This window comes from Haliotis rubra, unplaced genomic scaffold (assembly GCF_003918875.1).
Source record: "Haliotis rubra isolate DU_JTF1 unplaced genomic scaffold, ASM391887v1 Scf284, whole genome shotgun sequence".
NCBI classification, from domain to species: domain Eukaryota; kingdom Metazoa; phylum Mollusca; class Gastropoda; order Lepetellida; family Haliotidae; genus Haliotis; species Haliotis rubra.
In genome coordinates, this window is record NW_025766936.1 from 1,046,363 (window position 1) to 1,190,541 (window position 144,179).

General features: G+C 41.8%; 11 protein-coding genes and 2 long non-coding RNA genes across 17 annotated transcripts in view; 4 read left to right on the forward strand and 9 right to left on the reverse strand.

Moving 5' to 3' along the window:
• Positions 1-1,593: 1,593 nt before the first annotated feature.
• LOC124281420 (gastric triacylglycerol lipase-like) lies at positions 1,594-7,148 on the reverse strand. The gene is made up of 7 exons (XM_046717469.1): positions 6,968-7,148; positions 6,425-6,545; positions 5,185-5,380; positions 4,826-5,069; positions 4,327-4,492; positions 4,046-4,117; positions 1,594-1,661 (listed from the first exon to the last, which is right to left on the reverse strand). Exons 1-5 carry the CDS (start codon positions 7,067-7,069, stop codon positions 4,376-4,378), a joined length of 780 nt encoding a protein of 259 aa, XP_046573425.1. The 5' UTR covers positions 7,070-7,148; the 3' UTR covers positions 1,594-1,661; positions 4,046-4,117; positions 4,327-4,375.
• Positions 7,149-8,874: 1,726 nt separating this feature from the next.
• Positions 8,875-13,559, reverse strand: LOC124281419 (lysosomal acid lipase/cholesteryl ester hydrolase-like). Its single transcript, XM_046717468.1, has 8 exons — positions 13,371-13,559; positions 12,717-12,837; positions 11,876-12,071; positions 11,512-11,755; positions 11,066-11,215; positions 10,481-10,552; positions 10,090-10,161; positions 8,875-9,143 (listed from the first exon to the last, which is right to left on the reverse strand). The coding sequence occupies exons 1-8, from the start codon at positions 13,542-13,544 to the stop codon at positions 8,916-8,918; spliced, it is 1,257 nt and encodes a 418-aa protein (XP_046573424.1). The 5' UTR covers positions 13,545-13,559; the 3' UTR covers positions 8,875-8,915.
• Positions 13,560-17,064: 3,505 nt separating this feature from the next.
• On the reverse strand, positions 17,065-19,877 carry LOC124281422. The gene is made up of 2 exons (XR_006899927.1): positions 19,713-19,877; positions 17,065-19,612 (listed from the first exon to the last, which is right to left on the reverse strand). It is a non-coding gene; the product is annotated as an uncharacterized LOC124281422 (long non-coding RNA).
• A 3,011-nt stretch (positions 19,878-22,888) lies between these two features.
• On the reverse strand, positions 22,889-35,621 carry LOC124281421 (MOB kinase activator 1B-like). The gene is given in 5 exon segments (XM_046717470.1): positions 22,889-23,481; positions 28,828-29,055; positions 30,763-30,796; positions 30,798-30,930; positions 35,425-35,621. Coding segments are annotated over 5 exon segments (651 nt in total). The 5' UTR covers positions 35,439-35,621; the 3' UTR covers positions 22,889-23,239.
• A 150-nt stretch (positions 35,622-35,771) lies between these two features.
• On the forward strand, positions 35,772-42,619 carry LOC124281425 (heterogeneous nuclear ribonucleoprotein H3-like). Its single transcript, XM_046717475.1, has 11 exons — positions 35,772-35,863; positions 36,410-36,502; positions 36,890-36,916; positions 37,493-37,645; positions 37,886-38,026; positions 39,254-39,392; positions 40,102-40,352; positions 40,483-40,748; positions 40,902-41,037; positions 41,333-41,554; positions 41,894-42,619. Exons 2-11 carry the CDS (start codon positions 36,412-36,414, stop codon positions 42,016-42,018), a joined length of 1,551 nt encoding a protein of 516 aa, XP_046573431.1. The 5' UTR covers positions 35,772-35,863; positions 36,410-36,411; the 3' UTR covers positions 42,019-42,619.
• A 4,107-nt stretch (positions 42,620-46,726) lies between these two features.
• On the reverse strand, positions 46,727-67,772 carry LOC124281423 (calcium uptake protein 1, mitochondrial-like). 4 transcript variants are annotated; one of them, XM_046717471.1, is made up of 14 exons: positions 67,653-67,772; positions 65,615-66,007; positions 64,904-65,033; positions 64,415-64,577; positions 63,415-63,452; positions 61,171-61,197; positions 60,669-60,689; positions 54,655-54,769; positions 54,051-54,133; positions 52,753-52,947; positions 52,456-52,596; positions 49,403-49,511; positions 48,161-48,250; positions 46,727-47,528 (listed from the first exon to the last, which is right to left on the reverse strand). In XM_046717471.1, the coding sequence occupies exons 1-14, from the start codon at positions 67,721-67,723 to the stop codon at positions 47,377-47,379; spliced, it is 1,728 nt and encodes a 575-aa protein (XP_046573427.1). In that variant the 5' UTR covers positions 67,724-67,772; the 3' UTR covers positions 46,727-47,376. The 4 variants fall into 4 exon arrangements, with proteins under 4 accessions (XP_046573427.1, XP_046573429.1, XP_046573428.1 ...); XM_046717473.1 differs by lacking the exon at positions 61,171-61,197; XM_046717472.1 differs by lacking the exon at positions 60,669-60,689.
• A 1,793-nt stretch (positions 67,773-69,565) lies between these two features.
• Positions 69,566-72,914, forward strand: LOC124281426 (proliferating cell nuclear antigen-like). Its single transcript, XM_046717476.1, has 6 exons — positions 69,566-70,016; positions 70,210-70,307; positions 70,508-70,575; positions 70,991-71,135; positions 71,963-72,136; positions 72,653-72,914. Exons 1-6 carry the CDS (start codon positions 69,796-69,798, stop codon positions 72,730-72,732), a joined length of 786 nt encoding a protein of 261 aa, XP_046573432.1. The 5' UTR covers positions 69,566-69,795; the 3' UTR covers positions 72,733-72,914.
• Positions 72,915-83,250: 10,336 nt separating this feature from the next.
• On the reverse strand, positions 83,251-84,243 carry LOC124281428 (translation machinery-associated protein 16-like). The gene has a single exon (XM_046717478.1). The coding sequence runs from the start codon at positions 83,984-83,986 to the stop codon at positions 83,426-83,428; it is 561 nt and encodes a 186-aa protein (XP_046573434.1). The 5' UTR covers positions 83,987-84,243; the 3' UTR covers positions 83,251-83,425.
• On the forward strand, positions 84,120-93,412 carry LOC124281427 (39S ribosomal protein L12, mitochondrial-like). Its single transcript, XM_046717477.1, has 5 exons — positions 84,120-84,243; positions 88,019-88,214; positions 89,474-89,539; positions 90,064-90,201; positions 91,843-93,412. Exons 1-5 carry the CDS (start codon positions 84,176-84,178, stop codon positions 91,957-91,959), a joined length of 585 nt encoding a protein of 194 aa, XP_046573433.1. The 5' UTR covers positions 84,120-84,175; the 3' UTR covers positions 91,960-93,412.
• Positions 92,891-93,581, reverse strand: LOC124281430. Its single transcript, XR_006899929.1, has 2 exons — positions 93,043-93,581; positions 92,891-92,956 (listed from the first exon to the last, which is right to left on the reverse strand). It is a non-coding gene; the product is annotated as an uncharacterized LOC124281430 (long non-coding RNA).
• Positions 93,582-94,884: 1,303 nt separating this feature from the next.
• On the reverse strand, positions 94,885-103,233 carry LOC124281429 (serine hydroxymethyltransferase, cytosolic-like). The gene is given in 8 exon segments (XM_046717479.1): positions 94,885-96,104; positions 96,701-96,928; positions 97,310-97,432; positions 98,971-99,087; positions 99,914-100,126; positions 100,498-100,856; positions 101,130-101,345; positions 103,209-103,233. Coding segments are annotated over 7 exon segments (1,392 nt in total). The 5' UTR covers positions 101,315-101,345; positions 103,209-103,233; the 3' UTR covers positions 94,885-95,937.
• Positions 103,234-106,682: 3,449 nt separating this feature from the next.
• On the reverse strand, positions 106,683-113,496 carry LOC124281432 (clusterin-associated protein 1-like). The gene is made up of 12 exons (XM_046717480.1): positions 113,363-113,496; positions 112,704-112,815; positions 112,171-112,255; positions 111,526-111,705; positions 110,960-111,055; positions 110,656-110,739; positions 110,313-110,446; positions 109,776-109,917; positions 109,401-109,503; positions 108,915-109,001; positions 108,705-108,772; positions 106,683-108,438 (listed from the first exon to the last, which is right to left on the reverse strand). The coding sequence occupies exons 1-12, from the start codon at positions 113,382-113,384 to the stop codon at positions 108,268-108,270; spliced, it is 1,284 nt and encodes a 427-aa protein (XP_046573436.1). The 5' UTR covers positions 113,385-113,496; the 3' UTR covers positions 106,683-108,267.
• A 13,774-nt stretch (positions 113,497-127,270) lies between these two features.
• The window catches only part of LOC124281434, a 37,620-nt gene continuing 20,711 nt past the window's right edge, over positions 127,271-144,179 (forward strand). Inside the window, exon 1 of one of the 2 annotated variants that reach the window (XM_046717482.1) lies at positions 127,271-127,394. The gene's annotated coding sequence lies outside the window, so the exon portion shown is untranslated. The remainder of the gene's footprint in view (positions 127,395-144,179) is intronic. The other variant, XM_046717483.1, reaches the window with a different exon arrangement.

Below are 144,179 nucleotides of genomic sequence, written 5' to 3' on the forward strand. Positions count from 1 at the left end.
TGATGGTTCTGTCGCTATCTTTTCTACTATAATAAGGGAGCTGTTACCAATACATACAGTGTTGAAGGTGAAGCTTCATTGTGATGGTTCTGTCGCTATCTTTTCTACTATAATAAGGGAGCTGTTACCAATACATACAGTGTTGAAGGTGAAGCTTCATTGTGATGGTTCTGTCGCTATCTTTTCTACTATAATAAGGAGCTGTTACCAATACATACAGTGTTGAAGGTGAAGCTTCATTGTGATGGTTCTGTCGCTATCTTTTCTACTATAATAAGGGAGCTGTTACCAATACATACTGTGTTGAAGGTGAAGCTTCATTGTGATGGTTCTGTCGCTATCTTTTCTACTATAATAAGGTGAGCTGGGCTGTTACCAATACATACAGTGTTGAAGGTGAAGCTTCATTGTGATGGTTCTGTCGCTATCTTTTCTACTATAATAAGGGAGCTGTTACCAATACATACAGTGTTGAAGGTGAAGCTTCATTGTGATGGTTCTGTCGCTATCTTTTCTACTATAATAAGGGGCTGTTACCAATACATACTGTGTTGAAGGTGAAGCTTCATTGTGATGGTTCTGTCGCTATCTTTTCTACTATAATAAGGGGGCTGTTACCAATACATACAGTGTTGAAGGTGAAGCTTCATTGTGATGGTTCTGTCGCTATCTTTTCTACTATAATAAGGGAGCTGTTACCAATACATACTGTGTTGAAGGTGAAGCTTCATTGTGATGGTTCTGTCGCTATCTTTTCTACTATAATAAGGGAGCTGTTACCAATACATACAGTGTTGAAGGTGAAGCTTCATTGTGATGGTTCTGTCGCTATCTTTTCTACTATAATAAGGGAGCTGTTACCAATACATACTGTGTTGAAGGTGAAGCTTCATTGTGATGGTTCTGTCGCTATCTTTTCTACTATAATAAGATGCGATTGTCTTGTGGGGTATAAGTCTGTGTCAGTGTCCAATTGTGAGGTCTGAGGATGAGATGCGATTGTCTTGTGGGGTATAGGTCTGTGTCAGTGTCCAATAGTAAGGTCTGAGGATGAGATGCGATTGTCTTGTGGGGTATAGGTCTGTGTCAGTGTCCAATAGTAAGGTCTGAGGATGAGATGCGATTGCCTTGTGGGGTATAGGTCTGTGTTAGTGTCCAATAGTGAGGTCTGAGGTTGGTCTTGAGTATTTATCTTCCTCAGTATTTCATAAACACGTCTGTAGGATAGGGCAAACCAGTGACATTCCACATGTTGACGGCTATGTCCAACAGTTACTGAGGCACTGTAATGGCTGCCTTGAAAGGCGGCGAAGCTGTAATGTTCTAGTAACATGAAGCAATTGTACCCACTGTACAATATTGTCACCCTCCCCGGCCCCATCCCCACATCAACCTGGTTCTGTAATCAAGAGTCCGAATCCCACTTGGCCCTCATTGCGTTCCAGCTTTGTCAGAACAACATACCCTCTAGTTGGATTCAACAAAATATTAACAGTCTAGGATGTGTATAGATTCGGGCTTTCCTGCAAATATAAAGATGAAATTTATGACTGAAATATTGTTCTTCGCTGTATTCACTGCCCACCAACCTGTCCATAATGGGCCATGTTAGCAGCTGCCGAGCCGTAGTCGTACTTCACAAACTGGTCGGTGTTGACCTCCTGGAAAGGAACCATAGCAACTCAGAGACTGATCGTTGGTGTTTCAGTGAATCTGGATCCAATGTTGACATATTTATACCTCTGCATCTGTGACATTGTACGACAGCAGTGATGCATGAGCTTCATCAACAAAACGTGTATAAAGTGATGTGTGAGTGTCATCAACAAAACGTGTATAAAGTGATGTGTGAGTGTCATCAACAAAACGTGTATAAAGTGATGTGTGAGTGTCATCAACAAAACGTGTATAAAGTGATGTGTGAGTGTCATCAACAAAACGTGTATAAAGTGATGTGTGAGTGTCATCAACAAAACGTGTATAAAGTGATGTGTGAGTGTCATCAAGAAAACGTGTATAAAGTGATGTGAGAGCGTCATCAAGAAAACGTGTATAAAGTGATGTGAGAGCGTCATCAAGAAAACGTGTATAAAGTGTGATGTGTGAGCGTCATCAACAAAACGTGTATAAAGTGATGTGTGAGCGTCATCAAGAAAACGTGTATAAAGCGATGTGAGAGCGTCATCAAGAAAACGTGTATAAAGTGATGTGTGAGCATCATCAAGAAAACGTGTATAAAGCGATGTGAGAGCGTCATCAAGAAAACGTGTATAAAGTGATGTGTGAGCGTCATCAAGAAAACGTGTATAAAGCGATGTGAGCGTCATCAAGAAAACGTGTATAAAGTGATGTGTGAGCGTCATCAAGAAAACGTGTATAAAGCGATGTGAGAGCGTCGTCAAGAAAACGTGTATAAAGTGATGTGTGAGTGTCATCAAGAAAACGTGTATAAAGCGATGTGTGAGAGCGTCATCAAGAAAACGTGTATAAAGTGATGTGTGAGCGTCATCAAGAAAACGTGTATAAAGTGATGTGTGAGTGTCATCAAGAAAACGTGTATAAAGTGATGAGAGCGTCATCAAGAAAACGTGTATAAAGCGATGTGTGAGCGTCATCAAGAAAACGTGTATAAAAGCGATGTGTGAGCGCCATCAAGAAAACGTGTATAAAGCGATGTGAGAGCCGTCATCAAGAAAACGTGTATAAAGTGATGTGTGAGTGTCATCAAGAAAACGTGTATAAAGTGATGTGTGAGCGTCATCAAGAAAACGTGTATAAAGTGATGTGAGAGCGTCATCAAGAAAACGTGTATAAAGTGATGTGTGAGCGTCATCAAGAAAACGTGTATAAAGCGATGTGTGAGCGTCATCAACAAAACGTGTATAAAGTGATGTGTGAGCGTCATCAAGAAAACGTGTATAAAGCGATGCGTGAGCGTCATCAACAAAACGAGAGCCGTCATCAAGAAAACGTGTATAAAGTGATGTGTGAGCGTCATCAACAAAAACGTGTATAAAGTGATGTGTGAGTGTCATCAACAAAACGTGTATAAAGTGATGTGTGAGCGTCATCAACAAAACGTGTATAAAGTGATGTGTGAGCGTCATCAAGAAAACGTGTATAAAGCGATGTGAGAGCGTCATCAAGAAAACGTATAAAGTGATGTGTGAGCGTCATCAACAAAACGTGTATAAAGTGATGTGTGAGCGTCATCAACAAAACGTGTATAAAGTGATGTGTGAGCGTCATCAAGAAAACGTGTATAAAGCGATGTGAGAGCGTCATCAAGAAAACGTGTATAAAGCGATGTGAGAGCGTCATCAAGAAAACGTGTATAAAGTGATGTGTGAGCGTCATCAACAAAACGTGTATAAAGTGATGTGTGAGCGTCATCAAGAAAACGTGTATAAAGCGATGTGATGTGAGCGTCATCAAGAAAACGTGTATAAAGCGATGTGAGAGCGTCATCAAGAAAACGTGTATAAAGTGATGTGTGAGCGTCATCAACAAAACGTGTATAAAGTGATGTGTGAGCGTCATCAACAAAACGTGTATAAAGTGATGTGTGAGCGTCATCAACAAAACGTGTATAAAGTGATGTGAGAGCGTCATCAAGAAAACGTGTATAAAGTGATGTGTGAGCGTCATCAACAAAACGTGTATAAAGTGATGTGTGAGCGTCATCAAGAAAACGTGTATAAAGTGATGTGTGAGCGTCATCAAGAAAACGTGTATAAAGTGATGTGTGAGTGTCATCAACAAAACGTGTATAAAGCGATGTGAGAGCGTCATCAAGAATACGAGTATACAGCACCCCTCATACATGTTGCCAGAAAAAAATGTATACATGTATTTGAAATTGTTATTTCTTCTTATTTTACTACAGGTGAAATGACGATCATAAGATCGTCCCAAAAGTGTGACAGCCTACCTTTCAAATGTATACCACCTACCTGTCCAAAATATACCACCTCACTGTCCAAAGTCTACTACTTACCTGTCCAAAGTCTACTACTTACCTGCCTGTCCAAAGTGTACAACTTACCTGTGCAAAGTGCATAATGTTCTGCACAGAGGTGCCGGAGGGTGTGTGGGCCACGTACACTGGCACGCGACTCTGAAACACAAACCGGGTTGACAGTAACTGTAACTACATTTTGACCAGTTGGGTACAGCTTCGCTTGTCACGTCAAGGACCTGGATCCATCCTAAAAGTGAGGAACATGTCATTCCTCGGTTTGCCCTGATACCGGAATCTGCTCAATCGTTCTCACCCACTTGTCTTCACATTTGTGTGCACGTGTCCCCTGTACCCATCTGGCGTACCTTGTTTACTTCTGCGAAGTCGAAGCCGCTGATGACGAAGAAGAAGTCCTCACAGAGGACGGGCAGACCCTTGCAGACATCCTTCGCTAACCACTTCGTCAGGTTGCTGCTGCTGCTGAACTCGCCGTGGCCGAATCGCCGTGGCCATGGCGAAAAGATCAAACAGCTGCAACATGGAGTTGATACTTGTCTGACGAACAGAAATAAGGGAACATATCGTCACACGGATGAAACTCACAGAGGATGATATTTCTGCAGTCTGAAACTGATGACGAACACTGCGCATTGTCACGTCACACAAACGAAGTTATCAGATTATCAATCGTCACACAAACGTATATTCCCTTAAATCTCCCGGATCTTGTAGGAATCGGACCAGATTTCACCAACAATAAATCATACTTAAATTTAGATTTCGATGAAACAAATGGGAATCTGGTTCCCTTTTCCATGTAACAATGGACGATCATACACGTAAATGGTGCTTAGTTGGAATTACCTTAAATTCTTTAGACAATGGTGCGAATAATCTGAGCGGGCTCTTGATGTGTCCCACTGTCGCTACTGGGGCCAGAGCGATGAAGGTTTTGACCAGCCGACCCAGAGTCTTGTTCTGACTGAAGCCCGCGAAGCCGATAAGTGTCCCCTGAGAGTGACCGACATAGTGGATCTGGGGCTGCCCGGTCGTCCGTACGATGTAGTCAATCATGGCGGGCAGGTCGTACTTCGCCATCTCGTCGAAGCTGAAATACAAGGAAGAAAATTCACATTATAAAACATCCCTGAGTTCTTTAGATGATCGGTCAAAGAAGTCGATGAAGGACAGTTAAACCCAAAACTACACGTGAAAAGGTATACCTCCATTCCCAGAACTTGTTGTCCGATGGTTTCAGCGTCTTGTGAGCACGTGAGTAAGTGTTTCCGCGTATGTTGCCAAGCCACACGTCATCGCCTGCGTCGGCCAGGATGAAAGCGAGGCTCTCGTTGGCTGGGTTGAGAACGAAATTATTCGAGCTTCCGAGGAGGCCATGCTGCAGGAATACAGCTGGCTTGGCTGAAAGGGATTTGACATAAAATATCTCAATTTTCTGTCAGAAGGTACGCGAGCCCCATTCCGGTTAGTGGTTGACTCCGCTTTGAACTATATTTCAGTTCTTTGACCTATATTTCAGTTCTTTGAACTTTATTTCAGTTCTTTGACCTATATTTCAGTTCTTTGACCTATATTTCAGTTCTTTGTCAGTTCTTTGAACTATATTTCAGCATTTCAGTTCTTTGACCTATATTTCAGTTCTTTGAACTATATTTCAGTTCTTTGACCTATATTTCAGTTCTTTGAACCATATTTCAGTTCTTTGACCTATATTTCAGTTCTTTGAACTATATTTCAGTTCAGTTGTTGAAATATTCGTGCACAGGTATGATGATGACAATGTCGAATTACACGAATGACAGATCACGAAGACTGTTTATCTCAGATGGACGTGAAGGCCAACGTTTGATTGTTGTTACTATTGAACCTGCATCGGAAGTATCAATATACCCAATTACTGCAATGAGTGACTGCGTGTGTTGGGACTGAGACGTTGAACAGTATTTCAGTATTGTATTCTAATACATCGTCAGTTTTCACAGTGTTCAATAGACTATGTCCTCTGTGAATACATACGACCACACCAATGACACGTGTCTCGATCTGTACTCGCGGTTAATGCGGGAACATACCGTGTGCAAACCCGTGATGATCACATGACTTCGACTGTATGTTGACTAGGGAAGGTAATATGTTCATATGAAAGTGAACCACGGAATACTGTGTGGTAATGGCCGAGTTGAGTCAGTTGAAGCTAGTGCTCTTTTTGGGCGGGCAAGTTGTTGGAGGTAGCTATTAACTCAGTCTGGTGCTTGAGCAGGCACGCTTACACAATGTACATCAAGACGCGTCATCCACACAACGCCCACGAAGACGTATCTGTGTTACCTGTCCCGCGGACAACGCCCACGAACACGTATCCGTGTTACCTTTCCCCCGGACAACGCCCACGAACACGTATCCGTGTTACCTGTCCCCCGGACAACGCCCACGAAGACGAGTTACCTGTCCCCGGGGTGTCGTTCCCCCTGCCGTGGGGGATCCGCTGCATGTTGAGGATGAAGCCGTCCTCTGTCGTGACGTAATGGTTCTCACACGGGAAGCCCTTGCTGGTGATCAGCTCCGTCTGGAAACAACGAGTCGATTGCGACACTTTAAGTGGGATTCCTACTAAGTGTTTATATCTTTTCGTAATTTTGTAGAGTAAATATTTCCCGGGCGTGGGCGGCTGGCGACTCATCTCTTGCGCCAGTTACGACATATAATTCAAAATGTCCTCGAATCTGCTGTCCTTTCTTGACAACTGACATTGTTTTAAATATTCTTTCATTCGCGCAAACCTGGTATCATGACTATCTGATAGTAAGTCACTAACACATGCTCATTTTCTAGCAGAGACTTCTTATGAATTTGGAAATAGTTTTGTCGTTTAAGTAACACACGGGATCATTTCTAATGCACTCTGATCCTACCGAACTGATCCCACCAGCATGCGATGACAGTTCTGTATGTGCGTGTGTGTGCAAGTGTTATGGAGATTAGACTTACAGTGTTCATGTAGATCTCGGGGTCGGGCGCCAGGGTGTAGACCGACTCTGCCCCAACCAACACGGCTACCAGATACACACCTACAATAAGAACAATGCTCATGGCTGCTGTTACAGAAGTGGAATGCTGTCACTTCTTACACCAATCTACTAACATGTTTAGAATGTCGGTTATAAAACAGATGCCGCTATCCTTATCGTTTCCTTAGTATATAGATCAAGGCCAAAGAGGACAACAGCAGAAACCTGATTTCCTAAATATACCAGGAAACCAGATTACCAGGTACATGATGAATTATAAACTACAATTGCGTCTGGAAATTGTAAATTACCTTATTAAATTGAAGATATGTTAGTGTTAAATAAGATTGGGTTTTGTCATTCGTAGTCATTATAGCTTTTCCATTGATGACCTTTCCCTGATTTTGTGAACTGATAAGGCTTGCTGATGTTCGTGGTTAAATCTGCTTCTGATTCTAGCCATGTATGGGGTCGATTAACCCACACTCAACGTTATTGTGACATACTAAAATCGAATTGGTCAAAATAATTTGCTACCGTGGAATACAATCATATGGTAAGGCCAAAGTTTGATGTCACTGAGCAAACAGTCCAAACGAAGAGCACTGGCGTCTCGTACTAACATGACTGAGGCCACTAAACGTTGAGGCATAAACTGGAACTCAAAAGGATAAACGTCGTTCAAGCAACGACGTCGTCATGCAGTAGGCGACACACCTGGGGATCTTGTAGACCAGGGTAGTACATTAACATTGCTCTGAGACAGGATCGTGACTTATCAGTGAATGACCCTTTTTTGACTGACGTCCTGTTCAAGACAGTTCCCTTACCGCTGACAACGTCGAGACTGACGTTTAGCCTGCGGTTCGAATTCATGCGTCTTGGTGTCTGGTTGACTTGACTATGACATGGCTTTATTATCAAATGGAGAGTGTTATCGGTGAAATAAGGCACCAAAGGCTCGCATAATACAATTTTTAGTCCTAATATATGATATTAATGATACGGAAACACACTCGGTTAACACCCTCTATGTCCTGTTGGTGCGACCGCCATGAGGTGTACCTGCAGGCTTTGGACTGGCGTGGTACCGGGTTTCAGCGTTCCCACGGCTCGCCATCAGTCCTTTACTATTTAGGTGTGTCATGGTAAAATATTGTCTGCACTTTAGAGTGGCAATGATATGTAATTGGGTATCTATTTAAACATTTGAAGCTTTTTCTCGAATATTCGATGTTTCTTGAAAACCTACAACAAAACAAGCAACATTATCCTCACATCAAGAAATAGAAAGGTTCGTAGGTCAATACATGCATTGCTTCAACTTCCGAACACTAAGCATGCATTCGGGTACACTAACGTACGGATACTGAGGCATTACAATGTGAGGATGTGGGGCCTGCAAGCCTCGTGAGGCGCTACTTCCGGTACTTAGCTGTTTTGCGCGCGCCAACTGGCGATATGCGAGGCGGCGCCCAGCTTACTTCCGGTACCAGATTTCCGGTGACAAGCTTATAGTCAAGAACCAATACTGGTTCAAATTGCGCGATCGCCAAATATGACTTTACTAGACCGGACCAAGTGAACACCAATGCTTGGCTGTCACAGCTGTTGACAGTCGTAATACTTTGGGGATGGTTAGATCGGAAATTTGTTATTCCTGCAAGGATCATCGGTTCTTTACTGTCAGCCATGAGACCATTCGAAAAGGTCTGCAAGGTTGTTTATCACCGGAAGTACTAAGGTCTCGCGAAGTGCCGTGACCTACTTCCGGGCGATGTACTGACAACAGATAATCCGTCGGAGCTGTGAGGTAGTACACAAAATCGTACACTTCCGGCGATGTACATACAGTGACTTCGAGGTAGTACACAAAACGTACACACATACAGTGACTTCGTTTTTTATTGGTCTCAGATGTGGTTTGATCAACTAAAAACAATCCGTTTGATTTCATCATAACAGAGAACCGGGGCTTCCAGAGCCAAAATGAAGTCCAAATGTTCCCAGTGAGGGATCACGTGATCTCCCACAATGTTCTTCAGCTGAGACCGGATCCACGTGACATCTTCCGGGTCTGCCAGGAAGTCTTTGCCCCCGCTGAACAACACCACGGGCACGTCCATCTCATCCGGGCGGTAGTTAGGAGGCGTGGCCTGGAAGAGATGTCATTAGCCTGTAGAAATCTGTGTTAATAGTGAGGTCTGAGGTCGAGATGTCACCATCGTGTAGTGTCTGTGTCAGTGTCCAACAGTGTGGTCTGAGGTCAAGATGTTACTATCGTGTAGTGTCTGTGTCAGTGTCCAACAGTGTGGTCTGAGGTCGAGATGTTACTATCGTGTAGTATCTGTGTCAGTGTCCAACAGTGTGGTCTGAGGTCGAGATGTCACTATCGTGTAGTGCCTGTGTCAGTGTCCAACAGTGTGGTCTGAGGTCAAGATGTTACTATCGTGTAGTGTCTGTGTCAGTGTCCAATAGTCTGGTCTGAGGTCGAGATGTTACTATCGTGTAGTATCTGTGTCAGTGTCCAACAGTGTGGTCTGAGGTCGAGATGTTACTATCGTGTAGTGTCTGTGTCAGTGTCCAATAGTGTGGTCTGAGGTCGAGATGTTACTATCGTGTAGTGTCTGCGTCAGTGTCCAACAGTGTGGTCTGAGGTCGAGATGTTACTATCGTGTAGTGTCTGAGTCAGTGTCCAATAGTGTGGTCTGAGGTCGAGATGTTACTATCGTGTAGTGTCTGCGTCAGTGTCCAACAGTGTGGTCTGAGGTCGAGATGTTACTATCGTGTAGTGTCTGTGCCAGTGTCCAATAGTGTGGTCTGAGGTCGAGATGTCACCATCGTGTAGTGTCTGTGCCAGTGTCCAATAGTGTGGTCTGAGGTCGAGATGTCACCATCGTGTAGTGTCTGTGCCAGTGTCCAATAGTGTGGTCTGAGGTCGAGATGTTACTATCGTGTAGTGTCTGCGTCAGTGTCCAACAGTGTGGTCTGAGGTCAAGATGTTACTATCGTGTAGTGTCTGTGTCACATGGCGTCACACAGCGGAAACGTAGCACCGGCCTCCAGGTACTGTGGTGCAGGGTCCTGGTTTGCTGGACTCACCTGTCCGTAGTGGGCCGTGTTGGCCGCCGCAGACCCGAAGTCGAACATCAGGAACTTGTCGGAGTTGACACCCTGCAGAGAAAAGTGACAGATTGGTGATATACCGTTGTAGTTCATGTTTATATACGAGTGCCTCACCTGACAATGTCTTCATGTCTCACCTGACAATGTCTTCATGTCTCACCTGACAAGGTCTTCATGTCTCACCTGACTATGTCTTTATGTCTCACCTGACAAGGTCTTCATGTCTCACCTGACAAGGTCTTCATGTCTCACCTGACAATGTCTTTATGTCTCACCTGACAAGGTCTTCATGTCTCACCTGACAATGTCTTTATGTCTCACCTGACAAGGTCTTCATATCTCACCTAACAATGTCTTTACGTCTCACCTGTCCGAAGTGTATGATGTTCTGAGTGGAGGTGCCCGCCGGGGTGTGCGCCATGTAGACGGGAACTCGAGACTGTAAACATGATACCTGGCCATTGTTTACATGGTAGATACACCACCGTGTACTTTGGTATTATCCCCTATCATATCATCTTACCATCCTTGTAGTAAAAATGTTACCTAGCTTAGAAATGTGATCAATGTTTGGTAGTTACCTGGTTGTTAATTGTCATGGCAGAGTGGTGATTAGGGAGGTTATGAAGGTGACTATTATTATACTCGAGTATGTATCTATTAGAGTGAGTGAGTGAGTAGGAGAGGGGGGAATGTGTGTTTCACGTCGCAATGAACAATATGCCAGTTATTTTAGATCAACATACTGTACAAGAAAAGTCCGAAATAATCGCAAACCGCGATTCCAACCCACAAGCGCATGTTGCTTCAGTGGGACGTAACTCTACACACAGAATTGTAACTGGGCCACCCGCTCCCTGTATCAGCCAGAATGGATATGATTCCTGGATAACCTGGTGATATAGTCCATGATCTCCAGAAATAGTTTATAGCCTGATCGACTAACACGTACGGAATTGAGTGAGCGGTAGTCGAAGCCGTTCAGAACAAAGAACAGACTCTCGCAGAGGACAGACGCGTCATTACACACGGTCCTCGCCAGCCATTTGGTGGTATTCTTACTCGGCAGCAGCTCTCCATGGCCAAACAACGCAAACGCTCGCTGAAAGATAACCAGTTATACAATTTATATATAAACGATCAGCCAGGTAGGGATTTCGTTCCAGATGTAATGTTGTTCCAGTTAGCACTTTAAGCAATACAGATATAAAACATATCACTTCAAGCCAAAACATTCCCTGTAGGCCAACAACACTGGCCAGTACATTCAGCATGCCCAGTTAAAGAAGTATTTATACTTTTCGTAAAACCCATGGATAAACTAGTTCGGGAACAGATTACTTTTCCACAGAAATACCAAATGGTATAAGACCCTATCAACTCGGGGAGTTAGCTCGCCTTAAGCTCCTTGGAGAACGGTGCCAAGAGTCTGATGGGGCTCTTGATGTGTCCGACTGTCGCTACTGGGGCCAGAGCGATGAAGGTCTTGACCAGCCGACCCAGAGTCTTGTTCTGACTGAAGCCCGCGAAGCCGATAAGTGTCCCCTGAGAGTGACCGACATAGTGGATCTGGGGCTGCCCGGTCGTCCGTACGATGTAGTCAATCATGGCGGGCAGGTCGTACTTCGCCATCTCGTCATAACTGCGGAAACGAAGTACATGTATGTCTGTGTGCGGTCAGCGTACGTGTGTGGTTCGCGTGGACCGTGATCATTAACTTCATCAGTATATATTTTCAGTTTGGACGTCTGTATATACACACCTCCATTCCCAAAACTTGTTGTCCGATGGTTTCAGCGTCTTGTGAGCACGTGAGTAAGTGTTTCCCCGAGCGTTGCCAAGCCACACGTCAGCGCCTGCGTCGGCCAGGATGAAAGCGAGGCTCTCGTTGGCGAGATTCACCAGAAAGTTAGGTGAGCTACCCAGAAGACCATGTTGTAGCATCACAACACGCTTGGCTTTAAAAATAAATCGAGAGATTTCACCCTGATCACTGGATATACATGTATGTATGTTCTGTGAGTATGTACTACTCTTCACTGACTTTTCATTTAGTTTGTATACGATATGTATGATAACATCTCCCCTATCAACTATCAGTATGTACCAGTATCCGAGGGACCGACCAGTTGATATTCTTAAATTGTGTTGCTTTTTATAAAGAATATGATGAAACAGATTGTATGTTTTTTCCGCAAGTGTTCCGTGGTTCAGATATCCGGAAATTCGTTTATGCGACAATTTCAAGAAAACCGCAAGTGTCCGGATAAACGGGGCACGACTGTATTCTGTATGAGGTTTACCGATAAGGACGATGTTACCATGATAGGGAGCTTCCCGACGGACCTACACTGCTGGCATTCTCTACCAAACCATCGCATTCGTGTTCAACTTTATCCAGAAACAGTATTCATCACAATGTTTATGCCTGAAACACATTTTCCATGAACCTCAGAAAACTTGAAAAGGAAATACATGAGTACCACTTCAGTATATTGGTTTTCTCACTTGACTTCGAGTACTCACACAATGAACATCAAGACGTATCCTACGTACAGTATCTGTGTTACCTGTCCCCCACATAATACACACAGACGGGTTACCTGTCCCCAGGGTGTCGTTCCCCCTGCCGTGGGGGATTCGCTGCATGTTGAGGATGAAGCCGTCCTCTGTCGTGACGTAATGGTTCTCACACGGGAAGCCCTTGCTAGTGATCAGCTCCGTCTGGAAACAACGAGGCGGTTCCGGAAGTCGGGGGAACATAGAGGGTATAAATATTAGATACAAATAACCATCAAAACGTATAACTATTGTATCATCTGACAAATGGCCATATTTCCACTGTTTTGATTCAGCTTCGCATTCCTACTGACGACGTTAATTAACCTTCGACGTCAATGCTCCCCTACTGTGCACGAAAACCTACCTGATAAGCACCATATAGCTGTCCCAGGAGCATCGTAGCTGTATATCAGGGCTAAACATGCAGTGTCGTTTTAATGCAATCATACAGGTCTAAGACGTTGCAATTTTCATAAATTTCACAGACAGCGTAAAATAAAATCAGGTCAAATTTGGGATTCCAACCCACAGCGATCTGAATTTCCTAAGGGAGGTAACTCTGCACTGCGAAGTGTTGGCCTCATCCACCTGGGGCACCTTTGCACTTACTGTGTGACCTAGCCTCGATTCTGTAGTAGGTCAGCCGGGAAATACATGTCTATTTCAATTGTGCTTGGACACAGTTTTTTACTTACGGCATCCATATACACTTCCGGGTCGACGTGCACCCGGAAGTGCGGTACATTGATAGGGACATGCTGCGAGGAAACAGTGCGGAGGACAGTTGCCAAGGTGACGAGACTCAGCAACATCATGGATGTTCTCCTGAGTCCAGTCAGATCCACGTTGTGACCCACGTGTCGCCTCATATCAGTCCGAGCACAGGTGTTCCGTAAAAACAGAAGGTTGTTGTGTTGTTCCTTCTCACGTTATCTGTGTTGCTTACAACCCAGATTGTCAACAGGCACCATTGTAAATACCACGGGGTCCGAGGTAAACCTTTCCATCAAACACATGGCTTTATCGAAATATATATTTCTACTGAGGGGTCTTGACAAACACTTTAAATGATAAAGTCGAATGAGGTTCCTCTTTAGCCAACAAGATCTGCATAATTTCAGCATTTGACTAAGTCGGAACCTGCCCAAAGCGTACAAGAAGATATATTTGGTGCCTGACTCAGAGGGTGTGGGTTCGAATCCCGAATGGGACCCCACTTAAAAAGTACTAGATCTGTATTTTACTAAGAAAGTGTAATCCCAAATATAACATATGTTACATTCGATCACTTTCTAAAATGGAATTGTGTATTTCAAAGAAGATCAAGCAGCTATGTCAGCATGCATGGCAGCGTTTACATTCATATTGCCAGAGGAAGGAGCTTTAGCGGTCTAACACATGGGGCACGAGCGTGAGTGGCTTTCCGGTTGAATAACCGAAGTGAACACCTAGTGTCATCACTATTTGATAGTGATTCATAAACACATGCTATATCATCGTATCTCATGATGTCAATCACTGGATTGTCTGGTCCAGATTTGATTTGTTTACAGAACGCCATCATACAGCTGTAATACGTTAAACAAACAAACAAACACGAGCTTATATATGATACAGACGGAACTGTATTACAATCGGCTCTGCTGTTGGCAGGGATTTCTTATGGCTGTAGAACTGGGTTTGTTGCTTGCATTTACAGATTTGGTAGTCATTTGAAAGAAATGTGACACCAAGGGACTACCCCCACATTAGGCTATTAGGTGTACGGAATTCTAACAGTAATATGACATATTTACGATCAACCAAGTATACCTTACGTGCCCAGACTGACTGTTCACAACTACACAGTATTTAGAACAGAATGCCGTTTTATTTGCAGCAGGTGGGAGATCGATGCGTTGAGATGTGTTCTTTTTCTTTCACGGAATGGTGAGCGAGTAGTTTTGTTAACGCCGTATTTGAGTACTTTTACTGGTTTCAAACACATACTTTCTAAACCGAATAGGGGTCAATGTACTAAGCAGACGTTGATCCTTCGTCTGAAGGATCAACTAAATGTGATAAATGACAGAGATGGAACGCTTTCGGAACTAAATCCCAACGCCCACACACACCCGAAACTCCCAACTTTGGTAGGGAGTCATTTCTTAGTTTGATGTGTTGAAAGGTCGTCAAATGAACTAATATTATTTTTGCCTTTCATTAACCAGTTTTACGTAAGCTCTCTTGCTTGAATGATGTGTTTGTGATCAACGAGATGAACGGCTAGGGGCTATTGTTTAGAGGAATGGAGCCTGAACAGCGTCCAGGTGATGTGAAACTGGGGACACCTCATGGTGTCGTGTAGTGTTTCTTGATTGGTTCAGATACGCTCGTGATTTTCCAGAGGGGCGTAGATGTCTCTGGGCCCGTCGTAACCAACGTTAACGTAAGACAGCGTGAAAGTATTTGGGACTTAACTGACATAGGGCGGGATCGCCAAGACTTCCAGAACGCCACTGCATCATTTTCCATGGAAGGGCCACTTAACAGTACCACCAAGACAAAATACTGGCGTCAACAGGGCTGCGGGTCAAGGTGGCCCACGTTTGTCCGTCAACACGATAACGCTAGTATCCATCGTGCATATATTAACACTGGTTACTTTCAGAATTGGTCTCCAGCAACCCATGCTCGTGAGAGAGATGACAAATGTCAAACAGGGTCTGGTCCAGACTCGATTATTTACACGTCGCCATGATGGAGCTGGAAATTGCCGAGTCCTAATGGTCGACAGCTTTTTCATCACCATAACTAAGAGTATTATTTCTCAGAAAATATCATTCTGTAATTTCTGGTTTTTATCTCGATGAGCAGCTGTTGTCTGTAAGTGAAACGACTATCATTTTCGAGGAAGCTATTTAGATTGCAGACTTTTCAGAAGACTTGGATCTTGACATGGATGCTGATTTTGTTGTAAATGAAGACATATCAGTCACGGGAGTTAAATTAAACTCTTTTAACTCGGTTTGCTAGTTGTCAGCTTTGTTCTGTTATATACTGGTTTCTCTGGTAAGAATGAACTTGGGTATTTCCTTGCACCTAAAGAAGGTACACTGTTTCCACTGCCTTTGAACCAAGTGTCGAATACCTGCCGAGTCTGTGTTCAGCATGATCTATCTGCTTCATCTGTCAACATACATGGTTGAAAACCAATCTGTTCTTGACTGCTACCGTTCATGGACACGGTTGTTTCTCAGGAAACTGTTGTTCGTGTCCCACAGACAGATTTAGCTTCTCAAAGTGGAAAATTGTATAGTCTTTGAGAATTTTTGACAATGTTCGAAAATAACACGATTGTATCAATAAAAGACAGAACGTGATGTACACACAACCAAAGAAGACCGGGATATTTGGTAAAGACGTGTTTTTGGTGACTTGAGGTGAGGTGAGGTGAGGTAAAATTGGGTTTATCGTCGTGCTTGAGAATATTTCGCTCATATGACGACGTGCATGCGTGTGTATGTGTATGTGCGGCTGCTTGTACTAGCCCAGACTTAAGCTGGTTTTATAGTGCTAGCCCACTGAGATACCATGCCGCAGTGAAGCATGAATACCACACTCAGACACATTATACTGACTCCGAGCCGACCAGTCCTTGTACCCATTAATGCCGAGCGCCAGGCAGGGACCAACAAGTACCATATTTTAACGTCTTTTGGTATGACGGGGTCGGGGATCGAACCAGCGACCTTCCGCTCTCCCGGCGGACGTTCTAACCACTACACCACGCAGGCGGTTTTTGGTAACTTGATAGATACTAGGTCATAACTGGAGGGGGCATTGTCTGGCCTAGCTGGCTGATGTAGATCGATGGTCATGGACGTTGGCGATGACCTCTACCGATCAGCGTTTGCCCCTCACCCTGAAAAACTGCAGGCCCTAAGAACCCAGAACCATAAAAAGTTGTGGGTCCTGATCAGAATGTGTAGGCCCTATATTTTAGCTACAATATAAGTAATTCCCAGCAAACAAAAAAGATAGTAATTTCTTCATTGGGGGAATATGAAATTCCAACTTCAACTCAGAGAATCCTAGCAATCCTCTGTAAACTGTGTTCACAGTTACCTATACCCTACCTTGGGAGCAGCGTGAAGGGTACGTAGTTGGGAACAGTTCTTCTACTGGAACAAGTGGGTACAAGTCTCGCTTGGTTGATTGCCAGTCTACAAGCACCTCCAGTGGAGGAGTTTGCATAACAATCACAGGATTGTCTGATTCAGAAATCCTGCGATCAGTGTTATTATTACCCAGTGTGGTGTTAAAACAATGACACATGATGCAGTCCCCTGTTCTCTTCATATTTTCTGCTTTTCACCAGAAAATAAATAATAACTAAAGCATTAGAAAGATATTGTATATATTTTATACAAAAGATATTGGCTACATACAATTTCTATGTACATAATGTACAATGATGGCAGATAGTCTGTCAACTCATTATGAAGAAATGATAGATAAATAAGTTTATGGGATGGAATTTCTGGATGAGCACCTTGCATTAGCTAACATGTAGATACAAATGACTGTACAAGACCCATCAAACTATCTTCTATCTAGTCCCAGTACACACTCCATGGTACGACCAGCTTGGTGGTCGGCATCCCTGCATCAGTACAACATCCACATGTGGATGCAGTGGATGCAGATGATGCGGGGAACAACCAAGACAGTCAGTTCATGTGTGAGAACCAACCTCCTCTACCATTGCTGATTGATATTAATTGTACTCCCTCGGCAACATGAAACATCTTCCTACCTGGATTTGCTCAACACAAAATACTACAAATATGGGACACTGATTTCATAAAGCCTGTGCACACAAGACTGGAGCAGGAAGTGCTCTGAAGCGTCCTGAAGTGAAGACTGATGGCCACTTAGTGCATGAGTTAGGCAGTGATGTTGCCATTTGGTTTGTAGCTTCAATATGGACATGCCATGAGCTCTAGTGGAGGGAACAAGCGTACAAGGACATAGCTTTCACGGAATTACAGACAACAGCTTTCATCTGAGAAAATGGACCATTTCTGTTGTACAAGTTTATCTGCCTTGTGGCAAAATAAAGATAATCTCACATGGAACAACATTTCTCATGTCTCAGTTACTCAAAGTATATCTCAAAAGGATTGACAGACAACACCCTTTAAGAGGGATGTTAATACTGCTTAAAGTAAAAAAGTCCCACTGTCATCTAATTCAAATGGTAAATCTCCAGTAGCGACCGCAGTCCAGCCCAGTAATGACTGTATTGACCATGAGAAGCTGCATCCTTGACTGACACAAGGGTACGTCAAGCTGACATGGTTACAGGGGGTGGGGTCAGTCGAGATTCCTCTCACATACATACAACAACGGAGCTGAAGACAACGAAGCCAGTAATAACAGGGAACTAAACAACATATCTGTTACACAGAACAACATATCTGATACACAGAACAACATCTAACATCTACATACATAAACAATATGAATGGCACTTGTGAACAATAAATGAAAACATCTTGATAAAAGTTGAGGAAGAAAAAAAGAGATAAACCCAATCCTAGACTGACCAAAGCTCAAGAGGTGGAGTAGGAGAATTACTCTAGGATGTTTCCACAATACGGAGGAATATCACACATATTATGTCAACACTAATACCAAACCTTGACACAAAGAAACTGTAGAATCAGTACATAATGAAATAAGACAGCAGGTTGAGTTTGACTATAGCCAGCAACTATGTTCACATCCAAAAACTGACATGTCAGTCACAAAGTCTTATAACTTCTCATTCATTTAAAAAACCTGACAGTTCTTGAAAAAAGATCACTGATTGGTCCATGACCACCTCACTTGTTTCATCAATCTAACAAGGCCAGGACAATCTGGCACTAATGGGGAAGCTTGTGGGTATGTATTGCCATAAATGAACTTGAAAGACATCTTACATAAGGTAGTTCTCTTGTACTCCATGTCAACAGATCAGGGAAGAACAGAAAAACAGATTAACACATGATCTGTAGCAAGTCTGAGTGATATATAACACATAATCTTTAGGAAATCTGCTGAAGAAATATCATGATTTGTAACTGTCGTGATAACATGCCCTGTATCAAATCTATGTACGATATATAACACAAGATCTGCAGCAAATCTGCATGTGACATAAAACACCAAGTTAGGAGCAAATGTGTTATATAGAGCACACAATCTGTAACATGCCAGTGTGTGATACATAACACATGATATGTGGCACAACAGAGTGTAATACATCACATGTTCTGTAACGTGGTGGGATATACAGCACATGATCTGTAACATGCAAGTGTGTGATACATAACACATGATATGTGGCACAACAGTGTAATACATCACATGTGCTGTAACGCAGGGATATACAGCACACAATCTGTAACATGCAAGTGTGTGATACATAACACATGATATGTGGCACAACAGAGTGTAATACATCACATGTGCTGTAGCGTGGTGGATATACAGCACACAATCTGTAACATGCCAGTGTGTGATACATAACACATGATATGTGGCACAACAGAGTGTAATACATCACATGTTCTGTAACGTGGTGGGATATACAGCACATGATCTGTGACAAGACAGTTTCTGACATATAACAGCAGGCTTGCAGCAACAGAGTGATATATAACACAATCTGTAGGACAACAATTGTGATATCTAGCACATGATCAGGAGCATAACAGGGTGTTATATATAACTACTATGTAGCATAGCAAGGTGTGATATATATCACTACTAGTAGCATGACAGTGTGTGATATATATCACTACTAGTAGCATGACAGTGTGTGATATATATCACTACAAGTAGCATGACAGTGTGTGATATATATCACTACTAGTAGCATGACAGTGTGTGATACAGAGCACAAGACCTGCAGCACATGTGTGATACAGAGCACAAGACCTGCAGCATGACAGTGTGTGATACAGAGCACAAGACCTGCAGCACATGTGTGATACAGAGCACAAGACCTGCAGCACATGTGTGATAGATGACCGATCTGTAGCCTGTAGCACAACAAGGTGTGAGATAAGTCTATTACAACACTATGTCATATGTAACATGATCTGTAGTATAACAGATATTGGGTGATCTATAGCACTGTGTTTGTAGCAAGTCTTTGTGAGATGGCAATGGAACAGGTAGTAATCTGGAGGAGACCACATACTCAAGACCACACAGAGGTGAATGACATTATCCGGAAGGGAGCAGCATGAACACGTCCCTTGCTGGGAGCTTCCTAGGGTCTGTGATCCAGGCAGATGAGAGAAACAATGTTAGTCAGTCTTCAGATGGCTTGACATACAATACATACCATTTATACTTGGAGACAGTTGGTAAGCAAGCTTATAGGTAACATTGGCACTGAACATACTAAGAGCATGGGCGGAGGAAACATTCAGTGTATATGGGACATGAAACTCGCCTGTACTCTACTCGCATACATGAATGACAGCTTCCACCACTACACAATAAAGAGCAAGCAGACATACACACGTCAATCAAAGATACTATCACTGTCTATGTTCACCTAACACTGCATTATCACCATCTGTGAAGGCTCCCAATCAGACTGGACAAAGAACTGTGTGTCATGACACACGATATACCTGAAGTTTTTATGGCTTACAGCATGTTCCCTTGAGAATAATTTGGGTGATCCCAACTCCAAGCACAAACTGCCAACAGCTCAGAACCACAGTTACTTCAATCATATTTGTTATCATCAAAGAATTCTGTAACAAAAATCGGAGAGTCTCCATTTTTAAGATATTATCTCGTTGACCACTATCAAAATCCAAATATCTTTATCGTAACACCAAATAAAAAACTTTCTCCACTCTTTCAGTAATGAACAAAAGTCTACATTCTAAAGAAGGAATAAATATTCCATCAAATGCCATCAACTTTACACACACCCCATCAGGATTACAAATTATCACTCAAGCTGTCAACACTTTGGTCCTGAGACTCTGCCAGAGCTTCACACTGACAACATCACTATTTGTGACCTACTGGGGTGTGCCCATGCCTCAACTAGGCAGTCCACAAAAACTGAGCCCCGCTCATCAACAATAAACAAAACCAAGCATAAAATAGTTACAGCCATATTGACTGGCTACAGCAGACTAGCAACACAATTCCATAGTAAAATCAACAAGGCATGCACGGTTGGTCGGTGAGGCATGACATGTAGCTATCTACCACTTGCGACGGTAGTGCTGCACATGTCGAAGGCCAGAAGGTGACATTTTGGTCATTGGCAGAATCTATAGTAATCTGACAGACGTATACTACCTTCCTTTCTGTCACATTCAACAGCAGAGATGTGCTATCCAGAGGACACCGGATATGATGTCACTATCAACAATAGGATGTGACATCAAAATCAACAACAGAAAGTGTTGTTTCCCCTAGAAGACAGGTTCTGATGTCACAATCAAACACACGGTGTGATGTCACAATCAAACACAGGTTCTGATGTCACAATCAAACACACGGTGTGATGTTACAACAGAAGACAGAGAATGATAGCTATTGGATGGCTAATTCCAACTGAATATTCCACTATGGCTAACAAGCACTATGTTAATGATATGCTGTTTTCAAGGATGACTAGTTAGCAGCATGTACTCATGTTCAACATCAGTAAATGCAACATTAAAGCATATCAGATTACTTTGGCAAGACATACAGTATGCCCTTTCCAATTTCTTGATCAGTAACCCACTGAAAGTCAGTTAAAACCTTATCACCAATAATGGACATACTGAAAGATTACAAAATAGCCTCAAACCAGAATGGAATCTTTTGTCAATCTCTAATCATAAGGGTGTAACCAATAGTTCATGTATCAATGCCTAAAATTATTGCAAATTTATTCTTGTAGCAAAAGTTCCACCACTATGGGTCAGTTCTAACAGCTGAGAGTAGAGCACAATTGACAAGGTCTTTATATTAATGTGCATCAAGTCTCTTACCCCAGTATATTAACATTATCTTCAGTGGAAATAGTTAACTCCCAATTTTACCACTTCTAAACAAACTTATCATAGTCAAACATCAAATGGCATCCTATGGATACTGCAATCCTTCCATCACTTAAACATACCGTTACATCCCTTACAGTTGATTATTCAGACATATCAGTACATCCCTAGCAGTTCCTTATTCAAACATATTGTTACATCCCTAGCAGTCAAAATTAAAACATATTGTTACATGCCTAGCAGTTCATTATTCAAACATATTGTAACATCCCTAGCAGTTCATTATTCAAACATATTGTTACATCCCTAGCAGTTCATTATTCAAACATATTGTTACATCCCTAGTAGTTCATTATTCAGACATATTGTTACATCCCTAGCAGTTCATTATTCAAACATATTGTAACATCCCTAGCAGTTCATTATTCAAACATATTGTTACATCCCTAGCAGTTCATTATTCAAACATATTGTTACATGCCTAGCAGTTCATTATTCAAACATATTGTTACATCCCTAGCAGTTCATTATTCAGACATATCAGTACATCCCTAGCAGTTCATTATTCAAACATACTGTTACATCCCTAGCAGTCAAAATTAAAACATATTGTTACATCCCTAGCAGTTCATTATTCAAACATATTGTTACATCCCTAGCAGTTCATTATTCAAACATATTGTTACATCCCTAGCAGTTCATTATTCAAACATATTGTTACATCCCTAGTAGTTCATTATTCAAACATATTGTTACATCTCTAGCAGTCAAAATTAAAACATATTGTTACATCCCTAGCAGTTCATTATTCAAACATATTGTTACATCCCTAGCAGTTCATTATTCAAACATATTGTTACATCTCTAGCAGTCAAAATTAAAACATATTGTTACATCCCTAGTAGTTCATTATTCAAACATATTGTTACATCCCTAGCAGTTCATTATTCAAACATATTGTTACATCCCTAGCAGTTCATTATTCAAACATATTGTTACATCCCTAGCAGTTCATTATTCAAACATATTGTTACATCCCTAGTAGTTCATTATTCAAACATATTGTTACATCCCTAGCAGTTCATTATTCAAACATATTGTTACATCCCTAGTAGTTCATTATTCAAACATATTGTTACATCCCTAGCAGTTCATTATTCAAACATATTGTTACATCCCTAGTAGTTCATTATTCAAACATATTGTTACATCCCTAGCAGTTCATTATTCAAACATATTGTTACATCCCTAGCAGTTCATTATTCAAACATATTGTTACATCTCTAGCAGTCAAAATTAAAACATATTGTTACATCCCTAGCAGTTCATTATTCAAACATATTGTTACATAACTCGCAGTTCATTATTCAAACATATTGTAACATCACTAGCAGTCAAAATTAAAACATTGTTACATCTCTATCAAGTCACAAGATGACTGTAGACTCTGCAGAATCACTGTAAACATTGAAAACCATTAGAGCCAGGTGGTTCCTGGGGATTGGCATCTATCGGTCCTTGCTGGTGAGTTTATCAATCAGCTCCTGTAAAGGGGCTAGTTCCTTTCTGTCTATGAGGTTGAACTCCTGCACAAAGAAGATGAAGTGCTTGAAGGATGTGTTGAGGTGGGCCTCCTCACTCAGCTGGACCACCTCCTTGAAGTGCTGGTGGTAGATATGTGCATACACACGAAACAGGCGCTTCAGGATCGTTTTGGCAATGGACAGGAAGTTCTTTGGAAATGGCACACCTTGAATAAAAAGAAGCAATTATACTTTGTTTACAGGTAAATCATAATGATAAAATTATTAAAATCTAAATATTTTAGATATTTAAATACTTACCTTACCATAGGTCTTATGCTTATTACCTGAAGCTCCGCTTAAAAGAGATCAGACAGTCGTTGATTCGCCATTCTCTAGAATGGCTGCCTCAAGTATCGACGAGTGTACAGGAACGGAAGTGACGTGATCTCCCCTCTCTGCGCTCAAGCGTGGTCTATCCAAAAATTACTTTTACTGACCACGTCCGAAGAGCCCAGAGAAGGGAGGAGCATCAAGCGTTGGGAGGGAGTTACCGCCCTATTGTAAGGTAAGTATTTAAATATCTAAAATATTTAGATTTTAGTAAATTTTTAACTCACCTTACCATAGGTCTTATGCATATGGATTCGACAGTAGGATGGCGGTGTCGGTGTCGGGTGTCGTCCCATGAAGAAAAACAAGACCACATGCCAAGGGAAACCAAGGAAACTAACTGAAAGCAGACTGTCGCAGGAAGCGCCTGGAACAAGAAACAGATAGTGACCCAAGGAAACCCTAAGGAAAACAATACACCCAGGGCGTAAGTTATCCTAAAGACCAGAAGGTAAGGAGAAGTAGTTACCTAATGGGCTGTAGGTCGGGTGGGTTGCTGGGCAACCCTCAGTGGACCAAAAGATTGCAGACCTTCAACATCCTCGACGGCCAGATCCCGCAGGTAGTGGCTAGCGAAGACAGTAGAGGACTTCCAGGAGCATCCCTCCATGATGGCTGGAACGGTGCAGTTCCTATGGAGAGCCATGGTGGACGCCAGGGCCTTAATCTCGTGCGGGTTATTGGCTGTAGGATGAGGCAGATCTAGTGCATCGTAGGCAGCCAGGATGGTCGTACGTAGCCAGAGCGCAATAGTATTCCTATTAACTTCACCTTTTGCCGCACAGGAAAACAGGATGTACAGTCTCTTACGAGAGTGCCTCCTGGATGATGATTTGGCAATATACATCTTAAGCCCTCACAGGACAAAGCAGCTGTTCCTCAGCGTTGTGGGGTCCTAAAATGGAAGCCAATGGAGGAATGGAGAACATTCTGTCTAGTTGTCCTGGCAGCTGGTTCTTAGCCACGAAATCCCAAAGCAGTCCCAAATGAACAAGCCCATGCTGTGACTTCTCAAAATGCACCCTGGTGACATCCAAAGTGTGGATCTCGCTGACTCTAGCTGCCGTGGCCAAGGCCAAGAGAAACGCTGTCTTCCTGGAGAGGTTCTCGAATGAAGCAGTGTCTAAAGGCTCGAAAGGTGGATCTTTCAGATGCCGGAGAACAATGTTAAGGTCCCAAGGAGGAGGACGAAACTTTGCCTTCTGGTCCTCCAGCTTGAAGGCTTTGAGTACGGCAATGAGCTCCGGCACCTTGGAAATCTTTTTGTCGCACTTGACCGCCAAAACAGAGTTAAGAGCCGATAGTGTTGCCCTTGAGACGCCGGGACTTCCGAAGGAAAAGAAGGAACTCTGCTATAAACTGAGGAGAAGCTTTCAATGGGTCCTTGGACTTCTGTGCACAAAACTTCTCAAAGGAAGTCCACTTATCATCGTAGAGTGATCTAGTGGAGACTCGATGAGCACGAGCAATAACCTTGGCTACACCTGTGAAGAAGCCCTTGGCCTTCAGTGCCTTTTGCAGATGATCCAGCCATACAGATGAAATCGAGTCGGATCAGGATGCAGCTGTCGACTGCGGATGCCTGAGCAGGTGAGGCCACTCTGGTAACTGTTGCGGACTTCCTTCAGCGAGACGGCGCAGATCTGGGAACCAGGTTCTGGTTGGCCACCAAGGCGCGACCAAAAGCAGATGAATCGTCTCTGTCTGCTTAACCTTTGCTATCACTGCTGGCAGCAGAACTGGTGGTGGAAAGGCGTATGCGTCCAGACCCTCCCACGACAAGGACATGGCTTCGACTGCCCATGTCGCCGGATCTGGAACCGGAGACACGTACAACGGATTCTGTTTGTTGAACCGAGTCGCAAACAGGTCGATCAGAGGACGGCCGTGACTGTGACATAGAAGGTTGAAAGCTTCTGTTGGCGACGGCTTGCTTGGCCTTGAGAGAGCGTCTGCTAGGACATTCTTGCACCCTGGAATGTACCGGGCTCTGACTGTGATGCCATTGTTGTCCAGGAGACTGGCCAACAGGAAGGTCTGCTCCAACAACTGCTTGGACCTGGTCGTTCCCTGGTTGCGAATCAACCACACCACCGTAGAATTGTCCGACGCTATCAGAACCTTGGTGTCCTGCAGCAGAGGCGTCCAGTGTCGAACCGCTAGAATGACTGCTTGGAGCTCCAAATTGTTGATATGCCAGCCTAGGTCGGCGTCGGACCACAGCCCCGAGGTGGTCTGGTCGTTGAGGTGTGCACCCGGACCCTGAAGAGACGCGTCAACGAAAAGTTCGTGATCGTGAACAAACTCTGTCAAGGAGACTCCTACGCAGACGTTCGACTTTACAGTCCACCAGCGGAGGTAAGCGTGGAGATGCAGAGGTAGAAGGAACCTCGACTGGAGGTCGTCGGCTTGGATGTAAGACAATAGGAAGCGCTGTAACGGTCGGAGCATCAGACGACCTCTGAGCGCCAAGTCCTGGGCTGCGGTGAGGAGACCTAAGAGGGACTGCCATTACCTGAGCGTGAGCGGCTGGGACAGACCTCGACTGGCGAAACTGACAATTTTCCTCCAGCGATCCTGTGGAATCCTGACAAGGTCGCAGTGAGTCAGGAACAAGCCTCCTATAAACGTCAGTTCCTGGGACGGCTCGAGGTGGGACTTGTCTGATTTGATAATCCACCCCAGTTGTTCTAGGAGACGAATGGCAAAGTCCATCTGTTTGCAAAGCAACTGAGGGTCGAGGTGGTTCATGAGACAGTCGTCTATATAAGGGTCGAAATCGATGCCCCTGAGATGGTGAAACCGGGTGATCGGCGAGGTTATCCGAGTAAAAAAGTTTCAGAGGCCAATGCAGAAACAGGCTTCAACATCCTCTTGAGCTCTGCGTCAGTAGCCAACATCTTAGAGTCCTGCACTCGGTGAGAAGACTGTGGAGACCCGTTTAAGGGATTCATCATGAGCCGTGCCTCCATCAGCGAAATCCAGGCTATGTATCTTGTAGTCCCTTTGCGCGCGACTTAATAGTAGTATTGAGAGACAGTTTAGCAAAGTTGGCATCCAAAGAGGCCACCGCATCGGCCACCAGGTAACTGTAGGGGAACGTGGTCGTCGCGGCGAGCGGCACAAAGGAGGTGACCTTGAACGGTAGCGACTCCCACGAGTCGGCGACCTTCAACGTCTCTCCCTATCATTGGGACGTCTGGGAGAGCGAGACCTGGAATCAGACCGGCGACAGCGATGACTAGTATCAGAACTTTGCTGGAGACTTCGAGAACGATGGCGCTGTCGAGGAGACCTAGAGTGAGACCGCTTAGAATGACGGAAACGCTCGGCTTCCTGGCGTCAGGAACTCTCTTCCAATAACTGACGCTGAAGATCCTCCTCTCGAGACAACGTAGACACAGGAGCCTTCCTGGGGATATGGTAGTCTAACAACAGCGTTGGCATCAAGGGAGGCGCTTGTTGACACACCAATCCAGCAACATCAGAACTAAGTGCCACGGCCGTCGGCGCTGGCTTGTGCTTCAACTGCTGCAGGCAAAAGGAGCGTCCTTAGAAGCTTCTGTACCTCCGGATGACATAAGGCATCTGACTGAGATAAGTCCACAAAGGCATCAGACGGGCGCTGGGCATCAGCCTCCTTGGTGCAGGTGTAGACGTCTGTTCAGCTAAAGGAGAAGAGCGTCCGTCCGGCGTCCTTGGAAGAGAAGACCTGGAGCCTAACTACGAAGCAGGTGAAGACATCTTCCTCTTATGGTGCGACAATCGTTTCTTCTTGGCGGCGGTGTAAGCCTGGAAATCGGCGACCGATAACGGCGTACAAAAATGACAGCGCTCAGCAAGAGAACAGGCTACATTAGTGCAGTCCGGACACCAAGGGTGGGGATCCTTGGCAGACTTTTGCACCTTGCAGATACAGCAAAAGTGCCAGGTCATGCACACAAAGGCTGGAACACACGAAAAAAAAAGTGAAACGTAAAAACTATGTAAACACACAGAAAAAAAAAACCTTCAGAGAAAAATGGAAACACCCCTGCAGCAAGAATGGGCACAACCAAGATGGCTGCCCCAACAGATCCGAAAAAGAGCGTGAAAAACAAGCACAACTTAGGCAACAATATCAAGAAATACAAGACCAAGCATGAATATTATGGTGAAAAAGACATAAGAGAATACAAAACACCAAACATGCCAAGTGGAGCGACACTCACGACGTGGAAACACACCCCACACCGAAGTGAGAAACACGAGGCAGCCAGGTAAGTGAAGTTTGCTTTAATTATGTTCTTCACCCACACAGAGAAGAATATAGGATATAAAAAGCATACATACCTGAAACAAACAAGAACTTTAATATCTGAAAGAATCAGTAAGTAGCGAGCTAGCGAAATCAAAAACCTCTCACACACAGTACGCTTGAAGTAAAAGTGATATTTGGATAGACCGCGCTTGCAAGGGGAGATCACGTCACTTCTGTTCCTGTACACTCGTCGATACTTGAGGCAGCCATTCTAGAGAATGGCGAATCAACGACTGTCTGATCTCTTTTAAACGGAGCTTGAGGTAATATGCATAAGACCTATGGTAAGGTAAGTTAAAAATATATATAAAAAATAAAAAAATAAACAGCAGTGGCTAAAAGGTTCACCTGCAAACCTTATTGTATGGTTTTACACTATTTTAGTACTAGCCAATCAACATAATGACACAGAACACCAGATATTGGGTGCACACATTAAACCCATGTGAAGAATCAAACCCATGTAAATGAGTGAGTGAGTGACTTTAGTTTTAAGCTGCACTCAGCAATATTCCAGCTATATGGCGGCGGTCTGTAAATAATCGAGTCTGGACCAGACAATCCAGTGATCAACAGCATGTGCAACGATCTGCGCAATTGGGAACCAATGACATGTGATCAACCAAGTCAGCTAGTCTGACCACCCGATCCTGTTAGTCGCCTAACCTTAGGGTTACTGAAGATCAATATTCTAACCCGGACCTTCAAAGGTTCCCAGGTAAATGAGTTAATCTTAATGATGATTCCAATACTATTTCAGTAACATCACAGCTTGTAAGCTTATTGCAGGAGAACAGCGTCCAGTAATGCCCTCAAGCAAAGACAGTACTGACAAACAAGGAAACAGAATCAAATAATACAGTCACTGTCCGATACTGACCTATTTTCGAGGGAAAGAGTGTTTCATCATCCAGCTGGTCCTGCACCCAGGTCATCAGGTAGTCGATATACTTGGGAGCCGAGCATTTGATGGGCTTCTTGATGGTCTGTCCATCAGCCCAGTGGTACTCATACTTTGGGCCCGCAGACATGACTGAACATGACTCCTCTGAGCAGAACTCCGTGATTGTGCCATACAGCATGTTGATTTGGTTGAAGAAGTCAACAGCTGGGGATGAAGTGAATAATGTCAGATCCTGATGCTTTCGGGGACGGAAATAAATTTTTGCCAACTTTGCCACAGATCACTCATAAGGATGCTTAGGCATGTCCTTTAACATTAAAGTACACTAAGATTAGAATATTACCTTGGATCCATCATCCGACAACGTGGATGTCAATCTATCAAGACTAGATAATAAGCAGTTCAAATTTTGTAAGTTTGCCACCCGTCCTTTTCTACACTAAGACTGATCATTGCATTTTTCATTCCTGAACACTCAGACTTTTCTTGTGAATCATTTTCCATGCTCTTGTGATATCATACAATAAACACTGTCCAAAGGTCCTGTAACTCACTAGACAGTGTAAGCTTCTAGGTACTGTTACTTATCAATGCCTGCATTGGTAGAAGGCACACAATCAAAGCTGGGACAGTAGTTGGTTCCCCTTCAAAAATGCCACTGGGCACTGATTGTAACCACCAATACGTTAAACCCAGGAATTTATCTGGACAAGTCAGCCACAAGTCGTTGCAAATGTAACTAAAAATGTCCTAACTTGATTAAAATAAGTTGGGTTAGACTGGTAATTCACTGATGACTGGAACAGTAGATAAGTAAGATCCCACAACACTTAATCCACATAATTACAGTAAATGCAACTTTTAATATCTGAATTATATGTTCTTGAAAATATTCCCAATTTTGAACAAAATGACAAGTTTCCTAATTTAGTTGTGAAGAGTGCTTAGTTTGGAATCAAATATACATGCAATTCCGTTTTTCTGCATTATCATTAGGCTATTAAAGTTTTGATGTTAAATTATTACCAATTTTGACTTATGGATCAGAAGTTTGAGGATTCCATTCATCGCCGAATGGCGAAAATATACACACTAAATTCTGTAAGATAACTTGTGGATTGAGTAGAAATACTCCAAATAATTTTGTAAAATCTATCTTGGCTAGAAATTCTGGCAAAGTGTCCCATTATTTAAAAATTGTCAAGTTTTGGCTTAGATTATTAACTCAAGAAAACTACCTGATATTAAAAAAAGCTTATACTTTCCAATATAAAAGGGCAGAGAACCGTAGAGCTTGCTGGGCACTCAAGGTTAAATCATGTTATTTTCTTTCGGATTCGCAAAGGTTTGGATTCAACAGAGTGTTGGATGGGCTGATGTATTCTTAAACCAGTTTAGGCAAAGATGTGTAGACATTGAGAATCAAATATGTCATGAAAATATTCAATCTTGCTCTAAACTTGAACTGTTCTTTGCTGTAAGAGATCATTCTCAATATCATAACTGGGTTCGATTTATCGATGTAAAATTATTTCGGAATTAATATTTTAAATTTCCTTGGATCTAATCACCGTCTTCTAATTGAAACAGGCAGATATTATAGAATTCCACAAAATGAACGTGTTTGCCCATTTTGTATTATACCAGTTGTCGAATATGAATTTCACTTTTGCCTCGCGTGTCCATTTTACCTTGATCTGGCAAAAAATATATTTCTTGCCACTAAGAAACGTGATTCCTTTTTCAAAGGGATATCTGTGAAATGATCTCTTTGTTACATTAATGTACGTGTATTTAGATACAGCGCCCATGTCACAATTGTACTTCATCATGCTCTGTACTTGTATAATGGGCCGGTGGCCCCATAACTGGAATAAAAGCAACTATTAGGCTAGCCAGTGGGCTACTCACTGTTAACTGCCACCCATTCGTTGAGGTCCTCCCCCCTCAGGAAGCATGACGGCCAGACGGAGGTTACCACTTCCCAGGGTAACCGCTGCATGTTTCATCAAGTCATACTGATGAGTTCCTTCTGGGATGTTCTTCTTAGGTTTGAAAGTTTTGTTGTTTTTACTTCCACTATAAACAACAAAGAATGAACACCATGAATAAAACTGCCAAGGTGAAGTTAGCCTGATGTACAACTTCATTTGATTTAACATTACACTCCCCTGCCTCATTATCCCACCAAACAATAATACTCTCTCCCCCCAAGCAACCATACGTCATTTATTCCCATGATGTGACTAATTAGCGCGTTCATGATGTCGTATTTAGCATATTCAACTGTCACATCATTCGGCTGCGTGCAACAACAGCGACTCTGCTCAAGAAAACATGCCTGCCTCCAAAATGAAAGGTGGCACTGGTCCACTGGCTTGTAAAAGGTCTGATGGCTAGTAGGACAGGGGCTACCAAGAACCAGACAGTAGGAGCTCAAAAGGGAACAGTATACAGGACCACCAGACCCAGCAGAGGAAATAGGAAGTCACAATACACAAGGTAAGTTCGATATTGAAATCGTACGTACCAAATATTACCGTAGATAAGCCGATCTCATAGATAAGCCAACCCCCATACTCGACCCTTAAAATCACTATCAAAATGATAGGTTTCTTACATAAGCCGACCCCACGCGATGGGGTCCCAATCGCAGGCAACTCAGACCCACAAGACAAGTGGCAGTTACCATCTTGGACGTAAAATGTAAGTATGTTTGGTGAGGATAGAATCTAATAAAGTTTTAACTGACCCCTAATTGTTCCATGCATAAAACCTATCTGGCAATACACCAAAGTGCTGTCACATAATAGGTTATGATTATAAATATTTAAATTTGTAGAACAAAATCTGCAATTAAAATGACACCATGCTAGAATATATTTCTCTTGGTAAAATAATAGTTTCAGATACCATATTTTCCCGATCACTGCATCAGAATTCATCTTGTTATATTACTGGGTACGTCTTAACTAAATCACCAGTAGATCGGGGTAACGTGTGCACAGCTGATTGCTATTTCCGGTTCTGTATACGAGACAGATACACACGGTAATCTTAATCCCTGCATATAAGACAATGCCTAGCAAAACAAATTAGAACTGAAAAGGTAAATAATCTTGTCTATTGATGTTTAACTGCAAATTTGACATCTGTACTGACAAAATCGTCTTCTTTTGTTCGTTCACGTGAAGCGATATGATGTCGTTTTCTTACCAACTGACAAAAAGGTCTGACGAAAGCGTAACCCATAGATACAGTACAACCAGAAATTATTGAGAATTTAAGACTGTAATTTTTTTTTCCCTCATTCCTCACATATTAAACATGAATATTAGCAGAACATAACTCCAGATTCAAAGACAGGTGAACAGTTAGTATTTTGTCAAGTCACCATGGGCAGCAATGCAGGCTTCAATGTGGCGGGGCATACTACTGATCAAAGTAGTTAGAAAGTTGTGGTCCATGCTGTCCCAATATCGGACCACCTCTTCTTTCATTTCAGCAATATTTGTCAGATTTTTCTTATTGACACTTTTCTTCATAAGTCCCCAAACATTTTCTATTGGATTTAGGTCAGGGCTATAGCTTGGCCAATCTAATAATGTCATATTTTGGGTCCGAAACCAGGCCTGTGAATGCTTTGAGCGATGTTTTGGGTCGATGTCCTGCTGGAAAATCAAAACATTTCCATAGAACACGTGAGCAGATTTGGGTGGCATTTGAGCAGATGGAAGTAAATGTCCCTCGAGATTATCTATGTACCGCTCACTGTTCATATTCCCTTCAAATACACAGAGGGGCGTTGCCCCTAACACAGATATGCCACCCCACACATTAAATTTCGAACTGTACTGTGGGTGCTGATACAAAGGTTTTTCAGTTTGTTTGGTCCAGAATTTCAGTGTATTAGGAAACAGCCACACAGAACTTTCATCTGAGAAAATCACATTGTCCCAGTTAAAATTTCTATGCTGTAAGCACCAGTTCAACCTTCGCTCCTTTTGTTCAGGTTTCATTATCGGTAATGGAATTCCTCGACTTTTCTGCCAACCCATTGCATGCAGCTCAGTTCTAATTGTCTCCTTACAGACAGCCACAGTTCCTCTATCAATCATATCCAGCCTTAAGTTTTCTAAACTCCTTCGTTTGTTTTTAGAAACAAGAATACCAAGCCAGCTCCTGTCACTGACAGTCAATTTCCTGGGCCTACCTGCGCCTCCCTGGTGCTCAATGCCATATCCATTTGCAATATTTTTCAAAACACGATAAACAGTTGAAATCACTTTAGCTGATCTGATGTCCTTGTTATAATACTCTAAAATCAACTTCCTCTTCTCTAAATCATCCATACTGAGGATCACTGAAAATGCCGTCTGCTAGCAAGTAAACGAAGGGGGATAACTCTTCAGAAACTAATGAAAAAGGATTAACGGAGTTGTCTCTCTTGAATGAAACCAAGCACTTGATAGCTGGTCATGGTTGTTTATACTAGAAATCCAATTAAACATATTCCTAAAATTCTCAATAATTTCTGGTCATACTATAAGACAAACCCCTGCTACAGTCTGCCTTTTTTGGTCCTCAAAATTTGGCTTATCTATGGTAGTATACGGTATTTAGGAGATGTTCAAATACTCAATAACACCCGGAAATTGGAATATTCCGTGGCCAACTCAATAACACCCGAAATGATGTTTATCGACATTGTAAACACAAAAGTAAACCAAAAGGTCCACACACGTTTTTGTGTCTGCATTCATTGACATAAAGTACGGGTACAGCAGTGCAATGTCATCAGCCGTCCGTTTCGGCTGTCTCCCATGGTAGCATCTAGGACTGCTCATTTTTGACGTCATTCGGACTTTACGTCACAATATGATTTGAATGACGTCATCTCAGCTGACGACGTAACAATACAATGGTGTGAGCGATGTTTGTATGTATTAATTAATACACTGCGAATTTCCTGGAATCGAATACCATTTGATCACGTTTTTCAACCAATCAGATTTAAGAACACGGTGAGCATCTAGGACTGCTCATTTGTGACGTCATTCGGACTTTACGTCTCCCATGGTAGCATCTAGGACTGCTCATTTGTGACGTCATTCTGGCTTTACGTCACAATATGATTTGAATGACGTCATCTCAGCTGACGACGTAACAATACAATGGTGTGAGCGATGTTTGTATGTATTAATTAATACGCTGCGAATTTCCTGGAATCGAATACCATTTGATCAGGTTTTTCAACCAATCAGATTTAAGAACACGGTGACTTTTGGTTTACAATAATTTGTGCGACATTCATGACCGATGCAGTTCAGTTGCCCATAAATTGCCCAACAAACGAATCTAACATAACTCTCACACAGGCAGCAATGCTTCACGACAACACGGCCCTGTGCAGGTGGGGTCTGTAGTGAAACATTGGGTGGGTGTTGGTATCATGATACTTGGTTGCCTGCTAACTACAGCTGAGGCCAAATTCTTCTGCCCGCTTCTTTCGTATGGGAGTGTTAGTATCGTTACTGAGGTCATGTCTTCCAAGCACAGCAGAGGGACAGCTTGACCTATGATAGGGTGTGTAATTTGCATGGGGGTCTGAGGTAGGACTGTGGCTTTATTGCCCCTTCCTGCATCATCCACACTGAGCCCATTATTTCCCAAAAATCGTTGTTGTTTATCTTTACTTCCATGGCAGTCTGGCCATAATGGATTAATTAATCATAGGTAAGTTCAGATACCCCTCAAAAAGTAACTCAACCTTCCAAACAATAATTGCCTTGTGTTAGATGACATCACCTTCCAAATATTTCATTGATGGCTTTCCAAAACAGTTTGGTATACCAGAGTGGATGTGCCGACATATGGCGTCTGATTAGACATTGCTTTTGAAACAGCTGTACAGGCGGAGTGACAGTTGCTAATTTGGCAAAAGTAATGGCAATTTGTTTTAGCATCACATATTGAGTACCATGGAAACATTACAATCACAAGATCACCAGATAAAAACCATTAATATTATATTTAGAAATGGGCTATTTCTGTAGACAGGTCGAATGTACGATTATCGCATGTACACTGTTCATGTCCCTACGTAAAGCTGCATATGTCAGCACGTACATATCCGTCCGATAGTTCATAGAGCACCAGGATCATATATACATGGCTGTTCTGGTAACTTCTACACTACCAGCTAAAATGTGAGAATTTCTCTCTTCGATATATTCAAAACAAGTTTATTGTGTACAAAAGTTATTTACACATCATTTAATAACAGACCTTGTTTGCTGTCAACCAAAGAAAGAAGAGGTGCGTTTTGACATTGACACTTAGAAACCGGAAGCATTTGTCAAACTGCTACGAAACCATTTGTGTAACAAAGACACACCAAATTATACGTATACCATTCTCAGAAATTGTCATCTATATAACATAACAATACATTTCATGGTCCAGCTGCTGTCATTATTAAATGCAATCAAATAACCTGTGCAGGAGATGAGAACTCTGACTAATGTTTGTAAACAAACAAATTGAAAAGAATAGTTAGCTCAGGAAACTTACAAAAGGAAGCTCATCTTCGGATGCCACACAAAAGATTCCTTGAAGGGTAAATTAGCTGTATTCTTGGCCCTTCAAAACTATAAGTAAATTCAATACTTCTACATAAGTAAAGCAGATGATTGTTGATTTTGATGGCTATCCCTCGACTAACAATGTCACCAATATGGCGATCGAATGTTTATGCCCTAACCGGAAGGAAGTTTAGCGTCCATAAACGTTAACAATACAAAAATAGATGATTTTTCGTATTGATGCTTATTACAAATCTATCTTAACAAAACTGTAACCTTTTCTGAATAAAATAGAAAATAAAATAAAATGAAAATGTAATGCAGTTCGGTCATTTCCGGCAAGCACATGCTGGAGAACGCGGCGTAGCCATTTTGGAAAGTTCGACATTTTCAGCAGAAAGAAGCAAGACTTAAATATCATATTGTCGGTATGTCAGCTTGTATCCAGTGCATTCATACGCAAAATGCGATAGATTACATTCCATGATGTATATCTATTTTGTAGTAATTTACGTGAGCTGAAGGCTTTGGTACAGCTACAATTTTGCGATTTGCGCGTAAACGTGACAAAGAGTTGCAAGATTCGTGCCTGCTCGTGGCCATTTTAAATGATTCCTTTATGATTGCTCCATGGTGATAGGCATCAGGTTTTATGCACACTGACTTTGTGTTTGCTGGATGGATTTTTTATTCTTTATTTAGATATATTCATTATCTGTTTGTTTAAAATCGATAGAAACAAAGCTACAGTTAGTTGCTTGTGCTGCAACTCAACAATAGGATCTCTACAAACTGGGTAATCCTACATTGTTTCTGCTTTCGTTATGTGTTTCAGAGACATAACCTTCTTTTATATTGCCTTTGCCTGGTTGTTGTGTGAACAATCACCTATGTTCAACTACAGATTTAACTATGTCTTTTGTGTTGTGGCCATAATTGCACGAGTTATTAACAGTGATATTTTGTTCTCAAAGGCATGGGTTCTCACGAGGATGACGGCTTCGTTGTAAGACTGCGAGGTTTGCCATGGGCAGCTACACCTGAAGAAGTTGTCCGATTTTTTGCAGGTTTGTAATGTAAACGTTGGTCTTCAGAGCTGGCTAAATATTTGTTTCAGTAGGATTTTTTTTGTCTTGCTAGTGCTGACTGTCTACCCAAATAATATAAATTTTATCATTCCAGCCTGAAATAGTTGCTCATGCTCTGGTAACTAGTTGCCTGTTTCATCCATTATACCACTTTTACTGATTGTTGATATAACTTGTAACTAGTCTTGTTAATTACTGAATTTCAGAAAATATTCAGAGACTTTCAGACCAGAGTGAAATACTGTTAGTGTAACTTAAAATTAAACTATTTTGAGGTCAGATAAAATCCTTAACCAACTCCTGTTAGTGTTGTCATTGAAAGGTTTTGTTCTTAATATTATGAACTATACACATTTTGTTTTGTAGGGGAAGAAAACCCAGATGTTAAAGTTGGTAAGTAAAGAAAAAGGATCCAACATTTTCATCAGGAAAAAAGTTTGTCAGGTTTCCATTGATTGATGATAGTTAAATGTTTTGAGGTGAGAGAAAATGAATAGACTTGTTTTGCCAGTTCAAAATTTTGAGCAAAATCGGTCCTCCAAGCATATTTCTGCTCATGGCTGCCACTGACTCCCCATCAGTAATGTTTTAGATGCCATATAAAAGTAAAGATCCTGAAGGAAATTTAGGAGGTCATTTGAATATGCATGAAACAGAATTGTAATTTTGAAACTTCATTCCAACTGGGAGATATGTTGTCCATAACTACCTGTAGATTAGTACCATATCTATGTTGAATGTCTTCACACACTTCTTTGGGCAGGGTGTAGTGACGCAAGTTACTGTCATGGTCATTCAATATATGTTGTGACATTTTCAGTATTTGGGGCAGAAATCACAAAGTTTTAGCCACTTCAAATGGGGTGAGGAAGGATTTGTAGCTGCGTGTACATGTAACGGGGAAAATGTGTATAAATTAGGATATGACTGTTTTCCTCAACAATAACTTTGTTTTTCCTTCAATTGAAGATCCGGAAAGCTGTGGAATACGCAACGTCCACTTCACATTTTCCCGTGAAGGACGTCCCAGTGGAGAGGCATTTGTAGAGTTCATGAATGATGACGATGTAGAGCAGGCTGTCAAGAAGAACAATGAACACATGGGACAGAGATATATTGAAGGTGAGATAAGGGTACACATACAGGTAACCACCATTGTATAGCTTTCTCACAGTTTTTTTGTCATAGAAATTTATCACTTGCTGTAGTATTTGAATCTCCGGTCCCTAAAAGTTACATTACATACATGAACATGACAGTTATGACGAGACGTTTTGGAGAGAATTCCTAACTTAGAACACTGATACCTTATGGTATGAATCTGTAGTGTATGGGAAGTATCACCTCAGCATTTGTTTTCAGTATTTCGGTCTAAGAAGAGTGAGATGGACTGGGTGATCAAACGGGCAGGGCCCAACCAGCAGGCACCCACCGAGGCAGTTGTCAGGCTACGAGGGCTCCCATTTGGCTGCTCCAAAGAAGAAATTGCTCAATTTTTCACAGGTATGTCTCTTACTGTCATATACATTGCATTCAAATTTCTGTAAAGTGAATAAATAAACTTTGCAATTGTTAAAAAGTATTTTGTTAAAAAATATGAAGCTAATTTTGTAAAGTGTTTTAACCGAAGATGAAATGGGATTATGGTAAACACGTAATTGTCTGCTTGTGTAATATACAACTATGTATGTTAAATGGTGATAAGATCGATTCAGCGATGGAAAGCACTAAAATGAAGGGTAGTATTTCTTGATTGAGATGGATAATGAGGATCCATGAATAATACCATTACAACTCAGTTCATGGACAATGGATTGAAGAATGAACAAACATGTAGTGCGAACTGTTAAGGATTGTGAAGGAATGGTTTTAAGAAATGATCTTTTGGTAATGGTTTTCTACGAGACTGTTTGGAAAGTACTGGCAATTGTTGTCTTTTGACTACCATGTCAGATGCATTGTTTGGGCTTGTTTGTTTGTGACTGCCTTCATTAGTCAGTGTTTCAACTGAACTTGTGATGTCCTGGCACTGCCGGCTGCTGACAAGATTCAAGGGATGTAATTGTAAACAACACATCAAACACCATTGAGGACAAGCTGCTTTGTAAACAATTGTCCTTTCTTAAATCGATCTTATCACAACAATACTAGAAGTTATTGTCATAAATGGTATCAGATTATGGATAACAAAAATTAAAATCTGTTGTAGGTATTGTCAGCCTTTTATCTCATTGGATTTGACAGACATGATGCATTTGACAATAATTCAGCACTTCAAAGAACATAACAAATTTTTGGTTTCAGCCTTGAGAAAATTGTAATGAAGAAAAATGTTTTTGGTTATATAATTTAAAAAATCACACATTTGCATTAAATAAGTATATGAGAATCCAGATATGAAACATACTTCTGGCCAGTGACATTTTTGACAAATTGCATAAAGTTGATTGAAACTTTTGAAACCACTTCCAAATGGCTGGGTATCCTATTACTGAACATGACAAACGTTAAGCAGCAAAACAGTTTGACAAATGAAAGATAATTTTTCTCTCAGTACTCTCTGACTGGAGATATTTTGATTGGTGCTGCCAAATTAAAGTAACAGGTGCATACTGCGGACAGTTTACACACAACTACATACATGCTACTCTGATGACTACTTCATGTTCTATGTTGCACTACCATCGGACTGAGATTGCTATGCTCTGTTTTTGTTGGGTGGGTCTGTAGGGTTGGAGATTGTACCCAATGGGATAATGCTACCTGAGGATCGACAGGGGCGCAGCACGGGGGAGGCGTATGTCCAGTTTGCATCCCAAGACATAGCAGAAAAAGCCCTGGGTAAACACAAGGAAAGGATAGGGCACAGGTGGGAGGCTGGGCTGATGACAGCAGCGGGAGGGACAGTCGCGTTCCACCGTCTGCAACATCGCTAACTTTACTTCTTTCTCTTGGATGCTACTGGGCAGAGTGGGTATGGATGGTTGGGGTCCCATTGGGCCGGGTGGATGGTGGATACAAGGAATCTTCTGTTGATGTTTGGAGTGATGGCAATAAATTTTAGACACTTGTGTTACTGTAGCCATTTGTAACTATTACCATTCTGTGTGATTGATGTGTCCTTGTGTGATGTTTCTGATATATTAGGTTTGTCATGTAAAAGTACATGGAGAATAGTAAATACTGAAACTTCAATATATGTACTGATGAGAGAAGGGTTGAGTGGTGAGAAAGTTGTGTGAATGTTTTCAGTCTCTTTATTATAATGTGTAATGGATTCTTATTGAAATCCAGTGGTAAACAATTGATTATCCTTTGATAGTTGTGTAACGTGAAATTAAGCAATGACATCTATGTGATTAAACTGAATGTGCTAAGCTATGTGTTACAGCAAGGAACGCATTTGTTATTGTAATAGATCATGTAACCAAGGTTATTGATTCTAATTGGGGAAAGCCATTGAAAGGAATCAGAACAAGAAGTCCCTGTTTAATATACAATTGCTAATTCTGTTACGATGCTAGGATGTACATATATATTTTGTCCACAACTGCAGCATGTTGATTGGCACCTTTCAGGTACATAGAGATCTTCAAAAGCAGCATGGGTGAGGCCTACAACGCCATGGGCCAGCAACGGATGAGGCCTATGATGGGAGGGTCCATGGGACGCCCAGGGCCCTATGATCGCAATGACCGCTTTGGCGGCATGGGCATGGGTAACATGGGAGGAGGTGGTGGAGGCGGCGGTGGTGGTGGCGGCGGCGGCGTCGGCGGAGGTATGGGAATGGGAGGATATGGCCGTGGACGAGGTGGCAGAAATGTTAAAGGTAAATAAGTCTGACGTATTTTCTGTTGCTGTAGTAATGGCATTATCTTAGTAAACAAAAGCTCAAAACTTTCACATTTGGGTGTGTATTTCTTATTATCATTGTTTGGTATTTCTTTTCCTTTTTTCAGGTTACTTTGAAGATGACTTTGATGATTACAGTGGAGGATATGGTGGTGGAATGGGATTTGGGGGTGGAAACCGTCGAGGGGGTGGCGGTGGAGGAGGTGGTGGTGTCGGCGGCGGTGGCGGCATGAGGGGCAATAATCAGCGGGGCCGGATGAATATGGACAGACCCCGTGGAGCCACTCCTGGCAGTCATTACATTAGTGACACTGGACATTCTGTACACATGCGAGGCCTTCCGTTCCAGGCCATTGAACAGGATGTATATGATGTGAGTTCATAGAATACTTCACTGTACCAGTCACAAGCTTGGAACATCTTTTTTAGTTCTTTATTAGCACATGCAGTTCATGGAATTGTCTTCCATAAAATGTACAATGCTTTGCTTTGGCATAAAATGTAAAGCGATTATTTTGGATTTCAGTTCTTCAGCCCAATCCGCCCTGTGAAGGTTGAATTTGAATATGCCCCAAATGGTCGACCAACTGGTGAAGCAAATGTTGACTTTGCCTCTCATCAAGAAGCTGTTGAGGCTATGAAGAAACACAAGTCAAATATGCGTATGTATTAATTGGGTAGATGAAGGTTGTTGGAATAATACTGTCCTTTTGTTTAGGATAAATTAAGGTGTGAATTGGAACTTTACAAGTAATAACATTGCAGTGTTTTGGAAAGATACATGAACATTTGAACTATAAGTTGTAAACCAGTGGTAAAGGAGTATCTAGGATGTAAGACTCTGAAGTGTTGACATATAATTTCATGAAAGGTCTGAAACCAATAATCAGAAAACTGAAGTGTTAATGAATTTGTGTCATTTACTGTTACTTATAATGATGCATCCTTTTGTTACAGAGCACCGCTACATTGAACTGTTCCTGAACTCAGCTCCAGCTGAACGTGGGGGCGGTGGAGGAGGATTTGGCTCTGGGCAGATGGGTGGGAGTGGTTTTGGTGGAGGTGGCAACATGGGCAGTGGCTTTGGCAACTCCGGAGGTTATGGTGGGGGTGGTGGTAACTATGGAAACAATGGCAACAACTTTGGAGGAGGAGGAGGAGGCGGCGGTGGTTATCAAGGTAAGTCATACAAAGGTTCTTTAGTATGAATGACACAACAATAGAGATTCTGTTGGGTCCTATAATAAGGGGCAGTTTTTAGGAGCAGTCTCGCGTTACTGACAAATAATTGAGACAATAGGTTGTTTCAGTACAGACAACCTTTATGGATAACTACTACTTTTATTTCGTGTATGTGACGTTTCGGTACAGTCTTGTACCATTGTTCTAGCTTAATGTCATCTATACACTCTAAATTGCAACTCTAAGAAGGTTGTGTCAGGTTTGCCATGCTTAGATGATCCTCAAACTAAACACTAAATATTTACTGTGATTTACTCTTCCTCATTTTTGTTACAGGAAACATGAATAGTTACATGGGAGGTGGTGGAGGCGGCGGCGGTGGTGGTGGCGGCTATGGCAACAATATGGGTGGCATGAACAACAATGTAATGGGAGGAAATCCAAACTACACAGCATTCTGAAGTGAACGGCTGCTTATTGTGGAAAGTTTTATTTGTGACATGGACACAACATTAGCATAAACACTGCGAGCAGATATACAACACTTGACTGTCAAGTAATAGATGCGTTGCCTCTGATCATTGATCCAGCTTCTCCCCCAGGCGTCAGTCAATGCTTATTCCATGTGTCAGTGGGAAGAATGACGGGAACATTGTCTTCACTTACGTGTTTGTCATGACATCACCTTTTCTACAGTATACTTTTATGGGACACTTCCATGGCTTCAAATGGTGTTGCAGCCCTGTAACTGACTGGATTGACATCGTTTCATACGTGGTTTACTTTTATGTGTACATAATATCAGGAACCTTTCTTAAATTGTAAGGGATATGAAACGTTTTAGGCCAGTCTGACAACTTGTATGATCATGTGTTGGAAATTATATTGATGGAATTCTAAGTGTTTTATCTACTTAAAGTATTGCTGCACACATTGTGTTGTGTATGATCTTGTATTAAGGACTCAGCCTTGAACTAATCGCATCAGTGTATATTGACCATGTTGCATCACTTGCTGTACATCAGATAAACTGTATCTCAGTAAACACCTCTCTTTATGTAACCGTTTTTGTTGTTGTCTGTTACGGGGCCACCTCTTTTGTTATACAGTGGATAGAAAATCTGTTTGGAGAGCAGGCTTCTCTCGGCCATGGCATACCAGAAGCTAACAAAATATGGTCCTTGATGTTACAGTGTCAGGTGTTTGGCATTAGGAATATGTATAATGTGTCTGAGTGGCATATCCAAGTCCAACTTTGGCCTGGCATCCATAGCATTGCTCTCTAACTGGTGCAAATTGAATCAGTTAATGCATCCGCACACTAGGCATGAAGCTATTTTGGTCAACTGTGGTGTCTGTTGACAACAAATTGTATGTATTGTATCAAACAAATGCTGATGGTCTACTGGTTTCAGTAGTGCTGTTTTCATTATAATAATATGTAAATTATTAAATATCTTAGTTTTAAATATTTTGCCCATATGAATTGCTCAAAATATTCCCAAACATGTATTTTCTGCAAATATTCTTGGGAGATACACACAGAGAGACAAGAGTCTAGTGGCATTAACTTCATTTGGAACAAAAAATGTAACGTATGTTATGGATTTACAACTTCTTTACAATTTACAACACAATGCTTCTGGGCTACTTCTTGCCCCTTCATCAGGTGAATGACAATATGAATATGAGCAAAGTATATAGAATGAACAGGAAGCCAGAGAGATAATATTACTGATTGAAATGTACAGGTGAGGTGAGGTGAAATTGGGTTTAACATCGTGCTTGAGAATATTTCACTCACATGACGACGTGCATGCGTGTGTATGGGTATGTGCGGCTGCTTGTACTAGCCCAGACTGAAGCTGGTTTTATAGTGCTAGCCCACTGAGATACCATGCTGCAGTGAAGCATGAATACCCCACTCAGACACATTATACTGACTCCAAGCCGACCAGTCCTTGCTGTACCCATTAATGCCGAGCGCCAGGCAGGGACCAACAAGTACCATATTTTAACGTCTTTTGGTATGACGGGGTCGGGGATCGAACCCGCGACCTTCCGCTCTCCGGGCGGACGCTCTAACCACTTCACCTCGGAGGCGGTCTGAAATGTACAGAGATCAAGCAGATAAAGTGATTGTGTTTTGATTGAGATGCCAAGAAACGTGTTGTAAATATGGAAGTTGAAATTCCATACCATATGCTGTTATGTTACCTTCTAACTTTTAAATGCCCATCAAGCATCTGAACAAAAAATATCATTTGAATTAAAGAAGTTAATGCAATTCAAACTATACAGGGTACAAAGCATGGAAATGCTAGTTGCAGTATTATTGTGTAGGATGTATTTTTCCCCCATCATGTGCTTTTCTTGTATTGTTGCTAAACCGGCTTAAAACCATACTCACTCTGGAAATCCTGGATCTGTGGTCATATATTTGGGTCAGAGAAATTAAGTTTGTGTGGTGGTGGCTATTTTTTCCAGTTAGACTAGATAACTTATAGACTGCTTTCCTATCTGGACCATGCAATCCAGAGCATTGATCTGTGCAATTGCTGCATGAACCAAGTCAGCTTGCCTGATGATACAATCGTGTTGGATGCCTCTTACAGCAAGCATTCAAACAAATGGACTTAAGTTAAAGCTATGTGTCACTCAGAAATACAATTCGGGTTTTACCGAATAGATCTCATATTGACCAATCTATTGTTCAAATAAGCCATTTTTAGGTCTTGCCAGCAAAGCACATATGAACTCATGAAGTTCATCCATATGCCACCTATCCCCTGACTAAACAAATAGTAGACTGTGGTAGCTCATGCCCAGCTGTGAAAAGGATGATTGTTTTTGTAATCTGATCCTGAGGTATATTGACAGGGATGGCTTCACCTGGGCCCACTTGCACAGAACGATCTTAACGCTACAATTATTGTAAATCCTTAAGATCACGATCTTAGGCTTCGGCTACAATTGCCATCCACTTGCAATTGTAGGCATCCACTTGCACAAAGCGATTGTAAGGAGCTAAGATCATTGTAGTCTGTGACAAAAGGGCCTTCACGATAGTGTCTGTTACACGCAAATAATCAGCTTTATGTTTGGAGACTGCTTTTATATTGCATAAAACTCTGTGGTTCGCCTCGACACTTCAACAACACAGAGAATGCACAACCGAGTTAACGTCGGATACATTGTTTTTAACTGTAGTGAACCTCAGAACTTTTGAGTCGATATCACAAAGTACTATTCAGTGTTGGAAAAGGGTGAAACAACATACCTTTTTGATAATCAAGGAAAGGATACTAGCGAATGGTGTCCGCGTGCGATCAACAATGGCCGTGACCTTTTCTTTAACTCAAGAGCAGATAATTTTAGTTAATACGCAAGATGGGAGTGGTTTCCCTTGGCATATGCTGTTGCCGTTGTCTGTAATGCACAATCTCAGAGCTCTTGAAACATATATTTCTTTTCGGTCATGGAGTTATTTTGTCTTAGTTGTCCCCCGCCGCAACGCGGAACGGGGGACTATGTATTCAGCGGCGTCCGTCCGTCCCGATTCTTTTTAACGTGATATTTCATGAACTGTTGTACCCACTGTCTTCAAATTTGGTGACAATCTACATTGGGAGATTATGCAGACACCAGTCGGTTTGGGTGACCTTGACCTTATTTTCAAGGTCACCTCAACACTTTGACCACTTTCAAACTCTTGTTAACGCGATATCTCATGAAATGTTGTACCCAATGTCTTCAAATTTCGTGACAGCCTACATTGGGGGATTACGCAGACACCAGTTGATTTGGGTGACCTTGACCTTATCTTCAAGGTCACCATGACACTTTGCACGCTTTTAACTCTTGTTAACGTTATATTTCATTGACTGTTGTACCCAATGTCTTCAAATTTGGCGACAGCCTACATTGGCGGATTTCACAGACATCAGTTTATTTAGGTCACCTTGACCTTATTTTCAAAGGTATGATTAAAACTTGTTCGCATGGTGATTGTAAAGTTGATTGTAGGAGCCAAAGATTGTAACTAAGATTGCTCTGTGCAAGTGGGCCCTGGTATATATAATTTATAAACAGATGTGTAATATAGCTGCCGGTAGCATTAAACAAGGCTCTATGGATTATGAAACTTCAGTTTGATGCTTATGTGCACAACTGAGTGTGCAGAGTTGCTTCCCTTAGTTACTAGTTCCCTGTGGTTGTCTCTTTAACACTTTACCCTAATATTTGGTATGTTGTATGCTAACTGCCGTGTTGAAGACCAGCTTAGCTTTCTTCCCACATCATGCGAACAAGTTTTAATCATACCTTTTCACACCAATGTTGGTAGACTGATGCTCATGTCAATTCACTGGATTGTTTAGTTGAGATGTGTATTTACAGATGCTCATTGAAGAGCTGGAATATTGCTCCCTGAAAGCATTTGTGTGAACAATATCTGCATATGGAAGAAAATTTAAATTTGCACATTCAGGCAGGTTTCCAGTCATAAGACAACCCAATAGTTTCTCCCCGTCATCACCCCATTTTAGTGTTCAGTATGTGTGATACCAAGAATTTTGTTCACACTTGTGTCAACTTGAATATAGCCAGTCATCTGAAAGCTGTTAGTTTCATATATTGGCGCTTTCCACAACTTTAATCAAAGATGCCAACCCAAAAGTGTTGCAAATAGTAGATTCAAGGATCAAAAATAGTAGTTTGACCATAAAAATTAGTAAGCAACCAAATACTTACAATCATGATGGATTTTGAGAAAAATATGACACTAATCAAGAGTGAAGCTTTAATTTCACATACCTCCAACAGAAGATTTCCAAATTATCAGCGTGTTACAATTCTTCTTGTCTCGTTTTAGCAGGGCTGTGTGGTAGCCTAGTGGTTAAAGCGTTCGGTTGTCACGCCGAAGACCCAGTTCAATTCCCCACATGGGTACAATGTGTGAAGCCCCTTTCTGGTGTCACCCGCCGTGATGTTGCTGTAATATTGCTAAAAGTGGCGTAAAACTAAACTCACTCACTCGTTTTGGCAAAAATGTATTTTATCATTGCGGGGGATATTGATGACTTTGTCTTGTTTATGATAACTCTGCAATCTGTGAGGCAGTAGTGCTTCGTATATTCAAAAATGCCTACAACACAATACAACAAACACTTATTTTTGGATAACAATTTTATTATAGATAGGTATGTATCACAGTAGATAGATGAAAAGTATTCTTTTTTAAATCTGTGGTGTCTGAAAATGGTAACATTGGAATACTCTCTCAAGAGAAAAAAACCCTCTCTACTTGAATACAGTGTGTTTCACATCTAGAATCATGATAAGGGTTCAATATCGAAGGAGGAAGAAAAATCCCATAAATGTTAACTTGCTATGATCAGGTGCTCCCAACAGTAGCACTGCATACACAAGGTCCTCTGTCTACAGGATGAGCATCTTTCTGGGCGTTAACCCTTCTACCAAACACCCTGAACCTTCCTCCATGCTTTCTGTCGCACATTCAGGTTCTGCATCACGAAGCATGAAGGAATATCACTCAATCACTAGTGTTCGCATGGACTGGCAGAGCTGTGATTATCACACCCTGACAAACCACTACATTGTTTAGCTACCTAAAGTTCATACCAATTGAAAAAGGTGAGATCAATAAGTAACAAGTGAAAGGTGTGCAGCGAAGTCAAGAGAGTCAAATATCCAGGTCATTTCACCATGTTCCATACCCGTGCTGACACCAAGGAAAGGGCACGTGGTGGAGTACCCTCTGAGGGGGTGATGCCGAAACAAGATGGAGAAGCAGCCCTTCAGTCGATGAATGTCTGGGTCTGTGACTTGCCACACTTCCACATAGCATTAAGTAGTTTGATGAGGCCGGTGTCCTTGGGTTTCTCCAGGCCCCGCATCACACGCTGCTTCATCACTGACACAAACTCCTTGTTACTCAGCTGGCCATCGTCTGGGTGGAACAGGAAGGGAGTAAGTATGGTATAATGGTAATTATTGCAATTTTCTAGCAATTTCACACTGAGGGCACAAGAAGTGCGCTTTGCATATTGTGCCTGTAATATCATGCTGGCCCCAAAATGACCTACACCGACAATCAGAAAATTAGGATAGTAGTCCTGTCCAATTCAACAAGGAAATATGTGACTGCTTAATTTTCACACATTTAACATTTATTGTCATTACAAATATGTTTAAAAAAAAGAACATAACGGGGAATCAAACATTAACACCTCTATTGTATGGCTGACATATTTTGGCTCGGCCAAAGCAGATTCAAGTTGTGTGTTCTATAGATAGTTGCCTGTGAAGTGGACTGACAATGTCATAGTGTGATGACAATCAAATACAGGGTCGCGGCACTGACTTGTCATAACACGTTCAGTTACTTTTATCAATACATCTGTATCTTAAAATATATGCTCTCATACAAGTACGTAAATGTCCGCTTGTGTTTCTCATGCTCACAAGAATATGACCTCTTTACTTAACTAGTGCATTAGAACGTAGTTACTTGTACAGAGAGACATAGCTGTACAGGACTATAGTGAATAGCCTTGGGTAAAGTAGACATTGACTTCTTACTGTTTTCATCGAAAAGTGTGAAGACAACATCGATGACGTGATCGGACAGCTCAACATGGGCCACGGTGCGGGCAACATGGCGAAATGTCTCTGAAAATGACAGAAATCAACATATATCTCATGTATTTCACAGACATTTGTCTCTTAATGCTGTACTCCTGACGGTGCTCTGTATATACTGGAGCAGACAATCCAGTGATTGATATTATGAGTAATGATCCCCAATCTGGGTACAATGACATGCAATCAAGTCACTGATCAACCAACCCTTTACAATCACTTCTAACAACCTGCGGGGAGGTGGGGTAGCCTAGTGGTTAAAGCGTTCGCTCGTCACACAGAAGATCCAGGTTCGATTCCCCGCGTGGGTATAATGTGTTAAGCCCATTTCTGGTGTCCCCCGCCGTGATATTGCTGGAATATTGCTAAAAGCGGCATAAAACTAAACTCACTCACTCACTCCAACAACCTGTACAGGCTACCAGTTCTAGTGAGTGAGTGAATGAGTGAGTATGGCTAGGCTACCACTAGGCTACACAGGCCCTCGTGTCTTTGTGAAGATTAAAGATGTTAAGAAAACATAAAACATTTGAGATGAGATAAAGGTACACCGAAGTGCCCGGCCCTGTCATAATGTATAGTATTGTGTAGCATTTCGAGTCGGGGGTCAACTGAAAAAATATCTTTAATCTTCGCAAAGACTGTGCTAGGCTACCCAAAAGCCCTGCTACCAGTTCTAACACAGATCCCCACTGTTTACTTCATGGATGGAAAATATGAATATACTTAGAAAACACCCTGATCAGATGAGAAACAAAGATAGATGTGTTTCAGTCTGACACAACAGGGCTGCAACTGGATTGAGCAGTGGACATCTACAGTGTAAATAACAGTAGAATACCAATAAATACACCTACAATAATTAGAGGTTTCAAATAGATTTGATAAATGTAAAAAGTGGAAGGTGTGCTGATAAGTACAATCATGGATAAAAGATTTTACCATGAATTTGTGAAATACTCAATTCTGATTAATCTTTGTGGCGTTCTAAAGGAGACAAACATCTTCAATGAAGAGCCATACAACCTTTAGATTCAACCATGATGAATATAACATCCTAATTGTATTTAACATAATTAAATCTACAGATACACTGAAAATTTTGTTCCTCATTGATACCCCTCAAGCATCAGTCAGAATGCAGTAAACTAAATATTCCATGGCAAACTGGAAGATACATACCCATATCAATGGAGACACCCGCAAGGTGGTAGAAGCTGAGGGCGGTGTCCACGTCGTTGATGCTCTTCAGGAACAGCCAGAACGCTGTATACTCACTAAATCCAATACCCTGAAACAGCCAGATCACTGTTTACTTAATAAATGTGATACTACAAATCAGCCGGAATGCTGTGCACTTACTAAATCCTGTACCCTGAAACAGCCAAAAGGCCGTGTACTGACTACTCCCAATACCTGGGAACAACCAGAAGGCCTTGTACTGACTACTCCCAATACCTGGGAACAACCAGAAGGCCTTGTACTGACTACACCCAATACCTGGGAACAACCAGAAGGCCTTGTACTGACTACACCCAATACCCAGGAACAGCCAGAAGGCCTTGTACTGACTACACCCAATACCTGGGAACAACCAGAAGGCCTTGTACTGACTACACCCAATACCCTGAAACAGCCAAAAGGCCGTGTACTGACTACACCCAATACCTGGGAACAACCAGAAGGCCTTGTACTGACTACACCCAATACCCAGGAACAACCAGAAGGCCTTGTACTGACTACACCCAATACCCAGGAACAGCCAGAAGGCCTTGTACTAACTACACTCAATACCTGGGAACAACCAGAAGGCCTTGTACTGACTACACCCAATACCTGGGAACAACCAGAAGGCCTTGTACTGACTACACCCAATACCTGGGAACAACCAGAAGGCCTTGTACTGACTACACCCAATACCTGGGAACTGCCAGAAGGCCTTGTACTGACTACACCCAATACCTGGGAACAGCCAGAAGGCTGTGTACTGACTACACCCAATACCCAGGAACAGCCAGAAGGCCTTGTACTGACTACACCCAATACCTGGGAACAGCCAGAAGGCCGTGTACTGACTACACCCGATACCCAGGAACAGCCAGAAGGCCGTGTACTGACTACACCCAATACCTGGGAACTGCCAGAAGGCCTTGTACTGACTACACCCAATACCCAGGAACAGCCGGGAGGCCTTGTACTGACTACACCCAATACCTGGGAACAGCCAGAAGGCCTTGTACTGACTACACCCAATACCCAGGAATAGCCAGAAGGCCGTGTACTGACTACACCCAATACCTGGGAACAACCAGGCCGTGTACTGACTACACCCAATACCCAGGAACAACCAGAAGGCCGTGTACTGACTACACCCAATACCCAGGAACAGCCAGAAGGCCGTGTACTGATTACACTCAATACCTGGAAACAGCCAGAAGGCCGTGTACTGACTACACTCAATACCCAGGAACAGTCAGAAGGCCATGTACTGACTACACTCAATACCCAGGTACAACCAGAAAGCCTTGTACTGACTACACCCAATACCCAGGAACAGCCAGGAGGCCTTGTACTGACTACACCCAATACCTGGGAACAACCAGGCCGTGTACTGACTACACCCAATACCCAGGAACAACCAGAAGGCCTTGTACTGACTACACCCAATACCCAGGAACAGCCAGAAGGCCGTGTACTGATTACACTCAATACCTGGGAACAGCCAGAAGGCCGTGTACTGACTACACTCAATACCCAGGAACAGTCAGAAGGCCGTGTACTGACTACACTCAATACCCAGGTACAACCAGAAAGCCTTGTACTGACTACACCCAATACCCAGGAACAGCCAGGAGGCCTTGTACTGACTACACCCAATACCTGGGAACAGCCAGAAGGCCTTGTACTGACTACACCCAATACCCAGGAACAACCAGAAGGCCTTGTACTGACTACACCCAATACCCAGGAACAGCCAGAAGGCCGTGTACTGATTACACTCAATACCTTGGAACAGCCAGAAGGCTGTGTACTGACTACACTCAATACCTGGGAACTGCCAGAAGGCCGTGTACTGACTACACCCAATACCTGGGAACTGCCAGAAGGCCGTGTACTGACTACACCCAATACCCAGGAACAGCCAGAAGGCCTTGTACTGACTACACCCAATACCAAAGAACAGCCAGAAGGCTGTGTACTGACTACACCCAATACCAAAGAACAGCCAGAATGCCTTGTACTGACTACACCCAATACCCAGTAACTGCCAGAATGCCATATACTGACTACACCCCATACCCAGGAACAACCAGAAGGCTGTGTACTGACTACACTCAATACCCAGGTACAACCTGAAGGCCGTGTACTGACTACACCCCATACCCAGGAACAGCCAGAAGGCCTTGTACTGACTACACTCAATACCCAGGTACAACCAGAAGGCCTTGTACTGACTACACCCAATACCTGGCAACAGCCAGAAGGCCTTGTACTGACTACACCCAATACCCAGGAACAACCAGAAGGCCGTGTACTGACTACACTCAATACCCAGGTACAACCAGAAGGCCGTGTACTGACTACACCCAATACCTGGCAACAGCCAGAAGGCCGTGTACTGACTACACTCAATACCCAGGAACAGCCAGAAGGCCTTGTACTGACTACACCCAATACCTGGGAACAACCAGAAGGCCGTGTACTGACTACACCCCATACCCAGGAACAGCCAGAAGGCCTTGTACTGACTACACCCAATACCAAAGAACAGCCAGAAGGCTGTGTACTGACTACACCCAATACCAAGGTACAACCAGAAGGCTGTGTACTGACTACACCCAATACCTGGGAACTGCCAGAAGGCTGTGTACTGACTACACCCAATACCTGGGAACTGCCAGAAGGCCGTGTACTGACTACACCCAATACCCAGGAACAGCCAGAAGGCCTTGTACTGACTACACCCAATACCAAAGAACAGCCAGAAGGCTGTGTACTGACTACACCCAATACCAAAGAACAGCCAGAATGCCTTGTACTGACTACACCCAATACCCAGTAACTGCCAGAATGCCATATACTGACTACACCCCATACCCAGGAACAACCAGAAAGCCTTGTACTGACTACACCCAATACCCTGAAACAACCAAACACTGTGTACTTAAATTCCTCCCCACCACCAAGATTAAATGAACAGGTCAAACCCAACCACAAGGGTTCCCATTACTCACCCTTGGGTTTTCCTTGAACTTCTTCTTCACTCTCTTCAACATGCGTAGTTTTTTCTTCTCTGGCATTCCAGCATATGTGATGAGGACATTGCCGAAGTCTTTCTCTGATATCGTGTCATCATCCTGCTTGTAGCGATTGAACTGAAACAGTCATTTAAGGAGCCTCATGACATCAAAATGAACAGTACATGGAACACAATTGCCTTGCCTTCAAATGTATAATCGCCATTCAATGCATTCCTGTCAAATTATCCATCATTATTTAAATCCATAACAAGGACAGGGGAGACAACCTACCTCTATCTTGAGGATCTCTGTCTGGAGCTGTCTCTGGAAGTCAAGGAAACCTTGCACAGTCAACTTTTTCTTGCTGTCCACACCAAAGAAGTAGGTGAGGAGTGAAGAACTCATGCCCTTGTTGACACTGCCAGTGTTGGCATGGTCTCGGTGCCGCATCCCGATCGATGTCTGACTCTGTACCACATCGTGTACCTGCACACACACAGAGGGGCAAATACAATATACCCACAGTAGCCCCAGGATACATTTGTCAGTTTATCACAATGTTTAATTACTGGCCCTTGATTTGCTGTACCAACCAAGGATACACCAACACATGGGAATGGGCAAGGGAGGCAACTCATATTCCCTACAAACCATAGAAACAGCTAGTTTCAGAGGGCTTGCTTCGACCATCCTCCCCCCTGTGTTTTGAGCACAGATATCGTCATCCATTTGTGTCAAGATCGTTTAGTTGAGAGTCAAAATCGGGTTTCAATTGACTTGCAGAAATAACAATAAAGAATTGGTAGGTTTCATGATAGGTGATCAATAGGCCTATCATCCATGATTATGTTCACATTAAGCTTTAATTGATTGCATGCGACGGTAGCGTAGCGATCGGCAAAGCAGGCGGGTGGGGTATACCGAAGTGTCCGGCCTTGTCATAATGTATCGTACTGTGAAGCATTTCGAGTCGGGGGTCATCTCAAATGTTTTACATTTTTTTTAACATCTTTAATCCTCGCAAAGACACGAGGGCCTGTGGTTTCAAAGGACATAAAGACATTCATTTTCTCTTAGAAGCTCAAACTGGGGCAGGTTTGTAACTTGCTTTCTGATCGGTATGCTGGACCCAGCAATATAACCAATCAAAGTGGCAGATGGAAATCAAGGGCAGACAATTTGAGATTGTGTGAGAACCACGGGAATGGATCCAGGTTTTCATGCAGATGTACCAAAATGTTTGCCCTGGAGATATAGTTGATAGTATACCGTCTCAACATGAACCCTTCCCTTAAAACCCTTCAGAGCTGAGAGGAAACGTGGGATTTCCCTGTAATGTGTCTTCAGATGGTGACTCTTGTAACAGCTAGCATTGTTACTGGGCCATAACAGGAACCCCATCCGTATATTGTAGTCAACATGTGCTACGGTTTTTTGTGTTTGGTGCAGATTGGTCTGTTGTTCAGTCATTGGAGAGTTGCGACGTTTGTTCCTAAGTAACCTACCTACAAACACATTATCTTTTCTTAAATTATGAGCAGAAGTATACAGTAATCGATGACATTGAAATGATAGTCTGACCACCTTACCTTCTGGAATTCTGTGTATTCAACTTCCCCGTCACCATTTAGGTCAAACATTCGAAATCCAATCTCAAAGTTGCGAGGAGGTGCTATAAATAGATGTACCACACTGAAAATACTGTGAATCCAAACAAGCTCTTAGTAACAAGGCAAGTATACACAGAGCAATGTCAACAGTTTAACAATCGAGATGGTCACCTCGAGATGGTGGCTATCCAATAAGATGGCAGACCACCACACAAAATAGTTGACCTACAAACAAGATAGCTGAGTAATGGATAAGATAGATGACAAATAGACAAGATGGCTGACTAATGGTCGACTGGTTTGTTGTTTTAAGCCACATTCAGCAATTATCCATCTATATGGCGACAGTCCGTAAATAATCGAGTCTGGACCAAACAACCCAGTGATCAACAGCATGAGTTGCAATCTACACACTTGGGATACGATGACATATGTCGGCCAAGTCAGTGAGCCTGACCACCCGATCCCAATACTCGCCTCTTACGACAAGCATGGGTTGCTCAAGACCAATTCTAATCCGGATCTTCCCAGGTTGGATGACTAATGGACAAGATGGACGGCAAAGACAAGATGGATGACTTACTTGACAACACTGTGAGGAGGAAGATATAGTCAGAGAAGGAGATGAGGCCTGTCTGCCCCAGCCTGTAGAAGATGCTGTCGTGACTCACTTCACACATGTCATCTAACTTCTCCCGCTGTAACATGTCACCACCAGGTTTTCAGTTAATGTGCGTCTGCTGCCCTCACTTTGACTACACTAGTACACTAATGCTAGCAGAACCTGCTGCCCAGAAACTATGGGAATGATGGACGCCAAATGAACAATGGTGTCTACATGTCCAATCATTGAACAAATGCTAAAAAATATTATTGATGATTTCTTTAAGCAGTGAAACTAAACTGATAATTGTTCTATGCTAAACATGCTAATATGGTTAAATGTTGTCTTCAAAGCACTTAAAGTATGACAATGTTAAACTGTTATCTGACATTATTACAACACAAAAATATAATATTAACTCCTTTTTTTTAAAAAAGCTAGAAGTAAATAATTGATCATTGAGCATAAATATTACTGTTATGCTGTTAAGAAGGTCAGTCAAATGTAATAATGGACAGCAGGGATCCGGAATCAAGCTTGTCTGATGAGCGACAAACCACACCATCTACTACAACAATACACGTCGCCATCACTACACCTCAGCAGACAAGGCTGACTCGGGTCCCTGCCTGTCATTGGGGGGTCAGTTTCTCTCATCAAGCTCATCATATATACTGAACAAAAAAATTACAGATCATGAATATGTTTTGGATGATTTTTGTAGTAAAGACCAAGCAGACAATTTCATAAAAGTCCCAACGATGTTTATGATCCTGACATGTTTTTGTTAAGTGTACACGACAAATTTTAATATAGCATCTACATAACAGAAGATGAACAGTTTCTATGGACACTAAATGGACACAACTGTTTCCGTGTCATCAATATAACAAAGTCACACAGTGGAAATGTCCAAAACGAAAGATATTAGTTTCAAAACACAATAATATGACTGAAAAAAGAACTTAAAAAACTACAACACCACATCTAGACTAATAATTCAGTCAAAATAAACACATTACACACACTAAATGAGCACAGGAAAGACTTGTAACTGTTCCAGTGACAGAAATGAAAACACAAAGATTGTAAAGAGAAAATACGGGGGATGAGGTCGCCATTTTGAATACTCTCTAAATGATGTGTTTCACGATTCTTCGAAGTTGCACAAACGCTCCTCTACCAAATCAGGTAAACTTCACTGAGTACTAGGATTCAGATAGGAGCACACGCTTCACTGAAGACCATTCTACACCCTTTATTGCTCAAAAAGAAAGTTACAGGAAAATAATTTCAGTCTGGTAAACAGATAATTAACAGTAATTTCATGCATAATTGTTAGAGCCATGGGAACCACAACATATTTTCCCATGAAATGACTTATTGAGAATTAACAGTATCAAGATGGCCGTTCCTCATGCCCAGCTTCCCGCAACACAACAGAACAGGAACATGTTTAGAAGCCCTACTTCGGTTCGGAAGGGGTATTGTACCCTTGTACCCTTGTACCTTGTAAGTCACTTGTGGAGGTTTGGGAGGGATATTGTACCCTTGTACCTTGTAAGTCACTTGTGGAGGTTTGGGAGGGGTATTGTACCCTTGTACCTTGTAAGTCACTTGTGGAGGTTTGGAAGGGATATTGTACCCTTGTACCTTGTAAGTCACTTGTGGAGGTTTGGGAGGGATATTGTACCCTTGTACCTTGTAAGTCACTTGTGGAGGTTTGGGAGGGGTATTGTACCCTTGTACCTTGTAAGTCACTTGTGGAGGTTTGGAAGGGATATTGTACCCTTGTACCTTGTAAGTCACTTGTGGAGGTTTGGGAGGGATATTGTACCCTTGTACCTTGTAAGTCACTTGTGGAGGTTTTGGGAGGGTATTGTACCCTTGTACCTTGTAAGTCACTTGTGGAGGTTTGGGAGGGATATTGTACCCTTGTACCTTGTAAGTCACTTGTTGAGGTTTGGGAGGGATATTGTACCCTTGTACCTTGTAAGTCACTTGTGGAGGTTTGGGAGGGGTATTGTACCCTTGTACCTTGTAAGTCACTTGTGGAGGTTTGGGAGGGGTATTGTACCCTTGTACCTTGTAAGTCACTTGTGGAGGTTTGGGAGGGGTATTGTACCCTTGTACCTTGTAAGTCACTTGTGGAGGTTTGGGAGGGATATTGTACCCTTGTACCTTGTAAGTCATTTGTGGAGGTTTGGGAGGGGTATTGAACCCTTGTACCTTGTAAGTCACTTGTGGAGGTCACTTCTTGCTATAACTGTTACCGATCGATCATCAATTTAGGTACTGTCAACTGGAGCAACTAATTTGCAAATAGCATGATACACTATCTCTACATCAAGAGTAAATGATCTCTGAACTCAACCGAAGACCTGAAAATCCTCTGTCCATAATCCTCTGTTTGTTCAGTGTGAGCTGATATATTTCAATATGACAGATACACCATGCTGCTACAATGTGTAGAACAAAGCACTGATGAAACTCAAGTGAATCAAAGCAGTTGTTGTTAACAGTGACTGCTGGTACACAAAAAGTTACCTCAGTTTGACATATAAACTCATAATAAAATGACTGAATCATCTTAAATCTAATATATCTAAATTTACAGTAAGCAGGTACTTTTCTTAACTTCTGTAGCTCAGCACAATGTTACAGTCACATGTGTGGGCTAATGGTGCTACGTCAGATGCATGTGCCGAGTGTATATATCTGATATTGCACCTTCAGGCAGGGAATATGCAGTGGTGAGGGTTGAAAGATATGTTTATACACTTGTTACTAGTTGTGAAGCTTAATGATTGTGATCAAATCAGTCAAGTGTTTTTAAGGATAATACAAAATGGGTATAAAGATGCTACTATTGTATCCAACATGGCATAAAAACTAGCACAGCTACTTCCAAAGCTGGTTGCATTCTCACAAACATATCCAAGCATCTACAGTATGTATCATATATCAGAAGTCAAAAGGTGCATTTCAATACATGTATAACACTGGGGAACAAAGGGTTTCTGTACAACACAATAGCTGTGGTTAAAGATGGTGAATGTGCCACACGTAAAGATGGCAGACGACAGCGCCATGCGGCGTTCACGCAGACAGGCTGCTGTAAACCAGGCCATAGAGTCTCATATGCACAGTCTGACAGGTAGGCAAACAGACATACAGATAGGCAGTCTGACAGATAGGCAGATAGGCAGTCTGACAGATAGGCAAACAGACATACAGATAGGCAGTCTGACAGATAGGCAAACAGACATACAGATAGGCAGTCTGATAGATAGGCAGACTGACAGGTGAGCAGACAGCAGATGATGGTGACTCAGCATAAGGGTATAGTCAGCAAATCTTTAAGATGAAAGACTGCCTGGAAAATTGGGCTGCTTCCCTTGGTCAGATTCCCACAATGACAAAAACAATGCATGTAGAGAACCTGGTTATTAAATAGTATGACAGCATGAAAAGGTTGAGTCAAGATTGAGAAAGTAATTATTATTGGTGACGGAACAGCAACAATGACGTTCCATTATGGTGATGTCACCTGGCATGGTCTAATTAGGTATACATCCCTGAAACAGCATCTGGCCTTATGTAACTATGGCAACCTGAAGCACTGTATACCATGGAAACATACATCATTCAGCTGCACCAAGAGGGTCAGGTGTGGACATTCTCCAGCTGCCAGCACTCTCCCTGCAGGGAGGCCATCACAAGTTGCACACACTGTCTCCAGCTGGGGAACAAAAACATCCAGGTCGGTCTTCAGTGGAAGCTCCTATTGGGCCCAACGTATATATTGTTTGGTTGGTTAGGGTTATGCCAACAGGAAGAGGTGAAACCAAGACGGGTTTGAAAAACACACCTGACATACTACTGTCCAGGACAACATAGTCGTGGTGTCCGTGAATACATTAAGGCATACTCAGAGACATAAACAGGGGTGATGCCTGCAATGTATGTCCAGACGGAGGGTAAACGCTTCCTGTGCACATATTGCTCTAAGGGGTTGTGAAACCACGAGTCACCCCCTCAAAATGTCACGTGATACACGAGTGTCATTCAATAAGGGTTTTGTAGAACGGAACTACTGTCAATCAGTGTGCCCATCATCACCATTACATAGATATCGTGTGACATAACTCAGCACACTGTTGGATACACCTTGCAGCATGTATGGGAGTAGTGCCTGGCTCCTTGCACAGGTGTGACCCAGCCATGTTTGCTGGTCCAGTAATAAGAAACAGGTTGCCATCCCTTGGTGGTGTATCAGTTACTGAGCCAGCTGTCAGCTAATTAGCTGATCCGTTTTACTACAGACAATAAAATGGGGACAACTAACACCAGCAAGAAAAAAGTCACTATTCGAAAAATTGAGGCAAAAACAATGACAATAAATATCAAATATCACTACTACGATTGAGAAAGATGGAGAAAATGGAAAAACAGGCAAGAAACATGATTGTCCAAGTTGAAAAGTGTAAACATGCATAAAGACATTTCAATTTCTCTTACAGTTGCCATTCAAAGTAGGACTGAGAAAATGAGCCAACTACAACAAGGAGCCATTCCCTACCACTCGGTGCCCTCTAAGACCTGTGACTTGATGCTCTATATGACAGCGGGAGAACCTTGCGAATATCCTGACGTTAAATATACCTGCGAGTCACAGCATCATTCATTCATATCCAGCAGTCAGGAGCTTACTATACAAAAGCCAGTTGTCTTCTAACATGCAGGACTGATTCTAGAATAAGCAGACCCATAGCCAGCTGAAGGTTCTGTCCTCTTGACATTAACTACTTTACTGAGATCAAACTGTTATATTTTCACACATACTTGATGGCTCCACTAACAGGCAGCCAAGCAAATTAGATTCATGTTCTTCAAATGGACTTTATGATAACCTCTTATGCAGAGAGACAATAATAAGTTACACCAGTGGTATTAACACGTCTCCTCCTACTGTGCAAGCCTGCTGGTGATAACGTTAACCCTAGTCCACAAATATGGGTTCATGGAGGCTTTGTGGAAAGGTTGGAGTAACTACAGGGTCATGTAGCGCCATAGAAAGTATTCACAATCACGTTTGATGCTGTGTAGAACATGACCATCTGCCTTAGTACTGATCTATCTATAGTATGTATACAGTATGCCAGAAGTTTCTTTCATGTTTATTCTCCCGCTTATTAATAATATTCCCGCCTCATTACAAAAGGGCCAGACAGACCTGTGACTACAGAAAAGAGCCACATCCTATGCCGGTCAGTGAGTCTAACCACCAGATCCCCACAGTGGCTGCACAGGATCAGCACAGGATCAGCATAGGTAACAGGGAACCAGTACTTACTTAGAACCCTACCTGGATCAGTAACACAGGACATCTGAGACCAGGTCACTACAAAGACTCTGAATCAGCTGACCTGCCTTTACTTAGACGAGCCCCGTCTCCCCATCTCTACTGCTTCATGTACTACACAGTACACATGTACTACACACAGCGTTTGTTTGCTATACAACCCCAACATCAAGCTTGCCAGAAGAGTATCAAAGTCGTTTTGTATTTGAGCTGCTTCTTCAGTAAATATTCAGTAAATGTACCTGTTGTGAATAATCTAAATTTTGAATCTAACAATTGAATAGGGGCAGTATTTCCTGTAGAAGCAATATCCTAGAACTAAAGTCCTGGTTGTCACAACATACAGAAGTAAGTAGTCAAGGTTCATTAACAATAACAAATTTGTTTCAGTCACAAGATTTTATCAATCAATAAAACCATCTGAATAAAATTTGAAAACTAGTATTCAACTCAACTTAAAACTAAAACACAGGAAGGGGGCATAACAGGCCATATCAACCTAAGAATGGAGAAATACGTAGAAATTGTTCTAAAGAAATGCACTGCCATGCAGAAAGGAGAGAGACACTCTAGAAATGTTAGTAGGGCATCAGCAGCAGCAGCAAAGGAGAGGAAGAGGCGCACTCACCATCTCAAACAGGTTATCCTTCTACGTTCAATACAAAAACAGCCATTCATTAGATGCGTATCTTATACTACACAAATACATATCAGCAGTTAGGCGGGGGAAGCCGCTTTCAACAGTATTTCAGTTACAAGCTGTCAGTTTGTGTGGGAGACAAAGGTGATGCAGGCCCTAGTCAATTACCACGTTGGTGCATCTCACAGGCATGGTACTGACTGACCTGGATCTGGCCTGCTAGCTAAGGGAACTAACTCTGTATAGTCAGTGAATCTACAGATCACTTTCATCACCTTCCATTGACATTACACGTTATTAATTTTTGCAATAAATCTATTCACTGAACCGTCATTCTTGAAAAAAACCCATAGCATAGTGTTTGTTTTTTAAATTAAACTTGACTGCCACTTCTAAACAGATTCCCTAAGCTACTAAAACTGGTCATTTCAGGACAAGGAAACAATGGGTGTGACACAATGGGTGAATTGACAATAAAAACATAGCATACATTTCCTTCTCTACTGGTAGTCTGGCTCTGGAACAAAAACATCATATTTATTGTGCTCGTGACCATAGTTGCCATGTTTAAGTGTGCATGTACATGATTCCTTCACTGTTACCACGTTTCAATGACTCCCCAATCATCCAGTGCATTACGTCTCCAGTCCATTCATGTTAATTTTGAGAAAAATTTAATGAGCTTCAGATAACTGTACATCAAATTACAGATATCAGCAAAATATTCTGAGCTCATGTATAAAACAGATAAAGTTGGAATTTTACTACCGAGCTGCTGACAAATTGTGAATAATCATATAGAATGGAGATATAAAACACTTAATATCAAGGGTGATGTAAATGTTATTTCTTCCCCATTTATCAGAATGACCAGAAGATGCTTTGCTAACCAGTATTAAACTCAGAGAGTAAGAAAATTGAGATTTCCCGATGACAGAAAAGCTTGAAGCCTCCCTGTAGCCGAGATGGTGCACGTTCCCCTTCATCATTACATCATTAGTTCTACATGAACATCTCTACGGTTAGATCCAGGACTAATCAATGGTTTACACAACATGTAAGAGGCTGCTTTCATTATTTGGTTTATAGATAAAAAGCAAATCCACTGGGTCCGCAATTGCAAAATAAATACAAATTTAAAAATATTCAAATGATTCTCAGGGTTTTTTGGAAAGCAAAATCAAAAGGGCTTTATCTCCAGTCCTGTATCAAACTAACTTGGGAGAGTGTGCTATCAACAGTTTTCAAAAATCTGAACATCAGGTTAAATTCAGATTAATTTGAAATAAATCTAGAAATATTTAAATTTTGCAAAATGTTGGTAGATCTATAAACCAATCACAAAAAAGCTTTGCCTCCTTTTACTTTAAGTAATATATTGTTATTAATTACAATATGCAGCCACTGTCTTGTTCCACAAAGCATATCAGCATACTGCATACACAGCACACTGTAGCTTCGTATGTTACCATCCCGTGCAGGCCTCACATACCACAGGCACTTAGTGATCAGTTCAGATATACTCTAGAAAATCATTCACTTGTGTTCATGTTCTCATTTTGTGAATAAACAATCATAGAAACAGCTTTACCAATTATCTAAATACATGCCAGTCATATTATGAAACTAGAAACAGCTTTACCCAATATCTAAATACATGCCAGTCACATTATGAAACTAGACATTTTGTGGCATGGCCGTAAGCATTTTGTTTAAACATTTTGTAAACCCACAGCTGAACCTTGAACGTAAATGACTTGACAGGGAAGAACACCATGAAGAGCCAGAACAAATCCTTGTCAGGCCCGATCCATTAAGTATTTGTAGCTACAACAGTTGTAAGTCAATTTCCAAACTTACAAGAGTCATAGTATTAATACTTCTGGATCAGGACCATGAAAACAAGGATTTTAAACTATATAAAACACAGCTGGTGTATCCACAAACAAGCAGGAAGTACCAGACATGTTCCCACTTTTAGACTACGTCTGAATGTTCCTGCTACATGACACTTGTCTTGGCTTACAATCAGTTTGTTCAATCTATAGCAGCAGCCCAGAGATTACAGATAGTGAATCTCCGACATTGTTGTCTTGGTCAGAAGTCAGTGTAGCTACACGTAATATGATAAAGATACTTGCATCTATTCAAATGCCAGAATTCAAAAGTTTTGCAATTTTGCAAATCGTGGATAGAGACCACAGAAGACATTCAATTCAAGACATGACCTGACTTCTACTTTGCCATAAATTAAATCAGTTGGAGGAATGACGAATTTCACAACATGACTGTACAATAGACATACCCAAACTTCCTGATAAAGAAATATTTTATGTGAATAAATTAATTCTATTATGCACAGTGACAGCATGATAAGTTATATGAGTACTGCTACATGTATTTGTGACAGTAAATAGTTCTATGTGTGGACTGATGTTTGCTATGAGATATACTACAGTTGGTTATCAAGCATGTTTACTATTCTACAGGAGTCAAACTCATCTAGTATGTCTAGATTTCTAAAGTTGCACAAACATTTTCACACATTTATAAAAACTGACTTCATTTCACATATTTTTAGATCTGTGATTCATATTTTCTGAAGTTAAACTGTTAATGTCTAACTCAATGAATGTCCAATTCAATTAAAGTTTTCGTTTAAATTATTCATATGATTTACTGAATTATATTTATGAATTGTGATGAAAGTACCGCAGCAACAAGCTCCACCTACCTTAGGGTCGAACTTCCTAAACTGGTCGAGTCCGAGGCCTGTAAACACCAGACACACAATGGAGAAACAAAGGAATACAGAATCGGGATCACTTCATAGGTTTCAAGACGTTTCAATCCAAGATCAGTTACTACTTGACAAGGAATCATAATAAAACACACACTGAATACAGGCCAGATAGGACAATCTATACAATACACCCATCTGGATAAACGTATCAATGTATTGTATTGTATAAGCCAGTTCATATGTTACAGAAACTGTCACACACAGTTTCCTAACACCCAAAAGTCTAGTGATAGTACATGATACACATGTACACACTAATATATGCTGTGCTGATAAGAATGTGTACATATTTTACCCATGTGGGGAATCGAACCCGGGTCTTCAGCGTGACGAGCAGACGCTTTAACCATTAGGCTACCCCCCACCAACAAACATGAGGTACAGGGGATCTATTACCAGTCACAAGGCACCACTGTGTATGTTGTGTATTACACTGTTACCAGTTACAAGGCACCACTGTGTATGTTGTGTATTACACTGTTACCAGGTACAAGGCACCACTGTGTATGTTGTATATTACCCTGTTACCAGTTACAAGGCACCACTGTGTATGTTGTATATTACACTGTTACCAGTTACAAGGCACCACTGTGTATGTTATGTATTACACTGTTGTATATGTTGTGTACACTGTAACCAGTTACAAGTTACAAGTTACAAGGCACCACTGTGTATGTTGTATATTACACTGTTACCAGTAACAAGGCACCACTGTGTATGTTGTATATTACACTGTTACCAGTTACAAGGCACCACTGTGTATGTTGTATATTACACTGTTACCAGTTACAAGGCACCACTGTGTATGTTGTATATTACACTGTTACCAGTTACAAGGCACCACTGTGTATGTTGTATATTACACTGTTACCAGGTACAAGGCACCACTGTGTATAGTCAGTGACGCAGAAATGGTCCTCCTCCGACCTACCTTCGGGCTGTTTGATCCCAGGCGTGATCGAACGCACAAAATCCTCTGGGGTCATGAACACTTCCCACACGCCAGAATTAATCTGCACCTTCAGGGTGGCAAAGTACCGGAAAATCTTGTCCGGGGTTGAGTAGGCTCGGATTCTGTCTTCATACCCAATGATCTGATCAACAAAAGATTATTATCTTAAGTCAGACAATTTAGCCCACAGGTGAACTGTGTTCTCTTTCATTGAAAGAGTACAGTATAGATGATAATTTGAAAGAGACACTGTCCAGTTTGTGTCCAGGTACAAATCAAATACATGACGTGTGACAGTTTTGTAAGTTTTTGAGTGTAATTCTCCATGTTCCTTGTGGCCCTGCTAACAGTTAGGCTCTAATACTCTGTGATTACCTTGCATGATTCATTACTCAAGACACAGGCTTGCTAGACAACTTTATCTGACATCTTGTAAAGTTGTTTTAAACCAAAAACACTCATTCCCACCTTCCGGTCTCTGAAGCCGATCTTCTTCTTCTTGGTCTTCTTGCCTTCGTCATCGTGCTCGACGGCCTCACTGGACTGCCCCTCCACAGCAGCAGCATCCACCTTCAACCACTTTGCCAGCATCGTCATTCTGAAACAATGTCCCAGCAGCTGTTACATACATAGTTCTATGTATGTAGTTGTGGTAAAGTAGGACAGCTTTAAACTGTTTCAGTGGTGTCCCTGTCATATCCTGGGATGATGGCCTGGGCTTATGTAAAAGAACAACGAAAACCAAGGCCTACTTCCACCTATAGGGATGCTTGCAAGTGTATTCATGAGTGAGCACTTAGAGTAAACCTCCTATGTGACATGTTCCTAACTTGTCAAAGTGTACAACATAGGCCACAGACTTCAGACAAGAAACTGTACATGTTGCCTTGATGTTAGACAATGTTAGAGTTCACAAAACCTGGATTCAGGGAATTAGTTATTCATGGCCTCTTTTCATCTGCTGAAAAAAAACTTTATGAAAATAGTAAAAACAATGAGGAATCAAAACTCTCTTTAAAAGATTCTATGAATAGGTACTACACACCTCTCTTTACACTGAGCGACGTTAAACCCAATTTCACCTCACCTCACCTCTTTACACTGAGCATAGTAAGTGATCATAAAATTAGGAGACAACTGATTGAAATGATATGAATTAAAGAAACTATGCTAACTTACCCATCAAATCCAAAAAACAAAAGCAAGGATCCTCCTAAGAGAGCAAAGTAAAACTTTGAGTAGCCACTGGATGGACGAGTCTTGTGACCGAAATTGGAATATGGTGTTTGTTTGGCTGCCAGGCTGGCGTATGTGTGGAGAGAGTTGACAGGCAGCGTCCCCGCTGACACAGATCTATATAGTGGCAGACGTACAACTTGAACAGGTGGCGGTGACAATGATGAAGAAGATGATGGATGCTTGTATGGTTGGGTACCACCATTTAACACTCTGGCAGCTATGCAAGCAGTCCTCACCGTCGACCCTCTCTGTTGTAGTAACTTTGAAAATTCCATGGCAAGCATCATGCCATCTCTCTTGATCTTCAACGAGCCCAATTTCAACATGATTAACCTGAAAAACACAATAGTGCCCTGTAAGCCTGCTGTACACTATCTGTCAGTATCTATGCTATAATATATTATTGAATAAAAAATTACATCTGACATGAAATGTTAGCTCTTAGAAGTGACTGAACAGATCAAGGGGTTAAGCACAGGTTCACTGTGACACCACTCCAAGACAACATGGATCAGTCAAGAATGAAGATATGGGGAGACACTTCACAGTCAAGGCATTGCTTTCTACAGAGAATAAAACAATAATTGATCTAATGCTATTTTACACCACAGTTATCAATATTACAACTTGGCTATGGTTGGTTTTTTGTTTAACTTTGCAATACTCAGCTATACGATTGCAGTCTGTAAATAGGCAAGTTTGTATCACACAATCCAGTTATTGACTTCATGAGGAGTGATCTACACAGTTGGGATACGATGACATGTGTCAACTATGTCTGACCACCTGATCCTGTTAGTTGTCTCTTATGACTAGCATGAGTTGCTAAAGATTGATTCTTACTTGGATCTACTACTAAAAAATACTGTAAGTAATTGAGTTTCATAGCAGTACTCAAGATGGCATGTCTAGCTGTTGTAACCAACATCATGAGTGAAACAGACATTTGTAAACATTATGATTTATCACAAGGTCATAAGTTTTGAGTTATAATACACAGCAGGTATTGACAGATGAACATTGCATTGAAACTTTCTAGTAATACTGATTAACCTCAGACAACTGACACAAAGCATATTACATACTGTTACCTAAATCTCTGACCCACCTATCAACTCTTCGATCAGATTACATATTTAACAAGTATAAAGTTGAACTACTCATAATATATGTCAGAATAAATGAGGAGATATAAAGTTATCTTATTTAAAAATATGTGTGTACTACAACAAACAAAATAATAATATCCATCAGGAGCATAGATCAATTGATATATGACATAATCAGTCAAACCCGCAATGTAGCTAGCTACCCAATCACCACTGTAAGTATTTAGTAAGTAAACAGACAAATATGAGTACTCATAAATTAGAATGTGCTACAACATATTGACTCAGTGAGTTGGATGACTGAGCATGTCAAGTTGAATGATCAAAACATACAGCCTAAATACTCTGTGGTGAGGGCATATATTATGTTTTGCATTTTTTTCAGTGAATTATGATTCCTGTACATTATGGCAGTGTATAAAATGCGGTATGTTCCCAATCGTGAATCTGTATGTCACAGCCCGTACCTTGAAATCATATCACGATAGACAGCAGTGTCGAGATAGGGTTACCGCTGCTAATTTGGCAGATGATCTTGCCAGGAACATAACGACAGGCTATTTCGCAATTGGGCAATTTCCACCTGGATAAAACTACTTTATCGTGGATATCGGATGTGTGTACATAAAGGTGATGTCACTGAGATCTGTCACTACACTAGCCTAGATGTGATCAATACATCCTCGTGGGTCCCATCAAAACAGTTGACCATTTTGCCTTGACTTGCATACGATCCCACTCACAAGTGGACAAGGCCCATCAGGATAATTCCTGGCCGAGGACATGAGATTCAACAATTACATGTGTACTTACACCATACAAATACTAGTTTAATACACAACGGCAAGTGGGGTGCAACAGTCACTAACCTTAATGCACTATTAATTACACACTTGACAGGGGTTAAGTTCGTCCCGTAAGCACAGCCACTAAGTGGCATCCATCTTCCTATGGTCGACTAACATTTCGCGTGTTTTTCCTTCAATACCGAACGATAACGTTACTCTGTGATTGGCTGCCGCGTGAAAATGTTTCCCCATAGCCAATCATTTACCGGTACATTCTAACCGGTTTCAAATAACGGGTGCATTTAGTAGTGTGTGTTCGGGCGACTATTCGGAATGGGATTTTTCACTAACAGTTCACACTGCAGCAACACGGACGCCTCATACTAGTTGGGGGTTTCGTTGATTCGTTCACTGAAAAGAAACCAAAGTATATGAATGACATTAAGAAGTGATTCTTTGATCCGCATTCAGAGATGGTAAAGAGTAGGGGAATCATAAATGTCAACTTATTGTTAGGAACAAAGTTTCGTTTATAAATATGCCTACTCCTTCATCAGACCCTGGATTTTTAACCCGTCAAACAAATGTAAAGTGAAGTTAGTATATAAACGAAATCACGAGTTGAATTGTTCCAGACACGACAGGTTCAACGATATACACCACAAGTGTAAAGTGAACGAAAATATATGGAACAGCAATAATTTCCTGAAAAGGCCAGCCAAGCACGGCTATGTCAAGCTGTAGACTAAGCCTGAAAAACACACAAAGAAAAACTGCTGAATTAAAACCCAGTTAACTAAATATTGAAACATTCAGTCAATCAATATGTTGTCAGCTATCAATCTTCGCCTATGCGTCTTTCAAAGTGATTGAGTGAGTGAGTGAGTGAGTGAGTGAGTTGAGATTTATAGTCACATCGGCAATATCTCAGGTCTACATATCGTGACTTAGAAAGTTATAAATTGATAATAAATGGAATTAAATTACTAAAACCTGTCGACGAAGGACTGTAAAATAACTAGATTACCACAAATGGAAACGTAAATTACTAAAACCAGTAATCAGATCTAAAACATTTTAACTATAGAGGACGACACAATATAAAAGCAGGCTACATATTGCCAACAACTGAAGGCAGAGCACCATGCTAGAGACCATGGGCACTTAAGGTACTTTTGCTACCTGAATGGACCCTGGTTGGATTTATCCCATCCCTTCAGCCGCTGTCGATTGTAGGAAATATTTAGCCGAAATTTAAAAGAACAAAAATACTACGTTTAAAAATCTGGTAAACTTAAATTTAACTTTGAAAGTTTTGGGACTTACGTACCCTCTCAGGAGGACAATAATTTTATAGTACTTCATCCCCTTTTGAGGGTACAGCCACTGACAATCTCAGTTATTAATCTAAACTACCAATAATAAAATATTTACTTATTTACAAACTATAGTCATCAAAATTTACGCGTCTTTAAAAAAAACAAAAAAGCGAGTAAGCATAAAATGAAACTTTGAACGCATTATCATGAATATAAGTTACAGAAATTGCTATACGAATAGAACTAGTATCTTAATTTACCTGCATCAATCTTTTTCATACGTACATATTTTCGGCAAGTTTTCAGCTGTATTAATCGTTGATGGACATGTTTTAACAAAACTTCAGGGCCTTATTCTGGAGATTACAAGTTTTTTTCAAGAATCTTAACCTATAACAAGATGTCTCGGTGTGGTAAATACATATAATAAAACCAAGGCGTCATTAAAGTTTCCTGTTAAGCCCATTTCTGGTGTCCCCCGCCGTGATATTGCTGGAATATTGCTAAAAGTGGCGTAAAACTAAACGCAGTCAGTCATTAAAGTTTCCTAAAACGCGTTTCTGTACAGCTAAAAACATAATCACCCAAATACCATCAACGGTTCGTATGTTTCCGCTATTTTTCCGAATGTTACCGAACGAACGATAATGAAATACCGGAAGTAATATTTTGATAGCCAATCACATTTACTGTGTCGTAGGATTTGGCGCCTTTTGGACGTAATTTGGCGGGAGTCTTCATTCGTTTGAGGGAGACAGGTCGAGATACACAGTAAGAGGGAAATCTGCACCCATCTCAACTGAGGTTATCTCTTCGTGTCTGGTTTTCACCAAGAAGTCGTGACTTTAAGCTGCTTCCTTTGGCTGTACTTTTATTTACACCGTTGCCAATTTCACCTTGTCATAATGTTTGAGGCACGACTCAATCAAGGATCTTTGCTTAAAAAGATCATGGAAGCTATCAAGGAACTTCTGAATGAAGCAATCTTCGATTGCCAGAGTACGGGTGTCACACTTCAAGCCATGGACAGTTCCCACGTCAGTCTTGTGTCCCTAAATTTACGAAGTGAAGGATTCGAATCGTACAGATGTGACAGAAACTTATCGATGGGAATCAACTTGCAGACGTAAGTTTCTATATTTGGAAATAATAATGCTCACTCATCAAAACATGTTTTTAGAATATTTAACGACTGATTTCACTTATAATACTCATTAAATAGGTGGTGTCAATGTAATGATCTCTGCACTCCTTTTGCTGTAGCACAGTATACGCTCTAGATTATGCATGTATATTCATGTTTGTTGTTGATGTTGCAGAATGTCGAAGATGTTGCGGTGTGCAGCCAATGACGACATCGTAACAATAAAGGCTGACGACGCAGGAGACAAAGTCAAACTTGTTTTTGAAAGTCCAAGTAGGTTGTGTTTACGCTAAAGAATACTGAGAATATCAAAGCTTGACGAACTTGATTTTACCGCCATTTATGTTAGGCCTAGTGCCAAAGTCGATGTCTCACTTGCGTATTAGAAAGTTACTTCGTAGTACGAAGTTTCTGATTGATAATTATTTTTGATGAGGGTTCATAGAATATAAGTGATATAATTTTATTTTCAGACAATGAAAAAGTATCCGATTATGAAATGAAGCTGTTAGACTTGGACACTGAACATCTTGGAATTCCTGTAAGTACATGTATCTTGGTTGTATGTCGGTGATGTCTTGACTGAGAGATGCTTCTGTTAATGCCAGTATTTTTGGTTCTTGTGTTGTATATATTTTATTGTGTAAGGCAGCTTGTAGTGCTGGGCCTCCTTTCACAAAGCACTAAGGTGAACCAAAGTGACTAAGGTAACCTTAGTGAAAAGTAAAAGAATGGGACTTACGGTTTACCTTAGTAAAGGTTGCTCTGTGGAAGGAGCCCCTGGTTGGTTTGTGGTAACAAAGACATATTTAGATTAAGCCTCTGTAGTTAAGGAAAATTGTTGTTATCGTAGATTCTCGGTATTGAAGTGATGAGATGGAAAGTTGGGGATCAACTCAAGGGTATGCAAGTGTATCTGGTTATTTTAGTATATAATTGATTTACTTTCTGTTCAGGATACAGAATACAGCTGTGTCGTCAAGCTACCGGCAGCAGAGTTCCAGAGAATCTGCAGAGATCTGAGTCAAATTGGAGATTCAGTCGTCATATCATGTGCTAAAGAGGGCGTTTCCTTCTCTGCAAGTGGAGATTTAGGAACAGGTAATGTTACACTAGGACAACATATCAGTGTCCTGCATTAACCACTATTCAAAATCTGAAGAGCAGATTTCTTCTCAAGATGTACAACAATTGACTGTAAAAGAAATGTTGTTTTTAACATGCCATGTGACAGAGCTTCTGCTTAGGAAATATCCTCAACACCTGTTACTGACAAGTTTTGTATCTGAACTAATTCCAATTCCAAATGGTTTCCATGTCCCAGTTTGGGACCATCTGTTTGTATTTACAAGTTGCTAAAGTTCGCTCTGTTTCTGTCAGTGTGTTGAAATGTTTGTTCAATTTTTCTGAGATTAGTATAGAGACACTCACACTGATTGGTTGAGAAATGTTGACTGAGGAGAGCTACATGGCAGGATTTATGAGATAGGAATCGTGTCGTAGATCATTTATAGGGCTGTGTATGACATGCAGTGCCAGGGTATTTGTTATGAACCTCTGAACGTATGAACTGATACACACATTAAATGTACCATCTGCATAAACAGGATTTGTTGTTAGTCCTCTGTCTAGCAGTGTGTGATATTTGGATGTAATACTCCTACAGTTTAACTCTTGGTCAAGCAAGTTCAGCAGGTACTGAATGGTGAACTTTCTGGACCAATTGTAAAGTTTTGTCAAAGACTAGTTTGGATCATAGCTTTCATTGGCTGGTGTTCGGGTTGTCCTTTAGAATATTTGTATGCATGTGATGCAGGTTTTTGTACATGATATTGTGTCATGTCCCAGTTACATCCTCCCCTAACCTTATGGGGATTCAGGTGGCTGTTACAGTTGTGCAAATAAATCCTGACAATTTGTCTTTCCAGGCAACATCAAGCTGGCCCAGAAAGCATCGGCTGACAAGGAAGAGGAAGCAGTCATTGTTGAAATGAACCAGAGTGTATGTTTGACATTTGCCTGCCGATACCTCAACTTCTTCACCAAGGCCACCCCCCTCTCACCTCAAGTTACCCTCTCGATGTCACAGGACGTGCCATTGGGTAAGTGATGGTATAGGTTGCCACAGTCCTGGTACAGTGTTGGTCCTTTAATTGTCAGTAGCAGTTGTTTGGATACTAGGTCCTGGTTTTTATCAGTCAATTAATATGGAGTGGGGGTGAAAGTGGTTCCTGATTTGATAATATTTTGTTGTTGTTTTGTTATAATTAGCCATGCAGTTATGTCCTTTGAGCATGTCAGAAACCAATGGCTAAGAATTAGTTTGATCCCAGGTCTGTTGGATGATATTGCTAGGTTCCTAGTCTCCATATCTGTCGTTAATGTTCAAGACCCATCCCAATGCATATTTTTCCATTATTGGAAGCTGTAATAGTTTTCTAATAGACAGGCTTTTCAAAGTTGAAGTAAACCTAACTCTCTTAATGGAAATCGATAAGGACCATTTTGTGTGATTTGGTTTCAACTTTTGAGATTCTGACTTGTCATTGATGTAGGTATTTAACCGGAACAAAGATGATCTCCTGTATCCCTATATTGTATATTACTTTGTGTTTCAGTTGTGGAGTACAAGATCGAGGACATGGGCTACCTGCGTTACTACTTGGCTCCCAAGATAGAAGACGAACAGGAAAGTTAAGGAAACAGGAACGACTGATGTTAGAAGATTGTTAGACATTTGTGGGAGTTTTGGGTATCTGTACAGTTTTTCAACCCGAGACTTTGTGCTGCTATATGGACAGACTTTTACTACAAATCAATTGGAGCATTTGCACATGTATGTACTGAAGCTATCTGTGAATAAATATTGTAACAAACTGATTTCTTTTGAGTATCATCAATGTTTGTATATCATCTGTTTACATGGGGTTTCAGGGTTAGCAATTAGACAAGGGATCTATACTGGTCATAACAGGTGACCATACTGATGGAGTGGCGAGACCCGGGTACTTGACCATGTGTGCTCATACACGGACATGAGAATAGCTGTTTGCTGTGTTGACCACTGGCTAGTCATGGTCAAGACTGGACTACATCCAAGTGCAGTGCTAAGGCCTAATAAAAAAATGTTGTGGTTCCAATTACACCTCTTAGGGTAGCTAGGTTGGCAGAATTTCTTTCTTTTTATACATTTTTTTTTTTGAAGTAAAGTACAAACTAATAGCACATTTATCAATGTGTAATTTATTCAATCAAGCTTTCCGCCATCATATCGACTTTCTCTATCAGAATGACATATCTGTTGGTGCCGGGCAAAAACAATGGTATCTGAAATCTTATTTCATTCATTCCGCTTAAAAAATAGGGTCAGCACCAGAATTCAAGGGTCTGTGGTAATCAGAACAAATTTTTTTAGGCCTAAACAATGAACAAAAGCCTATATCTTTCAAATATGTCTGAGGGCTTTCTTATGCTTTTGAGCTGTTGATCACTGGATTATCTGGTCCGGACTTGATTATATACAGACCGCCGCCATATAGCTGGAATATTGCTGAGTGCTGCGTAAAAGTACCTGCGAGGTTGAGGTGCAGGGATCGAGCCCACCTGTGACCAGGTAAAAAAACCTTGGAGTCAACGTTGTGCGCTGACTCTTTCAGTGTTGTCACAACCCTGTGCACTTAAAAGAACTCAGAATCCATTGGTATATGACCAGATGGTGGCCACATGAATACGTGCAAACACCTAGTTGCGGGTACAGCAACATGCAGTGAACTTGGATAAGGTACTGTGACTATATGTCCCTGTCCACCCAGCTGTGAATGGGTACTTTGTTAGGATGAGAAAGACACAATAACTCGGTGCGCCTAGTGGCAGCAAGAGTTGTTTACTCCCCAGGGAGTTGAGATTGACATCCAATGATCGAGGGAAAAAATACTAGCGCCTTCAGCAGGCACTAGTTGTGTGGATATGTGCACTAAATAAATATCCTATAATAAAACTGAACTCACTCGCGCCTTTGAGTGAGATACTTTTTATACCCCCGCTACGAAGTAACGGGTGGTGTATAGCGTTCATTTTGTCTGTCTGTCCGTCCGTCCCGAAACTTTGTCAGGAGCATATCTCTTAAAGTTTACATACTAGGTTCACCAAACTTCACAAATATGTTAATCATGACCCATTGATGTGCCTTTTGCTATTTTTAAGGTTTTTTATCCCCCGCATCTCGTTTTGCGGGGGGTTATTATAATGGACTCCGTCCGTGCGTCCATCTGTGCACATTTGTCTTTTCCGGAGCAGAACTCTAAAACCGTTCAATATTTCTTCACCAAACTTGGCACATACATGGATCTGGTGGTGTACCTTTTGGTAGTTTTGGAATTCTGAATAAAATATTGTTGGCATTTCCATGGCAACAAGTTTGACTTAGCCTGAAATTGTGCTGGTGCTCTTTTCCGGAGCAGAACTCTAAAACTGTTAACTATTTCTTCACCAAACTTGTCACATAGATAGATCTGGTGGTGTACTGGTGCCTTTTGGTAGTTTTGGAATTCTGAATAATATATTTTTGGTATTTCCATGGCAACAAGTTCGACTTAGCCTGAAATTGGTGATAGTGCTGCTTTCTGGAGCAGAACTTTAAAAACCTTTCAATACTCTCCTTCCACTTTTCTATATACTCACCTAAATATTTGACATAATCATAACTCGTAGACATAATCATGAAGAGTATTTTGCCATTGCGGGGGATATTGATGACTTTGTCTTCTTGTCAGAATTTTGTTTTATTGCTGTTTCCATGGAAACACGACTTAGTGCCAAATGTGTTTGGTGGTTTTTGTCCGGAGCATATCTCTTAAAGTTTACATGCTAGGTTCACCAAACTTCACACACATGTTAATCTTTACACATTGATGTGCCTTTTGCTATTTTAAAGTTTTTCAGAATTTGTTTTGTTGTTGGTGCCAAATGTGTTTGATGGTTACCTGGCCACAGGATATCATCGAAACTATACATGCTTGGTTCACCAAACTTAATACTCAAGTTAATCATGACTCTCAGAAAAACCCTGTGCTAAAAAAATAACGATCTTCATCTACGTCCACTTCATTGTGTGCAACAAGTTCAATTGTATGTCAGGTTTCCATGGAAAACACAAAAAAGTAATGTTTCCATAAATTATTACTGTAATCAGTACATGGCAAAACAATTATCTAACATGTATATAAAGTTTAGTAGAGTCAAGGAGAAAGTCGTGTGAGCTGCTGATCCTTGTCACATTATATATATCAATATCAGTCATTTCCATGTCCCAAAGTGGGAAGCGGGGGTATGTGAGCTGTGCTCACTTCTACACTTGTTTCCAGTAGTGAATTTCTCAATAACTTAGGGAGTGTCTACCATGTTGCCAATGTGCCCTTGTAACAAACTTGGAAAACGCACAAATTCTCTCTGCTCCCAGAATCAACATCTTCTCTCAGTTCCCCAAGTTCGTCTCAAACACTTTGGCCATAGGTCATTCAAATTTGCAGCACCAACTCTATGGAACAATCTTCCTACTCCCATAAAAAATGCTTCATCCTTAGAAGCGTTCAAATCGGGACTCAAAACCTTCCTCTTCAAAAGAGTCTGCAACCTATAACTGCGAAATATTCTCATGGTCATTTTGACGAATTGTCATATCTTCCTCTTGAACTCTAGTGACTCTTTTCATATGTAGCGCTTTGTGCATGCTCTGGATGGACTATGGCGCATAAGAAATATCCATTTATTATTATTATTATTTATTTTTGTGACAAACATTATGCCATTTTTTCTAGAGTTGGTCTGTTGTTTTTATTGCACTCTGCGTTGGTTTGATTCTTTTATGTCTATTTGTTTTTTGTGTCAGATTGCAATTCATTGGTACCATGTTGTCTCAAACAGACTGTAGTACCAAACTATAGCAAGCGGCTTGTTGGTTGAATGGGGAACATTCCTGGAGTTGCGCCCCTTTGCCCACTTAGAGTTGGGTGGGGGGGGGTTAATTTGGAATAACGTTTTCCATTGCAACAAATTTTAGTCTGGATCTGTAAAACAAGTTATGGAAGTGGTTGGCCTTGCATATTGTTACAGTCAGCTAGATTTCATTTGAGATTGATGAATTACTAACACAAAAATATAATAATTGCAACAAAACCAAATTTTGCACACTCTCATGAAATCAACAGAACAGCCAGGTAATCAAAAACAGTGTAGTGAAATAGAAATTTCACGAGTGCAACTGGCACACCTTGCTGTTTTACCAGCAAGTGGTCTTTCCCCCACCCCACTGTAAGAAATAAGAAATAGTGACACTTGGATGGGTTTTTTCTTCAGCCAGTTATAAAGCTTTCTGAAAACACGTGTGACTTGAACAAATTAACCTGATAGTGGACACCTTCAGAACATAACAACCTGAAGTTCTACACTGGTGAAACTTGGACAATGGCTGGCAGGCTGGAGGGAATATCTGTACCTGGGACTTCAGGCAACCAGCCCTTTATACTGAACTACTTTAGAAACTTATCAGGGTAAAGCATTATATCTCTGTGATAAATGTAGAATAGAAATTGTCCCAGTTGACATTGAAATTGTCACTCAAGATGAAAACATGAGAAAAAGCAAAAAGCAGCCATTCATCATTTAGTGCAACCATAAATGATAGATGACATAGAGGGTTAAACACTCAAACTTTCACACAGTCAATGTCAGGAACAGGTATGGCCATCATTTGCATCAGGCACAGCTGCGACTGGACAGGAATGTCTTGCGGAAGAAAGTTCATGAGGTGTCTAGCAGTATGAGATCGGGCATTCATAGGGGCATGTCACGTTTAGATAACAGCGTTAGAAAGACATATAGGTATATAGACCCAACCCTGTTACTAATTATTTAGTAATAAGGTTGGGTCTGTATAGATATATGTCTTTCTAACACGGTTTCTAAGAGAGACATGCCCCTATGACAAAATGTAAAGTCAACAATTTTGTGCTGTTCAAACAGTTGAACTATCTATCATGTGTTGTGGAACTGCCATGTTTTATGCATTTTAACAGGATTTGCAGGTGAAAATGTGATTTCGAGCAGATGGTGGGTCATGTGATTTAACAGGGAAACATGTATATCATGCTTTTCAGTCATACTCAGATTACTTCAAGCATAGTTTGAGTTCAAAATTTGTTTTGCATATTCCATGATAAATGATAATAGTGTGATGTGTTCCTAAATTAGTTGAGTAAATTTCATGTTACAATATAATGCTCCAAGACTGTTGACTGAATACCTAAGACACATGGCGAATCTGTGTGAGGTTTTCACCTGTCACTGTTGCACCAGAGTTAGTTCACTTAACAACTAAGAAGGGAAGACACAACATTGTCAATATTGAGGACCATGTTGATGGCAGTGACTGATTCACCATCCCATGCTGTCCTAGATCCTCCCACCTCCCTACAAGATCCCACCTATAGGGGACTGATTCACCATCCCATGCTGTCCTAGATCCTCCCACCTCCCTACAAGATCCCACCTATAGGGGACTGATTCACCATCACATGCTGTCCTAGATCCTCCCACCTCCCTACAAGATCCCACCTACAGGGGACTGTTTCACCATCCCATGCTGTCCTAGATCCTCCCACCTCCCTACAAGATCCCACCTATAGGGGACTGATTCACCATCCCATGCTGTCCTAGATCCTCCCACCTCCCTACAAGATCCCACCTATAGGGGACTGATTCACCATCCCATGCTGTCCTAGATCCTCCCACCTCCTACAAGATCCCACCTACAGGGGACTGTTTCACCATCCCATGCTGTCCTAGATCCTCCCACCTCCCTACAAGATCCCACCTATAGGGGACTGTTTCACCATCCCATGCTGTCCTAGATCCTCCCACCTCCCTACAAGATCCCACCTATAGGGGACTGTTTCACCATCCCATGCTGTCCTAGATCCTCCCACCTCCCTACAAGATCCCACCTATAGGGGACTGTTTCACCATCCCATGCTGTCCTAGATCCTCCCACCTCCCTACAAGATCCCACCTATAGGGGACTGTTTCACCATCCCATGCTGTCCTAGATCCTCCCACCTCCCTACAAGATCCCACCTATAGGGGACTGTTTCACCATCCCATGCTGTCCTAGATCCTCCCACCTCCCTACAAGATCCCACCTATAGGGGACTGTTTCACCATCCCATGAGGTCCTAGATCCTCCCACCTCCTACAAGATCCCACCTATAGGGGACTGTTTCACCATCCCATGAGGTCCTAGATCCTCCCACCTCCCTACAAGATCCCACCTACAGGGGACTGTTTCACCATCCCATGCTGTCCTAGATCCTCCCACCTCCCTACAAGATCCCACCCCTACAGGGGACTGTTTCACCATCCCATGCTGTCCTAGATCCTCCCACCTCCCTACAAGATCCCACCTATAGGGGACTGTTTCACCATCCCATGAGGTCCTAGATCCTCCCACCTCCCTACAAGATCCCACCTATAGGGGACTGTTTCACCATCCCATGCTGTCCTAGATCCTCCCACCTCCCTACAAGATCCCACCTATAGGGGACTGTTTCACCATCCCATGCTGTCCTAGATCCTCCCACCTCCCTACAAGATCCCACCTATAGGGGACTGTTTCACCATCCCATGCTGTCCTAGATCCTCCCACCTCCCTACAAGATCCCACCTATGGGGACTGTTTCACCATCCCATGCTGTCCTAGATCCTCCCACCTCCCTACAAGATCCCACCTATAGGGGACTGTTTCACCATCCCATGAGGTCCTAGATCCTCCCACCTCCCTACAAGATCCCACCTATAGGGGACTGTTTCACCATCCCATGAGTCCTAGATCCTCCCACCTCCCTACAAGATCCCACCTATAGGGGACTGTTTCACCATCCCATGAGGTCCTAGATCCTCCCACCTCCCTACAAGATCCCACCTATAGGGGACTGTTTCACCATCCCATGAGGTCCTAGATCCTCCCACCCTCCCTACAAGATCCCACCTATAGGGGACTGTTTCACCATCCCATGCTGTCCTAGATCCTCCCACCTCCCTACAAGATCCCACCTATAGGGGACTGTTTCACCATCCCATGAGGTCCTAGATCCTCCCACCTCCCTACAAGATCCCACCTATAGGGGACTGTTTCACCATCCCATGCTGTCCTAGATCCTCCCACCTCCCTACAAGATCCCACCTATAGGGGACTGTTTCACCATCCCATGCTGTCCTAGATCCTCCCACCTCCCTACAAGATCCCACCTATAGGGGACTGTTTCACCATCCCATGCTGTCCTAGATCCTCCCACCTCCTACAAGATCCCACCTCTAGGGACTGTTTCACCATCCCATGCTGTCCTAGATCCTCCCACCTCCCTACAAGATCCCACCTATAGGGGACTGTTTCACCATCCCATGCTGTCCTAGATCCTCCCACCTCCCTACAAGATCCCACCTATAGGGGACTGTTTCACCATCCCATGCTGTCCTAGATCCTCCCACCTCCCTACAAGATCCCACCTATAGGGGACTGTTTCACCATCCCATGCTGTCCTAGATCCTCCCACCTCCCTACAAGATCCCACCTATAGGGGACTGTTTCACCATCCCATGAGGTCCTAGATCCTCCCACCTCCCTACAAGATCCCACCTATAGCGGACTGTTTCACCATCCCATGCTGTCCTAGATCCTCCCACCTCCCTACAAGATCCCACCTACAGGGGACTGTTTCACCATCCCATGCTGTCCTAGATCCTCCCACCTCCCTACAAGATCCCACCTACAGGGGACTGTTTCACCATCCCATGCTGTCCTAGATCCTCCCACCTCCCTACAAGATCCCACCTACTGGGGACTGTTTCACCATCCCATGCTGTCCTAGATCCTCCCACCTCCCTACAAGATCCCACCTATAGGGGACTGTTTCACCATCCCATGCTGTCCTAGATCCTCCCACCTCCTACAAGATCCCACCTATAGGGGACTGTTTCACCATCCCATGCTGTCCTAGATCCTCCCACCTCCCTACAAGACCCACCTATAGGGGGACTGTTTCACCATCCCATGCTGTCCTAGATCCTCCCACCTCCCTACAAGATCCCACCTATAGGGGACTGTTTCACCATCCCATGCTGTCCTAGATCCTCCACCTCCCCTACAAGATCCCACCTATATAGGGGACTGTTTCACCATCCCATGCTGTCCTAGATCCTCCCACCTCCCTACAAGATCCCACCTATAGGGGACTGTTTTCACCATCCCATGAGGTCCTAGATCCTCCCACCTCCCTACAAGATCCCACCTATAGGGGACTGTTTCACCATCCCATGAGGTCCTAGATCCTCCCACCTCCCTACAAGATCCCACCTATAGGGGACTGTTTCACCATCCCATGAGGTCCTAGATCCTCCCACCTCCCTACAAGATCCCACCTATAGGGGACTGTTTCACCATCCCATGAGGTCCTAGATCCTCCCACCTCCCTACAAGATCCCACCTATAGGGGACTGTTTCACCATCCCATGCTGTCCTAGATCCTCCCACCTCCCTACAAGATCCCACCTATAGGGGACTGTTTCACCATCCCATGAGGTCCTAGATCCTCCCACCTCCCTACAAGATCCCACCTATAGGGGACTGTTTCACCATCCCATGCTGTCCTAGATCCTCCCACCTCCCTACAAGATCCCACCTATAGGGGACTGTTTCACCATCCCATGCTGTCCTAGATCCTCCCACCTCCCTACAAGACCCCACCTATAGGGGACTGTTTCACCATCCCATGCTGTCCTAGATCCTCCCACCTCCCTACAAGATCCCACCCTACCATCCCATGCTGTCCTAGATCCTCCCACCTATCCCACCTATAGGGACTGTTTCACCATCCCATGCTGTCCTAGATCCTCCCACCTCCCTACAAGATCCCACCTATAGGGGGACTGTTTCACCATCCCATGCTGTCCTAGATCCTCCCACCTCCCTACAAGATCCCACCTATAGGGGACTGTTTCACCATCCCATGCTGTCCTAGATCCTCCCACCTCCCTACAAGATCCCACCTATAGGGGACTGTTTCACCATCCCATGCTGTCCTAGATCCTCCCACCTCCCTACAAGATCCCACCTATAGGGGACTGTTTCACCATCCCATGCTGTCCTAGATCCTCCCACCTCCCTACAAGATCCCACCTATAGGGGACTGTTTCACCATCCCATGCTGTCCTAGATCCTCCCTACAAGATCCCACGGTGGAGACAGATGATACCTATAGGGGACTGTTTCACAAGCGTTCTGATAATATAGAGCGCTGGAGATCCACCCATGTATTTATGTTCATTTCAGAGACTAGTTGTTAGTCTACGAGGTCACAGGCACCTGCTTCTACTTGCTTTCTTTCCACATTCAAGTTCCTAGCAACTGGCATCTGTCTTATGATGCACTGATTGACCTGGCTGTATCAGTATTACTTTTAGATATTTGCTGACATATATGGTTGTAATTCCTAATACTTGGCTGACTGACTGAGTTTGGTTTTACACCGCTTTTAGCAATATTCCAGCAACATCACGGCAGGGGACACCAGAAATGGGCTTCACACATTGTACCCATGGGGGGATTCGAACCCGGGTCTTCCACATGACGAGCCAACGCTTTAACCATTAGGCTACCCCACCGCCCCCCTAATACTTGTTCACCTTGTGATTAACATTTATATTTAAAGGCTTCTTTCAGGTACGGTGAGTTTAAATACATTTGACATACTATTAAATTTTCCACTGAAATGCTGCACATATGTAAGATTACAACATTGCTAATTTCTTGACATTTGTATTAATCCAGATTAAGCTGCTCTCTTTTATGATACTTATTGAATAAAGGAGATCCAACTTTCATCTGTACCCACAAGTAAGATTTTAGATATGAAGAGGGCTGAATGTTGAAACTTCCGTATCAGCAAAATATATCACATATGTATTCTATGTATTGTTGATCCCTGCTAACGCATTACTCTCCCACAGTCCTTCACAAAACAAGAGTCAACAGAAGATGACATATCCCCCCGGCCCCCACATCTTTGAAAGAACAAATCATCTGACAGTTACTTAAAGTCCAGCTTGATTTTAGACAAAGTGCAAATCGTTTCCATGGAAATCATGAAAAACATAAATGACAAATATCTGCAAATAGCAAAAGGCACCACTTCAAGATCTGCCTAACATATCTGCCAAATTTTAGTGAAAGATGTTAAGAAGTTTTTGAGCTGTGCTCCAGAAACGAAAACTACCTCTCCCTTTTGAGACTAAGTCCAAATCGTTTCCATGGAAACTGAGAAAAATAAAAATGAAAAAAATCTGCAAATAGCAAAAGGCACCACTTTGGGATCTGCCTAACATATCTGCCAAGTTTTGCTGAAAGATATTAAGAAGTTTTCGCGTTGTGCTCCGGAAACGAAACCCACCCCTCCTTTTTGAGACTAAGTCCGAATCGTTTCCATGGAAACCGAGAAACATAAATATGACAAAAACCTGTAACTAGCAAAAGGCACCACTTTAGGTTCTGTTAGATATATCTACCAAGTTTTGCAGAAAAATACTGAACGGTTTCTGAGTTATGCTCCGGAAACGAAGCCCATTCCTCCCTTTAAGACTAAGTCCAAAACGTTTCCATGGAAACCGAGAAAAATAAAAATGACAAAATTCTGTAAATAGTAAACGGCACCACCTTAGGTTCTGTTTGATATATCTACCAATTTTTGTTGAAAAATATCGAACGGTCTTGGAGTTATGCTCCGGAAACAAAATGATTATGGACGGACGAGGTGACGACTATATCCCCCCGCATTACATGTTGGGGGGATAAAAATGTTATCATTAACATGATTAACAATAAAGTTCTTAAAGACAAAACACTGGCTGTTATGCTACTTATCACACTGTTACTGATGGAAGTGTTATCAATAAAGAGGATAGAAAATCTGCATCTTGTCATCAGCAACATATATGGAACATACTCTGTGATTCAATCCGAGGACTGGAAGTTTTAATTGCTGCCATCAGGATCAAAGAGGAATGCTCAAGTCTGGATTAAAACCCACAGATGCTGGTATCATGTAGAAAAATACTCAGGGCGCATCTGGTATTCAAACCCATGATGATAAATATCTGAACAACAAATTAGTTAAAGACAAGATTTGTGTTTATTCAACTTCCCGAAAGCTTTCCAAAGTGGAATATGTCTCATTTGAACTGACATGAAGGTCAGATGTTTAACACATGGTTCAGCTAACTATACACCAAGTATCATCTTATTTACACAGGTGAGTGTGTTAACACATTTGTCACCAGAATGTCGTTCAGGTCTGGTCACAATCACCTTCATCATTGCTGTTATTGTTTACATTAGTTTCTTCCTCAACTTTGTCTATATCACCTTTGTGGATTTTCTTCAACTTGAAATTTTGAGCATATTTTGTTTCACCACCCCACAGTTTGAACTGATTGAAGGTTGATTTGTTCATTAAATCAGGGACTTCAAGTCCAACACTCTCCAGCTCGTTCCTGTCACTGTCTTGGGTGAGCTTAATAGCAGCTAGCCTGGATGCATGCTGGTTGCCTTGTCGGTTTCCAATCCGAGACACTATGTCAATCTGCTCAATCTCCTCATCAAACCTGTGTAAGTAACGATTACTGAGTTCACACAGCTCTTCCCGTGTATACACAGTTTTGTCAGGGTCAAAGTTGTCTCTGAACCAGTCACACTTTTCGGCAAGAACATCCAGCTTACTTCTTGCTGACTTATCTTGAGAAATTCGCACTTCGCGAAACGCTTTCCTTGACAACGCCGCTGCCTTCCTGCTGTTTGGGTGGATGGGCTTTTTGTTTTGACCAACCTTGGCTTTAGGTGCCTTAGGCATATTCCTTGTTACTCTTGCTTCTAGTATTCCGTCGGTTATTTAAGTCTGACTAACGGTTGTCGCCAAACATCCCTTGCACCATAATACGAACACGTGTTTTCAACGGAACCGGAAGTACCGTGTTTGATAAGTACTTTTATCCAATCACCGCCTTAGAAAGTATTCCTCGCGTGTTTGACATCTTCGTGCATGTGGGGTGAAATGCTTGCTTCAAGATCTTTAGTCATGGCATCGAGACTGTCAAACTACTGCAGAAGGTAAATCACAGGCAGGGAGACTATTTTAGTATGAATGCCATTAAACCAAATTTAAAGTGCGGGTTTTGGTAGAATCTAAATGACGATGAACTATCTTTGACCTTAACGTCCCTCGTTCCATTTTCGATCAGGGTAGGACATTGAATACAGTTGTGTTTTTTCTATAATATATACCACTTTTGACTCCATGTTAATACACAAAAGTTAACGGCAAAGTTAACCAGAATTAAAAGTGTGAAATCAGTGAATAATCATCCAAGATCCATGAATTATTCACAATATATCTTCAAACGTAGCCTGGAACCGTGACTGTGTCTTGCAGGCAAGACATGTTGTAAGGTCGAGCGTCACGCCGAAGACCCGGGTTCGAATCCCCACATGGGTACAATGTGTGAAGCCCATTTCTGGTGTCCCCCGCCGTGATGTTGCTGGAACATTGCTAAAAGCGGCGTAAAACCAAACTCAGTCAGTCAGTCAGTGTAAGGTCGAGTTTGACTGTTGGAACTCGTCGAGGCGTACGTAGAAAAAGACCCTACTTTCAGTCAGTTGTGTGGCAACAGCTACTGGGAGTACTGCACTTTACCGGGCGAATTTTTTCAGATTAATTAGCGCTGCTGGGGCTCGGACGTAAAGGGTGCCATACCCTAACCCTAAGGATTGGAAAGGGTGCTAACCCTAAACCCTAAGGATCGTAAAGGTTCCCTAACCCTAAGGATTGTAAAGGGTGCCATACCCTAAACCCTAACCCTAAGGATCGTAAAGGGCTGTTTGACTCTAAAGATGCGTCAGCTCCCTAAGGATGGTTGACTGGTAAGTGAAGGGAGATGGAGCAATTACCTTGATATAGCGAGACAGTGCTGGAGACAGCGCAGTAGCGCTATGGCGCGATAATTACCCCACAGCCAACACTGAGGGCTGCACCCGGTAAAGTGCATTCTAGCCCAGCTACTGAATTAGTCTCTGTCAAATATATGTTTATCTTTAAACAGGCCTGTATGTTCTTGAATCCAAATGTTTGTTGGAAGCAGTCAGAAGTAATCAGTAGGCTAGGAACACCTTTTGAATTCAGCACCACAGCTTCACGTGAGGACAGTCTCTGCCGTAGGTCTTATGTTACTGAGACAAGTGTTCTGAGAATTTCTCAGATGGCAACTTGTGACCTTCAGATTATTAGCCTGACAGCTGACCGACTGAGCTAGGTCGACACTCTTATATTATGTGTGAATTTATCTGGTCATTCCCATTGCCTTTAAGGTGAACGAAAATGTCCAATAGGTCTGGGACAATTATGAAGGTTAGCGATAAACATGGTGTCTGTTGTCATGTAGTACATTTGTCCCATTCTGTAATCTGCAAGATTCCATGTCCTGAGATATGAGCAGATATGGCATGAACTAAAACATTTGTGATCGTCAGACATCAAATTCCTTGGTGTACGCGACTGACATGGTATTCAGCGATTCCCAACGTAATTTTGTGACAGAAAAATGTTGTAGAAAACACTGTGAATAATAGTAAGGAACGCACAGCCGGTGACACCACAAAGGCGAGTCGGCTCTCATATCAGTACTAATCATTAATTATTGAAGCAGATAAAAGTGGTGTGGGTGACAATCCTATGACAGTTTCCAGAAGCCAAATTGTTAGACATTAAACAATATAATCCTGTTCAGTTGTTGTTTTTTTGTGTGAAAATATCATAAAGGTAAATTAAAGATAAAAAGCAAACTATCTGAAATTTACCAGATGAAAGATCCTGCCTTTTATAAATGCATGAGCAGCTGGTACAGCCCCCTTAAACCATCAGTACATGTCTTCCTCGTTGCTTTCATTACAAAACGGTAAACCTGAGACCAGAGGTCCGATTTATTGCAAAAGATGTCCCTTACAAGATAGTGTATGAACGGGCAGATGTGGATCTGTGCATATCAATATACCATACTTAATAAACTGCATTACTGTGCATAAAAATGAAACTCACTGGATCAAAAAGAAAACATGCATGTTAGTTCCCAGTTAAAATGCTTTTAGCCCTTTAGATTACCTTAAAATAGAAATCCAGATTTTGTTTGGAATAGTTATTTTATAAACTAACGCCTTGTCGAAAGTTGGATTCTGTAAATATATATTGAAAACTCAACATCACTGGGCTTATTCACTGATCATGCATGTACAGATGATGGAGCTGTTTCACACTCTTGACCAATGTATTTTTATATTGTTTTGCAATCAAATTTTACAAATTGCATCATAGGGTATTTTGGCATTTATATGGTGCTGAGTTCTAAAGGTAGAAGAAGGCACATCACAAACAGGGTGAAAAAACCCTCAAGTCATTATCACTCTTGAAACTATCCCATTCAGAAACTTCTGGAATGATCAAGATTGCTTTGTTTTGTTCCCACGGGTGGGAACTCCACTCACTCACTCTGGTACTATGATGATTGGTTCTCGGCCGTGTCATAGCAAGAGACATAGATGATGTTACTTGTTGTTGTTACCATGCCTGGTGGTTGTCATTACAGGGATAAGACCGCTAGTGGTTGGCTCATGAATAGTATACCATTAAAAAAAGGTAGGGGATATTCCTTTTTTCGAGCATACCACTAGCCACTGCCAATGCATAGGAGAAAAAGTAATGTATATCCATGCAGATGAAACACTTCCAAAGAAATGGAATAAATTGTCACATTTTCCCTTAATTTCTCTTAATCATCTGTTTCCTCCTTTGCATTTTATCAATCTTGTAAATCCAATATCCCCTACTTTTTTTGAATGGTACATATACTTGTCTTATAAGTATCCTTATCTTACCTGGTTGACGCATGTCATCGGTTCCCAATTACGCAGATCGATGCTCATGCAGTTGATCACTGGATTGTCTGGTCCAGACTCGATTATTTACAGACCGCCGCCATATAGCTGGAATATTGCTGAGTGCGGCGTAAAACTAAACTCCTCACTCCTTATCTTACCTCACACATAAATGTTGTTTTCTGATTGGCTGAGCCAATCAATGTTCCCAGCTTACAAGTGAGTAACATTTTCTATGTTACCCGCTGGAAATGCCAAACTATGGGAATTCGTTTGGTATTTCGTGTTAGTAGTGTTTGGTCTCTTGTTTACTCGGGTACTCATCATTATGATCCAATACCCATGCTTCAAACAGTTCAAAATTAACATTGAGGTGTCGATAAAATAAATATGTTGTTCACTGGTCCGTCGGAGCCCATGGGTTGATGTACCATCTATGTTTGTTTATGTTCCCTGAGCCCGAAGGGTACATCAACCCACCTTACCTTTTTGTACAAATTGGTACTCATCATTTCAAGTGATCCAATAAAGATCCCCATTCATTGTCAAATGTCTTAACTAATATATATGGTATGTTCCCATTTTTCATGTAGGTTTGCATTGTAAATGTCTATTTAGGTTTGTGTATTTACATATTTCAAGAATATGGTAGCAGTTGAAAGGGCTTCATTGTGTTTGCTTTTTAAAATGGTTTTACTTAGCAGTGAGTGTGGGTTTGAATCCCAGTAATTCTCCCTATTTCTATAACCTGTGCGCTTTCTTCCAATATAAACTGCTAAAAGTGATGTCAAACCCAACTCAAAATTAACTAACTGATGAATTTAAAAGAAACTAGTAACTGTTTATAAGAAACTTTTGTAAAATGCTTGGATTGAAATGAAACGAAATATATGCAATAGCTACACTGGCCACACACAGGTAGTTCATACCACAAGCAGTTAGCTGAGAATCTTTATTTCAGACTGGTGTGTCGACAGCGAGCTTCCCTCCAGACCCTGCCCATGACTGCCTCTGTACGGTCGTGTAGTACAGGAGTTATCCCCCCTCCACATGTTGAAGGTACAGAAAAACAATATCCCCCCAAAATACAGAAGATTGTGGAGGAAATAAGTGGACTCACATTGTTTGAAGTCGCAGACTTAAATGAGCTTCTCAAGGTAAGTGTTGTCTGAATAATTTTCTGTTTTCCAGTTTTTTTACACAGAACAAATTCAACAATGACTACAAGACAAGAAACAAGAGGTAGGTTGTGTTTCTGGTCTCTGAACCCGAATCTTGACTCAAAGCCTTTTTATCCCCCACAACAACGAAGTTGCGGGGGATATAGAAACGAGTTCCGTCCGTCCGTCACACTTTGTCCGAAGCATATCTCCTAAACTATTGATGACATCTTAACCAAACTTGGTACACATATCAACCATATCCCTAGATGTGCCTTTTGGGGGTTAGACCCAGATATGAATTTTATTTTTTGTGGTTTCCATGGAAACGTGACTTAGGCTGTGACTATGAGGATGTCATCTTGTCTGGAGCAGATCTTCCAAACTATACATGCTAGCTTCATCAAACTTGGTACACATATCAAGCATGATCCCTAGATGTGCCTTTTGGGGGTTAGACCCAGATATGAATTTTATTTTTTGTGGTTTCCATGGAAACGTGACTTAGGCTGTGGCTATGAGGATGTCATCTTGTCTGGAGCAGATCTCCTAAATTATACATACAAGCTTCATCAAACTTGGTACACATATCGAGCATGATCCCTAGATGTGCCTTTTGGGGTTTAGATCCAGATATGAATTTTATTTTTGGCTGTTTCCATGGAAACATGACTTAGGCTGTGACTATGAGGATGTAATCTTGTTGCATTTTCCATGGCAACAAGTTAGGCTTCAACTGAATTTGGTGGTAGTGCTTCTTTCTGGAGAAGATCTTAAAACCTTTCAATACTCTCCTTCCACTTTGCTGTATACACTCCAAAACATTGACATAATCATAATTAGTAGACATATTCATAAAGAGTATTTTGCCGTTGCTGGGGATATTGATGACTTTGTCTTCTTGTTTATCACTTTCATGAATTCAGTGATAGTTTCTATCACCCAGTATTGTACATATTTTATGCCACTGTGATTCTACATTTGTTGCGCTTCAATTGAGACAAATAATAGGTAAATCTGTAAATTTCTTAGTGAGCATGCCTTTACCGATATTGAGTTGAGAAACCATGTTTATCTGCAGCATGGTAACCGAGTAGACTGGTACCAGTTCTTTGTTATGGGCTGGAAGATGCAGATACGCACTGGTGCTTGTTTAAAGGTGCAAGAATCTTGAACACAACCTAAACTCTATTTTGACTCACCTGTAGTATTCTTGTCAGTGATACTCTATTATTGGACTACATTTTGTTTTGTAGAAAACCCTGAACATCGCTGATGCCCCCATGATGGCCATGGGAGCAGCGGCAGCTCCAGCAGCGCGGGTAAGTCCAGCCGTAATCAGGGGGTCACCGATCAATACTTGTCTCATGACAGTGTCATGCAGTTCAAGTTCTGTCTACAATTGTCTGCAACAATTTAGTTTTGGTGTTTTACACATTACCATTAAGTTGTTAGTTGTTCAGGTATATTTTTAACAAAACCCATGAATTCAAAAGATGGGGAACTTGTCACAATAATGGAAGTGTCTTTGACAAACCTGTCACTTATCAGCCAGATTAGCCCCGTCCATATTCAGCATATCTTTGATGGACTAGTGACCTACGAGCTAGATTAGCCCAGTTTAACCCAGTCAACCATTCAGTACATCATTGATGGACTAGTGACCTATGAGCTAGATTAGCCCAGTTTAACCCAGTCAACCTGCAGCATATCTTTTATTGACTTGTCACTTATCACACATATTAGCCTCAAATAACCCCAGTCAAATTCAGCATGTCGTCGCTGCCTGAACTGTATGCAGACTCACACATTGTTGAGGTATGTTTCAATGGGTTTCTATTTCCAGGAAGAAGAGGAAGAAGAGGTGGCCCCTAAAAGAGAGAAGATGGCTTTTGCAGTGAAACTTGTCAAGATTGATGCAAGCAAAAAAATTCAAGTCATCAAAGAAATTAAGAATCTTATATCAGGGATGAACTTGGTACAGGTGAGTTGCAATCAGTGCTTAGGTCACCTGGATATGCTGAGTACTAAATAGCCATTCCCAAAATGATCTGTTATTCGAATCTAGATATACTGAACAAAAAAAAGAAACTTCAAGTGTTACTTTATGTCCCAAGCATACCGGCATAGAACAAACAGTCTTCATAGTAGATAAAACTGGTTTATGGACATCATGAGCGTACACTAAAACAGGATAAGGCATAAGGTGTGCTTGGTCACTTTCTTTTTTCATAAGCCATCAGTATTGGAGCTTGTTCAGTATTCACAACAGAAAAGCAACATCCGAATTCACTGCCTAACACCCGTAAACACAGCATAAGGCAATCAGTGCCTTTGCTGTACCAACATGGCGTCCAGCTCTTCAACATGCTGGGGTTTGATGTTGAAGACTTCTTCTATGAGCATCTGATAAGTGCTTGATGGGATTGAGGTCAGGTGATGTTGATGGCCACTCCATGACGTCAATACCCGCATTTTGTAGGAAATTTTGTGTCAAAACAGCTGTGTGTAGTGTCCCATTGTCATGTTGGAATTGAATCGGAGGCCTGGGACATGAGCAGCCATGATCGGAACCACCTCAGAGACAAGGATCTGGTCACGATATCCCGGTAGTGATTGTTCCTGTAGAAAGCTCCTCAGACCATTATGCTACCAGCACAAACTCGATCAACTTGCTGTACACAGTACAGGGCATGATGTTCACCACTCGCACTCTTCTCTCGGCAAATTGCAACGTAAAATGTGACTCGCTAAACACAACCCTATTCCAGCACAGGTGCAGTTGTGCCCAGCATAGATGTTCATTACTGTTTCCTAGTGTCAGAATCTTCCTAACATGAAGATGGGTAGCGCGCAAACAATTTCATATGGTGTGGGCAGATAACGCAACCCCTTGAAGAGAATGCTACAGGTTGATGTTGCAGTCCTAAAATAATTACGCAATGATCTCTCGAGGATTGTTAACATATTTTTTCTAATCACCAGCTATTTTTGCACTTACGTGGTTGATAAGGCACATGGTGTTGTGGTCACCTGTACATGTGCCTACACCTGCATGGTTCACCACTGAAGTGGTGGCCATTATGGTATTCGCCAATATTAACTACCCTGTAATGACCATTTTCAGTGTCATACATTTCTCCAAATGTGAAGTTTCTTGTTTTGTGCAGTATATTTTCGTCAATATATTTTTTTTATAGTGTTCAGCTTTAATTCAGCCATATTTTGATGAACATTCACTCTTACCTGACTTCAGCGTGTGACCTATATTACATATTTAAGTCAACGGGTGGCATTGTAGCCCAGTGGTTACAGCATTCGCGCATCATGCCGAAGACCCAAGTTCTATTCCCCACATGGGTACAATGTGTGAAACCGTTTATGCTACACCTTCAAGGTGTAAGGGCAGTGGGATATCCTAGCGGTTAAATCGTTCACTCATCACGCCAAAGACCTGGGTTCAATTCCCAACATGGGTACAATGTGTGAAGCTGATTTCTGGTGTCCCTTCCCTGGATATTGCTAGCAATGTTGCTAAAAGCAGCATAAAACCAAACTCACTCACTTCCCTTACTTCAATATGTTACCTTTATTATATTTATAACTAGGACTCTGTTTGTTTCAGGCCAAGAAATTCGTGGATTCCCTTCCCCAGGTAGTAAAGGCTGATATTCCGAAGGATGAAGCCGAGAAATTAAAGGAGACTCTCATTGCAGTGGGTGGAGAGGTTGAGGTCGACTGATTGGTCAGTCTCGGGATGATTTCATTGGCCAATGGACTTACATGTGACTGCAATTCTACATGATGTTACTGTGAACAAGGAAGGTGAACCAAACGCTGCCGCGTCCACACGAGTTGGATTGCCTTGTATCATGTGTTTGAACTCTGATGATGAGATGTGTACCACAAAACTAACCTGACCAGCATGCATTCATGAAGCTGACAATTGGCTCACGGCACAGACTTGTTTCTTTGTTACTTTGTTCAATGTGCTGGTTGTCAAGGCGAGTCACCATGGGCAGGTTATTATCTGTAATACAGTCCAGTGTGTAGGTCATATTTCCTTGGTTATGGTAGAACTTGATCAAATAGCATTTTAATTCCTATTGATTTGGTCAAAATGTCCAAGTGATCGAAGGTGATGAATTTTAAATTGATAGATTTTGCTAACAAGTTTCGACAGCCATGTTAGCATTTCACTAGTCAACCTTCCATGGTTATATTTAGTTCTTAGATGATGGCACATCTGTCATTGTCCATTTTGTGTTGACAACACTGAACAGCAAAGACTAGCAGCTTCAAGAACAGGTACATGCTTCATCCAAGGGCAAAATGGCCTTGGAGCAGAAGGCATCATTATTGGTTCCCATGCATTTAAAGAAACATGGATTGGCATTGTATATATTGATATTCATCTTGTTATTTGTGTGAATGTGTGATAGATTTTGAGTTGCAGAGAATAATTCCTAGTGCTAAAAACAGCTTGGTCAATACCAAGAGTAGATGAATCACTGTACAAGATAGTAAGCTAGGGCTGTCACTGTAGGCGCGTCTCTAGATTCATAAAATGTATTATTACACCAGAAAGGGAACTGCTTAACTTCGCATTTGAAAACACCAGGGATAGCAACAGGAAAATCTATTTTCAGCGGAAAACTAAATATTGAATTTTCAATGACAATTTATAACTAATGTAGAATAAAATAGGTGGAAAAATGCCATTCCTGAAGGACATTACCCTGAAACACAACACAAGTAATATTTATGCTATGGTGGGAAATGGAATGAATGTGTTTACTGATGTCATCAGAATGGTACCCAGTACCTGGGGTATTTTCCGTGATCCGAGTTGCTGCTATTGAGGAAATACCTCTGGTCCTTCCGAAGTTTTACTACTGCTCTCGAACCAACTGTCTTACGTGTATTTCAAACCCCAATGTTCAGTTCATTGCACACATTGAAATCATGAAGTTGTGAAAGTCTTCCAAAGTTTATAGCAGTGTGAAATCTCTTAGTTCCCTGACAAGTTTGGCAGGATAATTACGAAGAAGTCCCTAGTCTTGAAACAAAATAATTCACTCGTTTAAAGGTTACTGAGTACAAGAGTATGTTATCAGTCTGTGACAGCCCTAGTTGAGACAGCAGTGTGTATGAATGATACACCTTGAACCTGATATAAATATGTACCCTTGAAACTGTTTTGTTATGTCTTCATTACTCCTGATCACTGCAAGGCTTGGCCACTGGCTGTGTAAACTTGCATACCTTTCACTTCCCAGTTTCGACCTGTTTATGAGCATTGTCCAGTGTTAAAATCTACCAGCTGGCTGAGTGGTCTGTAAATAATCGAGTCTGGACCAGACAATCCAGTGATCAACAGCATGAGCATCGATCTGCGTAATTGGGAACCGATGGTGTGTCAACCAAGTCAGCGAGCCTGACCACCCGATCCCGTTAGTCGCCTCTTACGACAAGCATGGTTTGCTATTCTATCCCGGATCTTCACCAGCTGAATCACTTTGGCTCTACCATGAAACCGTCACTAAACAGTGTTCACATTATTCTGGTGTAATGGTGCATCTGTTAGGTTAAGCAGGGCTCCAGATAAGGGGCGTATGTACGAATAAAACATAAGCAAGATACGGTAGGAAATAATTTAGAAATGTAGCAGATACGCACCACAGTAATGGTGTACGGTCTTAGAATCATTTACAGACGTATTTATCTGAAAAAGTATTGTATATTATTGTTTATTGACCTGTTTACACAAGAGTAGCAATGTTGTGCATATATGAAACGAAACACAAGATTACTGATACGCCATAAAATTCCATTCATTACTCTAAATGTACTCTTAATTTTTTCCAGTACTCCTATATTGAAAATATAAGGAGTACGTACTCCTGATGTTGAAAGATTATCTGGAGCCCTGGTTAAGGATAACACCCGAACCAGATGGAATTCTAGTATAGAAAGGCCTTTTATCTAGGGAAAACCTGAGGGCGCTCAAGGGTCTTCCCGTAGGCAAAGGCCTCTCTTTACAAGAACGCCTGAGGTTGAGAGTGTTATCTATCTTATATACCGAAACCAATCACTGATGATGCCTTCGTTGATGTTTGTGTTTCAAAATTGTCTGTCGCTCGACCCTGTTCAATCCCATCTGAAATCCATACCCCTCCTTTGAAATGAACATGACTGGTTGCATGTGCATGTGCGGTCCGTGAAGGCGGTGCACCCAAGCATATCTAGTATAACAGGGTAAAACAAGCTGTTCAAATTCGTCAGTCCCGGTAGCACAGAGGTCCAGTGTAAGATTTACGATTTGAATACAGGTATTTAGTGGTTCGATCCCAGCATATGACACAAAAACTTTTCACTTGAAAATGAAATTCTACAGATATTTTTCAGTGGGGCTTCTAAACTTACAACGTTGACGAGCAAGTTGCCTCGAGTATTTCAAAACCAGTCAATCAACACAAGGGGCTGCACAAGACAAATAACACAAGCAATACTGTCATAACACATGGAAGTAGTTGGTTGTTGATGAGCACCCTGAAATGCCTTTAGTTGTGTGGAAGCAGCCAGAGAATGCTGACAAGTAGTGTTGAAGAAACCACAGCACCAGGGCTACTTCTGTTCCCTGATAGAATTCAAAACACAAAATACATATATAATACTTCATTTTATTCATAAAAATAGTAATACTTAATTCATTAAGTAATAGAAGAACAACATGTATCCCACAGTATGAATGCAACAACCTCCATTAAAACATGGGATACTTAGCACTGGTTGTCCACTGACACAGCAGATACAGTTGTGGTGGGAACAAAGTGCAGCATTTCCCATGAGAGCAACAAGGTGAACTGTAAGGCACCAGATGGGGTAGCTATGATTTCAAAATGTTTTTTCAAACAGTTTTCATATGCATTACTACCCTGTGGGCAATCACAAGCATTTGTCAGAAATCCATTTTTCGCTTTTTAAAACTAATAAACCAAGTGTAAAATAATATGGATTTCTATGAACAAGTTTGTTGTGAACATGAGGGTTCCATACTATACCTCAAAACAATAAAAGTTTAAACTAAATGTTTCCTCAACTGGATGGGAGAGGGACCATCTTTTCCCTGCCCCTCCGAACACACATTTTATTTGCATTCAATGATACGGAGGCATGAAAACACTTAACATGCAGTGAACAAGATGAAAACATAAGTGTTAAAAAACGTTTAATCTCGCACCCAACTCTTACAACCAACCTTAACCAAAACAAAGACAGGTCCCCACTGATTCAGCAGACCAATGAATACAGAAGAATTAATCACTAACAACAATAACATTCTCTCTCAACTGGCAACAAATCATTCATACTGCACTCACAAGATCAAGGGGAAACAAATGACATGCTTCAGTCTGAGATACAGCCCTTTCCAATATTGCAGCATTCCAAATGTCAGAGAAATGTTTCAAATTCTTCATGTCAATGTTTCTAATTCCAACTACTAAACATATTTTATGACAGTATATGAAAATAGCAATTGATGGCTCATGATGTGACATTGTCCATGTTATCAAAGCACAAGGATAGTGAGACGGATGATGAATATGGATGCAGATAATCATAAAGAGTCAGCTTGTCCATGGTCAGGGCAGCCTGTAATGAACCTTTCTTATCCATGTTCAGGGCCATTTACTCCCAGTCTTTCTGTGTATTTACTCTACCAGTCCTCAAATCCAGGCAGAGAAAACTTGACAGCAAACTCCTCCACGCGGGTCTTCAAGGTCTTGACCTTGTCCAGTACTTCTGGGTCTGTAGACAGCTTGGTCTTGAACTCACGTAATGTTGGTCCACTTGAACTCACAACTTCTTGAGTAAGGAGAATAGCTGCAACCAGGAGTGTACAGGGTTGGCATCCATGTAGCAGTATGTGAAAATATGGTAACAGGCCAAGAAGTGTAAATTATCAACACAAGCTGAGAGTTGTACCGAGATGCCATCTCTATTGAAACAACCATCAGTTAAACATGTGTTGGAAATGTCAAAAACAAACAACCTTGTTGTTCACGTCTGCAGATTTCAGTTATGTTTCCTCTGCTGATATACAAGGTCCTGATCAGCATTCTGCTTCACTAATAAGTGGCGAGTGGGGCGTCGCACAAACAGATGGCAACTGACTTGCCTTCATGGATATGAAAGCACTGAGAGTTTCATTGTTGAGTGCAAGTATTCTGCTTTTTTCAGCAAACTATACAATCCTGTGACTACTCCCCTCAGTGTTCTAATGGCTGACATTCACATATTGGGAACATTTTATGCATATTGTTTCAATGCCCAGTGGTCCTACACAGAACAAGTGAAGTGAGTATGTGTGTGAATAAATTCCCTGTTAAAATGAAATTCTAGCATCAACATACAATGACATTGTGTGAATCCAATGACCTACGTTTGTGGACCATTATGAGGAAATTGAATGCACCCACCTTCATGTATGAATTCAACAACACGATCGAAATCTCCCTCTGTCAATCCTCGTGAGGTAAGCGCTGGGGTGCCTATACGCAGTCCGCTAGGCTTCAGAGCACTCTTGTCGCCAGGGCAGGTGTTTTTGTTCACGGCGATACCAATGTCCTCCAGCACCTTCTCTGCACGTGCGCCATCCAGCTTCTGGGGCCGGAGGTCCACCAATACCAAATGTGTATCAGTTCCTCCTGAAAGCATCACATTTTACTGTCAGACAACTGTGATTCATTTCCGAATGACTCGTTGAACACAGGAGGTAGTGCTGGCCTCCAACCATATAATACCTCATTAGCGTTTGTTCTGTTTGTTTATCAAGGCAATCAGCAACACTGAAGACGTATGAAGGAAGGCCAAAAATTATCAGTAGACCAGATAAGTGATTGCTACGAGCAACGATGAACACCATTAGGTTAAGATAGCACATAAATTAACTGGTCACCTAATCCCTTCAGTACTTTCTGAAGATAAGCATGCAGTGCTTAGGACAAATTTTAATATGGAATCCCTACAAATAGAACTGCTGTACTGATTGTCTTCAGGTCACATGTTACATGTGTGGGCACACGTACCTGAAACGATTGTGTATCCCTTGTTCTGCAGCCCCCTGCACAGGGCCTTGGCGTTGACCATCACTTGTTTCTGGTACACCTTGAACTCTGGTTTGGTAGCCTGCTTCAAGGCTACGGCAACAGCTGTACAGGGAGGAGGGGACATATACAATGTTGAAACTACCATACTAATGTTACAAACCACAAGCTGGATAACAATCAACCTGTGAAATGGAATTTTAAACTTTGTTTTACATCTGTTTGCAATTTTCCGACTGTACAGCCAACAAATCTACCCAAAAAGTACAGTGGACTCTGTCAATACCGCCTCTCTTAACACCGCACTCTGTCTACATCGGCACAAAGTTTCGGTCCCGCAGAAATGCACGCTATTATCATTTAGAAACTTCTGTAAACATCGGCATCTGTCTATTCAGGATATCGGCATTGTTTTTCAGTCCCAACGAACAAGTTGTTATGAAAACGAATCTGTAAAACCGCACATGAAAGACGGCGTAACCCTTTGATGCAATTAGGTCCAAATGATGTAACAACACAATTCGCTGTGACTCCGAGATTATTCAGAAACGGAAGTGTTAATCAGTATCTTGTTAATCAGTGAGTGGTAATGCGTAACACTTACCCAGAGTAATTAATACATGTAGTGGGCAGTTTGACTGTATAAACAAGCAAGTGTTTACATTTTGTTGATTCGCTGGGTATTGACTTCCGAGATTATTCAGAAACGAGAAGTGTCAATCAGTTTCTTGTTAATTAGTGAGTGGCACGTGTCACTTACATAGAGGCTTAATCGCTTGATGGCGGTATCGCTCGAAAGCTCTGAACATCAACAATATCACTGTACTCTTGCCGAGAGTATTTTCACATTTGTAAGAAGCAATTTTATTGGATAAAGATTGGTTTCTAACGACGCTTTTCACTACACTCTGCTTATAAGGGTCGTGATTGGTCAAAATCAGACACGCGACCTAAGCAGCCAATCATATTATGGAAATGGATACCTTCTTCAGAAACGAAAACTTTTAGATTAAGACGAAAGTTTTTGGGTAAAATAATGCTATTCTGAACATATTAAGAAAGACATCGCTACCTATAATGTGAATTATGGAACGTATTGGACATATCGTGGCTAGGTTATGGCCTATGACAAAAATGCTTCATGCATATATTTTCACATTAAGCATCGTGGTGCGGCCCAAGACGGAGGCGGTGAAAGCCGAGATGTAACTTGTCAGTGACTTGACTTACATTGCATGATCGCACAAAAGTATGGAAATAGTAATTTTATATGTACGCTTGGACAACTTTTATGAATGTTATTGTTGATTTCAATTTATTTAATGATTTCCTCGATGTTTGAAACATCGCTATTTTGCTCTTTGACAATGCTATTGTAGACCCGCCGTCGGGCATAAACAAGAATCGTTGTTTTCAATAACATTGCGAAAAATAGTTTATAATTTTAATTCTGCCGATAATATATGATCAGTTGAAATTTAATAAGAGATTTCAGACATTTTTATTTGATTTAAACAACATGAATGTGCATTCAGACACTGCCTTGTTTCTTATTCAAACATCTTGTTAATGCTAAAGTGACAGTACGACAGCTTAACTTCCGTGTGCGCAGGCGCCATAAGTTTAACTTAGTTAAACCGCACTCTGTCAAAACCGCATTTTATTTGGTCCCGACTGATGCCGGTATTGACAGAGTACACTGTAATTCTTCTCCAGATCATACATCACATTCTCCCCGCTTTTCAGCACCTTCCGTACACCTGCAAATAACCACTTCACTCAGGGATATGTTTGGTGAAAAACACTTCAGCCTGTTTTAAAACATGGTCACTTTCCTAAAGTGAAGGGTGATCACAACTGTAAACTGAATAATTGTAAAGTATTTTACCAACATGAGCAAGAACAGATATATCTTCATGTTCATCTCAAATGTCAACGTTATCGAACACAAACATACAAGACTGTTATAAAGAAAACTGTATAATAAAGCCAAAATGTTCATCAGTGCAGAGAACCTGAATGAGAAGGAAAGTGGAGGTTCAAGGGGAGGTAACTTGTTATCTGGTGGAGACAATCAAAGAGGGGGATTTGCAAAAAGCTTATATCAGGATAAAAAAACATGAAACTTAAAATCACACAGGCAATATGTTTATCAGTATGAATCGGTAACCCATTCTAATTAACTATTATTCTATAAATAACTTGTGTAATGCATCAGAAAGATACAGAAAATTTGTCTTGAGCAACAGAATTTGTCATGGGGCAACCAGCAGGATCAGGTCCGACTCACTGACTCCACACGATACATGCAGCAATGGTTGATGCTCATGACATCACCCCCTGGATTTTCTGGTCAAAAATCAATTATTTTGAGTCTGTTGTCATATAGCTGGAGTGTTGTTGAATGCTGTGTGATTATTATACATATCAGTACAAACCTGAAACAAATTTCAGTATCGTGTGTACTGTCCTAAACTGAGACTGGGACATCAAACATCATAATTCATTTCCTGCCAAACCTCCTGGTATATAAGGCCCAACTCAGATTAAACTATCAAATATTCTTCTCATTCTTTCTTACTATACCTTTTCTATAGAAGATCATCCCTGAGCGAGGACCACGCAAGGTCTTGTGTGTTGTCGTGGTGACGATGTCGCAGTACTCGAAGGGGCTGGGAATCTCGTCGGCAGCCACCAAGCCACTCACATGAGCCATGTCGGCCAGCAGTAGGGCTCCCACCTCATCAGCAATCTCCCGGAAACGCTTGTAGTCCAAGTTCCGCGAGTAGCAGCTTACACCTGCAACAGCAACTGGAACCTTTAACAAGCCTTAGTGTTTAGTTGTCAGGAAGGTCATGTGACTCTGTCCAGGGAGCAAAATATCCGAAAATGGCATCAATCAGCCTTAGAAGAATTTCATACATAAGATCAAATGAATATTGTATATATTTCTGTAACTCCAAATCAAATACTTAAATAGTTAAGAGTGATCTCAACAGAGGAGGCCTAACAGCTATCAAGAAACTGATTAATCATTCAATGAACAGTAAAAAAGCTTGGACCTGACAAATCATACAACTTCTGTCTAAAAATTATATAATTCTGTTTGGGGCTTAGAATTATAAGTCTCACAACAGGTTTTCCTAGCTGCATTGTTATAATATCCTCACCAGCAACAATCACTTTTGGCAGGAACATGAGAGCATTTTCCCGCAATTTGTCATAGTCAATCAGGCCAGTACAAGGGTCGACTTTGTAGGGGAAGGACTCAAAGAACACAGACGTGGCCGACACTCGTTTGTTCTGGGTCATGAAGCCATGGCTAAGATGTCCGCCGTCAGGCAGGTAGAGGCCCATTATCCTCCCATGAGGCTCCACCACTGCTGTGTACACGGCAAAGTTGGCTGGGGAGCCAGAGAGAGGCTGGACGTTCACGCCCCATCGGTCAGCATCAAGACGAAATGCCTCCCTTGCCCTCTTCTGGCAAAGAAGTTCCACTTTGTCGATGATCTCGTTGCCGCCATAGTATCTGTTTTAAAAAAGAAGCATTCTGTGAACTTGGTCCTTCAATTATAATTTTCTTATTCTTCAACACCAAGAAACCCATTTTAACAAATATTATTTAAATACTAGATGAATAGACTTTTGGTACCGACGAAGACACTCAAAACAGGCAGTTTCACATGACTCACTACGAGATCACTACATCACTCCAGATTTCTATTTACAGATATACCCCGGTATTCTATACCATGATCCTTGGAGTATGTGTTGGTAAGACTGCTGACTATGTACAACCTACCTTTGTCCGGGCTGACCCTCGGAATACTTGTTTGTGAGACAGGAACCCAAGGCTTGCTGAACAGAGCGACTGGCAAAGTTCTCTGATGCTATCATCTCAAGCCCCTTACGTTGCCGTTCTTTCTCCAGGCGGACAAGTTCGTAGATCTCAGGATCATCTGTCTTAATATCCTCTTGCAGATTCATAATGGTGGCTGACTGTATGATCACTTAGTCACTGTGGGCAGACAATTTTACAACACACGTTTACCATTAGGATCGAGTGATACATGCCATTGTGAACAGATAATGTTACCAATGATGGTTTTGGGAAGTTTCCATGTCTTAACGAGCAAAGATTACAAATACCTTATCCTGTACAAACATACCAGTTGTAAAAATAGGAACATCCCTACATGACAAATCTAAATTTAGATATTTCAAAATGTACACTAAGATGCAGTTGCCTCTGTACTTGTATGTATTTAAACCTGTCAAGAGGTGAATGGTCTACCAGTTAATGTTAGCATAGATACACAATTCAAATTGTAATTTTCTCAATTCCTATTAAAGCATTTTCAAAAATAAGAAGATTTTAAACCATATCTCACTCCTAATTTGTATTTCAAGGCCATTTAGTTTGAAATCCAAGACAAATCACTGACATATCTTTTTTCCAACCTACGGTGTGAGATCTGCTAGCGTCAATAATCTCAGTGAATAACAAACTTTGCACTCACAAAATAATCCCAAACAAGTTGATAAGTTAAACACAATGTATTTCGCTATCAGCCCAGTAATGAATGGTTATCAGAACTTGCATGTCGGAACTATAGCATGATTAAAACATTTCATTCCACAACGTACATAGGATAGACCTGGCATATTTTATGCATTAATCAGCTAGGTTTGAGCAGCGTTTCAAACCTTGTAATGAACACAATCAAACAGTAACATTTCATGATTTATAACTTGCACAAAGGTGGCTGTGACACAGAAGGCAGCTACATGGTATATGGCAACATAGACCATACACCAGGATAGTATATGGTCTTGGATGGCAAGTACAACTGACTTACATAACGGGTTGTGACACATATCTTGTAGCTGCTGTCTGCAGTATGAGCCAGTATAATCTTGTACACTGTATCTCTGCCCTACATAATTCATCAAGTTCAGGTCCACGCGATGTCAGCATGTGGTGGGGGTGACTAATCTATTTATAGTTGGATCATTTATTGAACTAAAACATGTCCTTTGCTACCCTGGAACTATACATTGTGTATTTGCCAGACATGATTATGAACTATCTACACATATTATATAATGGGTTTAGGCCTTGAACTACAAAAAAAACAACTATATACTTAGGAGGAATCTCTCACCTTCAAACACTAGGCTGCATTAATATTCAATATCTTTTCATTTCACTGCTATTTAACAGTTGGTCCACAATGAATACAATTACTAAACGTATCTCCGCCTGAATGTAGATTGTATACATATTAGTACTAAATTTAATTACAACTGGAAAACCTGTACTGACCGCCGCCATATAGGCCTAGCAGGGATATTGCTGTGTGCGCTTTGAGCAAAATACAAAACAAATCCTTTAAACAAGCATCTGTGTATATATATTGCACGTACAGGCCTGAACGACGTAAATACAATTATGAGGATAATTATTCCTCTATCAAGTACAATTTCTTCTGAATGAAGCTGAAAGATTCACACTAACAAGTTTTGTCTTAAATCTCTCGCTCTGTATATGGCCGTATTCGGAACAGTAGGAGCTGATGTGTTCAGAATATACCACGGTACTGAATTGACAACGAAAGAAACAAGTAAATCATTGTAGTCTATATATCATATACTAAGCGAGCACATGGTGTGCACGGAGCATAACGTTACAACAATATAAACTACATCAAATGGCGCCAAATCTAGTCAAGAAATATTGCGATTAAAATATGTTTCATGTTAAATATATGTGACAAGAACCTGCTTCGGTGCTGTTATGTAAGATGAACAGTCACAGAGAAGATGACAGCTTGTCAACTGGGGGAAATCTGGTTCACCTAAATTCTCAACACACACTCACCTCGCACACGATTCTCAGAGAGAGGAGGCCGCTTGATGGTCGCAGCGGTATATATAGACACTATTGACCAATGGACGTCGCCCTTCTGTTTCCTTTAGGAACCAATCCCCAATGAAATACGTTGACACAAAGGGGCACCTTGCATAAGTTGCAAGGGGAGTAACTCAATTTTGGCGGGAATTACGATATTTTGTGTTATATAAACATAGATTATACACAAAAGAAGTATAGTTAAAAACAGACTGTCGCCTTTACCTAAGAATTGATATCCAAAATTTGGGTCAATGTGGAGGTATCACTGATGTGCATACCGTGTAAATCCGCATAAAAACTCCATAAACCAAAAAAAACCCATCAATGTTCACATTTTCCGTCGATAATCGAAAACCTCACTGGTGGCTTACTTAATCCATTAGCACGCTACAATGTAGATAGCAAGAAGAAATCAAACACATCGGTCAGCTGAACAAAATCCCCACCCATGCTGTTGTTAATAATATATAGCAATTAGAGCGTTAATTGTCATTGGGTTTTTTACAGACTGACACTATAAGTCCCAGGTTTAAAATATATTATTTAAAACATATATCTAAAAATGAAATATATATATAGTCAAAAAGGTGTCAAGTCAAATTCTCAATTTCAGGCCGAGGACTTAGGCAAACTAGATTTGATCAATCATTCTAGACTTGAGTCTGACTTTTAACATTATTCTCCACGTTCTGGGAGATAGACTGCTTTTTTAGAATAATACGGAACATGTAATGATAGCCAAATAACGTATGAATATATACAAGGTAAATACGAAGGTGTGTATTTCGTGCAGTCCCCATGGATAATGGTCAACACGTTGACGGGAGAATCATTCCCACTGATTTACCGGCCGACTGTACACATGTCATATCCTCGTCCACGGAGTTTTCTGGGACATTATTTAATTACACATTTAACAAAAACGTAACAATATGACAAACCAAATATATTTTGTTATTATCATATATCATCAATTATCACCAGTAATAGTAACTATTAATGTGAAAAAATGAGACGGCTGTTTTAGTCAGTATTTCTGGAGGTATCGCTCTCACCGTACGTACTGGGTAATCATATTAAGCGGCAATCAGTTTTTAATATCTGGACGACAATGAAAACATCAATCAAACATTGTGTCAATCACTACTAAAAGGGAACTTCATATATGAGGAATTATTTGAGGAAACCTCTCAATGGCGTTTTCTAAAGGCCACTATCCTCAAATCGTGGTATTACACAAGCTGCGTCTTCAGTGGTGCCACCGACACTAACGTACTGTATTTGCCATCCCTTTTCTAGTCACCCGTGAAGGTCCGTGTTAGAATATTGATCTTCAGTAACCCATGCTTGTCGTAAGAGGCGACTAACGGGACCGGGTGGTCAGGCTCGCTGAGTAGGTTGACACATGTCATCGGTTCCCAATTGTGCAGATCGATGATCATGCTGTTGATCATTGGATTGTCTGGTCCAGACTCGATTATTTACAGACCGCCGCCATATAGCTGAAATATTGCTGAGTACGGCGTAAAATTAAACTAACTCTTTTCTAGTCGGTTAACCTTACGTTTGGCCCCCAGTTCATAGCGACTTAATTCGCCTGAGTATGTTTATATATCATGAAAATTGAACAGATGCCACTTTTACTCGTTGACCTACCGAGAGAAAAATCAGGTTTAGGGTGTCTGGCTGGTTCTGCGTGTATAACAGTGACTTAAAAATAAAATATTAATTACAAAAATAAGACAAATCAGGTTTATAGTTTGTCATCTCAAACTGAAGTTTTCCTTCGTTGTAATCTTGTAATTTCACGATATGGATCACCTTCCCGTCAAGAGGGGTAACTGCGGATAACTGGATATCTGTCAACACTGACGGAATGTGTGTCAAACACGTTACCTGCGTGCACGACCTGGGGTCACGCCCACCTTACTGACTGGACGGCTTTGACACATGCGGCTTAAGATGTTATCCGCCGATTATGCAGATGAAAGGAACCGCTTTGATCCAGAAAACTAACGTAAATAGTTTAAAGAGGAACATGACATAAATATGCCTATGTTAACTATACAGATGTATATATATATAGAGAGAGAGAGAGAGAGAGAGAGAGAGAGAGAGAGAGAGAGAGAGAGAGAGAGAGAGAGAGAGAGAGAGAGAGAGAGAGGGAGGGTGTGTGTGTGTGTGTGTGTGTGTGTGTGTGTGTGTGTGTGTGTGTTCTATAAAGGCCAGGTATCGGCTGCATCTGGATCCCACTCCAAGACGAACGATACCCGTTGGGAATGGGAACAGACTTATCGTGCAGCATGCTGGATCACATCTGGGATTTCTGCCATGACTACCATTTGGAAAATAGTAAAGCTACTACGATCAACCCTGCTTACTCCAGCTTTTCAGTCTGAAACATCATGGCCATGAGCTCATGCGTCTCCCGCCTTATCAGTGTGATCTTATCACAGTTAAAATTATTTGGGGGCACTTCATGAAAAACGTGGCTGTAAAACATACATGTTTTACGTTGAAAGAATTCAAAAGAATATTTGAACAGGAAATCGCGATAATTACATCCGAATTTTGGCAGAAATTTGTCGACCATGTTAAGACAATGGAAGAACAACACAGGCAGAAAGACCGCCTCCAGACAACGTGCAACAGTCAAGCCAGTCGTTAAAGATTTGAATACCTATGATGTTGACACAGACGTTAGATTAGGCATCTCTAGTGGCAGTGCATCCGAGTAAATGAATTGGATTACAGTGAGTTGCAAGCTCATAGACAGATCCAGAGGGGGGTGGGGTGTTATTAAATGACCATCGAAACTCATGAAAACGGGTGAAAATGAACTGTGCAACCCCCATTTTCTGAAATGTGCATCCCCCCTTTCTCAAAAAGCTGCATCTGCCCCTGTAAGCTTTAGCGCCTCTTTTAGCACTAATAGGGTCATGGCCCATTAACCTGAAGACTCACTCGCTCACTCGACCCACAAGATGGTTTGTGGTGCAGATAGGTAGCATGTTTGGCACATATCCTGTCAGTGTCGACAGACATTCGGTTAGCAGTTATTTGATCTGAGATAACCCCTAAAACTTAGGTAAAATGATACAAATGGCAAATATCTAATTTTCTTCATACACAAGCATAGTGGTTGCCAGAAGTAAGATTGAGTGACTTGGTCTCCAACCTGTTTAAACTTGCTAACAATGATGGCTGATCGTCTCCTTGGACTCCAATGCACCAACATACAGGTACATGTATATCAATGCGTATTTGGTATCTATGTAAAATAGTATGTACATTGTAACAGTTTTACATCTTAAACTGTACTCTAGGCCTCCTGGCCTCGAAATACAATAAACTTCTGTTATTCTGGTATCTATGTAGCTGACAGGCAGCACCTGACCACATATAACAATCCCCATCATAGACACATGAACAACACAGACAGTTTTTCACGGTATTTAATATCACAGACATGTGTACAAATACTGCTGAATCAGCTCTTTCTGAGTCCATGAATTCTGTGAGAATACTCTAATAGATTTCAACAACATTGACCATCAAATAATGGTCAACAACACATTTTCCATACTGTTAAATTTGCATGATATTGCTTCAAGTCATGATCAACAATGACACAATTCAGCTATAAACCAATCATTTTTTACAACATTTTGAAAAACCCAGTCAACATGTTTCACATCTGTGGTGAGACTGGCGAGAACTCTTCCTTTCAACCAATGCAGATGAATCATTATGGTTTTACTGAGTTGTCTACTACAACGATGGTTGTTATCATCTGCCCTTCCCATCTGTATCCTCACAATCACAACTGGAACTCTTAAACAACTTTCCCATAAAAGTGAAAATTAATACCTTTTCTTAAATCCCTTCAAGAGGAATTACAATGATAAGAGAGCTGTTTGCTACACTAAGGTGACAGTTGGTTAAAACAACTGGTTCAATGTTCCCTGATACCGCTAGAGTCTGTAGCCTCTCTCTAGGAGTAGGTGTGAAACATGTGGACTTGTTTTCCACAATGTACCATATACAGATATGATGATATACTTTGTGAAATATATAAATCAGTTCAGATTCCTGAAGAAAACCTCAAACAATGATGATCCTGAACTATGGGTGTTGAACACTCAACAAGTTGGTGGGACTGTAACCAATAGTTACTGACAGTAGGCTACTGAGGAAACAGGGTCACCATGTACAATTTGCAAGAGTCTCTCAGAGAATCAGAAGGCACACAACAGATTCATTTGGACGGACTTGTTAATTCATTGTAAAATCATTCATGACATTCTGGCCAATTCTTGCTGAGATTGCAGGTAGGGAACAGTTTCATAAGTGATTCACAATCACATAGCAATGGAAACTATTTCGTTGAAGGTGAATGACTGCTGTATATCACAAGGATGTTATAGCAAATGTCGGCAAAACGGTTCTGCATCTTACCTGATACACACTACACTGTTTCAGTTCTACATTTAGAGGTTAACCAATGTTTGACCATACCGTGTCTGTGACAGGTGTTTACACAATGAATGCTTCTGCTTCTATGCCACTTGAGGAATATTCTAGCGATATCATGGTGTTAGACACTACAAATGGGTTTCACACACTGTAGCCATCAGTAGCATCAAACCCGGGCATTCAGCATGACAAGCAAACACTATGACCACAGTGTTCCCTCACTGTCTGTTTCACAATGAACTCACCTGAAACTACCAGAGAACTCTCATGTTACTGTACAGCTACGGAGGGAGAATGATGGCAAGGCTAATGAGACACAATGGCTTCAGACCTACTTCCAAGGCAATGACGTCCGTTTGAACAAAATGCAGGAAAGTAATGAACTATAAAATTAAACAGATGTACTGTCAGCAATTGATATGTCAAATATTTTCTGAGCTTCTTTTCTGAAAATGACCATAAGTTTGAGATTCAGCTGTCACTGCACGAAGGGAGTGAGGCCATGTGGAATGTGGAGAGCCATGCTTCATGTCATGTGAGATATGGAGATTTAGAAGTCATTGTCACTATCATCGAGTCCTGGTTGTGGCTGTTGGGTCCGTCTCCTTGGGGGCCCTGGTCCCATCTCCACCTCCTCATCATCATCGTCGTCATCATCATCGTCCTCGTCATCATCATCCAGGTCAATCTCAGAGTCCCCTGACCCTTCCGACCCACTTTCCTGAAGTCAAAACAGTACACACATCAGTACTAGATACTAACTGCATACATTGGTACTATTCAGAAAGTGGATTCTCAGATCTGCTGACAGACTATTGCTTTGTCTGTGAACAAAAAGTACTTTGGTAGAAACAAACAACTCCATCTTTTTAAAATGGAGCCCCTGTGAGATTCTGAATCTTTGGAAAAATCTATACATGCTTCATTTGGAGTTGGGAAGAGAAAATAATATGGTTTGGGGACTGTGGAACCAGCGAATCAACTGACCTCACTGATGTCTGGGTTCATGGCTCCCCTCACCATCCGGTTTCCTATTGTCCTGGCACCAGTAGCCGCTGAAACACACAACACAGTACACATCACTTCATATGTACACTGACGATGGAACAATGCATCTATAGCAAATGACAATGGAACAATGCATCACAAGCAAACTCAATGGGATTACTAGCTTATGATCTAGGGGAGATAACTCACCCTCAGGTCTTGTGCGATGGTGGACTGGCCTCTCTCGCTTCTCAACCTGTTCATCCTCGGATTCATTGTCATCATCATCATCTGGACCTTGGAGTAATACATGTGAATGAGTTACTGACTTTACATTCACCACATCCAGTAATACATGTGAATAAGTTTCTGAGATCATACTTTACATTCATCACATACAGTGACATCCTTGAGATCAACTGAATGTTCACCACATGCAGTAATATCTCAGTGACATCGCTGAGATCTAACTTTACATTCCTCACAACTCATGCGTCTTAGAGGGACAGGGTCACCTAGGACATTCTTCTCTACTGCTGGAGATAGCGAATTTGATTACTTCAAAGTTGTTCTGACAACTTAACAACTACAACAGATTTTCTTTACAAGTAATAGCAGTGAACAAAAACCTTAGTGCTTTCACATTATGTACATAAGAGTACAACACTATGTCAATGATAGCAGCTGCTCACTGACCGAACATGTCGTCATCCTGCTCATCATCAGGTGTTATTTGCTGCTGTTTCCTCTCCTCAGAACGAATCTTCTCTGCCATCACCTTCAACACTGCCTCCGTCTCCTGCAACACCACACACAGATAACGTGAAGTGACAAGGGTAACCACTCCACCACCACAACCACTCCTCAACATCACAGAAGGCTTGTAATACATCCACAACTCTTGTTTTGAGTTGCTACCCCAGGTTTGTCAGCCTCACTGTATGTGTATATGCTAATTTGTATGATTACTTCAGGCTTGGAAGCCTTGTGTTGATATAAATGTCTCTAACTGTGTGCGTATTGAGTGTTTGATTTAATGTGTGTGTGCATGTGCCCTGTTTGTCTCAGTACCTCAATTTTATCCGCCTCGACACGGTGGTACTCCTCCTGCTGTTGTTCCAGGTAGGTGAGGTTGCGGAACTTGATGAGGTAGGCATCGTACAGCTTCTGTAGATCTTCCTCCAGCTTCTCATACTCGTCCATGTAGGCTGGCCTGACAGGGACAGCACAGTGTCAACATAAGGTAGCAGTTATACTGGGAGCAGCACATTGCAGCAAATAGTTCTTTCCACAGATTTCTAACAGTCTGCCTGCAGACCCCATATCTCCAATGATATGTTTTCAGTGTGCATTTATGTTCCACTTTGTCAGAATGCACATACAAAATTTGACATATTTCACCATCAGATGGAAGTGAGTGAGTGAGTTGAGCTTCATGCTACTGTTACCAGCACTCCAGCTGGGGACACCAGAAACAACCTGGTACACACTTGGTGAAAAGAGCCAATTCCAACAGCATGATTTAACCACTAAACTCCCAATCACCAATTCTATTAAACCATATTTTGATGCTGATGTCCAGCAACTATTTTTGTTTGTTCCATTTACCTGACACTCTGGAGAGTCTGCAGCCTCTTCTGGTTACGGTCCAGCTCCGTCTTCTTCTTCTCAATCTTGGCCTCTAAGTTGGCCTCATCTGATGCAACGTTGTCCAGCATATTAAGAGTCTTCTTTATTTCATTCTGGGGGGAAAAGTTTACTGCAGTTGTATAAACTTGGTCTGATTTATCCATCCATCTGATCAATACTACAAATGTACAGATTGCATTTCTATGACTATCATTACTCTCAGTCTTTAACACAGACATACTGCAGGTAAGTGCTACAATTATCATTACTTCCATTCTTTAACACACTGTACGGTTCCAGCCAAGAGGGATCTGGCACCCACCTCAACAGCCCTGATGGATGCTTGTAGACCACTCTCCACTTCATTGATCTCCAGTGTGCGACCAACCACCATCACGCGCATTTCCTGTAAACAAACACAGGGAAAATGTTTTCTGTCAGATCCACCCTATTAAGAAATACTTTAGGCATAAAAACGTATCAAGTAAACTCAACAAGCATTAAACTTAGTCTAGTAGAAGTGTGTAGTTTGTCTTAGAACAGTAATGGCAACGATGTAAAATGTCCAGTCAGTAGTACCGACATTAACTGATCCTAGGATGTGATGTCTATACAATCTGATTTACCCTTAGGTCGACCTCCTTCCCCAGAAGGTCGTACAGGCTTGCACCCTTGGATGTGATTTCTGATGCCAGTCGACGTGCTTCTTTGAGGTCACTTATCTGTAGTAGACAGATGAAATAATGATACATCTTGCAGTAAAACAATCAGACAGATTCCATTGACAAGTATAAATGCAAAACAAGCCAAAAGATTAAGCACTTTTCCCTCCATAACTGACCATGCTTTTCCCAGTAAGCTCATTGAATGGATCCACTTCACTCAGTAGGGGTTTAGCAAATGTTGAGATGGTCCAACGAGTGATGGTAATATGGCCAGTATTGAAGGCTTAGAAAACATTCAGGTTAATAATGTATATCTTCTGTCTTATTTGTACTGGAAGTGATAGCACCAACACAACTTTGGTTATCACATATATTTGGCAGGTCCTACAATTAGCCAATATATGATTAAGTTTTTGAATGGTAAACTTATTGACCATACTGATTTGTAAAGTTTTGGAAAAAATGAACCCAAAGCTTCAGGAAGATAGTTTATACCTATGCTGGGTTAACTGTAATATAACTGTCACCTTTGATGAGACATCAAATGAAATGTTAGAAGAATCTTCATCTGGGTTCTCCAAAGACTGGACCACATTTGTTTTCATGGCATTGTACAGGACTGAAGTTGCTTTAAGGAGTTCCTTTACAGCATAGCCATCAGCACCATACAGTTTCTTGGTGTTCAGCTTGATGTGAGCCTTTGTTGCCTGAACACAAAACATGACATGCAATAACCATGTTACAGGAAATCCTGCACATGACATAGATTCTGAGAGGTGACAAGTGACAATCAAATCTCATGCAGCTCAACTGGAGGTGGAGTCCAGTGTCATCTCATAAATACAAAAAATCCAAAGATTTAACATGTAAACAAGTAAGAAATGATTCACTTTAAACACAACATGTCTGGAGTTTACACTGATAATTAACATTGAGCATTGTGTATCATGGATAAAACAGTTTATGTCAGCATGGATAAAACAGTTTATGTCAGCATGGATAAAACAGTTTATGTCAGCATGGATAAAACAGTTTATGTCAGCATGGATAAAACAGTTTATGTCAGCATGGATAAAACAGTTTATGTCAGCATGGATAAAACAGTTTATGTCAGCATGGATAAAACAGTTTATGTCAGCATGATAAGAAGTTCAGCAAAATATAAGTTTTACCATAAACTCAGCTGCTAACTTAATGAATATGACCCTGTCCTGTTCTGTGTCGATGTCTGAGTGTACATCAGCATTAGGATCAAACCTGGAGCAGAAACACAACACATGACTAATGATACAAAATTACAACACACATATCATAGAACATCTGAACGAGAGCAACAATGACACAGTTAATTGATAAACCTTGAGTATATTAGTATCCAGGGCATAAAGAGATGTGACCACAACGAAAGACTGAAGACGAGGGCCTTAAAATACACCCCAATGTTACTGTTATAATTAGGAGTGCCAAGATTCATACTGAAACAGCGTACCTGGCGGACCACAGGCCCAACTTAAAATTGCAAACACTGGACATACAATAAATGAGCTACCATATGAACACCTCATGAATTACATGCTGCTGGTTGATGATGCAGTCACGTTCACCTAGGTGAGAATAAGATGAAAATACAAAGTGTTGCACAATGTTTGGTAACTCTTGAGGTCTCAAACATATGTGTAAAAAGAAACACGAAGAACTTGCTTACCTTTTCACTAGCCAAGTGAGGACTTCTGCTACAAGGGGAAAGTTAGGATTACGAAAGTTTTCCATAGAGATGAGACGATGATAGCCAAGGGCCCGCATCATCTCTGTGAAATCTGCAACAGATGAATGAAAGATGGATACAAACATCATATTGGTAATATGTATGTTTAGGCATAAACAAAAAGTGATTGCATCGAAGTCTAAGCAGTTATTCATAAAAGTTAAAGTAATGCCACTTCCATCAGTGTAACCAACAAAGCAAACTTGATTAGTGCAGAATATCTATCAAATTGGTTTCAAATTTAACACACTTTGACCTGGAGGTTCATGTGCTCCCTGAAGTAAACAAACAAGGCCACAATTATCTGTGTTACATGGAGAACAATACGGTAAGAGTTCCTCCCGTTCCCCATCCAAAACAATATTTATAAATATACTAAAATTATTAACAAAACTTAACACAACAATTACTAGAGAACTCACAAAATGACTAACGCTTAGTAAACATGATAATGCTGTTACCATGACCATCAAACAGTACTGAAGTTCAGTTCAATCTTTTATAGAAAAATATACACATTGTCCTTTCCATCACTGTCTCCGCACGTTTGAGAATTCTACAGCGTAGCAAAAGAGCTCATGGTTATGAAGAGTACTCACTTCTTAGATCCCTGTAAGACATTTTGATAACAGCTTAAATATTCTTAAACGTTACTTCAGGATCATTCTCATGTTCATCGCTTCTGAAATATTTTGACATGCGTAAACTCGTTTCCTGTACAGCGTCCTCTATAAACAGTTTTGCACCATGGAGAAAGGGGAGGCCACTCCCGTGTTTTGTGACGATGAACGGTCTGAAGTGCGAGATTGAACCGTTAATAAAATCCACTCTGTTTTACAGTGGTTGTCTGTGTGAAGCTGTGTGACTGAGGATTGGCTGTGTGCGGCTGCGTGACTGATGACTGTCTGCGTGAAGCTGTGTGACTGTCAGTCGTACGGAATTTAATCTGTGTGCAACTGAAGCTATATGTGACTGTCGGATCTCTATGGTGATCTGCCGTACAGACCCTGAAACAAATATATCCAAGAAAGCCAATGAAAGTCTAGAATGTGTGGCAAGTCTAGATTTCCACAGTTTCTGAAAATGAAGAAAGTCTGTGGTCTCCTTTTCACTTTAGTTTATGATTATAATTTCTGAACCATTTTTCAGTAATATATGTCCATGGCAGAGACTAGATTTTAGTATATATCTCTATGGATATTAGGGACCGTACATAATGTATGGCTAGGGGTGTGTGTTGGGACGTGTGTGTTCACCCATTTTCTTCTAGGAGGAGGGGTCGTCAGTTTTGTACACGTGTGGGGGTGGGGATAATTTATTTTGTACTTGACATGCGGGAGTTGGGGGTGTGGGTGGGGGTATCATTCACATTGTACATGCTTCTCCATGAAATAAACTTCATCACTAACCATAAATTAAGGACTGTCCCTTAGGCTCTTTCTCGGTTGTCTATGTGTAGCTGTGTGATTGAAGGCTGTATGTGTGTGACTGTGTGACTGAGGGTTGTGACTGTGTGACTGAAGGTTGTCTGTGTGTAGCTGTGTGACTGGGTTGTATGTGTGTGATAGGGTTGTCTGTGTGTGACTGAGGGTTGTCTGTGTGTAGCTGTGGGTTGTCTGTGTGTGACTGAAGGTTGTCTGTGTGTGACTGAGGGTTGTCTGTGTGTAGCTGTGTGACTGCCGATCGTCTGTGTGATGCTGCTTTAATTACTTTTTTCTATGTGTAGCCGTAGCCGTGTGATTGTCGGCTGTCTGTGTGTGACTGTGTGTTGTCTGTGTGTGACTGTGTGACTGCCGATCGTCTGTGTGATGCTGCTTTATTTACTCTTGTCTATTTGTAGCCTTAGCCGTGTGATTGTCGGCTGTATGTGTGTGACTGTGTGACTGTGGGTTGTCTGTGTGTGAATGTGTGTTGTCTGTGTGATGCTGCTTTAATTACTATTGTCTATGTGTAGCTGTAGCCGTGTGCCTGTCGGCTGTCTGTACATATGGACAATCTCAATGGATATTAGGATCTATCAGTTACTCGTGAAGATCCGGGTTAGAATTGATCTTCAGCAACCCATGCTTGTCATAAGAGGCGACTAACGGGATCGTGTGGTCAGGCTCGCTGACTTGGTTGACACATGTCATCGTATCCCAATTGCGTAGATCGATGTTCATGATGTTGATCACTGGATTGTTTTGTCCAGACTTGATGTTTTACCGACAGCCGCCATGTAGTTGGAATATTGCTGAGTGCGGCGTTAAACAACCAACCAACCGTCTATCAGTTACTAGTCAGTTACGGTGGCGTGGAAGACCGAAGTGCTGATCTGATGTAAGACGTATGCCATTGACACTGTACAACTGCTGCTACTGGTCGGACAGTTTGCATCTGGGATCGACTGGTCCAGTTTCACCCTTTAAAGACTCATACAATTTCAACACTTATGGCTAGCAATTTAAGCTTTTAATATTCAATATATTTTGTATCTCCAAATCTATAGGAATTAAAAAAAAATACTTTCCTACCCACGTACGTACCTATACCTACCTATTAGTTACTAGTCAGTTAGAGTGGCGTGGAAGACCTTTCTCGCTGTATGGGTCCTGTATGTACTGAATAGTCTGTATGTACTGCCCGTGGTTCTATAAGTCAGTTAGAGTGGTGTGGAAGACCTTTCTCTCGCTGTATGTTTCCTGTATGTACTGAATAGTCTGTATGTACTGCCCGTGGTTCTATAAGTCAGTTAGAGTGGCATGGAGGACCTTTCTCTCGGTGTATGTTTCCTGCATGTACTGATAATAGTCTGTATGTACTGCCCGTGGTTCTATAAGTCAGTTAGAGTGGCGTGGAAGACCTTTCTCTCGGTGTATGTTTCCTGTATGTACTGATATAGTCTGTATGTACTCCCCGTGGTCCTGTAAGTCAGTAAGAGTGGCGTGGAAGACCTTTCTCTCACTGTATGTTTCCTGTATGTACTGATAATAGTCTGTATGTACTGCCCGTGGTTCTATAAGTCAGTAAGAGTGGCGTGGAAGACCTTTCTTTCACTGTATGTTTCCTGTATGTACTGATAATAGTCTGTATGTACTGTCCGTGGTTCTGTAAGTCAGTTAGGGTGGTGTGGAAGACCTTTCTCTCGCTGTATGTTTCCTGTATGTACTGATAATAGTCTGTATGTACTGTCCGTGGTTCTGTAAGTCAGTTAGGGTGGTGTGGAAGACCTTTCTCTCACTGTATGTTTCCTGTATGTACTGATAATAGTCTGTATGTACTGTCCGTGGTTCTGTAAGTCAGTTAGGGTGGTGTGGAAGACCTTTCTCTCACTGTATGTTTCCTGTATGTACTGATAATAGTCTGTATGTACTGTCCGTGGTTCTGTAAGTCAGTTAGGGTGGTGTGGAAGACCTTTCTCTCGCTGTATGTTTCCTGTATGTACTGATAATAGTCTGTATGTACTGTCCGTGGTTCTGTAAGTCAGTTAGGGTGGTGTGGAAGACCATTCTTTCACTGTATGTTTCCTGTATGTACTGATAATAGTCTGTATGTACTGTCCGTGGTTCTGTAAGTCAGTTAGGGTGGTGTGGAAGACCTTTCTCTCACTGTATGTTTCCTGTATGTACTGATAATAGTCTGTATGTACTGTCCGTGGTTCTATAAGTCAGTTAGAGTGGCGTGGAAGACCTTTCTCTCACTGTATGTTTCCTGTATGTACTGATAATAGTCTGTATGTACTGTCCGTGGTTCTGTAAGTCAGTTAGGGTGGTGTGGAAGACCTTTCTCTCGGTGTATGTTTCCTGTATGTACTGATAATAGTCTGTATGTACTGTCCGTGGTTCTGTAAGTCAGTTAGGGTGGTGTGGAAGACCTTTCTCTCACTGTATGTTTCCTGTATGTACTGATAATAGTCTGTATGTACTGTCCGTGGTTCTGTAAGTCAGTTAGGGTGGTGTGGAAGACCTTTCTCTCGGTGTATGTTTCCTGTATGTACTGATAATAGTCTGTATGTACTGTCCGTGGTTCTGTAAGTCAGTTAGGGTGGTGTGGAAGACCTTTCTCTCGCTGTATGTTTCCTGTATGTACTGATAATAGTCTGTATGTACTGTCCGTGGTTCTGTAAGTCAGTAAGAGTGGCGTGGAAGACCTTTCTCTCACTGTATGTTTCCTGTATGTACTGATAATAGTCTGTATGTACTGTCCGTGGTTCTATAAGTCAGTTAGAGTCGTGTGGAAGACCTTTCTCTCACTGTATGTTTCCTGTATGTACTGATAATAGTCTGTATGTACTGTCCGTGGTTCTGTAAGTCAGTTAGGGTGGTGTGGAAGACCTTTCTCTCGGTGTATGTTTCCTGTATGTACTGATAATAGTCTGTATGTACTGTCCGTGGTTCTGTAAGTCAGTTAGGGTGGTGTGGAAGACCTTTCTCTCGCTGTATGTTTCCTGTATGTACTGATAATAGTCTGTATGTACTGTCCGTGGTTCTGTAAGTCAGTAAGAGTGGCGCGGAAGACCTTTCTCTCACTGTATGTTTCCTGTATGTACTGATAATAGTCTGTATGTACTGTCCGTGGTTCTGTAAGTCAGTTAGAGTGGCGTGGAAGACCTTTCTCTCGGTGTATGTTTCCTGTATGTACTGATAATAGTCTGTATGTACTGTCCGTGGTTCTGTAAGTCAGTTAGGGTGGTGTGGAAGACCTTTCTCTCGCTGTATGTTTCCTGTATGTACTAATAATAGTCTGTATGTAAGTTTCCCGTGGTTCTATAAGTCAGTTAGAGTGGTATGGAAGACCTTTCTCTCGGTGTATGTTTCCTGCATGTACTGATAATAGTCTGTATGTACTGTCCGTGGTTCTGTAAGTCAGTTAGGGTGGTGTGGAAGACCTTTCTCTCGCTGTATGTTTCCTGTATGTACTGATAATAGTCTGTATGTACTGTCCGTGGTTCTGTAAGTCAGTTAGGGTGGTGTGGAAGACCTTTCTCTCGCTGTATGTTTCCTGTATGTACTGATAATAGTCTGTATGTACTGTCCGTGGTTCTGTAAGTCAGTTAGAGTGGCGTGGAAGACCTTTCTCTCACTGTATGTTTCCTGTTTGTACTGATAATAGTCTGTATGTACTGCCCGTGGTTCTGTAAGTCAGTTAGAGTGGCGTGGAAGACTTTTCTCTCTGTATGTTTCCTGTATGTACTGATATAGTCTGTATGTACTCCCCGTGGTTCTGTAAGTCAGTTAGGGTGGTGTGGAAGAACTTTTTCTCACTGTATGTTTCCTGTATGTACTGATAATAGTCTGTATGTACTGTCCGTGGTTCTGTAAGTCAGTTAGGGTGGTGTGGAAGACCTTTCTCTCACTGTATGTTTCCTGTATGTACTGATAATAGTCTGTATGTACTGTCCGTGGTTCTATAAGTCAGTTAGAGTGTCGTGGAAGACCTTTCTCTCACTGTATGTTTCCTGTATGTACTGATAATAGTCTGTATGTACTGTCCGTGGTTCTGTAAGTCAGTTAGGGTGGTGTGGAAGACCTTTCTCTCGCTGTATGTTTCCTGTATGTACTGATAATAGTCTGTATGTACTGTCCGTGGTTCTGTAAGTCAGTTAGGGTGGTGTGGAAGACCTTTCTCTCACTGTATGTTTCCTGTATGTACTGATAATAGTCTGTATGTACTGCCCGTGGTTCTGTAAGTCAGTTAGAGTGGCGTGGAAGACTTTTCTCTCTGTATGTTTCCTGTATGTACTGATATAGTCTGTATGTACTCCCCGTGGTTCTGTAAGTCAGTTAGGGTGGTGTGGAAGACCTTTTTCTCACTGTATGTTTCCTGTATGTACTGATAATAGTCTGTATGTACTGTCCGTGGTTCTGTAAGTCAGTTAGGGTGGTGTGGAAGACCTTTCTCTCACTGTATGTTTCCTGTATGTACTGATAATAGTCTGTATGTACTGTCCGTGGTTCTATAAGTCAGTTAGAGTGTCGTGGAAGACCTTTCTCTCACTGTATGTTTCCTGTATGTACTGATAATAGTCTGTATGTACTGTCCGTGGTTCTGTAAGTCAGTTAGGGTGGTGTGGAAGACCTTTCTCTCGCTGTATGTTTCCTGTATGTACTGATAATAGTCTGTATGTACTGTCCGTGGTTCTGTAAGTCAGTTAGGGTGGTGTGGAAGACCTTTCTCTCACTGTATGTTTCCTGTATGTACTGATAATAGTCTGTATGTACTGTCCGTGGTTCTGTAAGTCAGTTAGAGTGGCGTGGAAGACCTTTCTCTCACTGTATGTTTCCTGTATGTACTGATAATAGTCTGTATGTACTGTCCGTGGTTCTATAAGTCAGTTAGAGTGGTGTGGAAGACCTTTCTCTCACTGTATGTTTCCTGTATGTACTGATAATAGTCTGTATGTACTGTCCGTGGTTCTGTAAGTCAGTTAGGGTGGTGTGGAAGACCTTTCTCTCACTGTATGTTTCCTGTATGTACTGATAATAGTCTGTATGTACTGTCCGTGGTTCTGTAAGTCAGTTAGGGTGGTGTGGAAGACCTTTCTCTCGCTGTATGTTTCCTGTATGTACTGATAATAGTCTGTATGTACTGTCCGTGGTTCTGTAAGTCAGTAAGAGTGGCGCGGAAGACCTTTCTCTCACTGTATGTTTCCTGTATGTACTGATAATAGTCTGTATGTACTGTCCGTGGTTCTGTAAGTCAGTTAGAGTGGTATGGAAGACCTTTCTCTCACTGTATGTTTCCTGTATGTACTGATATAGTCTGTATGTACTCCCCGTGGTTCTATAAGTCAGTTAGAGTGGTATGGAAGACCTTTCTCTCGGTGTATGTTTCCTGCATGTACTGATAATAGTCTGTATGTACTGTCCGTGGTTCTGTAAGTCAGTTAGGGTGGTGTGGAAGACCTTTCTCTCACTGTATGTTTCCTGTATGTACTGATAATAGTCTGTATGTACTGTCCGTGGTTCTGTAAGTCAGTTAGAGTGGCGTGGAAGACCTTTCTCTCGGTGTATGTTTCCTGTATGTACTGATAATAGTCTGTATGTACTGTCGTCCGTGGTTCTGTAAGTCAGTTAGGGTGGTGTGGAAGACCTTTCTCTCGCTGTATGTTTCCTGTATGTACTAATAATAGTCTGTATGTAAGTTTCCCGTGGTTCTATAAGTCAGTTAGAGTGGTATGGAAGACCTTTCTCTCGGTGTATGTTTCCTGCATGTACTGATAATAGTCTGTATGTACTGTCCGTGGTTCTGTAAGTCAGTTAGGGTGGTGTGGAAGACCTTTCTCTCGCTGTATGTTTCCTGTATGTACTGATAATAGTCTGTATGTACTGTCCGTGGTTCTGTAAGTCAGTTAGGGTGGTGTGGAAGACCTTTCTCTCGCTGTATGTTTCCTGTATGTACTGATAATAGTCTGTATGTACTGTCCGTGGTTCTATAAGTCAGTTAGAGTGGCGTGGAAGACCTTTCTCTCACTGTATGTTTCCTGTTTGTACTGATAATAGTCTGTATGTACTGCCCGTGGTTCTGTAAGTCAGTTAGGGTGGCGTGGAAGACTTTTCTCTCTGTATGTTTCCTGTATGTACTGATATAGTCTGTATGTACTCCCCGTGGTTCTGTAAGTCAGTTAGGGTGGTGTGGAAGACCTTTTTCTCACTGTATGTTTCCTGTATGTACTGATAATAGTCTGTATGTACTGTCCGTGGTTCTGTAAGTCAGTTAGGGTGGTGTGGAAGACCTTTCTCTCACTGTATGTTTCCTGTATGTACTAATAATAGTCTGTATGTACTGTCCGTGGTTCTATAAGTCAGTTAGAGTGTCGTGGAAGACCTTTCTCTCACTGTATGTTTCCTGTATGTACTGATAATAGTCTGTATGTACTGTCCGTGGTTCTGTAAGTCAGTTAGGGTGGTGTGGAAGACCTTTCTCTCGCTGTATGTTTCCTGTATGTACTGATAATAGTCTGTATGTACTGTCCGTGGTTCTGTAAGTCAGTTAGGTGGTGTGGAAGACCTTTCTCTCACTGTATGTTTCCTGTATGTACTGATAATAGTCTGTATGTACTGTCCGTGGTTCTGTAAGTCAGTTAGAGTGGCGTGGAAGACCTTTCTCTCACTGTATGTTTCCTGTATGTACTGATAATAGTCTGTATGTACTGTCCGTGGTTCTATAAGTCAGTAAGAGTGGTGTGGAAGACTTTTCTCTCGGTGTATGTTTCCTGTATGTACTGATAATAGTCTGTATGTACTCCCCATGGTTCTGTAAGTCAGTTAGGGTGGTGTGGAAGACCTTTCTCTCGCTGTATGTTTCCTGTATGTACTGATAATAGTCTGTATGTACTGTCCGTGGTTCTGTAAGTCAGTTAGAGTGGCGTGGAAGACCTTTCTCTCACTGTATGTTTCCTGTATGTACTGATAATAGTCTGTATGTACTCCCCATGGTTCTGTAAGTCAGTTAGAGTAGCGTGGAAGACCTTTCTCTCACTGTATGTTTCCTGTATGTACTGATAATAGTCTGTATGTACTGTCCGTGGTTCTGTAAGTCAGTTAGAGTGGCGTGGAAGACCTTTCTCTCGCTGTATGTTTCCTGTATGTACTGATAATAGTCTGTATGTACTCCCCGTGGTTCTATAAGTCAGTTAGAGTGGTATGGAAGACCTTTCTCTCGGTGTATGTTTCCTGCATGTACTGATAATAGTCTGTATGTACTGTCCGTGGTTCTGTAAGTCAGTTAGGGTGGTGTGGAAGACCTTTCTCTCACTGTATGTTTCCTGTATGTACTGATAATAGTCTGTATGTACTGTCCGTGGTTCTGTAAGTCAGTTAGAGTGGCGTGGAAGACCTTTCTCTCAGTGTATGTTTCCTGTATGTACTGATAATAGTCTGTATGTACTGTCCGTGGTTCTGTAAGTCAGTTAGGGTGGTGTGGAAGACCTTTCTCTCGCTGTATGTTTCCTGTATGTACTAATAATAGTCTGTATGTAAGTTTCCCGTGGTTCTATAAGTCAGTTAGAGTGGTATGGAAGACCTTTCTCTCGGTGTATGTTTCCTGCATGTACTGATAATAGTCTGTATGTACTGTCCGTGGTTCTGTAAGTCAGTTAGGGTGGTGTGGAAGACCTTTCTCTCTGTATGTTTCCTGTATGTACTGATATAGTCTGTATGTACTCCCCGTGGTTCTGTAAGTCAGTTAGGGTGGTGTGGAAGACCTTTTTCTCACTGTATGTTTCCTGTATGTACTGATAATAGTCTGTATGTACTGTCCGTGGTTCTGTAAGTCAGTTAGGGTGGTGTGGAAGACCTTTCTCTCACTGTATGTTTCCTGTATGTACTGATATAGTCTGTATGTACTCCCCGTGGTTCTGTAAGTCAGTTAGGGTGGTGTGGAAGACCTTTCTCTCACTGTATGTTTCCTGTATGTACTGATATAGTCTGTATGTACTCCCCGTGGTTCTGTAAGTCAGTTAGGGTGGTGTGGAAGACCTTTCTCTCACTGTATGTTTCCTGTATGTACTGATATAGTCTGTATGTACTCCCCGTGGTTCTGTAAGTCAGTTAGGGTGGTGTGGAAGACCTTTTTCTCACTGTATGTTTCCTGTATGTACTGATAATAGTCTGTATGTACTGTCCGTGGTTCTGTAAGTCAGTTAGGGTGGTGTGGAAGACCTTTCTCTCACTGTATGTTTCCTGTATGTACTGATAATAGTCTGTATGTACTGTCCGTGGTTCTATAAGTCAGTTAGAGTGTCGTGGAAGACCTTTCTCTCACTGTATGTTTCCTGTATGTACTGATAATAGTCTGTATGTACTGTCCGTGGTTCTGTAAGTCAGTAAGGGTGGTGTGGAAGACCTTTCTCTCACTGTATGTTTCCTGTATGTACTGATAATAGTCTGTATGTACTGTCCGTGGTTCTGTAAGTCAGTTAGGGTGGTGTGGAAGACCTTTCTCTCACTGTATGTTTCCTGTATGTACTGATAATAGTCTGTATGTACTGTCCGTGGTTCTGTAAGTCAGTTAGAGTGGCGTGGAAGACCTTTCTCTCACTGTATGTTTCCTGTATGTACTGATAATAGTCTGTATGTACTGTCCGTGGTTCTATAAGTCAGTTAGAGTGGTGTGGAAGACTTTTCTCTCGGTGTATGTTTCCTGTATGTACTGATAATAGTCTGTATGTACTCCCCATGGTTCTGTAAGTCAGTTAGGGTGGTGTGGAAGACCTTTCTCTCGCTGTATGTTTCCTGTATGTACTGATAATAGTCTGTATGTACTGTCCGTGGTTCTGTAAGTCAGTTAGAGTGGCGTGGAAGACCTTTCTCTCACTGTATGTTTCCTGTATGTACTGATAATAGTCTGTATGTACTCCCCATGGTTCTGTAAGTCAGTTAGAGTAGCGTGGAAGACCTTTCTCTCACTGTATGTTTCCTGTATGTACTGATAATAGTCTGTATGTACTGTCCGTGGTTCTGTAAGTCTGTTAGAGTGGCGTGGAAGACCTTTCTCTCGCTGTATGTTTCCTGTATGTACTGATAATAGTCGGTATGTACTCCCCATGGTTCTGTAAGTCAGTTAGGGTGGTGTGGAAGACCTTTCTCTCGCTGTATGTTTCCTGTATGTACTGATAATAGTCTGTATGTACTCCCCATGGTTCTGTAAGTCAGTTAGGGTGGTGTGGAAGACCTTTCTCTCACTGTATGTTTCCTGTATGTACTGATAATAGTCTGTATGTACTGTCCGTGGTTCTATAAGTCAGTTAGAGTGGTGTGGAAGACCTTTCTCTCGGTGTATGTTTCCTGTATGTACTGATAATAGTCTGTATGTACTCCCCGTGGTTCTATAAGTCAGTAAGAGTGGTGTGGAAGACCTTTCTCTCACTGTATGTTTCCTGTATGTACTGATAATAGTCTGTATGTACTGTCCGTGGTTCTATAAGTCAGTTAGAGTGGTGTGGAAGACCTTTCTCTCACTGTATGTTTCCTGTATGTACTGATAATAGTCTGTATGTACTCCCCGTGGTTCTATAAGTCAGTAAGAGTGGTGTGGAAGACCTTTCTCTCACTGTATGTTTCCTGTATGTACTGATAATAGTCTGTATGTACTGTCCGTGGTTCTATAAGTCAGTTAGAGTGGTGTGGAAGACCTTTCTCTCACTGTATGTTTCCTGTATGTACTGATAATAGTCTGTATGTACTCCCCGTGGTTCTATAAGTCAGTAAGAGTGGTGTGGAAGACCTTTCTCTCACTGTATGTTTCCTGTATGTACTGATAATAGTCTGTATGTACTCCCCGTGGTTCTATAAGTCAGTAAGAGTGGTGTGGAAGACCTTTCTCTCACTGTATGTTTCCTGTATGTACTGATAATAGTCTGTATGTACTGTCCGTGGTTCTATAAGTCAGTAAGAGTGGTGTGGAAGACCTTTCTCTCACTGTATGTTTCCTGTATGTACTGATAATAGTCTGTATGTACTGTCCGTGGTTCTGTAAGTCAGTTAGAGTGGCGTGGAAGACCTTTCTCTCGCTGTATGTTTCCTGTATGTACTGATAATAGTCTGTATGTACTCCCCGTGGTTCTATAAGTCAGTAAGAGTGGTGTGGAAGACTTTTCTCTCACTGTATGTTTCCTGTATGTACTGATAATAGTCTGTATGTACTGTCCGTGGTTCTATAAGTCAGTTAGAGTGGTGTGGAAGACCTTTCTCTCGGTGTATGTTTCCTGTATGTACTGATAATAGTCTGTATGTACTCCCCGTGGTTCTATAAGTCAGTAAGAGTGGTGTGGAAGACCTTTCTCTCACTGTATGTTTCCTGTATGTACTGATAATAGTCTGTATGTACTCCCGTGGTTCTATAAGTCAGTAAGAGTGGTGTGGAAGACCTTTCTCTCACTGTATGTTTCCTGTATGTACTGATAATAGTCTGTATGTACTGTCCGTGGTTCTATAAGTCAGTAAGAGTGGTGTGGAAGACCTTTCTCTCACTGTATGTTTCCTGTATGTACTGATAATAGTCTGTATGTACTGTCCGTGGTTCTATAAGTCAGTAAGAGTGGTGTGGAAGACCTTTCTCTCACTGTATGTTTCCTGTATGTACTGATAATAGTCTGTATGTACTGTCCGTGGTTCTGTAAGTCAGTTAGAGTGGCGTGGAAGACCTTTCTCTCACTGTATGTTTCCTGTATGTACTGATAATAGTCTGTATGTACTCTCCGTGGTTCTATAAGTCAGTAAGAGTGGTGTGGAAGACCTTTCTCTCACTGTATGTTTCCTGTATGTACTGATAATAGTCTGTATGTACTGTCCGTGGTTCTATAAGTCAGTTAGAGTGGTGTGGAAGACCTTTCTCTCACTGTATGTTTCCTGTATGTACTGATAATAGTCTGTATGTACTGTCCGTGGTTCTATAAGTCAGTTAGAGTGGTGTGGAAGACCTTTCTCTCGGTGTATGTTTCCTGTATGTACTGATAATAGTCTGTATGTACTCCCCGTGGTTCTATAAGTCAGTAAGAGTGGTGTGGAAGACCTTTCTCTCACTGTATGTTTCCTGTATGTACTGATAATAGTCTGTATGTACTCCCCGTGGTTCTGTAAGTCAGTTAGGGTGGTGTGGAAGACCTTTCTCTCGCTGTATGTTTCCTGTATGTACTGATATAGTCTGTATGTACTGTCCGTGGTTCTGTAAGCCAGTTACAATTTAATCTAGTGGAGTGAGTTGGCAATTGCATTAATAAGAGAGCACTGAAGTGTGACAACTTAATATCAGCATTGACAATTTAATATCTGCATTCTGATTGGTCCTTCATGATTGGTCCAGTGACGTTAGATCACTGAACCCATATCCCAGGGTTATATATAGTGTTGTGTGCACCCGCTGACGTGGTGTTTGTACACAAGACAGGACGGTAAGTACCCCTGCCACTTTGGCCCCCTGTTTTGTCTTGATTTAATTGGGACGACGTGCTCCTGAACAACAAAGAAGACCGCCTGAACGACGAAGGGCCGATAACTCTAGTCTACAAACCAAACAAGAAGATATTTTACTAAATCATCTCAAATATATGTCATGTGACAGACAATAGGAAAATCAGACGTGGGCCGTGATAGGGTTGACAAAAATGACAACAATTAACGCTCTGTGTGGTCCAAACATAAAGATAAACATCATGCAACACACACATCAACAAAGGTACTCAATATTTTAATGTTTCATGTTAAGGTTGAGTTAACTGTTGGATATAGAATGCATCTGCCACACTGCCACACAGTACAAGCAGTGGTTATATCACGTGAGTCAGTGTGTTTGGATTAACGCTGGTTTCTCCGTATTTCAAGTATAGCTTCACGCAGGAGGAAACCCGACCTTACCCACGTCACAATCAGGGGAAACCCGGCCTTATCCACATCACAATCAGTGGAAACCCGACCTTATCCACATCACAATCAGAGGAAACCCGACCTTATCCACATCACAATCAGAGGAAACCCGACCTTATCCACGCCACAATCAGGGAAAACCCGGCCTTATCCACGTCACAATCAGGGGAAATCAAGGATTTCCACCCACGATCACAATTTCTGGCACACTGTCAGGGGCTTGTTACAATCTCAAGTACGTATTAGAATTCTCTGAAATACAATTAACATTTTGTTGAAACCCATGAGCTGGGGTATGCTGCTGACAAACAATGACACCTAAACAGGACGAACGTAGAACCCACGTCCGTAGGATACTGACCAGTGGAACACAGTCAAGGGACAGAACTCGCCGGTCTGTCTGAATAGACGCTGGAACCACCCATGTCCCTAACAGTCAAATTGGGACACGTATTATCCCACAATTATCACTTTGGACCACTTTCCATGTGGAAAACAGAAAAAGGCGGCCTTCCGAAAACAGTTTCTGTCAGCTGTGTTTGTTCTCGGCGGCAAGGTTGATGCTGTTGACGGAGACTCACCAATGTTCCGGCTCTATCGTCAACGTCGACGTGTGACGTCACACCGTCCGGGTATCCGATAAAACTAAATCACCCAACCAGACTAACTCATAGTATTCATCTCTCTTCGGAATGGGTACCCGGGGGTAACTTCTACACCGGTGCACCGCGTGGTTCGACATCGCATCAGAAGGATCGCGTATTCTCATGGTAAAGAAGACATGTAAAGATACATGAAATATTCACAGACGTTTGATCCGAACGCCCCCAAAGCAAAGGGGTTGATTGTAAGCTTGTATCAAATTTATCTCTCCATAATCCTTAAAACATGAAATCCAATTAGTTCCTTTTTCCACTGCTATAGATTATCTGGTAGAACGTAATGGCTTCCGTGCTTTTATTGCTGCAAATCTAATATACAAAGGTAATATGTTATGTACAGGTATATTTACACGAGCGTGTCCTCTACATGCACACCTGTCCTGGGATCCGGGCGTTCATCTTTGTGGCTGTCCACGCCTCCATATATTATCACCATAGTAACACCACAGGTGGAGTGTGTCAGGTGTTAGTGCCCCTAGTCCCGCCCCGCGCCAGCCTGCCTTCACCACGACCAGCGCTGTCTCTAGTTATTTTACCTGAGTATTGCTGGCTTCAACATCTCACTCGCTCAACACAGTTCATGATGATTCGCACATTGTGGATTTTAGCTGCTCTGCCCTTCGTAGGTAGGTGACTGCAAGAATCTATTATATTTACAAATAAAAAAAATCGTTTTCCGATAAAAAAATTTAACCCAGAAAAGGCCATATTTTTCATTTAGATAACGGTGTACAATTTATATATGTTTATATTTGTAAAATTTTAGGTATATCCAATATTTACGGTTTTTGTTAATGCTTCACGACAGTTTGGTTTGACCAAATTTCACAAATTGACAAAAAGACTTTGTCTCTGATGTACAATGTATAGATGTTTTTACTTATTTTTAAGGTATATCCCGAAAGTGATATTAAAACTGTCTGTTGATGCTATTCTGCTGTTTGGCTATGACCAAATTTCACAAAATGAAAAACAGGACAGATATGTTAATGTTCAAATTAAGTATATGACAAACTCGCGTCCAGTTCATGTACGTATCTGATTTACAACTATTGTTTTTAAAGATGAAACCAAATTTTGTTCACAGTTTACTTAGTTTTTTAACTGAAACCGAAAAACAAAACCAGGCTAATATTCAGCCAATTTTGAAAGCGCAGTAACAGTAAGGGGTGACCCCAACATATATTTGTACAATCACAGACATTTTATCATTTGAGAGCCTCCATGTTGTATATGAATCGTGTCCGCATATTATACCTAACTTTTCTAAATATTTGTCTACGCTATAGAAAATCAGAAATATCAAATACACGAACAATTACACTGCTTCATGTTCATCCACTCCGTGCAGTAAATGTTTTCTAGTCGATACCTGGCCTGTGGTCACGACAAGTGGGGGCAGCAGGTGCCCTGGTTAACTGCATCATAAAGAAGGAGATCTATTGTTTAATCAACTTTACTAGCTACAATAAATAGAATAAAGTATCCCTATTACGTACGTACAATGTGCATAGTTTACAACACATTGTAGGTGAAGTCGGCGGAGACCAAAGTGGGTCAGTTGTGCAGTGACGTGTCATCCACCAACATTCGAGTAAAATATCCGCAATAACCAAAACCAAACCTGATTGATTTACTGTATAAGAAACATTACACAACAGTTTCACATGTTGAGAATCGGAATCTATTAAGGGATGGACCTTAAATATTGAAATATTCTCAATAACCAGACTTCTGTATAGGGCGGTTTCAGAGGTTAAATCTTGAAAAATTCTTAATAACCAGACGTCTGTTTAGGGCGGTTTCAGAGGTTAAATCTTGAAATATTCTTAATAACCAGACATTTGTTTAGGGCGGTTTCAGAGGTTAAATCTTGAAATATTCTTAATAACCAGATTTCTGTTTACGGCGGTTTCAGAGGTTAAATCTTGAAATTTCTTAATAACCAGACGTCTGTTTAGGGCGGTTTCAGAGGTTAAATCTTGAAATATTCTTAATAACCAGACTTCTGTTTAGGGCGGTTTCAGAGGTTAAATTTTGAAATATTCTTAATAACCAGACATCTGTTTAGGGCGGTTTCAGAGGTTAAATCTTGAAATATTCTTAATAACCAGATTTCTGTTTAGGGCGGTTTCAGAGGTTAAATCTTGAAATATTCTTAATAACCAGACGTCTGTTTAGGGCGGTTTCAGAGGTTAGATCTTGAAATATTCTTAATAACCAGACGTCTGTTTAGGGCGGTTTCAGAGGTTAAATCTTGAAGTATTCTTAATAACCAGACTTCTGTTTAGGGCGGTTTCAGAGTTTAAATTTTGAAATATTCTTAATAACCAGACGTCTGTTTAGGGCGGTTTCAGAGGTTAAATCTTGAAATTTCTTAATAACCAGACGTCTGTTTAGGGCGGTTTCAGAGGTTAAATTTTGAAATATTCTTAATAACCAGACGTCTGTTTAGGGCGGTTTCAGAGGTTAGATCTTGAAATATTCTTAATAACCAGACGTCTGTTTAGGGCGGTTTCAGAGGTTAAATTTTGAAATATTCTTAATAACCAGACGTCTGTTTAGGGCGGTTTCAGAGGTTAGATCTTGAAATATTCTTAATAACCAGACGTCTGTTTAGGGCGGTTTCAGAGGTTAAATCTTGAAATATTCTTAATAACCAGACGTCTGTTTAGGGCGGTTTCAGAGGTTAAATTTTGAAATATTCTCAATAACCAGACTTCTGTTTAGGGCTGTTTCAGAGGTTAAATCTTGAAATTTCTTAATAACCAGACGTCTGTTTAGGGCGGTTTCAGAGTTAAATCTTGAAATATTCTTAATAACCAGACGTCTGTTTAGGGCGGTTTCAGAGGTTAAATCTTAAAATATTCTTAATATCCAGATTTCTGTTTAGGGCGGTTTCAGAGGTTAAATTTTGAAATACTCCCCAGAATAAGCCCTTTTAGTCTGGCTCACAGTCCCTGAACCACATCATTTTCCCTTCCGCCCAGCCCTTTTTGCAATGGTAAAGCTCTAAACGAAGCAAGTCCTAAATTTCCTCTGAATCTCACATCTCACTGGGACTCCTTTTCAATTTAAAAGGAAATCAAAACTATATATATTCAGAGACAAAGCGTTTGTCTTAAAACTTCTATGGAGAAACAGGTATGGATGGAAATCTTGAATAACTGGCAAGAAACATTTCCGATAAAGGACTGTTACTCTGCATTTGGCCTCAATACCGTATTGTTTATTGGTTGGACTGACGACTGGAATAAGATATGGGTACCGTGTCACAAAGCGTGAATCTCCAGTGCGTTAACATAGACTTGCGACTGGTGTAGTGCTAAGGCTGCATTGTACAAAGGCACCCTGGTCTCTTGATTATGTGTTGGCCTGTATGATGGGCTTGTTCTCACAGCCTTCGTTTTCATAAGGGTCTGAACTTGAACAGATCACAAAAAATAAATTACTTGCTATCTGTGGTAGGTAATACTGATCTCGGTACGGTTTGACCTTCATTTGGGGTTGTTACTCGTGTCTGTACGGTACGGTTTCACCTTCAGTGGGGTTGTTACTCGTGTCTGTACGGTTTCACCTTCAGTGGGGGTTGTTACTCGTGTCTGTACGGTACCGTTTCACCTTCAGTGGGGTTGTTACTTCGTGTCTGTACGGTACGGTTTCACCTTCAGTGGGGTTGTTACTCGTGTCTGTACGGTACCGTTTCACCTTCAGTGGGGTTTCACCTTCAGTGGGGGTTGTTACTTGTCTCGGTGCGGTTTCACCTTCAGTGGGGTTGTTACTTGTCTCGGTGCGGTTTCACCTTCAGTGGGGGTTGTTACTTGTCTCGGTGCGGTTTCACCTTCAGTGGGGTTGTTACTTGTGTATGTACGGTACCGTTTCACCTTCAGTGGGGGTTGTTACTTGTCTCGGTGCGGTTTCACCTTCCATGGGGGTTGTGGCTTGTCTCGGTACGGTTTCACCTTCAGTGGGGTTGTTACTCGTGTCTGTACGGTACGGTTTCACCTTCAGTGGGGTTGTTACTCGTGTCTGTACGGTTTCACCTTCAGTTGGGGTTGTTACTCGTGTCTGTACGGTACCGTTTCACCTTCAGTGGGGTTGTTACTCGTGTCTGTACGGTACGGTTTCACCTTCAGTGGGGTTGTTACTCGTGTCTGTACGGTTTCACCTTCAGTGGGGGTTGTTACTCGTGTCTGTACGGTACCGTTTCACCTTCAGTGGGGTTGTTACTTGTCTCGGTGCGGTTTCACCTTCAGTGGGGTTGTTACTTGTGTCTGTACGGTTTCACCTTCAGTGGGGGTTGTTACTCGTGTCTGTACGGTACCGTTTCACCTTCAGTGGGGGTTGTTACTTGTCTCGGTGCGGTTTCACCTTCAGTGGGGTTGTTACTTGTCTCGGTGCGGTTTCACCTTCAGTGGGGGTTGTTACTTGTCTCGGTGCGGTTTCACCTTCAGTGGGGTTGTTACTTGTGTATGTACGGTACCGTTTCACCTTCAGTGGGGGTTGTTACTTGTCTCGGTGCGGTTTCACCTTCCATGGGGGTTGTGGCTTGTCTCGGTACGGTTTCACCTTCAGTGGGGTTGTTACTCGTGTCTGTACGGTTTCACCTTCAGTGGGGGTTGTTACTCGTGTCTGTACGGTACGGTTTCACCTTCAGTGGGGTTGTTACTCGTGTCTGTACGGTTTCACCTTCAGTGGGGGTTGTTACTCGTGTCTGTACGGTACCGTTTCACCTTCAGTGGGGTTGTTACTCGTGTCTGTACGGTTTCACCTTCAGTGGGGTTGTTACTCGTTACGGTACGGTTTCACCTTCAGTGGGGTTGTTACTCGTGTCTGGTACGGTTTCACCTTCAGTGGGGTTGTTACTCGTGTCTGTACGTTTCACCTTCAGTGGGGTTGTTACTTGTCTCGGTACGGTTTCACCTTCAGTGGGGTTGTTACTCTTCCAGCGGGGTACGTAGTTGTTACGTAATGTATGTACGGTTTCACCTTCAGTGGGTTGTTACCGTGTCTGTACGGTACGGTTTCACCTTCAGTTTGTTACTTGTGTCACCTTCAGTGGGTCACCTTCGTGTCGTGTACGGTACCGGTTTCACCTTCAGTGGGGGTTGTTACTTGTCTCAGTAATGGGTACGGTTTCACCTTCCAGTGGGGTTGTTACTCGTGTCTGTACGGTACCGTTTCACCTTCAGTGGGGTTGTTACTTGTGTCTGTCGGTGCGGTTTCACCTTCAGTGGGGGTTGTTACTTGTCTCGGTACGGTTTCACCTTCAGTGGGGTTGTTACTCGTGTCTGTACGGTACGGTTTCACCTTCAGTGGGGTTGTTACTTGTCTCGGTGCGGTTTCACCTTCAGTGGGGTTGTTACTTGTCTCGGTACGGTTTCACCTTCAGTGGGGTTGTTACTCGTGTCTGCCGGTTTCACCTTCAGTGGGGTTGTTACTTTACGGTTTCACCTTCAGTGGGGTTGTTACTCGTGTATGTACGGTTTCATCTTCAGTGGGGTTGTTACTTGTCTCGGTACGGTTTCACCTTCAGTGGGGGTTGTTACTCGTGTCTGTACGGTACGGTTTCACCTTCAGTGGGGTTGTTACTCGTGTCTGTACGGTACGGTTTCACCTTCAGTGGGGTTGTTACTTGTCTCGGTACGGTTTCACCTTCAGTGGGGTTGTCCCTCGTGTCTGTACGGTACGGTTTCACCTTCAGTGGGGTTGTTACTCGTGTCTGTACGGTACGGTTTCATCTTCAGTGGGGTTGTTACTTGTCTCGGTACGGTTTCACCTTCAGTGGGGTTGTTACTCGTGTATGTACGGTTTCATCTTCAGTGGGGTTGTTACTTGTCTCGGTACGGTTTCACCTTCAGTGGGGGTTGTTACTTGTCTCGGTACGGTTTCACCTTCAGTGGGGTTGTTGCTTGGCTCGGTGCCTTGTTTGACCTTCAGTGGGGTTGTTGCTTGGCTCGGTGCGATTTGACCTTCAGTGGAGGTTGTTACTCGTGTCTGTACGGTTTCACCTTCAGTGGGGTTGTTACTCGTGTCTGTACGGTTTCACCTTCAGTGGGGTTGTTACTCGTGTCTGTACCGTTTCACCTTCAGTGGGGTTGTTACTCGTGTTTGTACGGTACCGTTTCACCTTCAGTGGGGGTTGTTACCTGTCTCGGTACGGTTTCACCTTCAGTGGGGGTGTAACTCGTGTCTGTACGGTTTCACCTTCAGTGGGGTTGTTGCTTGGCTCGGTGCCTTGTTTGACCTTCAGTGGGATTGTGCTTGGCTCGGTGCGGTTTGACCTTCAGTGGAGGTTGTTACTCGTGTCTGTACGGTTTCACCTTCAGTGGGGTTGTTACTCGTGTCTGTACGGTTTCACCTTCAGTGGGGTTGTTACTCGTGTCTGTACGGTTTCACCTTCAGTGGGGTTGTTACCCGTGTCTGTACGGTTTCACCTTCAGTGGGGGTTGTTACTCGTGTCTGTACGGTTTCACCTTCAGTGGGGCTGTTACTCGTGTCTGTACGGTTTCACCTTCAGTGGGGTTGTTACTCGTGTCTGTACGGTTTCACCTTCAGTGGGGTTGTTACTCGTGTCTGTACGGTTTCACCTTCTCATGTCCTCTCTGCGACTCATCACCTCTGTGTGACGCATGTCCTCTCTGTGACTCATTTCCTCTGTGTGACTCATGTCCTCTCTGTGACTCATGTCCTCTCTGTGACTCATGTCCTCTCTGTGACTCATGTCCTCATTGCTACTCATATCCTCGCCTCGCTGTGACTCATGTCCTCTCTGCGACTCATGTCCTCGCCTCGCTGTGACTCATGTCCTCTCTGTGACTCATGTCCTCGCCTCGCTGTGACTCATGTCCTCGCTGTGACTCATGTCCTCGCCTCGCTGTGACTCATGTCCTCGCTGTGACTCATGTCCTCTCTGTGACTCATGTCCTCTCTGTGACTCATGTCCTCGCCTCGCTGTGACTCATGTCCTCGCTGTGACTCATGTCCTCGCTGTGACTCATGTCCTCTGTGTGACTCATGTCCTCTCTGTGACTCATGTCCTCTCTGTGACTCATGTCCTCTCTGTGACTCATGTCCTCATTGCTACTCATATCCTCGCCTCGCTGTGACTCATGTCCTCTCTGTGACTCATGTCCTCGCCTCGCTGTGACTTATGTCCTCGCTGGACTCATGTCCTCGCCTCGCTGTGACTCATGTCCTCGCTGTGACTCATGTCCTCGCCTCGCTGTGACTCATGTCCTCGCTGTGACTCATGTCCTCTCTGTGACTCATGTCCTCTCTGTGACTCATGTCCTCGCCTCCAGCTGTGACTCATGTCCTCGCTGTGACTCATGTCCTCGCCTCGCTGTGACTCATGTCCTCTCTGTGACTCATTTCCTCTCTGTGACTCATGTCCTCTCTGTGACTCATGTCCTCTCTGTGACTCATGTCCTCTCTGTGACTCATGTGCTCATTGCTACTCATGTCCTCGCTGTGACTCATGTCCTCTCTGCGACTCATGTCCTCGCCTCGCTGTGACTCATGTCCTCTCTGTGACTCATGTCCTCGCCTCGCTGTGACTCATGTCCTCGCTGTGACTCATGTCCTCGCCTCGCTGTGACTCATGTCCTCGCTGTGACTCATGTCCTCTCTGTGACTCATGTCCTCTCTGTGACTCATGTCCTCGCCTCGCTGTGACTCATGTCCTCGCTGTGACTCATGTCCTCGCCTCGCTGTGACTCATGTCCTCGCTGTGACTCATGTCCTCTCTGTGACTCATGTCCTCTCTGTGACTCATGTCCTCGCTGTGACTCATGTCCTCGCCTCGCTGTGACTCATGTCCTCGCTGTGACTCATGTCCTCGCCTCGCTGTGACTCATGTCCTCGCTGTGACTCATGTCCTCTCTGTGACTCATGTCCTCTCTGTGACTCATGTCCTCGCCTCGCTGTGACTCATGTCCTCGCTGTGACTCATGTCCTCGCTGTGACTCATGTCCTCTCTGTGACTCATGTCCTCTCTGTGACTCATGTCCTCTCTGTGACTCATGTCCTCGCTGTGACTCATGTCCTCGCCTCGCTGTGACTCATGTCCACTCTGTGACTCATGTCCTCACCTCGCTGTGACTCATGTCCTCTCTATGACTCATGTCCTCGCTGTGACGCATGTCCTCTCTGTGACTCATGTCCTCTCTGTGACTCATGTCCTCGCTGTGACTCATGTCCTCTCTATGACTCATGTCCTCGCCTCGCTGTGACTCATGTCCTCTCTATGACTCATGTCCTCGCTGTGACTCATGTCCTCTCTGTGACTCATGTCCTCGCCTCGCTGTGACTCATGTCCTCTCTGCGACTCATGTCCTCGCCTCGCTGTGACTCATGTCCTCTCTGCGACTCATGTCCTCGCCTCGCTGTAACTTATGTCCTCTCTGCGACTCATGTCCTCGCGTTGCTGTGACTCACACATGGCAGGGTTGTGTGTCCGAGAGGCCAGCGAAATTCTTTCAGTAGGAAGCACTCTAGCTCGGCGTACATAGCATCCATTTTCGATCCTTCCATGAATAACATATGCTGAACACGGCCATTAAGTGACCACTTCATTTACCCGTGTGACAATCCCGTATTTTTTAAATAGACCGCCATACAGCTGGAAAATTGCTGAGGGCGGCGTTAAACAACAACCAACAACAACAACGGTCCAGGTGTTGCGATATCTTTAACACATCACACAGTACACAGGGCACATTTAATCCACCGATATGCATCACGATATTTACAATCAATATAAACACTTGATTTTCCTATCGTTTGGACACATTTCCAAAAGCCAGCTGTCCGACAATGATAGACGATGCGTCATTACAGATTGATTGTTTTGTAAAATGACACAAGATGTTTGGCTTTGTTATTCAAATTTCTTTATTGTACACCTGTGTGGGAAGGTGTTTGTCAGTACAAAACATACGGCGTTGTGACGGTCTGCCTCTTCCAGAATCTATAAACACCATCAGTCTAGAAGCACCTGTGTTCCATGAACCTAGACATGTGTACCAAGTGGTTAGAAACACCCGAATACGGACGGAGAAGCACCTGTATAATATGGACCTGGAAACACCTGTATAATATGGACCTAGAAGCACCTGCATACCTCGGACCTAGAAGCACCTGCATACCTCGGACCTAGCAGCACCTGTATAATATTGACCTAAAAGCACTTGCATACCTCGGACCTAAAAGCACCTGCATACCTCGGACCTAGAAGCACCTGCATGCCACGGACCTAGAAGCACCTGCATACCTCGGACCTAGAAGCACCTGCATACCTCGGACCTAGAAGCACCTGCATGCCACGGACCTAGAAGCACCTGCTTACCAATGACCTAAAGGCTCGTGTACCGTACACCCCGAGCTGTGGCAAAAGCAAAAAATAAGAAAGACTGAAGATGTTTGAACAGATGCCATGTTACTATTCATTGGTGAGTTGAGGGGAGTCACAGTGTTCATGTCTAACAGTGCCGCTACATGGTGTCAAGTTTGTAGTGTCTCAATAGTAGTGGATATTACTGTGTGTTCTCCAGGTAACCACTAGATGTTCTAAATTTCAAGTCAAAACATTGATTACACAACAGTCTCGTTTCCTGCTGACTGGGTTCCGTCATATTGCGCAACTTAGTACAATAACCAGTCCAGAATTTAGAGACCAATTCATTCAACTGGATATAAAATATTAATCAGTTTTATTTGATACATCTAAGCACTTGCATATTGCAAAACTACACTCATTCTAATCCTTGCACACACGTCGTGCAGCGTGCTCTGTCGTACACCGTGCTCTGACAAACAGAAATCTAGAAATCGTGGAAATCTCAAAACGAGGCTCAGCCGCTAGAAAGGTTTGGCGGTCTGGTACGGACATGATATTATATCAATCATATTGTGCGTTACAAAAATACACCGAATAAGCGCAGAGGACACGTAACAGGTGTAACCAGTGAGCCAGATGACTTGTGAATCATTTTACGACCTCGTCAAACAGGGGCAGTTTGTGGCGTCGTAGGTAAGGTCATGATGCCTAAACCTCGCCATAAAATATAAAATACGATTTTATTAAAGTTTAAATTAAAATTCATTTGTAAATACCATTTTCTTATGAAACAAGGAATTGGAATTCAGTGTATCCATAGTTGTTTGTAGTGTCTCTTTTCACTTTCACACGAGAAAATTCGGATCGGCCGGAAAGTAGGTCATTGTCTGAAGTGGTTAATGAGACTCAGGTTTCGGTTTGTATTGTTGCTCATCTTTTACGAAATTGTAAACAAACACACGTCTTGAAACAGTGACAGAAAACCTTACCTCCAGCCCTACTCCTCAAACCTAAATACTAGTATATAACTTTACCCCCTACCCTATATAACGTTACCCCCAACCCTAGTCCTCCAGCCCCTTTTATTTAACTTTTCCCCAGTTTAAATGTATACACTACAGCATCCCCTTGTCACGTGATGTGCCTCCAGTTATCCAGTGGTTTGTATATTACCTCTTCTGCAAAGTTCAACATCATATTTCCCTCGGTCATTTACAAGGCTACAATAAATCTAATTGTTGATCTGATCATGGCAGTACACATAAACACGTCACACGATACTTTGTTGATGGGAGAACATGGGAATATGACACAAGGTCTGAGTTCAAGTGAGCAGGTATCAGATAAGGTCATTACGGGAGAGGAGAGGGCATCAGTGTAAGGTCACACAAGAACCTGAACATCAGTGCAAGGTCTGGAGTTTGGAGAGAGGAAAGGGGAATTACACTGACGTCATCAAGAGGGCATCATTATAAGGTCATAATAATAGGTTTTGAGGGGTGGGGGAGGCACTAGGGTCATGACAAGAGGTTGGGCAGTAGTGTAAGGTCTATACGAGACTATACGGAATAACGTCTTCAAGAAAACTTTGAAAAGCGCATTAGGTTGTAATCAAGGTTTAGAGAGGTCACCATTATAAATATGAACTAAACCCTAAAAGTGGTAGGGAGAATTAGGACGTTGTGGCGAGACGAGGGGAATCAGTACATCGGTATAAGGTCACAACAAGTGTTTGGGGAGACGAGGGGTATCAGTACATCGGTATAAGGTCACAACAAGTGTTTGGGGAGACGAGGGGTATCAGTACATCGGTATAAGGTCACAACAAGCGTTTGGGGAGACGAAGGGTATCAGTACATCGGTATAAGGTCACAACAAGCGTTTAGGGAGACGAGGGTATCAGTACATCGGTATAAGGTCACAACAAGTGTTTGGGGAGACGAGGGGTATCAGTACATCGGTATAAGGTCACAACAAGTGTTTGGGGAGACGAAGGGTATCAGTACATCGGTATAAGGTCACAACAAGCGTTTGGGGAGACGAAGGGTATCAGTACATCGATGTAAGGTCACAACAAGCGTTTAGGGAGACGAGGGTATCAGTACATCGATATAAGGTCACAACAAGCGTTTGGGGAGACGAGGGGTATCAGTACATCGGTATAAGGTCACAACAAGCGTTTGGGGAGACGAGGGGTATCAGTACATCGATGTAAGGTCACAACAAGCGTTTGGGGAGACGAGGGTATCAGTACATCGATGTAAGGTCACAACAAGCGTTTGGGAAGACGAGGGGTATCAGTACATCGATATAAGGTCACAGCAAGCGTTTGGGGAGACGAGGGGTATCAGTACATCGGTATAAGGTCACAACAAGCGTTTGGGGAGACGAGGGGTATCAGTACATCGATGTAAGGTCACAACAAGCGTTTGGGGAGACGAGGGTATCAGTACATCGATGTAAGGTCACAACAAGCGTTTGGGAAGACGAGGGGTATCAGTACATCGATATAAGGTCACAACAAGCGTTTGGGAAGACGAGGGGTGTCAGTACATCGATATAAGGTCACAACAAGCGTTTGGGGAGACGAGGGGTATCAGTACATCGATGTAAGGTCACATCGTTTTTTAAACAACTTTTTTATTCGGGTGTCCAAAATTATGAGACAAATCATCAGAGTTGGTTTGGCAATTTCATGTGACTGTACACAATTTGGTTTTGTTGCAATTATTAGATTTTGTGTTAGTGAGCTATTCATGAGTCTAAAATGAAGTCAAAGAGACTGTACTTTGAGTGTTTTGTCGTAATATGCCTATTCGGTGCGGTAACCAGTCACGCGCATTTTCGTCGTCTGTAGATTGCGATTTTCACCGTGGACAGACGCATTTTGATATCAATGTAGCAGAGTGTCTCTACTGTTTGACACATTCAGTCCCAGTCTGGGTGGCAAGAAATGATTAGGAATAGGAACTGGCGTATGTAGGTATATGTTAGTAAATGAAGGTATATGTAGGTACGTGTAGGTATATGAAGATATGTATACTTACATGTAGGCATGTATATGCAGGTATATGTTAGTAAATGAAGGTATATGTAGGTACGTGTAGGTATATGAAGATATGCATACTTACATGTAGGCACGTATATGTGGGTATCTATTCGATATGATCAGTTATAAGTGGGTGATTTAGCATTTCCGTTCCCTGTCCTAGGTATCGGACGTAGTTCACGTTCAGTACAAAGTAGTTGACCCTTCGTGTCGTTGCTGTTGTTGATGAGAAAAAGGATGTCTTAGCATGATGCGAGCAGTGTGACGTTAGGGTGGATCATAGGGCGGTGTGGGTGTTGGTAGGTGTACTATCTGTTTCATGCATTGGATTTTGTCAGTTCACACTGTGCAAGCTGTACATGAACAGATGTATGTCTGAATGGAAAACGTCCGACTGGCTTCCATACTGGCCACTTGAAGTTAATCCTCTGTTACACTCGGTGCAAATTTCAACGTCAACCCTGACATGCACACTGATACATTTCATGTTTATAAAAGGATCGCGTTGAAAGACTAACTGACAGTGCACCGAGTGACACAAACTAAAAGTCGGAATGATTTGACAGTAGACTGGGCAGCAAAAGGGCAGTGGCTGGTTAAATCGACGGCGGCAATTACAGTAGACAACCGTGTTGTTAGACTAGAATACATACATCCCCCCGCCTCCTGCAGAGACGGGCCTCTGTGGATCGATATAGACGGTTTAGACGTTTCGAATTAAACCATGACATATTGTACAGATGAGACACACAAGTGCTCAAATAGTTTTGAAAGCATCATACATACAGGAAGTTAGTGAAACTGGAACAGTAGAAATCAGGTGATATGTTGCTCTGGTCGTGAACTGCGTAGTGTGATACACACCAGTATATCACACACCAGTATATCACCCTCTTCTAGACCACCTGCAAAACCATCATAAATCATCGGCATCTATCGGATGTCTCCGCTGATCCTCGCCACTCCCAGATTAGGCCACACGGGGATAATGGTAGGCGACGTCACGTGGATTGATGGCACGCTTACGTTGGCTTGTACATTAAACGCTGGAACTAACTATACAGTTACTGTCGCTGTTGAAACCTTGAACCGGTTGCATCCACATCCTAACATCAACTGAATTGTGTTGGCGACCTTACTTGGACAAACTTGTTCCCAAATCGCATTCATTTCTTGTGAATAAATATGTTTAAACCAATTCAGTTTTATGCGTCGACACATTAACTACGATTGATTAAATGTTATGGGAAACATGATTGAATGTTTTGAAAGTACATGCGCTGAAATGAATTTATTATCACACATCGCATCCATGTTGATTTTATCAGTATTTTAAAACGATACATAATGATATAATAACAAAACAGTGAAAGTATACAAAACGAATTATTTATGACACGGCAACCACTGAACCGTGACAACAAGAGACTAAACTAAGTAACGTTGATACATAAAACCTAGCTATGTCTCCTAAACGAGCTCAATGCGGCCAGCTGTTGACGCAAGCAGGTGTCGCTGGGTTTGCTAGGCCGTGCTGAAGGTGTCGTGTGTCGCCGATGTTGGAATGCTCTACATCTCATTATGCGAATCTCCAGCATACTATTAAGGGTCTCATCTATATCCAAACTGTATTCCAAATAGGACACATCGTCAAACAGTTCATAAATCCAGATTGAATAACATATTTGTATCAACCTTATAAGGAGAATAACAGACCCTTGGACTATCTGTATTAACTTCATGACCAGAATAACAGACCCTGGGGCTATCTGTATTAACCTTATTACCAGAATAACAGACCATGTGACTATCTGTATTAACCCCATCACCAGAATAACAGACCCTGGGGCTATCTGTATTAACCTTATTACCAGAATACGGACCATGTGACTATCTGTATTAACTTCATGAGCAGAATAACAGATCATGTGACTATCTGCATTAACCTCAAGGCCAGAATAACAGATCATGTGACTATCTGTATTAACCTGATGACCAGAATAACAGACCATGTGACTATCTGTATTAACCTCAAGGCCAGAATAGCAGATCATGTGACTATCTGTATTAACCTTATTACCAGAATAACAGACCATGTGACAATCTGTATTAACCTCATGACAAGAATAACAGATCATGTCACTATCTGTATTAACCCCATCACCAGAATAACAGACCATGTGACTATCCGTATTAACCTTATTACAAAAATAACAGATCATGTGACTATCTGTATTAACCTCATGACCAGAATAACAGATCGTGTGACTATCTGTATTAACCCCATCACCAGAATAACAGACCATGTGACTATCTGTATTAACCTCATGACCAGAATAACAGATCATGTGACTATGATTAACCTCATGACCATAACTGTATCTGTATTAACCCCATCACCAGAATAAAAGACCATGTGACTATATGTATTAACCCCATCACCAGAATAACAGACCATGTGACTATCTGTATTAACCCCATCACCAGAATAACAGATCATGTGACTATCTGTATTAACCTCATGACCAGAATAACAGATCGTGTGAATAAACCCCATCACCAGATCATGTGACTATCTGTATTAACTGTATTAACCCATCACCAGAATAACAGACCATGTGACTATCTGTATTAACCTTATGAATACCAGAATAACAGATCATGTGACTATCTGTATTAACCCCATGACCAGAATAACAGACCATGTGACTATCTGTATTAACCTCTGACCCAGAATAACCATGAATAACAACCTCATGACCAGAATAACAGACCATGACTATCTGTATTAACCTTATGGTATTAACCAGAATAACAGACCATGTGACTATCTGTATTAACCTTATGACCAGAATAACAGATCATGTGACTATCTGTATTAACCCTCATGACCAGAATAACAGACCATGTGACTATCTGTATTAACCTTATGGCCAGAATAACAGATCATGTGACTATCTGTATTAACCTCATGACCAGAATAACAGACCATGTGACTATCTGTATTAACCTTATTACCAGAATAACAGATCCTGGGACTATCTGTATAAACCTTATGACCAGAATAACAGACCATGTGACTATCTGTATTAACCTTATGACCAGAATAACAGACCATGGGACTATCTGACTATCTGAATAACAGACCATGTGACTATCTGTATTAACCTTATGGGCCAGAATAACAGACCATGTGACTATCTGTATTAACCTTATGGCCAGAATAACAGATCATGACTATCTGTAGTAACCCCATCACCAGAATAACAGACTGTATTAACCTTATGACCAGAATAACAGATCATGTGACTATCTGTATTAACCTATAACAGACCATGTGACTATCTGTATTAACCTTATTATCAGAATAACGGATCTGTATCTGTATTAACCTTATGGCCAGAATAACAGATCATGTGACTATCTGTATTAACCTTATCTGAATAACAGATCATGTGACTATCTGTAACCCCATCACCAGAATAACATGTACCAGAATAACAGATCATGTGACTATCTGTATTAACCTTATGACCAGAATAACAGACCATGTGACTATCTGTATTAACCCCATGACCAGAATAACATGTGACTATCTGTATTAACCTGTGACTATCTGTATTAACCTTATTACCAGAATAACAGATCATGTGACTATCTGTATAACCCTAATGACCAGAATAACAGAATAACCATGTGACATGTGACTATCTGTATTAACCTTATTACCAGAATAACAGACCATGTGACTACTATCTGTATTAACCTATTATGACCAGAATAACAGACCATGTGACTATCTGTATTAACCTTATGACCAGAATAACAGACCATGGGACTACTATCTGTAATAACCCATGGAACTATCTGTATGACCAGAATAACAATAGACCATGTGACTATCTGTATAAACCTGGGACTATCTGTATTAAACCTTATGGCCAGAATAACAGACCCTGGGACTATCTGTATTAACCTGATGAATAAGAATAACAGACCATGTGACTATCTGTATTAACCTTATGACCAGAATAACAGACCATGTGACTATCTGTATAAACCTTATGTGACCAGAATAACAGACCATGTGACTCTATCTGTATTAACCTTATAACAGATCATGTGACTATCTGTAGTAACCCCATCACCAGAATAACAGATCATGTGACTATCTGTACTATCTGTAGTAACCCCATGACCAGAATAACAGATCATGTGACTATCTGTATTAACCTTATGGCCAGAATAACAGATCATGTGACTATCTGACCAGAATAACAGACCATGTAACTATCTGTATTAACCCCATGACCAGAATAACAGACCAGAATGTGACTATCTGTATTAACCTTATGGCCAGAATAACAGATCATGTGACTATCTGTAGTAACCCCATGACCAGAATAGCAGATCATGTGACTATCTATATTAACCTTATAGCCAGAATAACAGATCATGTGACTATCTGTATTAACCTTATTACCAGAATAACAGATCATGTGACTATCTGTATTAACCCTATGGCCAGAATAATCATGTGACTAGACCCCATCACCAGAATGAGATCATCTGACTATCTGTATTAACCTTATGGCCAAATAATAACAGATCATGAGACTATCTGTATTAACCTTATTACCAAAATAACAGATCATGTGACTATCTGTATTAACCTTATGGCCAGAATAACAAATCATGTGACTATGTGTAGTAACCCCATCACCAGAATAACAGATCATGTGACTATTTGTATTAACCTTATTAGCAGAATAACAGATCATGTGACTATCTGTAGTAACCCCATCACCAGAATAACAGATCATGTGACTATCTGTATTAACCTTATTGCCAGAATAACAGATCATGTGACTATCTGTAGTAACCCCATCACCAGAATAACAGATCATGGGACTATCTATATTAACCTTATGGCCAGAAAAACAGATCATGTGACTATCTGTATTAACCTTATTACCAGAATAACAGATCATGTGACTATCTGTATTAACCTTATGGCCAGAA

What these genes read in the sequence shown, in the direction of transcription:
- LOC124281420 (XM_046717469.1), bottom strand. Translation starts at nt 7,069, where the DNA reads ATGAGCATTGTTCTTATTGTAGGTGTGTATCTGGTAGCCGTGTTGGTT. An exon ending in CCGAGATCTACATGAACACT is followed by an intron (nt 6,546 to 6,967) that starts GTAAGTCTAATC and finishes CGTTGTTTCCAG; the next exon opens with ACGGAGCTGATCACCAGCAA. An exon ending in GAACGACACCCCGGGGACAG is followed by an intron (nt 5,381 to 6,424) that starts GTAACTCGTCTT and finishes AATCCCTTTCAG; the next exon opens with CCAAGCCAGCTGTATTCCTG.
- LOC124281419 (XM_046717468.1), bottom strand. Translation starts at nt 13,544, where the DNA reads ATGAGGCGACACGTGGGTCACAACGTGGATCTGACTGGACTCAGGAGA. An exon ending in AACAAGTTTTGGGAATGGAG is followed by an intron (nt 11,756 to 11,875) that starts GTGTGTATATAC and finishes TCGTTTCCGCAG; the next exon opens with TTATGACGAGATGGCGAAGT. An exon ending in ACACGGCCCACTACGGACAG is followed by an intron (nt 9,144 to 10,089) that starts GTGAGTCCAGCA and finishes CATCTCTTCCAG; the next exon opens with GCCACGCCTCCTAACTACCG.
- LOC124281425 (XM_046717475.1), top strand. Translation starts at nt 36,412, where the DNA reads ATGGGTTCTCACGAGGATGACGGCTTCGTTGTAAGACTGCGAGGTTTG. An exon ending in GGGACAGAGATATATTGAAG is followed by an intron (nt 37,646 to 37,885) that starts GTGAGATAAGGG and finishes ATTTGTTTTCAG; the next exon opens with TATTTCGGTCTAAGAAGAGT. An exon ending in AGGTGGCAGAAATGTTAAAG is followed by an intron (nt 40,353 to 40,482) that starts GTAAATAAGTCT and finishes TCCTTTTTTCAG; the next exon opens with GTTACTTTGAAGATGACTTT.
- LOC124281423 (XM_046717471.1), bottom strand. Translation starts at nt 67,723, where the DNA reads ATGCCACTTAGTGGCTGTGCTTACGGGACGAACTTAACCCCTGTCAAG. An exon ending in TGGGATCAAACAGCCCGAAG is followed by an intron (nt 63,453 to 64,414) that starts GTAGGTCGGAGG and finishes TGGTGTTTACAG; the next exon opens with GCCTCGGACTCGACCAGTTT. An exon ending in TTAGGAAGTTCGACCCTAAG is followed by an intron (nt 61,198 to 63,414) that starts GTAGGTGGAGCT and finishes TTTTTGTTCCAG; the next exon opens with AGCCAGACTACCAGTAGAGA.
- LOC124281426 (XM_046717476.1), top strand. Translation starts at nt 69,796, where the DNA reads ATGTTTGAGGCACGACTCAATCAAGGATCTTTGCTTAAAAAGATCATG. An exon ending in ACTTGTTTTTGAAAGTCCAA is followed by an intron (nt 70,308 to 70,507) that starts GTAGGTTGTGTT and finishes TTTTATTTTCAG; the next exon opens with ACAATGAAAAAGTATCCGAT. An exon ending in GTCACAGGACGTGCCATTGG is followed by an intron (nt 72,137 to 72,652) that starts GTAAGTGATGGT and finishes TTTGTGTTTCAG; the next exon opens with TTGTGGAGTACAAGATCGAG.
- LOC124281428 (XM_046717478.1), bottom strand. Translation starts at nt 83,986, where the DNA reads ATGCCTAAGGCACCTAAAGCCAAGGTTGGTCAAAACAAAAAGCCCATC.
- LOC124281427 (XM_046717477.1), top strand. Translation starts at nt 84,176, where the DNA reads ATGTGGGGTGAAATGCTTGCTTCAAGATCTTTAGTCATGGCATCGAGA. An exon ending in ACTTAAATGAGCTTCTCAAG is followed by an intron (nt 88,215 to 89,473) that starts GTAAGTGTTGTC and finishes TTTGTTTTGTAG; the next exon opens with AAAACCCTGAACATCGCTGA. An exon ending in CGGCAGCTCCAGCAGCGCGG is followed by an intron (nt 89,540 to 90,063) that starts GTAAGTCCAGCC and finishes TTCTATTTCCAG; the next exon opens with GAAGAAGAGGAAGAAGAGGT.
- LOC124281432 (XM_046717480.1), bottom strand. Translation starts at nt 113,384, where the DNA reads ATGTCTTACAGGGATCTAAGAA. An exon ending in AGTTAGCAGCTGAGTTTATG is followed by an intron (nt 111,706 to 112,170) that starts GTAAAACTTATA and finishes TTTTGTGTTCAG; the next exon opens with GCAACAAAGGCTCACATCAA. An exon ending in TCGAGGCGGATAAAATTGAG is followed by an intron (nt 109,504 to 109,775) that starts GTACTGAGACAA and finishes GTGGTGTTGCAG; the next exon opens with GAGACGGAGGCAGTGTTGAA.